General features: G+C 39.4%; 3 protein-coding genes across 5 annotated transcripts in view; 2 read left to right on the top strand and 1 right to left on the bottom strand.

The window, feature by feature from the left end:
• Positions 1-5,779: 5,779 nt before the first annotated feature.
• Positions 5,780-6,508, bottom strand: LOC142165152 (uncharacterized). Its single transcript, XM_075223770.1, has one exon. It carries the CDS (start codon positions 6,506-6,508, stop codon positions 5,780-5,782), a length of 729 nt encoding a protein of 242 aa, XP_075079871.1.
• A 36,443-nt stretch (positions 6,509-42,951) lies between these two features.
• LOC107781999 (sister chromatid cohesion protein SCC4-like) lies at positions 42,952-115,500 on the top strand. Of its 3 annotated transcripts, none has more exons than XM_075222949.1 (13): positions 42,952-43,409; positions 43,509-43,660; positions 44,928-45,069; positions 57,225-57,341; positions 57,581-58,073; positions 59,010-59,048; positions 61,085-61,206; positions 74,054-74,200; positions 75,325-75,414; positions 75,490-75,614; positions 94,791-94,996; positions 114,879-115,003; positions 115,110-115,500. In XM_075222949.1, exons 1-13 carry the CDS (start codon positions 43,197-43,199, stop codon positions 115,296-115,298), a joined length of 2,160 nt encoding a protein of 719 aa, XP_075079050.1. In that variant the 5' UTR covers positions 42,952-43,196; the 3' UTR covers positions 115,299-115,500. The 3 variants fall into 3 exon arrangements, 2 of the variants coding, with proteins under 2 accessions (XP_075079050.1, XP_075079051.1); XR_012695538.1 differs by lacking the exon at positions 115,110-115,500 and adding an exon at positions 114,466-114,800 and having other exon boundaries at positions 42,955-43,409; XM_075222950.1 differs by having other exon boundaries at positions 42,955-43,409; positions 57,587-58,073.
• Positions 115,501-143,397: 27,897 nt separating this feature from the next.
• Positions 143,398-144,179, top strand: part of LOC107824827 (ABC transporter B family member 25, mitochondrial) — a 19,659-nt gene continuing 18,877 nt past the window's right edge. The window contains exons 1-2 of the mRNA XM_016651634.2: positions 143,398-143,921; positions 144,004-144,179. The exon at positions 144,004-144,179 is cut by the window's right edge and continues 40 nt beyond it. Of these exons, the coding sequence (XP_016507120.1) occupies positions 143,646-143,921; positions 144,004-144,179 (452 nt within the window). The 5' untranslated portion in view covers positions 143,398-143,645. The remainder of the gene's footprint in view (positions 143,922-144,003) is intronic.

The following is a 144,179-nucleotide window of genomic DNA, read 5'->3' as shown; positions in this document are numbered from 1 at the left end:
AGTTTTAGTTTTACCTTATCGGGTAAACCGATAACCGAACCGATAATGATCAATAACCGATTAACCGATAACCGATAACCAATATCTTATCGGTTTGGTTATCGGGTTATGATATTTGTAAACCGATAACCGATAGGCAAAACCGATAATATTCAAAACCGAACCGAACCGACCGATGCCCACCCCTACCAGACAGGGCACTGATAATTGGTGCTATCATGGATGGACTACCTGTGAACGTGGGGGAGCACATTGTCCGAGAAATTGAGGAAGCCACTCATGGGAGGTCCAAGAGCCTTTTCTTCCCATCCTTGATCACTAGACTTTGCTATGATGCTGGGGTGACAAAACGCCCAAAGAATATTGAGAAAGGTCCAAGAAAGCAAATGATACATCCTTTGCTGAAAAGGGGACCCAGTGACAAGCGGAAAAAGAGAAGAATTGATGTTACTTCCTCTTCATTTGGGCAGTTCTCTAAGGCCACTACTGTTCCCGCCGGATCCTTTGCACCTGCATCATGGTCCTTTGACCCCATGGGACTACTCCAGTCCGGTCCTCACGCTATGCGCCACTTATCCAATCAGATACATGGAGTAGATGCGTATATTAGGCAGTTTATAGCTGACCTTCCTACTGGCCCACCTGGGGATAGCACATCTACTAGGGCTGCTGCCCCACTATCCATGGAGGATGTTGTCAAAGGGCAAAAAGCAATCACGGGAAAGATGGAGGCCATTAACACCAGGTTGGAGAACATGAGTCGCCGGTAAGGAAAGATTGAGAAGAGGTAGAGAAAGTTCAAGGAGCATGAGAAGAAGAAAAGCAAACTTCTGTCCAAGATGATACACAAGCTGAGTACATTTTGTGGTTCACATAAATTGGAGGATGATGATGATACGGACTTAGAGCTCAAATTTCCCACCACCTCCAGCTCCGACTGATGCGGTTTCAGGGAGCACCTCCTTTATTTTATCTTGTTTTCATTAGTTGCATTGAGGACAATGCAACACTTTAGGTTGGGGGTGACTCATTTAGATATGATGGATGTATGCGGAGCATGAACAATCTTTTTTCTTCTTTTTGTGCGATAACTTGCGTAGATTGGTCAATGTTTTAGTTTATTAATTGTTATGGTACTTTCATGTGATGTTCTATATTAGTATGTTTACTAACTTCTTGAGTTTTTATTTTATATATATTATATTTTAGTTACTTGATGTTTATTAGCTTTTTTTTTTGGCAATCCGCTAGGCAAGCGCCTAGGGCTAATTTTATTAATAAAATAAAATGATAAACAAATTACATTGTCAGGTGTATATTAAACCTATTACCAAGATTAAGCAAACAAACTCAACCTTGGTATCACAAAATGCATGCTATAATTAAAAAAGATGATGCCAAAAAGCCTTGTACTTGTAAAGTAGCTCCATTTTGATATCACGTTAAAGTTATTAAACTTTGTAGAAAACCACTCTAGCCCACTTAAGTCGTTCCATGCCACTGAAGCCCAATGATGAACCAGTAATTGTCCAGTTAAGTGCATGTCAAATTTATGTCTCTTTAACCCAATTCCAATGCATCATATGTTTACGTACATAGCCTATTCCCAGCTTTGCATTTGTAGCCCCTTCTCTTGCGATCCATGCATATGAAGTTCAAAATCTGTGTAGAAGATCTCCACTTTGACCAAGAGAGCATGCTTCAATTAAACAAATGGGATGTTGTGAATGCTTCCAAATTGTGCAGTCGAAGACTCACGGTTACAATTTCAAATTGCCATGGAAGCATTCGTGCACCATTTCCCAATGATCCAGCGTATTTAAAATAGTAGAATTCCTCCAAAGCGTGGTTGAGCATCTGGTCTTTTCTTTTTTCCGAAAAGTTGGAGAGGACCAAAAAAACATGTGATCTCCACTTTGTCCAAGCGAGCACGCTTCAATTAAACAAATGGGATGTTGTGAAAGCTTCCAATTTGAGCAGTCCAAAACGCACGGTTTTCTTTTCATAGTTTGTACCCATGCTGCTCCTCGTGAGCTGCAAACCAGCGTGCTCCAGCTTAGCGTTCCAATACACAAAACAGAAACTGTAACAAGCAGCAGGCGTGCAAGATGTCCCCATCCTGCTCCTCGTGGGCTGCAAACCAGCGTGCTCCAGCTTAGCTTTCCAATACGGAAAACAGAACCTGTAACAAGCAGCAGGCGTGCAAGATGTCTCAAAGAGCAAATGTGCTTTAAAATAATATAAAGTTGTGTGTGGATGCTTGAACATTTCAATGTGGAATCCCATGCACATGGCCTGTTGTCGATCTCTATCCTTTGTTCATTTAAAAAATAAACTGTCACAACATTATATCTTTGTCTTTTGTATTTGTATTCTTCCAAAGCTATCTTTTTCAAATGCTTAGACGGACAAGCAGCATGTGCACCAAAGAATAATATTTCAGCAAGCTTTTCCTTTTATTTATGAGTAATTCCCCATCTTGCTTTTGAAAGAGACATGCGTGAATAAAAAATAAGAGCATGTCGATTTCCCATGCTCAACTTGTCATTCCTTTCACATGCCCTCCACCACGTTGTAAGTACTCTAGTTATGCGATATTTTAGGCTCAGATACCGTTGGTCCCAGTTGAGATTTTTCACAATCTTTCTTCTGTTGTTCTTCATGGGCGCGATTGTGATTGATCCCTTATTTCTCCACGTCCTGACTTCTTCTTTTTTCACTTCCTGTTGCTTTGGTTGAAATGCCTCATGAACTGGTTGTCCAAATTCATCCAAAATTTCCGCAAATCCCTTTGATTTAAATGCCTGCCTTGAAATGAACTTAGTGAAAATGCCAATGTCTACCCTTAGTGTCGTCCCAGTGGATTGAATGCAAGGCATTAATACCACCACTAGAGATTCTACTATAAGATAGGTGATAAGCATCAATGAAATACCTGCAAAAAAGCAAACCTTGTTAGCTGAAAATTTGCTTACCAAACTCTCCTTAAAACTGAATCGAGTCTGATAGAGAAATGGATCCTCTTTTCCTCCTAATTCCTTGCAACCTTCACTCTTATGTAGGGACATTGCATCTTATCTTCATTAATAATCCTCCTTCCTTTTGAGTCCATATCCCAGAAACCATGACATTCAATTTTTCCTTCATCTAGAGCATAATTAGCAAGGTGGTCTGCTAGTGTATTCCCTTCTCTGAATATGTGTGTGACCTTGAAGATACTTTTTTCCTTCAATCTTAAAATCTCCTCTACATGTTCCGTAATACACCAAGGAGGCTTCCATGATTCCTCTATAATGTTCTTTAATAGCAAGGAATCTGTCTGCAACCATATCTGGAAATAATTAAGATTTTTGCACATCTTCAATGCCTCCACAATAGCTACTGCTTCTGATTCATTGTTGGTTCCTTTAGAAATCTCCCTTCCTTCTGCGTATATCAAATCTCCTACCTCATCCCTTATGCAAAAACCAATTGCACTCTTTCCCGGATTCCCTCTACATGCTCCATCAATATTCACTTTGATCCACCCTCTTGAAGGAAATTCCCATACCACTTTATCAAATTTCAATCGAGGTGTGTATTGCTCCATCATTGTCAGTAAGTCCAGCCACTTGTGAGGCACATGTAGTCTAGGCTTTTTTAGTTGGACTAGAGCTTGCAGAGTAGATGACACCTGGTAAATAACTCTGCTCACTGACACTGCTTCTCCATATTTCAAACTATTTCTTCTCTTCCAAAGTTCCCATACAATGCATGCAGGTAAAGCTTGTAAGACTGGCTTCAATCTGGGAACAATTGGTGCTGTCCAACACTTTGTAATTGCTTATTGTAATGATAACCCTTCTAATGCAATTCCTGCTCTCCTCAGGAAGTAATTCCAAACACTCCTAGCTGCATTGGAAGTGAAGAACACATGTACTAATGATTCCTCCTTAGGATCAGCACAACACCAATATTTAGATGGCATGGAGTATCCTATTTTACTCAAGAAATCATCAAGTGGCAGCTTGGCTTTCCACACTTTCCACAGAAAGAAAGATATCTTGAAAGGTAAACCTTTGATCCATATCATCCTGTAAGCTAATCTTGGGTTGTCTCTTCTCCTCAGGTAGTCCCAAGCAGACTTCACTGAAAAATGACCTCTTGTTTCAAGCATCCAGAATGGTGTATCTAACTTTGCACATTCGTTTGGTGGTCTAATATTCTGCACAATGTGGTTTGCCAAATCTTCAGGTAGAGTCTGAAATATTTTTTCCAAGTTTCACATACCATTTTCAACCAGATCATTGACATTGTGAATATCATCATCGATACCAAACTCTGCAGGCACTTGGAAATATAAGGCTCCCAGCTCAGTCCAATTACCGAATTAGAATTGAGCAGATCCCATTCGCGGTTTCCAGTAGATTTGATGCTCAATCAAGTCCCTACATTCTAGCATTTTTCTCCACACGTGGGATCCACGCTTCCAAGGTACAATTACTGGATTTAGTTTCTTGCAGTACTTTTGACTAATAAATGCACTCCATAAACTGGGCTTTGTCCTGAAATTCCACCACAATTTACAGAATAGTGCCTTAGATACATCATGTAGGGACCTGAAGCCTATGCCTCCCTCCTCATAAGGCATACAAAGGTTAGTCCACGATGACCAATGTCTAGAGTTGCTCCCACATTGCTGCTCCTGAAGAATTTTGCAAAAATGCTATGTAATTTATTGATCACATAAATTGGTGGATTAACTGCTGACAACCTATGAATTGGGATACTCTGCAGGACATTTGTGATCAATACAGCTCTACCTCCTACAGATAGGAGTTTGCCTTTCCATGACTGCAGTTTGTCCATAACCTTAGTGATTAATCCCTGGTAATAGTCTCCCCTTCTTCTTGCATAAAAAATAGGACAGCCAAGATAGGTCATCGGGAAACATTGTCTTCCTATACCTGTAATCCTTTCAACCTTGTTAATCACCTCATTATCCGTTAAATGATGCAGGTATATGGCTGATTTTGCTTTGTTCACCAGTTGACCAGACGATGATTCATAAGCTTGTAGAACCTCCATCACAAGTCTCAGTGAAGTTTTATCAGATGAGCAAAAAATGATTGTATCATCAGTGTATGATAGATGATTTATTTTTGGGCTCCATTTTGGCATTCCGAATCCGTAGAAATACAGGTTAGTGTGTAGTGAATTTAAACCTCGTGACAGTGCTTCTGCTGCTAGGATGAATAGGGTTGGTGACAAAGGGTCACCCTGCTTAACTTCCCTCGATGATTTGAAGAAACCATTTGGCTGTCCATTTATAAGAATTGATTACCAATTATTCCCAATCAAATCAAATATCAAGCCAATAAAATCTTCAAGAAATCCCATCTTCCTTAGCATTTTGGTTATGAATAGCCATGATAACCTATCGTAAGCTTTTGTCATGTCAAGTTTAATCACAACATTTGGACCTACTTTTGTTCTCAACCTGATATCCGTAATGATTTCTTGAGTTAACAGCACATTCTCAACTATGCTTCTGCCCTTCACAAAACCTGCCTGTTCCTCCGAGATTATGCTCGGTAAAAATTCAACCAACCTTTCATGAATAACCCTCGAGAAAATCTTATTAACAAAGTTGCTAAGACTGATTGGTCTCATGTCTGCAAAGGTAATCACTTTTTTTTTTCTTTGGTAATAAAACCAGGTTTGTGTGTGTCACACTCTTTGGCAGCTGCTGACCGCAAAAGAAAGCCCTGACCATACCGACTATATCTTCTTCAATGATTTACCAGCATGTTTGGTAAAAGGCTCCAGTGAAACCATCTGGTCCGCCTGCTGAGTCCCCATTCAACCCCATAACTGCTCTCTTCACTTCTTCATTGGAAGGCAAAGCCATCAATCTCTCATGTTGATCGCTATCTACCATTGAAGGTACATGATTTAGAATATCAAAAGCATTAGGCACTGTACTCTCAGTAAATTGATCCTTGTAGAACTTTACTGCTTCTTCTGCTATTAAGTGATCTTCTTCAATCCAGTTACCAAGGTTATTCTGGATCCTTGATAATTTTAGTCTCTTCTTTCTCCCATTAAACTGAGCATGGAAGAATTTAGTGTTTCTATCGCCATCTTTGAACCATAACATGCCAGCTTTTTGCCTCCAGAATTCTTCTTCTAATGCAAGATATTTAATCATTTCAGCTTGGACCTGTCGTAATCTTTGTCTGTTCATCTGTGTAGGATTGACTTCAAATTGTCTTTCATGAACCAAGACCACCTCCTCAAGGCTTGCAATCTTTTGGAATATATCCCCATATGTAGCTCTGCTCCAGGTAGATAGTTCTTGCTTAAGCTTCTTTAACTTGTAGTTAAAAATGCAGAAAGGGTTAGCACTAAAATCAGTATTCCAATTCTCCTTCACTACCTCTTTGAAGGTTTCATTCTTTGTCCAGAAGTTTAGAAATCTGAATGACTTCTTAATTGGAGGAGTTTCTATATCACATTTCAGCAGCATCGGGCAATGATCAAACCTAATTTTGGACAGGTGAGTTACCTCCAATCCAGGAAAGGTCTGTTGCAATTCATTATTACCAAAACATCTGTCCAATCTTTAAAAATACAGTCCTCCTCTGATCTTCCATTCCACCATGTAAATATGCTTCCTTTAAATCCCAAATCTGTCAAGTTGTAGGTATTGATGCAGTGTCTAAAGTCATCTACTTCAAGGAGAGAAACTGGCAAACCTCCATACTTCTCTTCCTCGTCCCATATCACATTAAAGTCGCCTCCAACTAGCCATGGTACTGTCATATCTGATGCCATTGCATACAAAGTATCCCATAGTTCAATTCTTTCAATGCGATCACATTTGGCATAAACTAGTGTAAGGATGAGCTCAACATGTATTTCAGTGTGCATCAATCTCAAAGTCAGCTGTTGAGTCATGTTATATAGAATAGTAACCTCAAAAATTTCATCAATAAAAGCCCAAATCTTGTTTGACACATTCACCACAGCCTGTGCCAAACCAATTCTTGCTCTATACCTCTCCATTTTGTGAGACTGTTGCATAGGCTCAAGGATTCCTATGAACTCAAAGTGATGTTTTCTGTGCATTGTAATCAGCCTTTCAAAATGCTTGCATTGTATTTACTGACCTCACATTCCATATAATGGCATCCATTAAAGGTTTTTGGGTTTGGACAGTGTTTTCCTTGTTTGTACCCCTCCTGTTGGGATAGATGGTTCTTTAACTTGTTTGTTTTTTCTCTTTGTTGCAGATTTAACCTGCTCAATGTGCCTAGGTGATAAATCTCCTTGCTTGGCAACATTGAGAAAGTTTTGGGTTGTTGACTCCTCATCCAGGTCCCTGTTTGCCTTATTACTTTGGCCTTCAATTTCCTTAGTGTTAGCTGTAACCATTAGACCAGATTTTTCCTGTAGGATATTTATCTGTTTGTTACCAGAACTGCTGACATTCTATTGATGTGCAAATTTTAATGTAACAGTACCCTGCTCTGCAGCTTGTGGATCTGGTTTTTGGTTTATAGCATTTGCACTAACAATTGGCATTGCATTACTACAGCTTGGACCTTCTTGTCCTGCTTTGTTCTGCTCAATATCACCAAGTGTTCCTCCTGGATCATCTAAATTGCACAACTCTGCATTTTTTAGGTTTAGGTCTTCAGCAGCTGCATTCTGTTTTTTAGAAGTTTGCTCTCCTTTGCTTTTCTCATTTACACTTGGATCATCTTCATTATTTGCATCCCCTCCTGTCTCATCATCACTTGCCATTCCATCTAGAATTTGAACCTCTCTTGGATCTTCTTCAGTCTGATTTAACCACAACTTGCTTCCTTTCCAATTAATTGTTTTACTGCTTTTAAACATTTCAAAATCTGTGTCTTCCACCTGCTCATTGTCATTGCTTGTCTGCTCTTCTTGCTTGTCACTGCATGCACAGTATTTACCTTGACTGAATTTTTGGCCATTGTCTCATTTATCCTAGTGTCTTGAGATGGTATGTCTTTACATGAGGTGTTGGTACCTACAACATTGTTAGCAAAAGTTGTTTGCACCTAAGCTGCTGTTGATTTCTCATTGTCCGCATTGATATTTATTGTTGGATTCCCATTTGCAATAGGAATAAATGCTAGAGCTTTGTGGTTCAGTTTATTAGCTTCAGTATTTGATGATTGTCTCCTAGCTGAAATAGGAGAAGTTATCTTTTGTACTAGCTGCTTGGTCGATACATGAACTTCCTGCTCCTCTGAATCAATCGCCACAATTATTGTGGAATTATTGTGATATATATCACTGTGGCCTGTTGTTTTTTGAACTTCCTCCACAACTGCCAGTTGGTTATCTTCATTTAACTCATCATTTTCAATTTCTAACACTGCAAATTTGTTGGTTGATTGTATTTGTTTTTCTACAGCAGCATTGTTAACACGAACCATTTATTTCCCTTGTGCAGTATTACCTTCAATTTGTTTGCCTTTGTTTAGTCCCATATTGTCGCGGACTTCCTTCCATTGAGGGCCTATATTACCAACTACCTTGCCACTAGTAAGGACTATCAAAGGAGCATCATGTTTTGCATGTTTTTTGTTTTCTTGTTGCACATTTTCAACATTTTCTTGCTGCTGGGAAGTTTTGGTTTCCCTTAGCTCAAGATTAATTCTCCAACATTCCATCCTATCATGTCCTTGTAATTTGCATTCTTTGCAATACTTAGGTAGGTAGTCATAGTTAATGGTTACCCATTCAGTTCCTACCTCTCCATTTGTCTCATTGAGAATGTCCATTCGAACTTTCTTTGGGAGATCAGCTAGCAGGTCCACTAGCACTTTTACACGAGCACAACTAGGTCTTGTTTTCTTTACAGTGGCCAAATCCAATTGAAGGGGTTTACCTACAGCTGAAGCTAAAGAGAATAGGCATTCCCTGACAAAGTATGTTGGCAACAGATTAGGGAATGATATCCAGGCCACAACCTTAGGTGTCTCTTCTCCAACTTTGAATTTTGCATCATAAATCAGTGTTCTCAATTGATATTCATCCCCATGCTTATACTTAACATAGTACACACCTTTTGACGAGAAATCTACATAATCTTGCCATAGTGTAAATCGTATCAAAATGTGTCTATCACGTAGATATCCTATGTTGCATTCAGCTTTGATACCACATTGTAATGGGACGATTCGACGTATTTCATTGATATCTGGCCATCCGTATGAAAATTTGCACACCACTGCCTGTTGCAATCCCTCAATATAGTTCATACGTTCTACTTCTGATTCCGTAAAACAGACTATTGGTTGTCCTTAAAAGTATTGAGCTTGTCTAGGAGCTATTGGATCCACCTGTACTCTTTCTTGCATAGTTGAAGTACTGGTCATGGGTTTGACTGCCTTTGCGTAGTCCATTGGTTTTGGAACATTAGCAGACATCGTACATGGCTGTGTGATGTTGGGGGCTGGTTGGGGCTGTGGCCCATCGATTAAAGGTAGCTGGCCACTGGCCATTGTGGCCATGGCAGCACTACGTCAAATAGCAGTGGGCTTCCCAGGAAAATCGTGTTTCTTCAAAGATCTTGAAGTAGCATTGATCCACCAGTTTAGTACAAAGTATTTCTCTTGCACCAGTTACAATGTATAACTGTCTTTGACGATAAAAGCTGCAGATTATACTAATTCGATGCTACAGTAGCTCCAAAAAATTTTGTAATACCTGTTGTTGATTTTGAGAAGTGATTTAAAAACTGTTAATGATTTTAACCTCAAACCTAATAATTCCAGTTAAAAACAAAGCTTCCAAGTTGATCTTCAAAACTTCAACTTCACGTCAAAAGCAGAAACATGAAGGCTTGCAATCGCGATGCTACAGTAACTCGCAAGATAAAATTAAAGATCTTATGTGATTGGTTAAAGTGTTTAGGAATAAATCAAATGGGGATTAATCTCAACGAGAAAGGTGTTCTTTTGGTACTAAGATTGTGATCTTAACTTGCCGGAATCCGAAATTATGACCGATGAATAGTGACGGAATCACTATTCATGGTCTTCTTCCTGGGGTTTAGTTTTTTTTTATTAATTAGTTTAACTAAAGGGTTTAACACTTTTTTGGTCTCTTAATTTTAGTTATTAGCTTCTTAATTTTATTTTTATTTTATATAGTATGTTTTACGTTAGTGGCGATATCCTTGAGTTTTTTTTATACCACGGTTCTTTTTCCAAGGATGCCAATTTTTTTCTTGAACCGGGTAATTGTTAGTAAATTTTTGTTGACTTTTTCCGATGATGGATAGCTAGGCAACTTTCTTTAGGGAATTAGTCTTGTAGTTTAGATATAGCTTATGTTAATTTAGGAAGAATAAATAGTTTGAGTTGGGGTTTGTGCCTATTGACCAAGTGTGGCTTGCTTGGTACCAACATTATTTAAACCTCGGCATATGAATTTTTTGGTTGTTGAAAAAGAAAAAATAATTGAAGTAAAGATTTCATGACTTTTAGGCTCAAATTTTGGCTCTTTGATTCACTAAATAGCTTCTTATGCTATAGGTAACCTCTTTGCGTCATTGGTTTCAATTGGATTTTGGATTTGTATTTCACTTAAGTGTTCATGTGCCATGTGTGGTGAGATTTATTGTGAGTTCTTTTGTATTACTTGTAGTCTAGAACTTGCCCGGAATGTGCTTCAAGGCGAAATCATAGACTAACTTGGTTTGAAAAATGATATTAGGCCTTCCTTGGACCGCCATTGTGCCTTAAATTTTCTACCCTTGAAAATTTTACCTAGTCAACCCATTTTGAGCCTTTAACCTTGTTCTTTGGCAACCCTGTTACAAGCTTTATTCCTTTGTTCTTTATTGATCTAGCTTTTGGCACCCTACCTCCCTAAGTATTTTGAAAGTGTAAACATAGGCTAAAAGCCTAAGTTTGGGGGTGAAGGTTGGAAAAGTTGTGATATGGAAGTTGTTTAAAAGGTGGAAGGTAGAAAAAAATGATAAAAAGTGAAATCTTCCTTGATTTTGAAAAGGAAGGAATAAAAAATACCCAAATCACCCTCAAACATCTCGAATCTTGAATCTAAACTCAGAATCTCCAAAAACCTAACTCGCCCAAACAACCCCAAACTCACACCATGCAATCCCTCACCCTTCCTCTCCCCAAATATGCCTTTGTTTCCTCTCAAATCAGCCCCAAGTCCGTCAATTTTGAGTCAGGGGTTCCGGAAAAGCCCTAGGTTTCCCCCCTTTTTCTTTCTTGGTCAGTACGTGGTCGAGTGAACCCCAAACCATCACTAATCGATTGTTCCTTGTTAAGGACAGTCGATTAATGATAGTTAAAGGTTCACTTCTTTCTTTAGAGAGGTTGTTCAAGTTCATGAAAGGTTCTGTTTGAAGCAAGAAAGGGTAATTCTCTTCTGCCTTGTTTTATTTGTTTCCCTCTGATCTTTTCCTCTTCTTTCTCTGGTTTCGTTCTTCATGGGTTTTGTTTTTGTTTAGTTTCATGACTTAGTTTCTTATTTTAAGTTTGTTAATTAGCTTCTGTGCTTAATCATTAATGATAGGGAATTAGTTTAGGATTAATTCTTGAGTTTGCTATTAGGTCATTAGGTTTTCAGTTTTTCAATTAGGGTTTATTTTGTGTTTAATAATCAGCATGTTAGTATCTTGGGTTAATTTGATTCCATGTTAAATGGTTGATTTAATTGCTTCAAAGGTTGAAATAGGTCATTCATGGGTTGTTTTTTGCTAATGACAGTCTCAACGGTTCAAGTATTGGTTTATTTCTGATTTCATTTCATGATAAACCTATTTAGGTTTTAGAAATTGACACCATTTGATTCTGTTTGCCTATGAATTCTGTTAGAAGATTGTTTGCCTTGGCTTGTAAATGCCTAGGACTTTCAGGGGGTTAATTGAATAACTAGGAACTTAAGGGGGTAATTTGGGGATTTTTAACTTGAGAGAATCTTTAGTAACTGATTGGAAACTTCCTAAAATGGACAGCTGCCAAAAATTGCTAAGATAAGAGGCTGAAAATTGAAAATATCTGGAAAAAAAAGGTACACCTGTACAGAAATCAGTTTTGAAAGGTGTTTTTCTCCTGAAATTTAGGGTGAGCTGCACAGATTTGATGAAAAATTTCTTAGCAGCACATGGAGAGTGAGCACCTATATATAGAACCCTTTCCCTCACTCTAAAAGATCAGTTCTCAAGTACTATTCTCTGCACCTAAAACACTGGAAAAATACACCATACTGATAGAATTTCAGAATTAGAAAAACACAAAAAAAGGGAATTTCAAGTACCGTTCTATTGGTTAGCTGGTTTTAACTTTTTTGGTTTTAAAGCTTGAACATCTTGTTGAATTTTTAGGGATTGAGTATGGACTGAAGGAGCTGTATTTTGCTGATTGGTTTTGTTGTCTTGCCACACAATTGCATTGTTGAAATCTTCACTCTTTTTGCTTTGTTTGACCTCCAGGTCCTTCCTGCACCTTGAATGACATGTGAAGTGCAAATATATAGTCCAACATGGAAATCTAATAACAAATGTTGCTTTGTTGAATTTTTAGTCTTCTGTTCTTTAAGATCATTCAGTTTGCTGTAATAATTTAGTTTCCTTTATGTGTTTTATTTGCTCATTTATATTACTGATTTGAATCTCGTTTGTAAGTTGGATCAGTATCATAGTTTAGCATGTTGGTGTGTTAATTAGCTAAAGCTTTATTTGTTAGATATGTAGAATGTTTGACTTCCTGTAGCATGGGTCTAAGTTAGATTGAACACTTTTCGTTTGGTTTAGTCTAAGTTTGTTCAGAGTCAGGGTTGATTTTCAGATTCAGGTTTGGTCACATTACAATTTCGTTGGCTCATTTCCTTCTAGAGTCTGGTGTGAGCATTTGTATTCTTGAAGAACTATAATTTGAGTAATGAGTTGTTGGTTTGACAAGTGCCAGATATTCTAAATTGTGTAGGAGTTCCACCACTGTCTGTATTAGCAAGGTCAAAATTGAGGCTTTGAATTTCATATAAATTGCTTACAATTCAGCTTGGGTTAAATTGAGATTTGAACGTTGCTATGCCTTTTGATTCACTTGGAAGTTTCCTTCTTTTATTGTGTGTGTGCTTTAAAGCAGGACGACTAGCTTTCTCCTTATGCTACTGATTCAATTAAATTCAAAACATGTTTTCTTTTGAATGTGTGATATGATAATGTAGGTGTTGTAGCATTTAGAGCTTGTGTATCATATTATTGCATATTGATCATAGTCAAATGGGCTCAACCAGTTTTTTTTAGGCGTCAAATCTTTCAACCCCGTTTGGACTCGATCATGAGTCCCACACCCCTTAGTTTTTACTTCTCATCAGAATTATCTCATTCAGAACAATGCCAATTCGGGCCTAGGTTATAGGGCCACTTGGAGATGGGGGAACATTTGCATTATCATTTCTTGGACTCGCTTTCGAGCCCAGATCCCCATTTAAACAGCTTCTGTTGGTGAAGGTCTACAAAAGGCTTGGCCCAAATGCCTGAAAGCCCAACGCGAACCCTTTTTTTCCTTTTAATTAATAGTTGTGCAAAATGGCCTTAGATTATGTTGGTTAGAGTAACTCTTGTAATTAGATTGAGGTGTGCCATTTAATTAAAATGCATATGGCCCTCACAAACAATATTACTAGATATTAATAATGAATATTCGTAGAAAAATCCTTTAGACTCGTTTAAAATACTATTGTGATTGTGTACACGTTCGCGTGACATAATTACAATTCTAAAAATCAATTCGGAGTATGTGTTCGCGCAACTTCGGTCAAATTTTGCTTAATAACTAAATTGGTTTTAATAGGCCGCTAGATTAAAATTAGGTTCATATAGTCCGAGGTACGCTATCCACAATTTAACCACACATGGCCCTCGTATTAATTCCATAACACTAGATATAAAAATGACAAATGCTCGTAGGTGCTTTAGGCCCATTTAATATATCATTGTGATCGTGGACACGTTCGCATGACATGATTACGATTTCTAAAAAACCAAACCGGAGTATGCGTTCGTGCAACTTCGGCCTAACTTTTTTAATAATAATAAAGCGTTATTAATTGTGGACACGTTCACGTGACAAGATTTTTAACGCGCCAAATAAATTGGTACAGGTACACGTGACCTGTTTTCAAGATAATTGCTTAATTAAAAGAGGTGAAAGCACATAGGTTCTAAAATGAGTAGTTAAACAATTTAATTAAGCCAAGTATAATCAAAGCGACCGTGCTAAAACCACGGAACTCGGAAATGCCTAACACCTTCTCCCGGGTTAACAGAATTCCTTACCCAGATTTCTGTGTTCGCAGACCATAAATAAGAGTCAACTTCCTCGATTCGGGATTTTAAACTGGTGACTTGGGACACCATAAATTATCTCAAGTGGCGACTCTGATTTTTAAATAAATAATCTTGTTTCGATTGTCACTTAAATTGGAAAAAACTCCCTTATACCCCTCTTGGGGGTAGTAAAAAAGGAGGTGTGACAGCTCTGGCAGCTCTACGGGGGATAAGAACCCAGAATCTCCAGTTTAGAGTTCAAGAATTCGAGCTTATTAAAATGATTTTTATTTGGCTTCATTTATTGTTAATATTACTGTATTCTGTGAACCTTTTGTGCTAAATGCTATCTGTTTACCGCGTTATTATTATTTGAATTGTATATATCTATCTTCTTACACCACCTCTCTGAGTCTTCTGAAAATGGCGCACACATTCGCGTAGCCCGCTTTTTCTGTAGAAATTATACCAAATAGAATGAGGTTGAGCCAGCAACAAGGTTGGGTAGACTTCAATGCTCCCGGTATGTTGCCCCCTCTTCGGCCTCAGTTGTCCGCTCGGGTAACCCAAGTCTAGAACACAACCCCAGGATTTAAACCTAGAAAAATACAGTCTCATGCCGGATACCTAGTAGGAACGTTTGTTTGCATCATGTGCATTTGACTTAGGGGACTCAACACAGGGGTTGGGTCCGTCTAGGACAGGTGTACCAAAAATAACAGCCCATCCTGATGCATCCTATGTGCTATGTGAATATTTATTTGCTTCGCCTTGCATGCTAACCGACTAGGAAAAATAAAGCCAAAGAAAAACCAAGAGTGATGTAGGAAAGGAAATAAAACCCGATTCTGGAAAAAATCCCTAGTACTTGGAAATGTCCCGAAACTCTGCCAAAATTTTTTCAAAAAAAAAAGAGGAAAGGAAAGAGAGACATTTCAAAAGAGTCAATACTCTGTCCCTTTCAAATGTGTCAAAACTGATCGAACTACGCAGGTCTGATTCTCATCGGATGTGGGATACGTAGGCAACCTACATAAGGTTCGGCCTTATTTTTTCAAAAAAAAGGGAAAAAAGTAAGTGGTCAAATAAATGTAGTTTGGGGTTTTGGTCAAAATAAGCCGATCCAGCTTCGGTAATGTCTTAAACCGTTCTTGCTGAGATAGCCTTAGAGTATCTTCAGTTGTCGAAGGGCTATTTGCGTAAAAAACGGACAAGTCTAGTTGTGAAGTGTCATTTTTTCCATAAAGTAGTCCTCCCCGGCCTCAAAATTCATTTGGAATTGGGAAAGGGCCATGTTTGCAAAACGATTATTTTTGCTAAAATTAGCATATAGGGGAAGGATTCATGGTCCATTGATTTTTCTTGTAGAAATTGAAAAACCTGTTTTGCAAAAAGGGTCCATCAGAGTCAAACCTAACCTTAACCCTCCACAGGTACAAATGAATACTGTCCAGGACCCGTCACAAATGAACACTTCCCAGAACCTGTCAAAAGTGGTCAGAAAACAAGCTCAGTTGCAGTTGCATATGTGGTGGAATGATCTAGATGAAGATGGTGAGAAGTGGGTGAAAAAATAGTTGGGTGCCCTTATAAACATTTTGGAAATCAAACCACGGGAAGATTTAATCAAGGCTTTGGTAACTTTTTGGGACCTTGTCCACAATGTTTTTCATTTCTTGGACTTTGAGATCACCCCTACTTTGGAGGAAATTGCCGGGTATATTGAGTTTGGCTGGGATTTGAGGAAGCAGCAACTTATATTTCCAAGGGCTCCTTCGGTGCACAAGTTATTTGACCTCCTGAATATCAGTAAACAGATGAAGAAGGCCCATGTAAGCAAAGGGTGTTGTTCTTTCCACTTCTTGTACTTCAGGTTCAGGCACTCAGCTGGGTTCGAGACGCATGAAAAGGGTTTGAGCAACAAGATAAGGGCCTTTAGCAAATTCATCGTCGGTTCACTTTTATTGTGGAGTTTTTTGGGATCATGGTCTTTCCAATGCGGAGGGGACAGTGGATACTCGCATGGTTAGAATTGCACAAATCCTCACTACCAAGGAAGATCATATACTTGTCTCATTAGTGCTGGCAGATATTTATTGAGCGTTGACATTATGCAAAGTTGTGGCTCAATCTTTGAAGGTTGCAATATTCTTCTACAAATGTGGTTGATCGAGCATCTCCGCCATCACCCCAAATTCATGAGTTATTCTTCAAGCCCGGATAACTTCATTATGAGTTATGAGGAAAGGGTGAAAGACTACAACGTGCCAAAAGGGTTCGAAGCCTGGCTCTCAAAGAAAGTCAGGTCGAGTGGACTATAGGGTGGCTCCCGATGACAGAAACCATATACATGACGACTACCGAGGGTTACCTGAGGTTGATGGGTGTGACGAGTGTCCAGCTATATGCACTGCAGAGGGTCTTAAGGCAATTAGGAAGATATCAGATTGTGCCCGAAGACGAAGACCTAACCACCCTGGTCATTGAGCTGCATCCAGAAGCTGCATTGCCCGAGGCTTTAGTTCAGCAAGATTGGAATGGCTGCCGATATCTAAAAAATGGCACCCAGGTACCAGTTGTTGCAACGGGGGAGGTGGATCCAATTTATGTCGTATGATTTGAGAAAAGGTCTTCTGTAAATAATGAACCCTAGCATGAGCCCGAGCCCGAGCCCGAGAGGCCTGCCAAGAGACCTCATGTTCAAGCCTTTGATGATAAAATCTAAGAAAGGTTGGCCTGGGAGAAAAGTAGAAAAAATATAAGGTCGTGATTCATACTTTGAAAGAGAAGCTGAGAAACATGGAATTTATTAATGATCTCTAGGCACAAGAAGCTGAAGGTGAAAGAAGAATGTTGGCCCAAGAGAATGAAGCTCTCCGGGCCTAAGTTCAAAAAATGAGAATAGCAGCTGAGAACCCGGGTAAAAGCAGAAAAGATGAAAAGCTCATCTACAACCTCACACAAAAATTACGTGATTATGAGGATGATTTGCAAAAGACTGAAGCGGAGTTAGCAAATGCCCGAGCTAATTTAGCTAAGAATGCGGAGGGATGGGCCAGTTTCGTTCGGCAACTAAAAGAGAAGTACGACAAAGGAATGACGCGTATAAAGAGAAAGGTCAATGGCTTTGAGAATGAAATGGCCAAGCAGGCGAGAGACTTTAAGGCAGAAAGGGAACACTGTTATGCCCTGATGGCACATCTAGAGAAAGATCTGCAGCAGCTTCAAGAGCAAAATCATACAGCTGACAAGTTTTGGATGTCAGATCTTAGCAGATCAGACGGTTGCTACAGGAGAAGGGTGTTATCAAGGAAAGGGTTAGAAGAGTTGTGGACTATATTGTGATGAAATGCAATGAGTGTGAAGATATGACCAGGTCCATGTTCTTCGCTTCAGTTATGATTTTTGTCCGACAGATCATGGATGACTTGTTTCTCCTCCAATAAGACATGGCGCAAAGGCCCGCAGCAGGGCCAACTGGAGCAGCAGTTGAAGCACTCATGTATTCTTGACTTTGTTTGTTCAAGTCTGAATTTTGTTTATTTTCGAGTCTGTATTGTCAATTCATTTTCGAGTCTGTATTTTCATTTTTCTTTTGAAGTTGTGGGTCCACTCATCGAGTCTGTTAGTCTTTATGTTTAACTTTGTAGGGGAAGTGTCGTAATCAAGATATTTTGTTTTATTTTATTTTATGAAAATTTGAAAACCCCAAACAATATTTTATTGTATTTCGCACATGTTCCCAGAACTACGCTTGGTCTGATTTATACGGCGTCATGATACGTAGGCAATCCCCATAGGATTCGATCATAACCATGAAATGAAAAGAGAAAAGATGAGAGAAAACAAGAAAGACTGTGGGAAGGAAACAATGGCAAAACAAGAGAGGGGGAAAATGACTAAAAGAAAGTAAAAAATAAGAATCAAGCAAGGAAAAGCAGGAATGAAAAAGAGAGAGAAAGAAATTGCAAAATGAAAATTAGTGAAAGTCGGGATGATGCAAGCAGTCGTTCAAATGCATAATAGAAATGGTTAACTGCTTAGGTGCATTGCGTCCCCAACGTGCGGTTGCCTATCTGCTAAGCTCTTAATCGCTAACAAGTTTGCTTATTGTCATCAAGTCCAGGCAGGTGGTTAGTTTGTTTGGCATTCTGGCAACTCACCCGTACAATACCAGGTCCAAAGACAAGTTGATCATGGCTGGTCAAGAACTAGATGCAAGTGTTATTATCCATCAAGGGAAGGGGAAGAGTCTGATGTTAATCTGAAAGAGGCGATACATAAGTTGAAACACCAGATGGCAGAGATGTATCAGGCATGGTTGAAAGGGCATCCACTACCATCAAACCCCGTCAACCTTTCTTTCGTCCCTCCGCTGGCTCAATCCCAAGAACCTCCCACTATTGATTTATCTCCAAGCTTCCCCATTTACCACCACTACCAAGGCACCACTTCCCAAACCCCACAAGCACCACCACCCAAACCAATCTCATACCCCCTTCTACCAGCCACCCCTGTTTTCGTGGCACCCCCACCCGCTACACTCCATCGATCCTCCAGTGAGCCCTTATTCCAGACCCAAGATAACCAATACTATCCCCTGGAGCCTACTTTCAAGGCCCCAGGGCATTACTCTCACACTCCTCATTTTGACCTCCCTGTTGAGACTGAGAAACCACCTAAAAACCCAGAGCAGGAGGCGATGTTCAGGAAAGTAAAAAGCTTGGAACAGTCACTAAGAAACATGCAGGGATTGAGAGGCCAGGTGAGCGTAGCCTACAAAGATTTGTGTCTATTTCCTGATGTTCAGTTGCCTGTGGGGTTTAAGATGCCGAAGTTTGATCTATATGACTGGCACAAAGACCCGGTGGCCCACTTGAGGGGATTCTGTAGTAAAATGAGAAGAACTGGTGGGAAAGATGAGTTGTTGATGGCGTATTTTAGCCAGAGTCTGAGTGGCGCGGCATTGGAGTGGTACACTCGTCAGGATCATAGTAGATGGTATACATAGGATGATTTGGCCCAAGCATTCGCTCGTCATTTCCAATACAACATTGAGATTGTTCCAAATCGTTTGTCTTTGACTAAGATTGAGAAGAAGCCTAGTGAAAGTTTAAGAGAATATGGATTTTGCTGGAGAGAACAAGCGGCAAGAGTTAACCCACCGATGGAGGAGAGTGAAATGGTGGAGTACCTTCAGCAGGCTCTGGAGCCTACTTACTTTGGCCATCTGATATCGGCCATACGCAAGTCTTTCAATAAGGTAGTGAAGATGGGTGGCATGGTGGAAGAAGGGATTAAATCAAGCAAAATCATGAGCTACTCGGCCATCAAGGCAACTACCCAAGCCATTCAGAATGGTACTGGAGGAGTGATCGGAAAGAAGAAGAAAGAAGATGTGGCAACAGTTGATTCAGGATCATGGTTCGGACCTAGGGGCCCGTCACACCATTATACTCTGCCTCGACCCCATCACCGAACCTACACCCAAACCCCATATAATCCACCCCAACATTACTTCCCATCACCAGACCCTCAGATTTCTGGCCACCACACCCAGACCTATACTCAACCTCCTGCCTATACACAATGGCATGCCCCAACCCCGCAAAATACCTACCCAGCTCCACAAAATGCTTACCCGCCCCCACGAGCCTACAGAAACCCTACCGGCCCAGGTTTCCAACCTAATTCAGCATTCAAAAACGAGATGTTGCAGCGAAAGAAAACTTTCACCCCACTGGGGGAGTCTTATACTAGTTTATTCCATAGATTGAGGCAGTTGGATATGCTGAGGCCAATTGAATTGAAATTGCCATACCCTCTTCCAAAGAATCTTGATTACTCTGTGAGCTGTGAATATTGTTCTGGTACTCTAGGCATGATACGGAGAAATGCTGGCACTTGAAAAATGTCATCTAAGAGTTTATAGACACAAACCGGATTGAAGTCCAAACCCTAGAGGCACCCAACATCAACCAGAACCCATTGCCAACCCATGAGGAAACGAACATGATCGAGATAGTACACAAGGGGGGAAGCCCAAGAAGCTTTCACAGTCCATCATGATAATTCGGTCCAGTGAGGTCAAGCCAGTCAAAAAAACAACGGTTGAAGAATCAGTGAACAAGTTGAGCACGACAAACGGTGAACCATCTGTGGTAGTTAAGAAAAGATCCCCAAGTGATGTTATAGCAAAGCAAGAAAAGTCAAAAGTGATTGTGCCTGGGTTGGCAAACAAGCCTATAATAGTTGTAGAGGTGCCCGTACCGATCCAGTCATCATCAAGCCTGTAACCCAGTTGCTGATAATCAACACCAAGGCTATCCCATGGAACTATAAACGGGTGATAGTGACCTACAAAGGAAAGGAAGTGAAAGAAGAAGTCAATGAGGCCTAGGGGTTAACTCGTTCAGGGAGATGCTTTGCCCCGGAAGAGTTAAGGAAAGCTAAGACATCCAGAGATAATCCATTTCTAGTAAAGAAAGTAGCTATTGAGGAAGAGGCAGCAGAGTTCTTTAGAAAAATGAAGGTACAAGATTATTCCATCATGGAGCAGTTGAGAAAGACGCTTGCTCAGATTTCCTTGCTATCATTGTTGATCCATTCAGACGAGCATCGTCGGGCCTTGATGAAAATTTTGAACGAATCTCATGTCCCTGACAAAATTTCAGTAAACTTTCTGGAAAAGATTGCCAACAAAATATTTGAGGTGAACAGGGTCACCTTCTCTGATGACGAGTTGCCTATGGAAGGTACTGAACACAGCAAAGCTCTCTATCTTACGGTAAAATGTGAAGATTTTGCAGGGTGTTAGTTGACAATGGTTCCAGTGCAAACATCTTCCCTCTCTCTACTCTGAACAAGTTGAAAGTTGATGATGAAAGGATTCACAAAAACAACATATGCGTCCGAGGATTCGACGATGGAGGAAAAGACTCGGTTGGTGATATAGTGCTTGAATTGACAATAAGACCGGTGGAATTGACCATGGAGTTCCAGGTGTTGGACGTAGCCGTCTCTTACAATTTGTTGTTGGGTTGACCTTGGATTTATGCCGCCAAAGCAGTACCGTCCACTTTGCATCAAATGGTCAATTTTGAGTGTGACAGGTAGAAGATCGTCATGCATGGTGAGGAGAATTTGTGTACTCACAGTGATGCCTCCATCCCGTTCATTGAGGCTAAAGATGACAAAGGGCCTTAGGTCTATCAAGTTTTTGAAACAGTGCCGGTCGAGAAGGTTCCAGAAGGGAAATGTATTCCAACTCCAAAGATAACCTCTGCATTCGTCATGGTGGCCTATGAAATGCTGAAAAATAGTTTTGTGCCAGGTAAAGGTCTGGGTGCATCCCTGTAGGGTATCATACAGCTAGTGTCCCTCCCTGAAAATTTGATTATGTTCGTTCTTGGATTCAAACCTACAATGGCAAATGTGAAAAGGGCTAAAAGGTGGAAATAGAAGGCGTGGGCACTTCCGAAACCTATCCCGTGTCTCTCCAGGTCTTTTGTCAAGCCCAGTGTCAGGAAACGCCCAGTGACGACAGTTCCAAGTTATGTGGCTGGCATTGATGAAGAGTTAATTGAAAAGTTCTAGAGGTTGTTTGATAATGTGAACATGGTAGAAGTTGGAGAAGGCTCTAGCAAAGCGGACGTGCAGTTCGTCAGGCCGAATTTAAAGCTTAACAATTGGAAGGCTACTCCTCTTCCTACTCGGAAGGAGTTTTGGTAGTTTTTTTTTCCTTTCTATCTGGGTCATTCCAGGGTTGTGACCCAGATTTTTATTTTTCGCTTGTTGATTTACAAACCCTGTTATCCTTTATTTTCAATGAAATGCAATTTCCCTTTTCCATCATTCCTGATAGCTCTTATTTTTGTTTTCTTTTCTTATTTGTACAGTTCTTTTTATGCTGGTTTCAATAACATGACATGCATGAAGAATCTTTGGCTAGGTATTAAAAGTCAATCTAATTCTGAAATAATAATCCAAGAAATAGAGTGTGATGATGAATCAGAATATGATGAGGATGAGGCCTTTGAAGAGATTAGTAAGGAATTAAATCATTTTGAAGAAAAACCCAAGCCTAATCTGAATGAAACAGAAGCAATCAATCTAGGGGATCCAGATAATGTCAAAGAAACTAAGATAAGTGTCCATCTTGAACCACAAATCAGGAAAGAAATAATTAAAGCATTGTTGGAATATAAGGATATTTTTGCAGGGTCGTATGATGATATGCCAGGCTTGAGTACCGATTTGGTGGTCCATAAATTGCCAATCGATCCAACATTCCCTCTCGTTAAGCAGAAGTTGAGAAAGTTCAAAACTGACATGAGTGTGAAGATTAAAGAAGAAGTCACAAAGCAGCTTGATGCAAAGGTCATTCGAGTCACGCGGTATCCCACGTGGTTAGCCAATGTTGTGCATGTGCCAAAGAAAGATGGTAAGACCAAAGTGTGTGTTAATTACTGTGACCTCAACAAGGCAAGTCCAAAGGACAACTTCCCACTGCCAAATATCCACATTTTGATTGATAATTGTGCCAAGCATGAGATTGGGTCTTTTGTGGATTGCTATGCGGGGTATCATCAGATTTAATGGATAAGGAAGATGCAGAAAAGACGGCATTCTTCACGTCGTGGGGAACATATTGCTACCGGGTCACGCCATTCGGTTTGAAAAACACTGGGGCAACTTACATGAGGGCAATAACTACCATATTCCATGACATGATACATAAGGAGATTGAAGTCAACGTGGATGATGTGATCATAAAATCCAGGAAGCAGTCTGACCACGTCAGAGATTTGAGAAAGTTTTTTCAGAGGCTCCGCAGGTACAATCTCAAGCTCAACCTTGCAAAATGTGCATTTAGTGTTCCATCTAGGCAGTTGTTGGGGTTCATAGTTAGCCGAAGGGGCATTTAGTTGGATCCGTCAAAAGTCAAAGCTATTCAAGAGTTACCACCGCCAAAGAACAAGACTGATGTGATGAGTCTGCTAGGGAGGCTAAACTACATCAGCAGGTTTATTGCTCAGCTCACGACAACTCGTGAGCCCATTTTTAAGCTGCTAAAGAAGTATGCTGACTTCAAATGGACTGATGAGTGCCAGAAAGCATTCAATAAGATCAAAGAGTATTTGTCGAACCCCCTTGTGTTGGTCCCCTCGAAACCCGGGAGACCTTTGATTCTTTATTTGACAGTCTTGGATAACTCATTTGGTTGTGTGTTGGGTCAGCATGACATCACTGGCAGGAAAGAGCAAGCCATCTATTATCTCGACAAGAAGTTCACATCTTATGAGGTTAAGTATACTCCCCTTGAGAGGACATGTTGTGCCCTGACTTGGGTAGCACAAAAGTTGAAGCATTATTTGTTATCCTACACTACTTACCTCATTTCTCACCTGGATACTTTAAAGTATATCTTTCAGAAGCTCATGCCCACATAAAGGCTCGCAAAATGGAAGATCTTGCTCATAGAGTTTGACATCGTATATGTGACTCAGACGGCGATGAAAGCCCAAGCTTTGGCCGAGAACTTGGCCGAGAACCCGATGGATGAAGAATATGAACCTTTGCAGACTTACTTTCCTGATGAGTAGGTAATGCATATTGACAAGGTCGAGAAGGATAAAAAGCCTAGTTGGAAACTCTTCTTTGACGGGGCTGCTAATATGAAAGGTGTTGGAATAGGAGCTGTACTCATTTCTGAAACAGGACACCACTACCCTGTCACAGCTCAACTTTGTTTCTATTGTACCAACAACATGGCCGAGTACGAAGTGTGCATTTTGGGTTTAAGGTTGGTTGTGGACAAATGGGAAAGTGATGGTTTTGGGGGATTTAGATCTGTTGGCGCACCAGATCCAGGGAGAATGGGAAACCCGAGATTTGAAACTCATACCGTACCGACAATGTCTGCGGGATCTTTGTCAGCAGTTTAGATCAGTGGAGTTCAGGCATATCCCTAGGATCCACAATGAGGTTGCTGAAGCATTGGTTACTCTGGTATCGATGTTACATCATCCAGATAAGGCTTATATTGACCTTTTGCATATTCAAGTCCGCGATTAGTATGCTTACGGTAACATAGTGGAGGAAGAACTTGATAGTGAACCTTGGTTCCACAATATCAAGGAGTACATCAGGTCGGGGTATATCCGGTACAAGCCATAGGGGATCAAAAGAGAACAATTCGACGTTTGACAAGTGGATTTTTCTTCAGTGGAGGAGTTTTGAACAAAAGAACTCCAGATCTTGGATTGCTGAGATGTGTAGATGCTAGACAAGCCATGACTATCATGACCAAAGTGCATTCCGAAGTCTGTGGGCCGCATATGAGTGGGTATGTTCTGGCAAGGAAAATTCTTCGAGCGGGTTATTGTTGGCTCACCATGGAGCGAGATTGCATCAGTTTTGTGTGCAAGTGTCATCAATGCCAAGTACACGGAGATTTGATTCATTCCCAACCATCTGAATTACACACAATGTCCGTACTATGGCCTTTTGTTGCTTGGGGCATGGATGTCATCAGACCAATTGAGCCAGTAGCATCCAAAGGCTACAGGTTCATTCCGGTAGCCATTGATTACTTCACTAAGTGGGTTGAAGCTAAAACTTTCAAATTTGTGACCAAGAAAGCAGTGGTCGATTTTGTTCATTCAAATATCAGTTGTCAGCTTGGAATCCCAAAGGTGATCATCACAGATAATGGTGCTAATCTTAATAGTCATCTGATGAAAGAAGTGTGTCAACAGTTTAAGATTACAGATCGAAATTCCACCATGTACCGCCCCAAGGCGAATGGAGCAGTTGAGGCAGCCAACAAGAACATAAAGAAGATACTTTGAAAAATGGTCCAAGGTTCCAAGCAATGGCATGAAAAGTTGCCCTTTGCTTTGTTGGGTTATCGCACTATTGTTTGCACTTCAGTAGGTGCCACTCCTTATTTTTTGGTATATGGCACTGAAGCAGTGATACTCGCAGAAGTTGAAATCCCATCCCTTCGGATTGTTGTTGAAGCCGAAATTGATGATGATGAGTGGGTCAAAACCGTCCGGAGCAATTGAGTTTGATTGATGAGAAAAGATTGGCAACAGTATGTCATGGCCAATTTTATCAAAAGAGAATGGCGAGAGCATACAACAAGAAGGTGCGTCCGCGGAAATTTGAAGTGGATCAGCAGGTATTGAAACGCATCCTTCCACATCAGGCTGAAGCGAAAGGCAAGTTCGCCCAAAATTGGCAGGGGTAGTTCATTGTAACAAGAGTGTTGTCCCATGATGCTTTATATTTAACAGATATAGAAGACAAATGGATAGATATGGCTATCAATTTTGATGCAGTCAAAAGATACTATGTGTGATTTCTTTAATTTATCTAATTGTTGTTTGTACTCGGCATATTAAGAAGATTGGAATGACGAAGTCATTTTATTCTGCTATCTAAAAACTTTATCCTTTGTCACCCCTTTGAGCCTTATTTATTTCCTTTCATACTCATCTTTTGGAATTAGTAGCAAAATTCAGAAACACGAACGCAAAAGGTAAGTAAAGAAGAAAAAGAGAAAAAGAGAAGAGAAAAGCGAAAGAAAAGAATGGAAAGAAAAAAAGAGAGAAAAGGAAAAGGAAAAAAAAGGAAAAAAGAAGAGAAAAAGAGAGCAAAAATGGAAAAGAGTAAAGAAAAGAAAAGAAAAGAAAAAGAGAAAAAAAAAAGAAAGAGAGAAAAATACAAAAACAAAGCAATTCCTATGTCATGAACTACGTTCGACCTGATTCTTTTTAAGGATACATAGGCAGCCTCACGGTTCGGTCCCATCAAAATAAAAATTCAAAAGTCTCCAAGCAAAGAAACTGGGGCAGAAAGTTGTGGTTGTTGTAAGAAATCTAATTCCAAAAGTTGTAATTTTGAACCCATACAAGTTATTTTGAGCCTTTGTGATAACCTTTCTTTCTAACCCTATCCAAAAGTCCATATCACAGTCCAAATAAAGACCTTCCGATTAGTCTTCGAGAGATGCTAAGTCGCGCAAGCAGATGTGTGATTCACATCAGGGGCAACACTCTATTCTGAGCAGGAAGAATGAAAAAATGAGAGAGTCTTATTGGTGAAAACCCTCACAGGCACCGTAAGGCGATGACAAGCTGAGAGAATTTAAAAATGAGAGAGTCTTATTGGTAAAAACCCTCACGTGCACCGTAAGGCGATGGTGAGTTGAGAGATAAATAAAAGAGAGAGGTTTGCTGGTGAAAACCCCTTCAGGGCACCGTAAGCCGAACAAGGTTATTGACTTGGCAAAGGAGTCAGATTATGGGAACCCTAGGCACAAAGTGTAAAGATTGAAAGAGGATTGACCGAATAGACTAGGCTGATTAATCCAAAGTGCATGTCATGATCATTGATGCCAGCAGCCTCACTCAGATAAGTCCCCTTTTCTTTACCTCCTTAAACTGTTTTCTGTTTTGATTTTCTTCTCTATTCGTAACTCTCGAAGTCATTGCATTTCATTTCCTTTTGGGTGTATTCCTCTAAAAGCTCTTTCAATGTTAGACTTTCTAAACAAAAGAAAGGATTGCAAAGCTTACTACCAACTTTCAAATTGCACAAAGCAAAGTGTGGCCACAGCATGCCAAGAAATAACATGATGGAAAGTAAGGTGTTAGCCGAAGTTCAAGTAATCAAGTGGTTTCGTGAATTGTGGGGAGAAACACAGAGGTTTAGATGGGAAAGACAGATATGTTAAAACAGCAATTTAACTACAGAGCACTCGGGCCATTCAGGGTTTCATGGTTAAGGTTCAATCAGAAAGTGAAATAACTCTTTGCCAGTCAGATGCAGCTGAGCAGAACAAAGCATGGCAATAGAAAGGTCACCTTCATCAAGAATGCCGCAAACTAACTACCACATTTTCAAACTGACAAGATTTTTCTTTAATTGAAACAAGGGCAGGAAATTTCGTTTGTTTCGGAGAAACCCTCGTAAATGACAAAGGTCTGACGAGAGATCCTCGTAAATTTTTGAAGCTCGACAGTAAGCTCCAGTATCCTCCTGGATAAGAGAATTTAGTAAGTTTTGAGACCCTCGTAAATGACAAAGGTCTGACGAGAGATCTACTTTTGGGAAGTAAAATTTGGCATTTGAGTTTTTCACTTTTGAGATAAAGGAATCTCAAGAGAAAGCAGTTTAGGTTCAGCAATCAGGCGCCCACCTGGAGAACAAGGGAAGACGGCACAAGTTCAAAGGAAAGCGGGTCAAGCTCAGCAATTAGGCACCCACCTGGAGAAAAAGGGGAAATGGTTCAAGCTTCAAGGGAAAACAATTTCAAGTAACAAGAGGAGATGGGTCAAGTCCAGCAGTCAGGCGCCCACCTAGAAAACAAGAGAAAATGATTCGAGTTTCAAGGAAAAACAGGTCAAGTTCAGCAATCAGGCACCCACCTGGAGAGCAAGGGAATACAGTTAAAGTTTTGGTAATCAGGCGCCCAACTGGAGAACAAGAGAGAACAACTCAAGTTCAAGTTCAGCAATCAGGCGCCCACCTGGAGAGCAAGGGAAAATGGTGCAAGTTTCGAGGGAAAACAGTTCCACGTAGCAAGAGAAGATGGTTTGAGTGTCTGCAATCAGGCATCCACCTGGCAAACAAGGGAAAACAATTCAAGTTTTAGAGAAAAAGAATACAATTCAAATGTTGGTAATCAGGCACCCACTTGGAGAACAAAGGGAAAGCTGCAATGTTCAAAGGAAGACGATTCAAGTTCAGCAATCAGGAGCCCGCCTGGAGAACAAGGGAGAGCTAGTCAAGTTTCAAAGAAGAGCAGTACAGGTGTTGGAAATCAGGAGACCACCTGGAGAACAAGGGAAACAAGTCAAGTTTCAAGGGAATACAGCTGAAGTTTTGGCAATAAAGCGCCCACTTGGAGAGCAAGGGAATACAATTAAAGTTTTGGCAATCAGGCGCCCACCTGGAGAACAAGGGAATACAGTTGAAGTTTTGGCAATTAGGCGCCCATTTGGAGAGCAAGGGAATACAGTTAAAGTTTTGGCAATCAGGCACCCACCTGGAGAGCAAAGGAATACAGTTAAAGTTTTAAAGTTTTGGCAATCAGACGCCCACCTGGAGAGCAAAGGAATACAAATGAAGTTTTGGCAATTAGGCGCCCACATGGAGAGCAAGGAATGCAGTTCAAGTTTCAAAGAAAAGCAGTCCAAGTTTTGAAGGAAGAGAGTTCGAATATTGGCAATCAGGAGCCTACCTAGAGAATAAGGGAATTCACTTCGGAATGCAATTCAAGTTAGCAACAAAGGAAGCTCATCTAGAGAGTACAGGTCAACAGAGTGGCAGAGACTGCAAGATCAAGTTTGAAGATGTGTAGATAGGACTCTTGTAATTCATAGATCATAGTTTATTCTAGCTTCTTTTATTTTGTCTTGGTGTAATAAGGAGTTCAACAAGCAGTAGCAGCGGCAGCAACAGTGAAATCACAGCTTCCTGGTAGTCCCAGCTACCGAAACTTCCCGAACTACACTGACCTGATTCTTTTATAGCCAAGGATATGTAGGCAACCTCAGAAGCAGGGTACGGTCAAATTTTTCAAAAATGCTTCCCACAGAGTATTCAAACGGGCAAAAATCGCTCATATCCGCTCACTTTATCTTTGCACAGAAACTCTTCGTGTTTCCGAGTAAAGAGGGGTAGTTGTGATCACGTGATTTTTGCCCTATAGGAATTACTCTCATAAAATACAAGAAAAATAATTTTTTCCATTTTGATAATTTTATAGGATTTTGTGGGAATTTGTGCTAATTGTTTGCATTTCTGTGCATGTTTATTTTTTATAAAATCATGAAAATGTAAAAAATATCATACATTGCATTTAAGTTTTATTTTCACATTTTTTAAATTTAATAGTAAATTAGTTGCTTTATTAAAAATGAAAATAAAAAATAGCTCATTTTTACATTTTTTAGCCTTTAGTTTTAGATTAGTAGTTTTTCCCTTTTAATTTAGGGTCAATTAGTTGTTATAAATTTTAGTTGGATAATTAGCTGAATTTTTACAATTTAGAATAATTTAGGAGCTTAATTTAGAATTTTTATTAAAAAAGAGAAAAGAGAATACAAAAGAAAAAGAATTTGGAAAAGGGGGATTATTTCAAAAGTTGGGTGAATGCTTAATATATAAATCTAGCCCAATTCATTATTAAGACCCAGCTCTGCCAAGCCCAATTATTAACCCGGTCCAGACCCTCCCTATTAAACAAAACGACCCCGTTTTGCCCCCCTCCCCCATCTTAATCGTTGGATCAATGAGATCCAATGGACTGAAACTCGGATTTCTTCATGTATTTAACTGTCCGAACCAACCCCTACCCCCTCATATCCCTCCCCCCAACTTCACTCTCGTCTCTCTCAATTCCAAACCCTAGAGAACGCCGCCCTAAGAACCCCCACTGTCTCCGCCGGCGGCGGCACCCCAGACCACTCCAATCCCCTCCAAATTAACACCATAGGATCTACTCATCCTACTTTTTCCGAATCTCCTAATATTTTTCCCCAAATCACCCTCAAACCTCTCGAATCTCGGATCTAAACTCAGAATCTCCAAAAACCTAACTCGCACAATTAACCCCAACTCACACCATGTAATCCCTCACCCTTCCTCTCCCCAAATATGCCTTTGTTTCCTCTCAAATCAGCCCCAAGTCCGTCAATTTTGAATTAGGGGTTCCGGAAAAGCCCTAGGTTTCCATCTTTTCCTTTCTTGGTCAGTACGTGGTCGAGTGAACCCCAAACCGTCATTAATCGATTGTTCCTTGTTAAGGACAGTCGATTAATGATAGTTAAAGGTTCACTTCTTTCTTTAGAGAGGTTGTTCAAGTTCATGAAAGGTTCCGTTTGAAGCAAGCAAAGGTAATTCTCTTCTGCCTTGTTTTATTTGTTTCCCTCTGATCTTTTCCTCTTCTTTCTCTAGTTTCGTTCTTCATGGGTTTTGTTTTCGTTTAATTGCATGACTTAGGTTTCTTATTTTAAGTTTGTTAATTATCTTCTGTGCTTATTAATTGATGATAGGCAGTTAGTTTAGGATTAATTCTTGAGTTTGCTATTAGGTCATTAGGTTTCCAGTTTTTCAATTATGGTTTAGTGTTTAATAATCAGCATGTTAGTATTTTGGGTTAATTTGATTCCCTGTTAAATGGTTGATTTAATTGCTTCAAAGGTTGAAATAGGTCATTCATGGGTTGTTTTTTGCTTATGACAGTCTTAACGGTTCAAGTGTTGGTTTATTTCTGATTTCATTTCATGTTAAACCTATTTAGGTTTTAGAAATTGACACCATTTGATTCCGTTTGCCTATGGTTTCTGTTAAAAGATTGTTTGCATTAGCTTGTAAATGCCTAGGACTTTCAGGGGTTAATTGAATAACTAGGAACTTAAAGGGGTAATTTGGGGATTTTTAACTTGAGAGAATCTTTAGTAACTGATTGGAAACTTCCTAAAATGGACAGCTGCCCAAAATTGCTAGGATAAGAGGCTGAAATTTGAAAATATCTGAAAAAAGGGACAGTTGTACAAAAATCAGTTTTGAAAGATGTTTTTCTCCTGAAATTTAGGGTGGGCTACAGAGATTTGATGAAAAATTCCTTAGTAGCACATAGAGAGTGAGCACCTATATATAGAACTCTTTCCCTCACTCTATAAGATCAGTTCTCAAGTACTATTCTCTGCACCTAAAACACTGAAAAAATACACCATACTGATAGAATTTCAGAATTAGAAAAACACAAAAAAAAGGAGAATTTCAAGTATTGTTCCATTGGTTAGTTGGTTTCCACTTTTCTGGTTTTAAAGCTTGAACATCATGTTGAATTTCTGGGGATTGAGTATGGACTGAAGGAGCTTTATTTTGCTGTCTTGCCACACCATTGCTTTGTTGAAATCCTCACTCTTTTTGCTTTGTTTGACCTCCAGGTACTTCCTGCACCTTGAATGACATGTGAAGTGCAAATATGTAGTCTAACATGGAAATCTAATAACAAATGTTGATTTGTTGAATTTTTAGTCTTCTGTTCTTTAAGATCATTCAGTTTGCTGTAATAATTTAGTTTCCTTCATATGTTTTATTTGCTCATTTATATTACTGATTTGAATCTCGTTTGTAAGTTGGATCAGTATCATAGTTTAGCATGTTGGTGTGTGAAATAGCTAAAGCTTTATTTGTTGGACACGTAGAATGTTTGACTTCCTATAGCATGGGTCTAAGTTAGATTGAACACTTTTCTTTTGGTTTAGTCTAAGTCTGTTAAGAGTCAGGGTTGATTTTCAGATTCAGGTTTGGTCACATTACAATTTCATTGGCTCATTTCCTTCTAGAGTCTGGTGTGAGCATTTGTATTCTTGAAGAGCTATAATTTGAGTAATGAGTTGTTGGTTTGACAAGTGCCAAATATTCTAAATTGTGTAGGAGTTCCACCACTGTCTGTATTAGAAAGGTCAAAATTGAGGCTTTGAATTTCATATAAATTGCTTACAATTCAGCTTGGCTTAAATAGAGATTTGAACGTTGTTATGCCTTTTGATTCACTTGGAAGTTTCCTTCTTTTATTGTGTGTGTGCTTTAAAGCAGGACGACTAGCTTTCTCCTTATGCTACTGATTTAATTAAATTCAAAACAGGTTTTCTTTTGAATGTGTGATATGGTAATTTAGGAATTGTAGCGTTTAGAGCTTGTGTATCATATTATTGCATATTGATCATAGTCAAACGGGCTCAACCAGTTTTTTTAGGCATCAAATCTTTCCACCCCGTTTGGACTCGATCATGAGTCCCACACCCCTTAGTTTTTACTTCTCATCAGAATTATCTCATTCAGAACAATGCCAATTTGGGCATGGGTTATAGGGCCACTTGGAGATGGGGGAACGTTTGCATTATCATTTCTTGGGCTCGCTTTCGAGGCCAGATCCCCATTTAAACAGCTTCTGTGGGTGAAGGTCTCCAACAAGCTTGGCCCAAATGCCTAAAAGCCCAACGCGAACCCTTTTTTCCTTTCAATTAATAGTTGTGAGAAAATGGCCTTAGATTACGTTGCTTAGAGTAACTCTTATAATTAGATTGAGGTGTGTCATTTAATTAAAACGCCTATGGCCCTCACAAACAATATTACTCGATATTAATAATGAATATTCGTAGAAAAAACCTTTAGGCAGGTTTAAAATACTATTGTGATTGTGTAAGCATTCGCTTGACATAATTACAATTCTAAAAACCAATTCGGAGTATGCGTTCGCGCAACTTCGGTCAAATTTTGCTTAATAATAAAATTGGTTTTATTAGGCCGCTAAATTAAAATTAGGTTCATATAGTCCGAGGTGCACCATCCATAATTTAACCACACATGGCCCTCGTATTAATTCTATAACACTAGATATAAAAATGACAAATGCTTGTAGGTGCTTTAGGCCGGTTTAATAAATCATTGTGATCGTGGACACGTTCGCGTGACATGATTACGATTTCTAAAAAACCAAACTGGAGTATGCGTTCGCGCAACTTCGACCGAACTTTCTTAATAATAATAAAGCGTTATTAATTGTGGATACATTCGCGTGACATGATTTTTAACGCGCTAAATAAATGGGTACATGTATGCATGACCTTTTTTCAAGATAATTGCTTAATTAAAAGAGGTGAAAGCACATAGGTTCTAAAATGAGTAGTTAAACAATTTAATTAAGCCAAGTATAATCAAAGAGACCGTGCTAAAACCACAGAACTAGGGAATGCCTAACACCTTCTCCCAGGTTAACAAAATTTCTTACCCGGATTTCTATGTTCGCAGACCATAAATAAGAGTCAACTTCCTCGATTCAGGATTTTAAACCGGTGACTTGGGACACCATAAATTATCCCAAGTGGCGACTCTGATTTTTAAATAAATAATCTCATTTTGATTGTCACTTAAATTGGAAAAAAACTCCCTTATACCCCTCTCGGGGGTAGTAAAAAAGGAGGTGTGACACTGACCTCAAGTCGATCTTAGAGAACACTTAGAGAACACCCTAGCACCCTGCAACTGGTCAAACAAATCATCGATACGAGGCAATGGATACTTGTTCTTGATGGTGACTTTGTTCAACTTGCGGTAATCAATGCACATCCGCATAGTCCCATCCTTCTTCTTCACAAATAGCACTGGTGCACCCCAAGGTGATACACTGGGTCTAACAAAGCCCTTTGCTAGCAACTCCTCCAGCTGCTCCTTCAACTCTTTCAGCGCCATACGGTATGGTGGGATAGATATAGGCTGGGTGCCTGGAGCCAAATCAATGCAAATATCAATATCACAATCTGGTGGCATGCCAGGAAGATCTGAAGGAAACACATCGGCGAACTCCGGGACTACTGGAACTGAATCAATCGTCGAAGACTCTGCGGTGGTGTCCCGAACATAACCTAGATAAGCCACATCCCTTCTAGACCATATGTCGAGCCTTCAGGAAAGAGATAGCCCGACTAGATGTGTCAATTATGGAATCCTTCCACTCCAACCTTGGCAACCCTGGCATCGCTAATGTAATAGTCTTGGCATGGCAATCTAGGACGACGTGATATGGAGATAACCAATCCATGCCCAGGATGATCTCAAAGTCAATCATATCAAGCAACAGGAGATTTGCTTTAGTCTCGAAACCACAGAATGTGACCACGTAGGACTGGTAGATCCAATCCACAACCATAGAATTGCCCACAAGAGTGGACACATGAACCGGAGTGCCCAAAGGCTTAGGAGAAATAACCAGTAAACGAGCAAACAAAGATGATACATATGAATAGGCAAACCCTGGATCAAATAATACCGAAGCATCTCTACTGTAGAAGGAAATAATACATGTGATGACGACATCTGAGGCCAATGTATTTTAGCCGAAAGGGCATAAAATCTGGCTGGAGCGCCGACTGGCTGGCCTCCACCTAACTGAACAGTAGTTGGCTGACCTCTCCCTATCTGGCCTCCACCTCTAGGGCGGCCTTACCAGTCTGCCCCCACCTCTAGACGGCTGGGCAACCGGTGCTGAAATCATAGGCTGCTGACCCTACTGTACTACCTTGCCCCAAAGCCTAGGGCAGTATCTCTTCATATGACCAAGGTCTCCGCACTCAAAACAACCCCGCGGTGTGGCGACCTGCTGCCCTGATGGCCTATAGACCCACTGGAAGAAGCCTGGATAGCCGGTGGACGGTATGAACTCTCCGGCATAGCACTGAAATAGGAACCAAAAGAGCCCTAGGGACCTGAATACCCACTGGAGGAACCCTGAATAGCTAGCGGGCGATAAGAACTCTTTGGCATGATGCTGAAATAGGGGCGCGCTGGAGCACCCCGAGTATGTGGTGGTGCCGAATATGGGGGTCTGCTGGGCTGACCCTACCCAAGCTGACCTCTACCCCTAATCGGAGCACCTCTGAACTCTCCGGAGAATCTAGCCCTCTTATCCTGCTGCATCTGCTCTCTACCCCTCAGACGGTAGCCCTCAATGCTTTGAGTAATCCCACTACTAGCTAGTAAATAGTCCCCATCTCCACCTTTCGGGCCATGTTGGCCCTAATGCCAGAATGCAACCCTGCAACGAACCTCCGCACCCTCTCTGCGTCAGTAGGAAGTATCATCAATGCATGGCGGGATAACTCAGAAAACCTCACCTCATAGTCGGTCACGGACATCTGACCCTGCTCTAGCTGCTCAAACTGATACCGCAGCTCTTCCCTCTTAGAGGGTGGAATATACCTGTCCAAGAATAACTGTGTGAACTGACCCCAAGTGATGGGAGGAGAACCTGCTGGCCTGCCAAGAACATAGGACTGCCACCAACTACGGGCCCTACCCTCTAGCTGAAAAGTAGTTAAGTCAACCCCATGCGACTCCAATATCCTCATGTTGTGCAGTCTGTCCCTGCACCTATTAATGAAATCCTGAGCATCCTCATGACGCTCACCCCCAAGGATAGGAGGGTGAAGTCTAGTCCATCTTTCCAACAACTTCTGCGGGTCACCATCTGCAGCTGGTCTGGGCTCGGGCGCCACTGCAGCAACTGGCTTAGTCCCATTTGCGAGTAGTGCACCTGGAGTCTGGTACACTGCAGATGCATGACCAGGAGCCTGAGTAGTAGGGGTTTGTGCTCCCCTTTCTGCCTGCGATGTAGCTGGATCTGCTGGAAATAAACCAGCCTGAGTCATTGTATCCATGAACCGCAGCATACGACCCATGACCTCCTGAAAACCCGGTGTTGTCATAAAGTTTGCCAGGGTAGGCTCAGTTATGAGTACCTCGCCCTGCTCTTCAATGATAGGATCTCCCAAAAGATCTGCTGGTGGTGCTACTGGGACAGCTCTAGGACTCCATCGTCCCCTACCTCGGGTCGGTGCCCTCCCCTGCCTCTACCTCGACCTCTAGCAACGGGTGGAGCAGCTTCTCCCGGGTCTAGAACATCAGCCGTGCATGTCCTCGCCATTAGTGAGAGAATAGAAGAGGGAAATTTAGTATACCAACCACTACACGATAGGAAATGAATAAAGAGTAGTTTTCCTAACACCCTATAGCCTCTCGAAGATAAATATAGGCGTCTCCGTACCGATCTACAAGACTCTATTAGGTTTGCCCATGACTTGTGAAACCTACGTGAACCTAGTGCTCTGATACCATGTTGTCACGACCCATTTCCATTATAGGTCATGATGGCGCCCAACACCATTGTCAGGCAAGCCAACGTGGAAATATAAATAAGTGTTCACTTTACTTCACCAAAACAAGTACTACAATTTCTAAACTTAAAGTTAAAACAAGTGATAATCAGTAATGTACCCAAAATAATTATACAGTTCCCAAAAGAATAGTCTACTAATGTGTGTGCCAAGACCTGGTGTCACAAGTTGTGGGCAACTAGTAGAATATACAAAAGAATAAATCTATCCTACTATACGAAATAGAATAGACAGCCAAAAATAAAGAGAGACTCCATCAAGCTACAGAATGGCACGGGAAGGGAGCAGCTCACAGTGGAATTCTCGGACTATGATCAGGGATGCGCACCAGACTGATAGCCAGATGTACCTGCCTCAGATCCTGTACAATTAAGTACAGAAGCGTAGTATGAGTACACAAACAATATGTACACAGTAAGTATCCCGTCTAATCTCGAAGAAGTAGAGACGAGAGGTCGACTTGATACTTACTAGGGTCAAATAATATAATAAAGTGTTACGCTAAGTATGGAAGTCACAAGTAAATAACAGTTTGTAGCAAGAAGTAATAAGTCATGTCCTTAATGATATCACAGTTAGACATTTACATTTCAACACATTTTTAACCAAGCAAGTCATGAATAAGATTTCACATAGATATCATGCACACATTTGCCGAGGTCGACGACCCGATCCAACAGAAAAGAAACTGTGCACTGCCAGAGGGTCAAATGGCGCAAACCATAGATGCATCTATTTCTACCGAGGAGATCGACCCGATCCACAAATATCAATTTTCATCAGGAAAATACATAAAGGCACATTTATGTTCAAATAAATTCATACAAGTGTTCAACAAGTACATACGTTCACTTATGTTCATTTCTAATTTTCTAGCATATCCTAAGTGATCACATTAGCAAGAAAATATATAGACATTCGCAAATATGGCATGATACGGGTCCTAAACTACCCGACAATTAACATAATAGTAGCTATGCACGGACTCTCGTCACCTAGTGCGTACGTAGCCCCCACATTTAGTGACAAATGATTCAATTATTACACCTATGGGGACAATTCCCTCTTACAAGGTTAGAAAGGAGACTTACCTCACTCCAAAGTGTACTTCTAACACCAAGAACGTGCTCAAGCTCTCAATTTGGAGCCGAACAATCCAAAACTAATTAAGCGAGGTAGGATCTAGTCAATACAAGCTTATAAGATTGCATTCTAACTATTAAAGCAATTTCCCAGTCTTAAATAGAAATTTCCTAAAATCCGACCCCGGGCCCACGTGCCCGGATTCCGAAATTTTTTGAAGAAAGTTGTTCTTTATAACCTAAAGATAAATAATATATGATTTCTAATTCATTTCATAACCAATCTTATGGTTAAATCTAACTTTTATCAAAACCCTAGGTTTTGCTCTAACCCCATGATTTTACCTTAATCTTTATGTGCTAATCTATCCAAGACTCAAGTATTAAACCTGAAATAGGTAGGATAAACGTACCTCAAGATGCTAGATGAAAATCCTCTCTCAAGAGCTCCAAAATTACCCAATGGGTAAGTGAAAAATAGCCAAAATGGCTTAGAGCCCATATTAAATGAAGCTCACTGCTTCAGTGATTTCCGCATCTGCGAGAGGAAGGCCGCATCTGCGGAATTGGCCAAGCGAGTTGGGATCTCTTCTGCGGTCTTGAAGCCGCTTCTGCGCACCCGCTTCTGTGGCTTTGGCTTGGCCTGCCTTGGCCGCATCTGTGAGAGGATCACCATTTCTGCGGTCTCACACCTGCGGCTGACCAACCGCAGGTGCGGTTATGACAACAACCTGAAGCTTCAGCTCTTCCCAAATTTTCCAACTTCAGTCGAGCCTCGTCCGATTGACGCTCGGGGTTCCCAGGCCCCGCACGAACATACCGAAAAGTCTAAAATTATGAAATGGACTCGCTCGAACCTTTGGAATGCCCGAAACAATGCTATATCTAAGAATCACCCCTAAAACCAATTGAATCAAACTTATGAACTTCAAGTTCTTCAATTCACTTCTAACGTGCCGAAACGTACTTATACTACTCGGATTGACACCATATTTTGTGGGCAAGTCTTAAATGTTATATTGGACCTGTACCGGGCTCCAGAACCAACATACGGCCCCGATACCAACATGATCAATCATTAGTTAATTTCTTTAAATCCTTAGAATTTCAGTTTAATTATTTCTAACAAAAATTCACTACTCAGGCTAGGGACCTCGGAATTCGATTCCGGGCATACGCCCAGGTCCCATATTTTCCTACGGACCCTCCAGGACAATTAAAACACAAATCCGGATCCGTTTGCTAAAAAAATTGACCAAAGTCAAACTTAACATTTTCGAAAATCTTAAGGAATCAAATGAGCCTATTTCAACCCAAACTCTTCCAAATCCCGAACCAACCATCCCCGCATATCGTAAATTAGTTAAAGCAAACGTGAAAAGTTTTATTTAGGGGGACGGGGTTCTAAGAAGCAAAACGACCAGTCGGGTCATTACATCTATGGTACTACTTTTATGCATTTGAACATCTCTGAGAGAGTGAGAGTTAATTCTTTCCATTTGATATCCCATGTGTGTTTAAATTGCAATTTATAAGTTGGGATTCTCTCTTAAATGTGAGGGCGCATGAGATTTGAGTTGTGAATTTAATCTCATTTTCAATTAGAAGGAATGACCAAAGAAAGTTAATTGTGGTAAAGAGGCAAATTGTAAAGCTTTAGTGTCATGACTTGATTGCTACTTTGATTTGCATATTGCTTGAGCACTTGAAATGTGATGAAGTTCATGAGAAGTGTTTGGTAATTCATATGCTTTGGAGTAATTGTTGGTACCAATCGAAGTCATGTATTTGTGCTTATAGTAGACCTTTTTGGCTTGACATGATATGAATGCACTATTAAGTCAAATACTTGGGAGGAGATTTTGTCGTTTTCATTGCTCGAGGACAAGCAATAGTTTAAGTTAAGGTTGTCTAACGGGTGGGCCGGGACGGGCTGGGTAGGTAAAAGTTGAAACCATCCGGGTTTCGAACCGGGCCGATTATGGGTTAGGGGTTATCGGGCTTAACGGGTTCGGGCTTAACGGGTTCGGGTTCATCCGGGTAAAAAATGAACCGTAAGGGTTACAGGTACAAGGGGCCGGGTTAGTATTTTTTTATTTATTTATTCTTTTTTGTATTTTGTATAACTATTGTAATTTATATTAATATAAGGTAAAAATATAAAGAATACAATGAAGATGGAAAAAGAATTGCACTTATAAATTGCAAGTGCTACATTTATTTCAAAATTCAAACTTACAAATTAAAAAGTTTATATTTAACAATAAGTAAATTAACAAAAAAAGAGTAATTCAAAGGTTTTGCATTGCCTTAGACTCTAAACCCTTTTAAAAAAAATTTGAAATCTAGCCTTTAAACCGGTCAGTGCCGGGCCGGTTAACCGGTTCTACGGGGATTTTGGTTGACCGTGTTTGACCAGTCTGGTTAACCGGATGAATTAAAGTGAACGGACCAACCCCCTAACCCCAGTAACCCAGCCCACCCGGCCCCCTAAGTACTGGGCCAGACCGGGCCGGTCCCGGGTCAAGCTGCCCCATTTGACACCTCTAGTTTAAGTTTGGGGTTTGATAAGTTGGTATTTTACCAACTTATCTTGTATTTAAACCTATACTTTTGCTATGTTTGAGTGATAAAATCGTGTGTTTAATGTCATTTACTTCTATTTTACAGGTTGTATGTGATTTAGAAGTAATAGCGAAGAAACCAAGTGAAAACAAGTCAAAAAGGAGCTAAAATGGACAATGAGAACTTGCTCAGTGATTTACTCTTCGCGAACGCGAAGAAGCAGGAAGCCAGACTTTCGCGAACGTGAAGTACCTACCGCGAACGCGAAGCATCAGGACTCAAACCTTCGCGAACGCGAAGATCAAGGGAAGCAAACCCTCGCGAACGCGAAGGTATATTCGCGAATGCGAAGAAGAAAATGGACGAGAAAACTGGGCAGTTTTGGAAATTCATATTTTTGGCCCCAAACCCTTTAATACCCAAACGAGCTCATTTGTAAAGTATCTCTTGGCTTATTTTCAGCTCCAAACATTAGAGAGAACAAGGTGGGAAGCTAGGGTTTGCACACACACTTTAGTCCTGAAGATTTGAAGCTTGTGGTTGAGAATTTCTTACCCATTTATGTTTATTTCTTCATTTCCTTGCTTTGTATTGTATATCTAAGTGTGTAATATTTTATCCAACACTTGAATCTTATTTATGGGAATATTCATATTTAAAGTGTGGATTAAATACCTTGTTGTACTTATGTATTGAATGATTTTTATTCCTTTATGAAGTGAGTTATTGTTACTTAATTATTCTTGTTCTTTAATGTTTCCAAAGGGATTAGCTAACCCTAGAACTTTCCCATTAACTCCGAATTAATTTTGGGAAAGATTATTTGGGGTTGGAAAAGATTAAGTAACAAAAACTTGAGGCTTTAACCCTCATTTTATAGATTCTACCTAGGGATAGGATTGAACTACTTATAGCCATATCCGGGTGTGCTTAATCTCTTAATTGTTTTAGGGACAATTCAATTAGAATGTTTTGTTAGTCTTTGGAAGAAGCTAATATAGAATTATTATCCGTGGCTAATTAACATAAACTCGCTCATATTTGTAAAATCGTGAAATACATTGGATCGTTACTTGAGTGTAATTCCCGATGCATCCATCCTTGTAGCCATTGATCATTTTACTTGCTTTCTAGGTTAGTTTACATTTCCGCATTTAGGTATAAATATTTTCTCAAATCTATTCTTAGTGTTTGGCACTGCATAACAAGTGATAATTCTCTTACATTCATAATCGCCTACATATTGTTCTCTGTGGGATTCGACCCCTACTCATAGTTGGGTATATTATATTGCATGAGATTGTGTCCATTTACTTTTTAGTAGTGGATTTGGACGACATCAGTTTGGCGACTATTTATGCCCCAACTTGACTATGCTTCACTGTCTAGGATGGTTAAATGACGATAAATTGGCTCTAATTGTGAATTTCATGTTTTGCAGGAGCAAGTTGTGCTTATGGAGACTTAGGATAGTGTTTGGAGCTAAATTGAAGCAAAGGAAGCCTCTTGGAGCTGAGGACGTGTGAAAGAAGAAAGAAAAGAAGAGATAAAATGATGAACCCTCTTAGCGCGGCCTTAGCGCGACCGCGCTAGTCTGGTCCGGAGCATAAGTTTTGGGGTAAACTTGGAAGTCCGGGGGTAATTTCACTTAACCTATATGAGGTCAAGCTCGCCCAAAAAGACATTATCAAGGTTTTTACAGTTGAGTTGAAGGCAAGAAAAGGCAAGAGGCAAGGAGGATAATTCGACATCGAGTTCTACCTTTCTTCCTTTTGTATTTATCATTCATGATGAATTTTGTTGTTATTATCAACACGATTATGAGTAGCTAAATATTTAGTCTAGGGTTTTGATGGAACCTGTTAAAGGATGAACTTTGTGTTATGTTAATATAGTTTGCCCAATTTAATCTCTATTTGTTTAACTACGTTCTTGTTGTAGTTAATTGATAGGATCCTCAATTAGATATGCCTATTTAGTATGTATTACTCGAGAGAGAGTGCATATTTAGGTAATTGTTGAACAACACCACTCCAAAGTATATGATGAATCAATAATCGAGGGTTTAAAGGTGGGATTAGGGATAACGAAACCTTGGGGGCGATCTAAAGTGAGCTGTAATAAAAGCCAGCTAGTGTAACTTCGGAGAGTGCGTCTAGTAAATTGTCATAATTACTCGGGGAGAGATTTACGGTAGTAAGAGTGCTCATGATCGATAGAGACGATTAGGCAAATCTATGCGAAATATAACAGGAAGAGATTCCATCAATAGGGAAAATCACAATCTTAGATCCTTCTCTTATTTGTTTACAACTCAGTCATAGTTAGATTTTAGTTTACTCAACTTAATTCAGTTATAGTTCGTAAAAACATCATCAATTGTTATTCAAAATATCTGGGAAGTTGATTACGAAGAATTCAGCGAGTCTGACGAAAGTAATTAGTAGGTTAATTCCCTGTGGGATTCAACTCTGAGCTAAATACTCGGATTATATCTGCAACGACAGCTTGTTCTTTTTATAAGGTATAGTTGGGCGTGATCACATTACAGTTACTCAGGTGAGACGGCAACATACATGTCCTTAGGGTGACGATACGGGTTCTAGGATTCGTGATTTCCTCATATTAGACCCTCCAATTTTCACGGGATTTAGTACATCAGAGGATTCCCAAGATTTTCGAGACAGAGTAGCCAAAGCCTTCAAAGTTATGCATGCCAGAGATAGAGAGTCATATGAATTGGCATCATATAGATTACATGATCTAGCCGCCGATTGGTATATCACTTGGGAGATATCTAAGGGAGGCCTGTTGGTATATCTATATCACTTATAGAGCCCTGTAGATATGCACCTGTGCAGATAATATAATTTTATATTTCAGCTTGTGTTAGCCATGTCAGCTTTCCAAATTGTACTGTGCTTATCAGCTATGTTTATGATTGTTTAGTTTATCCGTTTATATTCATGATTAGTAGATTATGAGCAAGTTTAGTGATGATCGACACTTAGTATTCGTTATTTGTCGCGGCCGTAGGTTGGGCCGTGACAAGAAAAATATTATCTATTGTGCAACGCACAATTTTGTCAAGTGAATTTCAACAAATTCACATCTATATTTTTGATTTCTAAATATGAAAAACATAGTCCGATTTACGCAGAGAAAATCAATTTGTTTATTAAAATAAAAAACATATGAAAAAGAAGAATAATCGCGCGTGTCGAAATCCAAAAGAAGTCCAAAATAGTCCGATTTACAAGGGTCACTGTCCCAGTCATTTCACTGCGCGAGTCAAACGGGTTGACCCAGATAGACAAATCCCCAATTTGAAATGCCCCCAAAAATCGTAAAATTTCCCCGCTAATTAAGCCTCCGGTGATATATAGCGGTTGACGGCGGCGAAGGGGAAGCGAACGGTGGCGTAAGGAGACAGGTAACTCTAGGAACTTTGAAAAAATGGAAGCAGTGGCGGAGGGACTTTGGGGACTCGCAGATTATCAGGAGAAGGGGGGAGAAATTGGAAAAGCCGTGAAATGCTTGGAAGCTATATGTCAAAGTCACGTTTCGTTCCTTCCTATTATCGAAATTAAAACTCGGCTTCGGATCGCCACTCTCCTTCTTAAACACTCCAATAATGTCAACCATGCCAAAGCCCACCTTGAACGCTCTGTAAGTCATGTGCTTAACAGCAACAATTATGCTGTAATTTGGAATTTAATAACTTTTTTAGTGCTGGATACTGAATAACTATGCTGTAATTGGGTTCAGCAATTGCTGTTAAAGTCCATTCCGTCATGCTTTGAGCTCAAGTGCAGAGCATATAGCTTGTTGAGCCAGTGTTACCAGCTAGTGGGGGCTATTCCTTCGCAAAAGCAGATACTGAACAAGGGTTTAGAGCTTATTTCAACTTCTGAAGATGGGTATGCCTTCTCTTACTCCTTGTATTACTATTGATGATGGCTGTTACAGCACATATAGGCAAAAGCTAGTAGAATTATGGTGTGTTTGGTAGGAAGGAAAATATTTTCCAATTTTCCCATTGTTGGTTGGCTTAAATGTTTTGGAAAACATTTTCCTTCAATTGGGGGAAAATGTTTTCCCTATCAAAGAGAGGGAAAATATTTTCCCAAATTTTTTTCCAACCTTCCCAATTCGTCATCTCCACCAACCCCTACCAACCCACCCCCACACCCTCCACCACACCCCAGCCCCAACCCACCCTTGCCCCACCCCACCCTCACCCTAAATAAAAATATTACTAATAGTACTTTCTTTTCATGTTATAGATAGAGTATTTTTTTTCATTTCAACAAATAAGTATTTTTTTTTCACGATAAAAAAGTATTTTATTTTCATTTTAACAAAAAAATATTTTTGAAAAAGATTTCCTTTCATTTCAACAAAATAATGTAGTAAAAGGTATTTTCTTTCGTTTCAACAAAATGATCTAGTAAAAAGTACTTTCTTTAAGAGTATTTTTATGTTGTAGAAATAGTACTTTCTTTTTCAACCAAAAAAAGGGTATTTTTTTAGTTATGGAGCACAAATTCTAACATTGTTTTTGCGTAAAAAGTAAAGCAACTCATCAGTTCCTTTGGGTTTATGTGAATTTTTAGAAGAATAATTAAATTCTTTAAAGAAAATAGAGTCATGAAAATGTTGGGTATTTGGGGGGGAGGGGGGAGGGGGAGGGCAGGAAATATAGGGACTTTGGGGTGAGGAGAGTAGCATAAAAAATTATTTTCTACTCTCTAACCAAACACTAAAAAATATTTTCCGAAAAAAAGTTCTCACTCACCAACCAAACAAGGGAAAATAAGTGATAAAACCACTCATTTTCCATGAAAATATTTTCTAGGAAAACATTTTCCATGGAAAATATTTTCCGTCATACCGAACACACCCTTAGTGTTTACGACGAGAGAGCTAGTTGTATGAGTCCTCCACTCCTAAGCAAGAAGTTAAGAGTCGAGTCACAAAGGGGGAGTGGAAAAGCCACTATTGGGTGGGGTTTACCAAATAGAAGAAAACAGGGGCACAGTTACCAACTGTGATATTCTATGGTTTAGTAAGTGTAGTCAACTCTAAAAAAGTTCACAATTGAGTTTTAAGTCTATATTGAACTATTGATTTTGACTTTGCATGTGCTGGATTTATTGTGATTGTAACCACACAACTTGCTTGAAGATTTTCTGGGAGGTTATGGTACTGCAACTTCAATTCTCAGCTAGCAAATGCTCTTACAATTGAGGGAGATCATCATGCTTCAATCTCCGCGCTGGAAAACGGCCTAATCTGTGCAACTCAAATGTGCTATCCTGAGTTACAGGTTAGATACAGCCTGCACAATATCTTAGATAAAATCAGTTTGATGTTGCCTAGTGGCAAAGTTTTGAAGCTGCAAATTCAGTATTTTTACTGTACTCTTATTCTTGATCTGATATCTTTTTTTTTTTTTTGTTTTTTTTTTGTTTTTGCTTTTAATGTTTCTTAATTGCTATCTTAGGCATTGGATTATTGTATTTGCATCAATACTTATTGTGTTCCTGTATATGCATCAGCAATGCAAAACATGAAGCCTTTAATCCCCATGTCTACTGAGTATTTACCTGTACAACAGTCGCAAGACATATTTGACGTGAAACTTGGGTTTTGACAAAAGTATAGATAAGAATGTACCGAGTTCAATGATTACATCTGAGAAATTATGAACATTGTCCCTTTATCTGTAAGATGAGGTTATGTGTGCAAATTACTGGAGTTGTATGTTGATAAAGCTTCAAAGTAATCAGAAATCAAAGTAATGCAGTAACGATCAAGAGAGTTTGAGGAAGCAGTGTTTTGAAAAGCAAATAGTGCAAAAGGCGGCAAGACACCTGGGGCTTTAAGCGAGAAACAAAGCACTCGCTTCTTCGAAATAAGACACACAATTTAAAAAATTACATAACATATATGATTTACTACTTTCTTCTAATAAAGGGTGGTGTCTTGGTTGGCTTGCGTGAACCTAGGCTGTTCCGTTGGGTACTTTCTGCCTCCCACCATTATAGGTATTGGTGATTGTTCACCAATACCTAGCTGATGTGCACCCTGGTCTCCTATGTTTTCATCTCACTTCGCTTACCCATCGAGCAGGAAAGAAAGTCGGCTAGGCCACACCCTTCAATGCCATATAAGAATTTACTACTTATAGCATCAAAATTGCTGTCACCGTTACTAATTCTAGTATCCAACATACAATTATCTAGTTTTATATTTGCAATCACCATCATATTGTATACATAAGAATCTTACAAGTTGGAAACAATGAATGATTTATTTGGAATTAGAACAAGAAGAAGAAAGATGGTAGAGAAAGAGTAAGACAGAGCTTCCTGGATGTAGGTAGCATAAAGAAGCAATGAGAATGCAACATGTCCTGTGACTCCCTCCTGTCTATTCTCCTAATAATAAATGCTTCATTCCCTTTTTTCTTCGTAAAATATATACTTATGGTTTTTGTATGTGTAAAGATTAAAAGGAAAGAGAAGAATATTCTAGAGTAGATGATTACTATTATCTTTAGAGAATATAAAAAGAAAAGAAAGTAAAAGAATTGAAATGGATATAGATTTATGACGTGTGGATTTTGTTGAAAGTTTTATAAATTAATGCATTGCCATGTATTTTTCTATATTTTAAAGAAATAAATAGTAAATCAAATGCCCCTTCTAAAAAATAATGAAACAAATGTTTACTAAGAAACGTTTTAAAATATGAATAATACATGTTGATTTTTATTTTGATTGAAAATGTTTTAAAAATGTTGAAAATCAATTGTGGAACCCAATTTCTAGAATATGTTTGTGTTGCTATGATGTTGTTATTGCTTTGTATATAATTAATTTTTACACTTTTGCATTACATTTATATTAGTTTAGATCTTTGAATTAATAGTCCATATATTCTTCAACTTTTTTGAATTTTCTATTATTTTGTCCTTGTTTTATGCAACTTTTATAATTTATCTTTTTTTTTTGCTTACTTATAATTGGTAAATTAAAATTCATGAGGCTTACGCCTTGTCCTGTCCCTAACTTTCGTCCATGCCTTTAAAAGCTAATTTGGAACATTAATTTCATATTAACTGATTAGTAGTAATTTGCGAAGATCCATTTAATTATTTTCCTCACATTCAACTTATAAATCACGAACCAAGAATGAAAATTAAGTAGAGAACCAAAAAAATTATTGGAGAAAAGAATCATTGCCTGCAAGAGAGACTGTAAGTGAGGAGTAGAAAGAAGTCCAACAGCAGAAGTAAAAAACTTGCACACAAAAGATGAAAAGAAAATAGTCATATTGAAGAACAAAAAACAACAATAAAAAAGCAAATGAAGAAAGGAAAAGAATAGTGGAAGAGTCGTTGCAGACCAAAGAACAAGAAGAAAAGAAAAGGAAAATATAGAAAATGCTGAAGCATATCTAGAGAGATATCCTAGTAATCAAATAACAAGTCGTATTTCTCTTTTTTATCACATCTTTTAATGTCACGTTCAAAGAAACGATGGCTTCTCGTTCAGATTGCAATAGTCACTTTATGCTTCAATGGTTGAAGCACACGCTTCTTTAAAGTTGTTTCGCTTCACCCTTGATTTCGTGTTGGTATCACTTCTAGTGACAATAATTTTTCTTAATAACACTAGAGGAATTGACAAGCATTTTATGGTTTAATGAGAGATTGGAGGGAAGCGAGAGAAAGAGAGATAGATGGATCCGAAGTCCGTTTAGGTAACTTAGCTTAGCATTTATGTCGTCATTTGGCATAGTGAGAAGATTTCTGTTCTATATACTTCACAAGCGTCTGCATTATTGAAACAATTTGAGTCTCACAATCAACATGAGGTGCCATAACTACATTTAAGACATTGCCTTTTATTTTCATAACTTTTAAGTAGCTTGTTTTTTATGAGATGGATATGAGAAAGCTCGGGAAAAATATTATTGCTGAATTAAAGTGTTGTACAACCCTATTTATATACAGTGATTACATAATAATAGGTATTTACTTCCCGATGTGGGACACTATACATGACTAACTACTTAACACTCCCCCTCAAGCCGGTGCATATAAATCATATGTACCGAGCTTGTTACAGATGTAACTAATACGAGAACCAGTAAGAGACTTAGTGAAAATATCTGCTAGCTGATCATTCGACTTTACAAACTTTGTAACAATATCTCCTGAGAGTATCTTTTCTCTGACAAAGTGACAGTTGATCTCAATGTGTTTAGTCCTCTCATGGAACACCAGATTTGACGCAATATGAAGAGCAGCTTGATTATCACACACCGGTTCCATCTTGCTGATTTCTCCCAACTTCAATTCCTTGAGCAACTGCTTGACCCAAACTAGCTCACACGTTGCCATAGCCATGGCCCGATATTCAACTTCGGCGCTAGATCGAGCAACTACATTCTGTTTCTTGCTCTTCCAAGAGACCAAATTACCTCCTACTAGAACACAATATCCAGACGTAGAACGTTTATCAGAAGGTGATCCTGCCTAATCAACATCTGTGTACCCAACAATCTGCTCGTGGTCTCGATCCTCGAATAGTAACCCTTTGCCTGGAGCTGACTTTATATATCGAAGAATGCGAACAACTGCATCCTAGTGACTATTACCGGGAGAATCCATAAACTGACTTACAACACTCGCCGGAAAAGCAATGTCTGGTCTGGTCAATGTGAGATAATTCAATTTGCCAACTAACCTCCTATATCTCGTAGGATCTATAAAAGGCTCCCCCTGTCCAGACAGAAGCTTAACATTCGGATCCATAGGAGTGTCAACAGGTCTGCAGCCCATCATTCCAGTCTCCCAAGAATGTCTAAGGCATACTTCCGCTGTGAAATAACAATACCTGAGCTAGACTGAGCGACCTCAATACCTAGAAAATACTTCAATCTGCCCATATCCTTAGTCTGGAAGTGCTGAAAGAGATGCTGCTTCAGATTAGTAATACCATCCTGATCATTGCCAATAATAACAATATCATCGACATAAACCACCAGATAAATACACAGATTAGGAGCATAATGCCGATAAAACACAGAGTGATCAGCTTCACTACGAGTCATGCCGAACTCCTGAATAACTGTGCTGAACTTACCAAGCTAAGCTCGATGGGACTGTTTCAAACCATATAGTGACCTGCGCAGCAATCGGCATACAAGACCACTAGACTCCCCCTGAGCAACGTAACCAGGTGGTTGCTCCATATAAACTTCTTCCTCAAGATCACCGTGGAGAAAAGCATTCTTAATGTCTAACTGATAAAGAGGCCAATGACGTATAACAGCCATGGACAAAAAGAGACGAATAGATGCTACTTTAGTCATGGGAGAGAAAGTGTCACTATAATCAAGCCCAAAAATCTGAGTGTATCCTTTTGCAACAAGACGAGCCTTAAGACGATCAGCCTGGCCATTCAGGCCAACTTTGACCGCATAAACCCAACGACAACTAACAGTAGACTTACTTGAAGGAAGAGGAACAAGCTCCCAAGTGCCACTCACATGTAAATCAAACATCTCCTCAATCATAGCCAGTCACTATCCTGGATGAGATAGTGTCTTACCTGTAGACTTAGGGATAGAAACAATGGACAAAGATGATATGAACCCTATTTCCTTTGTTTTAGTTTTTTGACCCTATTTCCTTTTAATCTTAATAACCCTTTTCTAGCTTTGAAACAATTTGACTTAAATTTTTCATTTTACCTTTAATGACAAACTTTTTTAACCACACAAATGTTATAGCTTGTTTAAGACCACAAGTTTCAAAAGTTTTATAGCTACATAAATCTTTGACATGTTTAAGATCACAAGCTCCAAAAGTCTTTATTTTTTCTTCAACTCCGTGTGAAGTCACACAGGGTTATATGAACTGAAACGGTAGGAGTATCACATATGATACTAGAAACTAAATTTAGATTGGATACGGGATTTAGTTTTATAGGTCAAGGTATTATTGAAAACAAAACTTTATCTAATTTAAAGCAAACACATTTTAAATGGATATATCCATACTTAAGTATGAAAAACCAAATATGTGATGGCAACTACAATAATCCAATAATATGATTCACTAGATTACAATCCTTGCATTATAATGCATGCATAACTTGTGCATGAAACAAAAGATCTTTTATTGTATAACCTAATCCCGTCGCAAGTTACAAATAGAATCCGTTAAGAACACATTCTCTATGTTACTTGGCTGCGGGTTCAAGCGTCCGATACTTATAGAGATCTAGAAGTCAGATTTGTCATTTCCTAAATTTTATGACTCAATGATGCAGTTAAGAGTACGGATATGGGTGTTGAGATACGACTAGTATTTATAGAGTATGCGATGCTGGTGTGTGTATATACTTGATTGAGAAGTCACTGAACGAAAAGAAATATGAATACTTTGTGTAAATACCTATCTTATTGCACAAATATATCACGATAAATAGCAAACATTCCTATTACTTTACTTAAATAGGTGCATATCTATATGCAGCCATGCACATACATGCATATATATGTAACCCAAAAATTGTGACTAAAAGCCCTGACCAACCTATGCTTCTTTGTGTAGTTGTGGTCAATGCACTTTAAGTGAATTGATCAAATGCGGTGCGTATACCACACCTTAAAGGGTTTTTTGAGGAATTGTGTAATATAGCAAATTCTATAAATTCCATTAGTCATAACATATATGATCATGGAAGAACTGGTTCAGATATTTAGAAGTATTTACATTACATGAGTTGCAACGCAATTATCATTACATTGTACAGAATGTCTCAATAACATGTTTCTCTCTCATTCTTTTTTTGTCCTCCAATTTACATACTGACCCCATACTGCTTCTTGGAGATGGTCGAACGTTTTGTTTTTCTTAATTCTTGTAGCTTTTGGGGTTTCAACATTTCCTGCTATAACATAGAGTAATTCATCTTTTTTTTGATAAGGTAAATTATATTAATCAAAAGGGAGAGAACTCCCGTATACAAGAAGTATATCAAAAAGTAGAGAATTTACATCAGAACAGGATTCTCTACAAAAGACCTCCAATCTTCTATGCAGATGGATGCTATATGAGTGCACCAAAAAGCGATCAAAGATAAAAGACGATTCTTAAGATGTGAAAAAGGAGACTCAATCCCCTCAAAAGCTCTCCTATTTCTCTCCCCCCAAACTATCCACATGAGAGCTAACAGGGCGAATTTCCACGCCTTTTGCTTTTTTCTTCTACGGAAACCGGCCCAGCTATGTAGCATTTCCTTTACAGTGCTTGGCATCACCCATTGAACACCAAAAAGGTTCAGGATCGCCCTCCACAAAGCCGAGGACACAGGGCAATGCAACAAAAGATGATGAACTTCTTCCCCGGAGCTTTTACACATATAGCACCAACTAACAAGTGTAATTCCCCTCATTCGCAGATTCTCAGCAGTCAAAATCACTCCCCTCGCCGCTAGCCATGCAAAAAAGCACACCTTCGTGGGCGCCTTAGGAATCCAGATCGAGGAGTATGGAAAAGAGGCCTCCTCTCTCACCAACATACTCTGGTAAAAGGACTTTACGGTGAACAGACCATCGCCACGCAAACCCCATCTCCAAGAATCACAAGATGGCTAAGGCCTGTCTTGCCCATATAGCAGTGTCAATAAATCTTAGAGCTCCGCAATCTCCCAATCTTGCATGTTCCTTCTAGATGAGAGGTCCCATACTACCCCCTGCATGTTCCTTACGAATTTGTTGGACCATCAATTCCTTTTGGTTTGAAACTCTGAAGACGTGGGGGAAGGAGACCCTCAGAGTATCCTCTCCACACCACCTATAATTCCAAAAGCTGATTCTCCTTCCATCTCCCACCTTATAAGAGATGTTGCCACTGAAGGATTCCCAATTCTTCATGATGCTCCTCCACATGCCACACCCGAAAGGTGTTGTGCTTGCCTTGGTCCTCCAACCCCCTCCCGTGGAATCGTACATTTCTACTATGACCTCCCTTCATAGAGCATGCTCTTCTACCCCGAATCTCCATAGCCATTTCCCCAACAAAGCTCTGTTGAATACCCTAAGATCTTTTACTCCAAGTCCACCCCATTTCTTTGAGGAAGTGACTGTCTGCCAATTCACTAGATGATACTTTCTAGTTCCATCCGCTGCATCCCATAGAAAGTTCCTTTGAAGCCGCTCTAGTTTTTCTGTGATGCTCACAGGAGCTTGCAACAGGGACAAGTAATAGGTGAGCATACTCGATAAAGTGCTTTTAATGAGCACTTCTTTTCCGCCTTTTGACAAGTACTGTTTCTGCCAGCCTGCTAATCTTTTTTCAACCCTTTCAATCACTGGATTCCAAACTGTAGTATCCTTATGCGAAGCGCCCAATGGGAGACCCAGGTAAGTAGTGGGAAGGGAGCCCACCTTACATCTGCGAAGATAAGACAAAGCATCAATGTTAGCAACCTCACCCACGGGAAAATCTCACACTTGCCGAGGTTGATTTTGAGACCTGATACTATCTGAAACCACTGCAGGACCTGCTTCAGGTAGGTCAACTGATCCATATCGGCATCACAGAAAACCAGGGTATCATCCGCAAAAAGCAAATGAGAGACTCTTCGGGCACTGGGCACCCGATCGAAGCTGAGAATCCTCTCAAGAAGCCTCCTCCCGCTGCTCGATCCATCATTTTACTCAAAGCATCCATCACTAGAATGAATAGCATGGGGGATAGGGGGTTTCCTTGCCTGAGACCCCTGGAGCTGCCAAAGAAACCACACGGGCTACCATTAACCAGGACAAAGAATCTGACTGAGGAAATGTAGAACTTGATCCATCCCCTCCATCTTGCCCCAAACCCATCCACATCATAATGAAATCCAGGAACTCCCAGTTGACATGGTCGAAAGACTTCTCAAGCTCCATCTTGCATAGTAAGCCGGGATCTCTATTTTTCCTGCTGGAGTCTACAAGTTCATTTGCCACCAAAGCAGCATCCAGAATCTGCCTACCTTCCACAAACGCATTTTGGGAGGACGAAACAGACACGTCAAGAACCTTCTTGAGTCTATTGGAAAGCACTTTAGAAATGATCTTGTAAATGCTCCCCACGAGACTAATAGGCCTGTAGTCACTGATATAAGATGCACCTTCTTTCTTAGGCACAATAGTAATAAAAGAAGCATTGATACTTCTCTCGAAAACACCATTCACATGGAAGTATTCAATGGCTTCCATCAACTCCCCTTTGATGGTGTCCCAAAAGAGCTGAAAGAAGGCCAAGGAGAAACCATTAGGGCCGGGGGCCTTATCACCAACACAACTCGACACAGCCTCGTGCACCTCCTCCTCCTCGAAAGCCCTTTTTAGCCATTCACTGTCTCCCTCCCCTATGTGGTTGAACTGTATTCCCCCCAAAGTTGGTCTTTAACTAACTTCCTCTTTGTATAAGTTCTCATAAAACCCCACTATCGCCCCTTTTACCTCCTCCTCTCCCTCAATCCTCACCCCATCCACGACTAAGGACTCTATGAAGCTTCTCCTTCGATTTGCAACCCCACCCTGTGGAAAAATTTGGTATTCGAATCCCCTTCCTTTAACCATAACGCCCTCGATATTTTTCCGCCAACTAGTCTCCTGAGCTATTGCTAACTCGACTATTTCCCTCTTAACCTCCCCCAATCTCTCTTTCTCAGATTCATCTAACTCCCTCGCCCCTTCCCCTCTCTCTAGATTCCCCAATTCATGCATAAGCTCCCTCATTTTAACCTCTACCCTCGCAAAAACCTCCTTATTCCACCTAATAATATCTCCCTTGAGCAATTTAAGTTTCTTCGAAAGACGGAATAAAGGTGTCCCTGATACCCCGTAGCTTGTCCACCGTTCTTTCACCTTGTCACCAAATCCTGGCACCTTCAACCACATGTTCTCGAATCGGAAGGGAGCACACCCCCTACCTCTACATCCATCTAGCAAGATAGGCAAATGATCCGAAGTCAGCCTAGGTAAAGGAATCTGCAACACATTCGGCACCAGCTCATCCCAGGAGGGCGATATCAGAAATCTATCAAGTCTAGACCTTGAGTTGGAATCCTTCGCTCTGGCCCAAGTAAATCTTTCCCCTGACAGAGGAAGATCAATGAGAAAGTGATCATTGATGAAGTCAGAAAACTCCTCCATGGCCCTCGAAATCATACTACACCCTAATCTCTCCTCCGGGAATCTAATAGTGTTAAAGTCTCCCCCCAGAACCCATGGAATGTCCCATTCCCCCATCATATTAGCCAGTTCCTCCAAGAAAAACACATTTGACCCTTCTCCTACCGGTCCGTACACTCCCCCAAATCCCACTCCATCCCACTCACTCTATCTTTGACAAGAGCTGCTAAAGAAAAAACTCCCTTCTTAATCTCCTTTACCTCCAAGCTTCTATCATCCCACATTAGAAGAATGCCCCGGCACTTCCCACTGCTGGAACCCAGTCATATTTTACCCAACTACCTCCCCAGACACTCCTCACAATCACATCCGACAAAACTTCCATTTTTGTCTCCTGAAAGCAAACTAGGTTAGCATCCACTTTCTAACTCCCACTTTGATGATGACCCTTTTGTTTGGGTCATTCATCCCCCTCACATTCCATGAAAGAATTTTAACTTCCATAAAAAACAATATCCCCCTTCTCCCCACCCCCTCTAACCGAGCTCCCTTCCTCCCTGTCACACACCCGGCCCCTTCTTCGGTACACCACTACACCCCCTAAATTATTTTGCTTTGCACCTTGACCCAACTCCCTCCCTGCACCATTATAACAAGATTGTTGCTTAATCTCCCTCAACAGTTCTAACATTCTATCTTCCTTCCCTTCAAAAGAAACACCTAGAAACTTCCCAAAGTTTAATAGTTTATCCTCCATCCAAAAAGACATATCCCCTCCTCCAATCCGTGACGAGATTGGACAGACGTCTTCTATATGTACCCTTTCCTTGCCCCTACCGGAGGAATACAAGACCATAGCATTGTTAGCAATAGGAACTTTAGGTGCCGAAAGAATCTCGCCATTTCCTTGAGGGGTACCAATCTCTGAAATTAGGACCCCGCTGCTACAGGAATGACCAGGAATACCAGTAGGGTAGCAGGAAAGAGGAGAGCATGGAGCCCTTAGCGGCATCTTAACTGGAAATTCAGGTCCGGCACTAACATCAGATGGGGCATGCTCAACGATCTTCCCAGAAGAAGAAGAAGCTTGAAGTGTTGCCTCAACACAACTAAGCCCAGGAGCAGATGGGGGGCGATGGGACTGGGTCCATCAGAGGCTGGAGGCCGTGGAATAACAGCACCATCTATAGCCGGTGCCGCCCCTGGAGCAGCGACCATCGTAGAAGGGCGAAGGTCACTAGAGCTCGGTGCAGAAATGCCACTGTGTGTAGCACCATTGACAGAAGAAGTAAGAACGACTGTTCCCATATGCTTAGGAGCCTTAATAGACGCAACTTGAAATAATTTGGGCCCCTTAGGATCAATTCTAATAGAATTGGGAAAAGTTGCTGGGCCCATGTAAGGAGGCCTAGGCCTATACTTGCTGAAAACTTGCTTGGCCCTAGGATAATTAGAAGATGACCGACCCATTCTACCTTTCCAGCCCGCATCACTAATCCATTCACGTCTTTCCCTCCTGTTGAAATTTTGCCTTCTCCCAAATTCAAACCTCCCGTCTCTTCTCGATCTAACATCTTATTCCGGCTTAGACCACTGATCCGGTGAGCCCTCCCATCCCCTCAAAGACTGTTTTCTCCTCCCTTCCCTTCTATTTGACCTTCCCTTTTCTTCCGCCACTATCACAGACATAAAGATAGGGCGAAATTCAGGGTTCAACCACACTCTATAACTCAAGTAGCCATCTTCCACCACAGTGGAGACAGGGATTCTGCCCCCTTTCCTCACCACAATCTTCACTCGCGATAGATCATGTAGGCTGCAAGTGACATCAATAAAGCCCCCACAGATTTTCCCAATCTTCTTGAAAAGGTCAAGACACCAAAGATGCACCGGGAGACCCACCATGTTGGCCACCAATGTTTCGCCGGTGAAATGATGGTCGAGACACCCATCGTGCTCCACCCATCTGTCTAGGTGTAAAAAGTTCCCATCAAACCATCTGTTTCCTCTAACAAGAATTTCTGAAGCTCGAGACTCGTCGAGAAATCGAAAGAGATATTGCGTATCCCCCAGTTGCGTTATTTTCAACCCGTCATTGACGTTCCATGCATCTGCTGACCAATCCCTGACAGCCTCTGGAGAACCAACCCATTTGGAGAAAGATCCAATCAGACAAGATTTCAAGAAACCCTTGCGCCTGAGAGTGTGCTCCTGCCCTACGCCGAGCTTTCAATGACATCTTCCCTCAAGATCTAGGGTTGGCCAAGAGGCAGCTTTGATAAAAGACATTTTTTCCAGTTTTCTAGATTCTAGGAAGAAGTAGGAGCTTCTCTTTGTAGAATCCATCATATTCTAAAAGCGGCTGTCCCAAAACCCTGGCCTAGAGGCTGCTTGAAGAAGAAGAAAGAGGTTTGGCTAGAAAAACCTGAAAAGAAAGTATATCAGTAATCACAGTGGGTGAAAACAGCATATAGGAAGGGAAGAAATATTTCCGATGCTGAGCAAAGGAAAACAGTCGTCGGAATCTGGGGTATAATCGCCGGAAAATAGAAAAAGTCGTCGGAATTTGGTGAAACTAAGATGGGTAGGCTCGGAAAAACATGTCGAGAAGGCTGTGTGAAGAAAAGATTTTGAAAAGATGCCGGAGTGAGCCACACGCGCCGGCGCGTGGCTGAATCTCGCCGGAAAAAGCAGGCCTTTTGGCCGCGCTTGAGGGCGCGTGGGGGCTTGGCTGCCGGAGAAACTACTGGGGTTTGGTTGCGGGAAACTTGACTCTCAATGGGGGTGATGGAGTCCAAGCAAGAAGAAGAGAGAGAAGAGCCTCGGGGAAAGTGCCTGGGAGCATTCTCAACAGATTACTGTTTTTCTATTGAAACTTAGATAACTCAAGTTTGTAACATTTCACCTGAGTAATTCATCTTAAATTTATTATTATAATTATATATTTGTTGCCTTTTCTGGTTCCAATGAGGTGCTCTAGTGTCCAAACATGGGTTGTGAAATTAAAAAAGAACAAAAAGTGTTGGTTGGGAGACAAACTGATGGTAGCAAGCATGTATCCACTTGGAGTCCTTCCGGTGTAATTATGAACCTAGTGCCAGGTGTGTCTGTTTGTAATTGTTCCATGACTCGTGTTCTAAATCACAAGGACAGACACCTATATTTCTGATACAAATGATTTCTAGCTTTTGTTTGGTCATCAATATGAGTCATTAACTATATCCTTATGATCTGGTTATTTGTAGTGTTCACTATTTCGCTTCTTGGTGGTACTAGATGTTTTTTGCAACTTCAATCTTGCATGTGCACCTCATGCAATGGGAGAATGAAAGTTCCGTTCAAGATGCTGTCAACAGATGCAATGCAATATGGAAATCTATTGAATCAGAAAAAGTGAGTCCAGTGCCTTTACTTCTTTCTCTGTGTATGTACTGTGGAGTCCTTTTGCAGAGAATAGGAACATTTGTTCCTTTCTTTACTACAATAGCTTCGCTTGTGAACATTTTTGAATCTACATATTGAATGGATTCAATGCTGAGACAATTTCATACAATTCTTTTTATGAATGCTGATTTTGAAAATGGGGCTTTTGAAGTCAACTGATGTTCTATTTCTTCTTTCGAATTTAAAAGAGACAGCAATGCCTTGGTTTGCTATTTTACAACGAGCTGTTGCATGTATTTTATCTACTCCGGATATGCGACTACAAGAATGCTGCTCAACATGTTGACAAATTGGATGCTGCTATGAAGTGTGATCTACAGAAGACACAACAGATCAAGGAACTGACTAAGGAGCTTGATGCAGTCAATGAAAGTCTTTCTCGTTCTGATTTGAATTACAGAGACAGATCTGCTCTCTCTGGAAGACAAGCTCACCTTGAGGAGCAACTTAATAACTTAACAGGAAATGGCAAAGAATTTTCTGAACCGATATACTTTGGAAGTGTGAGACGGACGTGGGAAGACAAGCTTGAATTGGCGCCACCTCCTATTGATGGAGAATGGCTACCTAAAGGTGCTATTTATGCGCTGGTAGACCTTACGGTAGTTGTTTTTAACCGTCCAAAAGGACTTTTTAAGGAGTGCGTAAAGAGGATTCAGTCTGGCCTGCAAACTATTCAAGGTTGGTTCTGTGAAGCTGGGTGCATTAGGCTCTATATCTTTCACACTGTTTTACATTTGTCAGCCTTCTGATAGTTAGTACTTGGTTTTCTAATTTGGTACATGGGTTTCATCACACTTGGCAGCTTTGGGTAGCAACCTTAACTTTCAGGGTAATGGATCTGTCATGCATGTTTCCATATTTGGAGGATTAACTGATTTTTTTTTTCAACCTTTATTCTTTACCATGTAACCAAACTTCGACGACGGAATGCTTTTGGTCTAGCAAATCACGGGTTTGGTACAATATGTCACAACTTGCCGTACTACTAAATTATACTGTCAACTTAGTGCTCCAAACTCTCAATTTATGGCCAATTTTCTTTTTCTCTAAATCTTCCTTAAATCTTGAAATTGTTTGTACTTCCCATGATTCTAATTGACCATCTTAATTTGTTAAACATTGGAACTAAGTTATTTGAGGATCTTCTATAATTTAAGATAGAAACCTATCCTAGAGAAGGTATCAATAATGTTGAATCAACTGATCTAAATGAGCAATCCTCCAGCAATTACATTTTTGGTTAAGACTGCGTGAAGTGAACTCATTATTGTCCATGAACGGAAACAACTATTGTTTTAAGTTTGTTCTATAGGTTCTCTAGTCTTAGCAGTTTGTTCATGGGGTTTACTGTAAATTTTTTGTCCTTGCCCTGGGCCTAGCTAGATGTCGTATTTAGATAGGAACTGGAAATTACTATTAACCTTTCTGTTAAATTCCAATATCGTAAGCTTCTTGTTGGTAGAGCCTGTAAGTTTTCGTATTTGTCTTGAAAATTTTGCAAAAACACACAAATCAGCCCCTTAGCTAGAGAATGCGTTCTAGCAATTTATTTTTATTCCATCTGGTTTAGATTCTATTCTCATGTCTGAATTCTGAATTGTTATATTCATGCAGAGGAGCTAGAAAAGCTTGGGATTAGTGATGGAGTGAGAGGTAAGTGCGCTTGTTTCTATCTTAGATGGATTGATTTTTATCTTCCTTAAGCGATGTAGATCATTTAGATATCATCATCACTATTTTCTATCTTTGGTTTTGTTTCTCTTTTAGTAAGAAATAAAATCCTGTCTATCAATTAAGGATAATCATTCTATCTTCTAGCTAGAATGATAGTTAAAAATAAGGTCTTATTGAGCCCTATCTTTTTGGATAGAGATAGATTTTAGTATTTTCAAGAGTTTTAATATTCTAAAATCCATATCCTATAAATAGGAATTTCATGTACTTTATTTTGATGGGACTTGATTAATATTTGCTCATTTGGTATTACAACTTCTCTTTTTATCTCATTTTTCTTCCTCCCTTCTTCCTTCTTTCCCTCTCTTTATCTCTCTCTCCTTCTCTCGTTCTCTTCTCTCTCTTCTCTTCTTTCTCTCATTCCTCTCTCATTCTCCTGCCTTTTCTCCCTTCTTCTCTTAATAGTGCTACAACCTACAATTTGATATCAGTACGGGTAGGCGTCGATCGGTTCAATTCAGTTCTCAAAAAGATCAATTTGGTTTGTTCAGTTTTCGGTTTTTGATTAGGTGAACTGAAAACCAAACCGAAATTAATTTGGTTTTTTCGTTTTTTAAAAGTTCGGATTGGTCAGTTTTGGGCTTGGTTCCTCGGTTTGGACAAAATAGGCTTCAGGTGTAATTCTTTTCAAAAGTTACCCTTTTCTCAAAAAAGGTGTTATATTGAACTCAAATATCCAGCAATGACACAAGTAAATGAATAATGTGGACTAGCCCTTTATATTTCTATGTAATCAAATACTGTAAAAATAAGTTGTACACTGAAAAAAGAAAACAAGAATCTCAAATGTTATTGAACATGAAATTAATTAATTGTGTTTTATAAAACAATAATATAAAAAAAGAAGATTCTTTTAAGTTGAGACATACTATATTACTAATGCATAACATTTCTTCACCTTCAGTCATGGAGAACTCTTCCTGCGAGTCAGAGTATTTGAGAGTATAACTTGATACATTCTTCTTGCATTAATCCAATCTCTGTAATAGATGAGATGAAAGTTCTTCGTCATAGTTGCACATCCATGGAATCTGACAATTTTGAAGGTTTATTTTTTGTGTTCTGGGCCGCTCCGAGCTCTCTAACCTGGGGGTTTGGCACTAGTTTTATGCGGATTCTTGGAGAGGGGAGGTCATGGAACCCTATAGAACACTAACCAACCGAGGCCCCTTAAGAAGGGGGCTGAACAGGCTTCGGGTTGTCCCTTTGCAGGTTGGGCCATGCCAATTCCTCCCATTTGACATGTATACTAGACTAGTCGCTGCTAAGTTGCAAGAGTTCTAAATTGTTTAAAATCTCTAACTTATAAATAAAACCCTCCTGTACTTTGTTGAGGTGACTTATACTCCCTCCGTTCCAATTTATGTGAACCTGTTTGACTGGACACGGAGTTTAAGAAAAAAATGAAGACTTTTGGAATTTGTGGTCCTAAACAAGCCAAAAAAGGCCCAAAGTATTTGTGTGGTTATAAAAGCTTCTCATTAAGGGTAGAATTGTAAGTTTAAGCTAAATTATTTCTAAATTTAGAAAGAGGTCATTCTTTTTAGAACGGACCAAAAAGGAAATAGGTTCACATAAACTGGAACGGAGGGAGTATAATATTATATAAATTGATTTTATGATTATGATTTCTTGCTCTATCTCTTTGTCCTCCCTCTTCATTCTTTTCCCTCTTTTTCTCTCTCTTCTTTCTCTCATTTTTCTCAATCTTCCTCTCGTACTTCTCTATTCTTCCCCGTTCTGCCATTTCTCATTCCTTCTTAGTGTATCAATACGCATCTAACAAATAGTCCACTTCACTATGCAAAATTTCAATTTTGTGGAGAAGAAAGGGATTTCATAATATGGTCAGTGATTATTTAAATTGTTGGTACATGTGATTTCTGCAGTGTGTCATGCTATAGGTATTTTCTTACATTGCTTTACAACTTTTTTCTGCAATTTTCTTGAGCCAGAAGTAGATTTGCAACACTCTGCCATTTGGATTTCTAGTGTCTATTTGATGCTCCGAATGCACTTCCTTGAAAACAAAGTAGCAGTTGATCTTACACGTTCTGAATTTATTGAAGCGCAAGAGGTTTGCTTTCTATCTCTGTCTATTTTGCTCATTGACATACAATATCTTAAAGCTCTCTGGAGTATTTATTAAAAAATGAAATGTAATCAGCTTACTAATTTTAATGAGGTTAATAATGTAGTAGCTTACTAAAACGTTGTACCAGTGAAAATCATGGGTTTCCACGAGTGGAGAAGAGTGGCTTTGTCAAGAATGTTGAGGGTTTAAAATGCTGGAATTAGATTAGAGTATTAGAATTGTTAAGTTCGTATTTATTAGATGTTCTACACAATGGACAATATCATGTGTTTTGTGTCTTAACACCTATGTAGCTGTTTTGTATTCATTAAATAATCAAATAAAAAATATATCTTCTCTTTTATTTTCTCACATATCATCTGCGATCTTGTTAGAGACTTAAGTAGTTTTCATTTGCTGGCTACAGCCTTATACAGTATGCTCGCTTAAAGCTTTTTTGTCTTTTTTCCTCTTTCTTGTAACTCTTCTAGTGACACCACTGTCTTTTTCGTTCCAATGGCACCACACTTCCTCGCAGTGATAATTCTGGTAGCACCACATCAAACTACCATGTCGGCTAATTTAAGTAACTTCTGGTTGAAATTCTTTTGATCAAAGCTTTTTAATGTGATTCTCGCTGCTAAGACATTCCCAGTAAGATTCAGGTGACTTAAGCTTTTCCAACAAGGTTTCAATGATACTATCCAACAGGTTCTTCGGCATCTGTCATGGTTAGCATTTACTTTCAATCTTTCATAAGAAACAAACTGAAGTTGGTTTTCCCATTTTATGTTTTAGTGGGCATGTAAGAATATTGGAAATATTAAGTTCTGTTAGATGTTATCCCACATTGGGCTAATATCATATCTGTCTTGTGGTTAACACTCATAAATAGGTGTACTTTGTAGTCATCGAATCATCAAGTTCTCAACATATCTTCTTCTTTTCTCTTATTTTCGGGGCTTAATTGACTGTTCTTTGCGTTTCGTCTTTTAACACTATTTGTTAGCCTGCTTATAAGAAACTGATGCATTTTTCTTCTTGTATTCTAACAAGCGACTGGTAACATGTAGAGGAACAGATTTACTATAGAAGCCATTTTTCCCCTTCTCCCCTCCTTTGTGTTTTTATGTTTCTTGCTCTTCATTTTTTTTTCTTTGAATAGGTAACTTGAAAGTACAATTGATAGCCAGCAAAGCTGAAGAATTACACCAAAAAAAGTGGGAACTATAAGAGAATGTTGAGAACAGAGAAAATCTACCATGGCTTCTGTCTCTAAAATGTATGCCAAGCTCATTTTACACCAAATTATGCAAAAATATACATTTATGTTTGAGCCTAACCACATTCTCCATCTTATCTTCAAAAACTCTAGCATTACATTCCCTCCAGATAACCCACCAGATGACATAAGGGAATGGTGTTCCAGATTTTATAGGATGATTTAGACATACCTCTTTTCCACCAAACAAAAAGGAAATCCACTGTAGATCTTGGAGAACATTTCATGCCCAAAGTAGTAAAGAAGAAATACCATATCTGACTAGTTAATTTGCAGTGAATAAAGAGGTGATTGACTTCCTCGTCCTCTACTTTACGCAGTGAACATCTTTTGCATAGAGAGATGCCTCGCTTTTGTAGATTGTTAAGAGTGAGGCATTTTCTCACCGCTACATGCCAAGAATATGATCGCCCTTTGTAGGGGGCCTTGTTCTTCCCTATAGTTTCCCATGACCAAGGTTTAAAGAGGGAGAAGTGGATAATAAAGCTGGAATAGTAGCTCCTTACAGAAAAAATACCTCTGTGGTGAGATTTTGGGAACAGGAATCTGGTTTAGAAATCAGAGGAACACCGTTAAGGAGAAGTGACAATTGTGTGTAGTCCTCTAGTTCTCAATCGTTGAAATCTCTTCTGAAAATAACGCACCAAGCCTGAGTTTTGCCAGATGTGCGCAGTGGTAGAGTTAGGACATAAAGAGCATCTGTAGAGTCCAGGGTAAGTGTCCATCAGAGGCGAAGGGCCAAACCAAGTATCTTGCCAGAATCTAATTTTTCTACCATCCCCAACTCTTAAAGAAGATAGACCCGGAAAATATCCAATGTTTCTGTTTGATAATTAGTAGGTGTGTAAATAAGTATAGTTCCACATGGAATAAGATTAATGTATTTGTTATAAATAGGGGTCCTTGTATTATAGTTAAACATATCAATAATATATTTTTTCCCGGTGTATTATTTCTCACATGGTATCAAAGCTATAGTGCTAAATACTCGCTGTGCAATCTACCACTGATTCCGGGAAGAAACATTCACCGTGCAACTTTTCCGTTGACTGTTTGCGTCAAAGTCACTATTTATCAGTATTGTGCACAAGCCAACATCACCACAAGGTCCGCTGTAGTCTTGCGACTAATCCCCATCAAACCCACCGGAAATCTCCTCCCCGTGCGCCCTCACGCGCCGGACAAACAAGGAATTTTCCGGCGATATATGCTACATGTGCCGGGCGCATGAGCCACCTTCCGGCCAGTTTCCGACAAAACTTCTTTAGGAAAGCTTACTTGGACAGTGATTCCGAGTCCACTAGTACTATTTCTTATAGATTCCAACAACTTTGGATTTTTTCGTGAGCTGCAACAAATTTTCCGGTGTGAACAGTATTTTGTCTCGTTTGAGCAGTGCTTTTTGGAATTTCCTAGTTTTGTTAGGTTCTTCTGAAGCTATTCTCATGACTTCTTGAAGTTGATCACGGATTTGGTCAATTAGAACTCACTTCAATCCAATAATGTCTTTCAATTTGGACACTTTTGGTTCCAAAAATAGTGGAGTTGTAAATTCAGCCTTTATGATTACTTCTGAACCCCTACTTGGGTGTTCAAATTATTTAGTAAGCCTTCATCTGTCGAGTTGTGATGTAAAGGTCAAGGTGTTCAAGATCACTTAACCAAAAAGGCTAGTGAGGGAGATGAAAAGGCCAAAGCACTTTGTGAAAAGATTGATGCTTAATTATGTAGTATCCTGTGGTAATCCATTGATTTCAAGTTGATGCCTTTGTTTCGTTCATTCCAGACATGTCATTTAGTTTGGGAAAAGGCTCGTACTTCATACACTAGTGACATATCTCATTTCTATGATGTGATATCACATATGTCAACTTTGAAGAAACAAGAATTGGATATGTCTACTTACTTGGGACAAGTACACGCAGTCATAGAGGAATTTGAGAAGTTGATGCAAGTTTCTGCTGGTGTTGAAAAACAACAAGAACAACGATAGAAGATGTTTCTAGTTCTTACACTTGTTGGACTTCCTAATAACTTTGATTCAGTATGCGACCAGATTTTTGCTGCAACGCCAAGTCCCACCATGATCTCATCACAGACAGCTGACTCCTCTATTCTCGCATTCCAACCAGTGGAAAATCGGGCATCTCAGACTGTGGAGAATAGACGAGGAGGAGGCCGTTTTGGAAAGTCTCGACCTAAGTGTTTTTATTGTAATAAACTCGACCTTAATTTACCTCTTCCGACCACATTGATATATTTGAGGTCTTACCTATACCAACTCTTGAGGAGTTTACTATAGCCCATTCTACATCCTCAGCCATAAAAGTCTTACCCATACTAACCATTAAGGAATCTAGTGTTGCTCCTCCTACATCCCCAGCCGCAGGAAAACCACTCTTGATTTATTATCATCACTTGCGTCCAGCATCAGGCCTAGTTGATTTACGCTCTGCACCTGACCTTGCTCCTACTACAGACTTGTCTCTTCCTAGTCCATGGATTGTACTTCAGGAAGGTATACGGTGCACACTTAATCCTAATTGACAATATGTCGGTTTAAGTTATCATCGTCTGTCATCACCCTATTATGCTTTTATATCTTCTTTGTCCCCTGTTTCCATTCCTAAGCTACAGGTGAAGTATTGTCTCATTCGGAATGATGACACGATATGATTAATGAGATATGTGCTTTACATACGAGTGGTATGTGGGAACTTGTTCCTCTTCCTTCAGGTAAATCTACTATTGGTTATCGTTTATTTTATGCAGTCAACGTTGGTTCGGTTGGCTAGGTTGATCAACTTAACGCCGATCTTGTTGCCAAAGGGTATACTCAGACATTTGGGCTCGATTATAGTGATACTTTCTCTCCTATGGCTAAAATAGCATCAGTTTGCCTTTTTCTATCCATGGCTGATGTTCGCCATTTGCCTCTCTATTAGTTGGATATTAAGAATGCTTTTCTTCATAGTGACCTTGAGGATGAAGATTATATGGAGCAACCACCTGGTTTTGTTTCTCAGGGGGAGTCTAGTGGCCGTGTATGTCGCTTGCGCTGGTCACTTTATGGTCTAAAGCAGTCTCCTCGAGCCTGATTTGGTAAGTTCAACACATTTATTTAGGAGTTTGGCATGACTCGTAGTAAAGCTGATCACTTTGTGTTTTATTGGTATTCTGCTTCAAATCTCTGTATTTATCTGGTGGTTTATGTTGATATTGTTATTACTAGCAATGGTCAGGATTGTACTAAATTGAAGCAACATCTCTTTCAACACTTTTAGACTAGGGATCTGGGTAGACTAAAGTATTTTCTAGGTATTAATGTCGCTCAGTCTAGATCAGGTATTGTGATCTCACAATGGAAGTATGCCTTAGACATTCTTGAGGAGACATGAATGACAAGATGTAGACATGTTGACACTTCTATGGATCCGAATTCTACATTTCCGCCAGCTAAGGACAGGGGAGGCCGTTTAGCGATCATGCAAGATATATGCGGCCGGTTGGTAAATTAATTTACCTCACAATAATTGGACCTGACTTATTTTTCCATGAGTGTTATGAGTGAGTTTATGGATTCTCATGTGATATTCATTGGGATGCAGTTGTCTGCATTCTTCGGTATATAAAATTAGCTTCAGGCAAAGGGTTATTGTTTGAGGATCGAGGCCATGAGCAGATCGTTGGATACTTAGATGCTGATTGGGCAGGATTATCTTCTGATAGACGTTCTACGTCTAGATATTATGTTTTAGTTGAAGGTAGTTTGGTATTTTGGAAGAGCAAGAAACAGAGTGTAGTTGCTCGGTCTAGTGCAGAAGTAGAATATCGAGCAATGGTTATGGCAACATGTGAGCTAGTTTAGATCAAATAGTTGCTCAAAGAGTTGAAATTTAGTGAAATTAGCCGGATGGAATTTGTGTGTGATAATCAAGCTGCCCTTCATATTGCATCAAATTCGGTATTCCATGGGAGAACTGAACACATTGAGACTAACTGTCACTTTGTCAGAGAAAAGATACTCTCATGAGATATTGCTACAAAGTTTGTGATGTCGAATGATCAGCTTGCAAATGTTTTCACCAAGTCCCTCACTGGTTCTCGTACTAGTTACATATGTAACAAACTCGGTACATATGATCTGTATACACCGACTTGAGGGGGAATGTTAGATAGTTAGTAGTTGTGTAAATAAGTATAGTCCCACGTAAAATAGTAGTGTATGTATTGTGTATTATTATAAATAAGAGTCCTTGTATTCTAGTGAAACAAATCAATAATATAATTTTTTTTCCTGTGTATTGTTTCACACCCTAATAATTTTCCAAATAGCATGGCCAAGAGGAGAGGGGGGAGGTGTAGAAATCCACCGGCTAAGCAAGCTATATATGGAGTTGATAATTTTTCTTGAGTGAGTGTTTTCCTCCGAGTTAAAATACCTTTGACCATTTTGTACAAGAAGCTTTTCTTATGGGGTTTGAATCCCTTGCACCCAAAGCACCAATTTCTTATCAAGGATGATATTTTTGCAACTCACAGGTTGAATGCTTCTTGTCTTTGTTGCCATGCCATTAAACAAGAAGATTTTCTTATAAGTTTTCAATCCCTTATGCCGAATCCACCAATTTCTTATCATGGATGACATTTTTCCAACTCATAGATTGAAGGCTTCTTATCTTTGTTGCCGTGCCATAAAATGTCCCTCATGACTGGCCAAGCTTCTTTGATATAAAAGAGGGAAGGGGAAAGAAAACCATAGTGTAAGTAGGCAAAACATCTTTACAAGAGAGAAATTGTCTTTTCCAGCCGGATGATTTCTTCTTGCATTTTCCCAGATTCTTTCGCAAATGGAGATGGAAGTAGATTTGGCTCCCAAAGGAAGCCCAATATATGTAGGACGAACCACAACCCAAAAGTTGAGCAAAAGGTTGGATGTTTGAGACATTGTTAACCGAGAAAAGTTGACTTAAAAAAGTTGACATGAATATCGGAGGTGCTTCGCTGGTTAATAGAATAACCTCCAAAAAGAGAACATGCAATATATCGACATCACGTAGAATTGTGAGAAATAGCATGGGAAATACTATTGATAATGCGTCTCAACTATATTCATCTAACACTACCCCTCAAGCCGGTGCACACAAATCATATATACCGAGCTTGTTACAAATATAACTAATACGCGAGGACCAATGGGGACCAGTGAAAATATCTGCAAGCTGATTATTTAACTTCACAAATTTTGTACATCTCATGAGAGTATTTGTTCTCTGACAAAGTGATAGTCAATCTCAATGTGTTAAGTCCTCTCATGCAGCACCATATTTGACGTACCAGATCTCAATGTGTTAAGTCCTCTCATGGAGCACCCAATAGTTATGTTCGAGATTTTCAACCATTTATTTCCAAGTTGCACTCCAAGGCGTTGAAGTGTGTTTTTCTTGGGCTATTCTCGCTTTTAGAAGTCTATCGGAAATAACATCTCTGCCAGTCTATGGTAGGGCTTACTGCTCCCAAACCCCACTTGTGGGATTACACTGGGTTTGTTTTCGTTGTTGTTGTTGTTGTTGTTGTTGTTGTTGTATTCTCGCATTCAGAAGGGATATAGATGTTATTCTACTGAACTTGGCAAATATCTAGTGTCAATCGATGTGGTATATTTAGAGACTACTATTCTTCTAGGCATCGCCCATTTCTATAAGTTAGGGTGAGAAAGATGAGTGGTTCGTCCATGTTACCCGTGCTTTGACAGAACAATCATATGATGTTCCTCTTTGTCCTAGTTCTTTTATTGAGCACCAATTGGCTATTGTGTCTTCAACACCTGCACCATCTACGCTAGAAAGACCACGAATTGTTCAAGGCTACTCGAGTAGGCGAGAGATGGATGGTGCATATCCGACATAATTCCTTCATCATCAGATCCTCCTCCGCTTGATCCTCCACAAAATTTTGACCTTCCTATTGCTCTTAGGAGTGGTACACATTGCAAATTCTCATATTCCATTGCTAACTTTGTTTCTTATGATCATTTATCTCATGCATCTAGTTGTTTGATTGCCTTTCTAGAGACTCTCTATCCCGAATACAATGAAGGAGGTCTTGAATCATCTTGGATGGCATGTCGTAATGCTTGAGGAGATATATGCATATAATGAAAATTACATTTTGGATTTGGTGAATTTACCCAAAGGAAAGAAAGTAGTAGGATGCAAGTGCACTCAAAGTTAATCTTGATGGCTCAATCGCTAGACTTAAGGCCAGACTTCTGGCTAAAGCCTATGCTAAAACTTATAGGATGGATTATTCCGACACCTTCTCCCTTGTAGCCAAGCTTACCTCTGTCCACTTGTATATTTCCTTAGGTTGCTTCTCAATATTGGTCTTTATATCAGTAGGATATTAAGAATGCATTCCTTTATTGGTGATCTCCATGAAGAGGTATATATGGACACTTGGGTTTGTTGCTCATGGCAAGTATGCGGAAGTTTGTCATTTCAGAAAATCTCTATATGGTCTAAAGCAAAGTCCTTGTGCCTAGTTTGGAAAATTTAGCGATGTAGTTTTGGAATTTAGATTGAATAGCAAGTGTGATCATTCAGTCTTTTACATACAGTCGGCGGTTGGATGATTGTGCAAGGATTTCTTCTCTCAAGAAGTTTTTAAATGCCAAGTTTCATACCGGATACAGACTTGGGGCAGTTGAAATACTTCTTCAGTGTAGACGTAGCAAGAAGCAAGAAAGGGTTTTTTTTGTCCCAAAGAAAGTATGTACTTGACCTACTTGTAGAAATTGAAAAGTTGGGAGCCAAGACGTGTGGCACACTAATGGTTCCTAATGTATATCTTACTAAGGATTATGGTGACCCCTTTGATGATCTGAAAAGATACAAAAGATTAGTTGGGACCTTAAAGAACCTTATGGTGACCTGTCTAGATATTGCCTATGCAGTCAGTATTGTCAGAATCAATAGTCAAGCATTAGGCAGTCTTGATCTTGTGCTATTTTAAAGGAGCTCCTGGTCTTGGCATATTGCATATCGATCGGGACATACTCGTATTGAGTATTTTGCATATGTTGATTGGGCTGGATCGAGAATTGATGGAAGATTTACTACTGGCTACTGCGTCTTTGTTGGTGGATACCTGAGACCTTGGAGGAGTAAGAAATAAAATGTTGTACTCCCTCTGATTCAATTTAAATGATGTAATTTGACTTGGCACAAAGTTTAAGGAAAAAAAAAAGAATGAAACCTGTGGTCCTAAAAGCTTAAGTGGCAAATATAGGGCCATGACATTTGTGTGGCTGTAAAAACTTTTTATTAAGGGTAAAGTGGGTAAAATGAAAAGTTCAAAGAATTGTTTCCGAATATAAATATGTGTCATCCTTTTTGGAACGGACTAATAAGGAAAATGTGTCTTTTAAATTGAAATAGAGGGAGTATCTCGATTTAGTGCAAAATCCGAGTATATAGCTATGCCTCAATCTAACATGTGACATACTATGAATATATCACCTTTTAGCCGAGGTTGATTTGAAGCTTTTGTTTCCCACAAAACTTTAGTGTGTAATCAGGCTGCTTTACACATTGCCGCAATTCCAGTTTACGTGAATGGACAAAACACATTGAAGCCGACTGTCACTTTTTCCTTGAGGAGATTCAAGAGAACATGATTTCTACACGCGATGTGAAGACAAGAGAGCAATTGAGTGATATATTCTTGAAGGTTTTAAATGGAACTAGGGTGGAATATCTTCGTAATAAGTTGGGCATGATTAATATCTATGTTCCAACTTGAGGGGAAGTGCTACAGAATGTACAGTGACACATCTTCATATTGTACACATAATACAATCATAGGATTTAGGGATTTTCTGATTTTGTTTTCTTAGATAGATTTACTTGTACACCTACAAATAACTCTCATTCTTGGAGTGATACTACAAGGAAATTGCTCCATTGTCTCTGTATTTTCAAGTTTTAATTTGTGTTTGTTCCTTTGGGAAATAAAAGAAGGGAAGGAAGAAAAACTTTTGAAAGGCCTATTCTTCTCAACTTTCCACAGGGTTTAAATTAAAAACTTCATGAGCCAAAGATGATTTAATACTCGGTATTTTCCTAATTTTGGGAGCATATCTTTTGACCCATTTAGAGACATCATCTATAGTCGAGGGAAGATTCTATATGTCGAAATCGGCGGAGTCTCCATGTCAGGGAAGAGAGGTAGAAAATCAGAAGAAACCAGAGGAGAGATTTCCTGCACTTTCAATAGTTGGAGATTTTTGCAGTTTTGCCCATTCTCGAATTGGAAGGAGCATTATAATGTGGGCTAACCGGAAATACTTTTGTAGATGAGTCTAAGTTGCTGATGGCTTGTCAGGCGGATTAGATAGAAAAGCTAAACTGGTTTTTGTTTGGGAGAAGTCATTGAGTGAGACCTAATCAAAAGCATAAGGCGCAATCAGGGTTTGAGATAAGATGAAGTGGGCTTCACCGACAGGTAGATCCATGTAGTAAATCATGGCGCACATGAACCCATGCTACTTGCTAGAATCCTGAAAAAGTATGTACATATTGTGTTTAAAATGGATATATATCATATTGTGAACCCATGTTCATGGCGAATTAAACAGTGCACTGATTTAGCTTAGGTCATTAAAGACTCGCTCATATAATTAATCACTATTAAAGATCTCTTTGTGAAAATAACCCTCATTTTACATTTGCGACCCTAGTTTTTATCTCCTTTGCTTTTGTTTCTTCCTGAAAAAGCTAAACTCAATTGGCACCTTTTTTTAGAGAAGTTTAATTTTCATCAGATAATATATTTTGTCTGTCCCAATTTATTTGACATTTTTTTCGCTTTTAGCTAGTCCCCAAAAGAATAGACAATTTATTTAGTTACAATTTAACTTTAAACTTCTTATTTTACTCTTAATGAAATGATTAAAAGCCACACAAATTTTTATAATTTGTTTTAGGCTATATTTCAAAAAAATTCATTTCTTTCTTAAACTCCGTGTATAGTTAAACACACTCACATAAATTGGGACAACTGGAATAATTAATATATGCGCCTATGTGACTTGTTAAGATTTTATTTCCTAATGTTGCTTCTAATTTTACTTGATCGATTGAATTGAAAGAAAAATCAAACTATCTTGGGTCAATGATTAGTTTGTTTTATATGGATCAACAACTTAGTAACTTGAGCGAGCTCAAAATCAACCGAACTGACCGGATGTACGTTCATATATTTGTGGCTTGTGACATGTCTATTTTAAAAAAGAGATAATGGTGCACCCATGGTTTTTAAATCCTGAATTCGTCTCTATACGCAGATGGTTGAGTTAGGCTAGGGATCAAGCTCGCCTTTTTGATGCGAAGCGACAATTTATACAAAAATATAAAATATTATATACATTTAACTAAAAACTCAATAACTATAATACACTAAAAACTCAATAACAATAATATATTAATAAATATATCAATTCAAAAAAAAACAGAGCCTAAAAAGACACTCTTCTGCCTCTGCTGCTTGCTCCAAACAGAGCCAAAAAAAATAAGAGAAGAAGAAAGAGGAAGGGAAGAAAGAAAGAGCCTCTGCTCTGCTGGTCGAAAAACAGAGCACAAAAAATAAAAGACAAGAAGAAGAAGAAAGAAGAAAGAAGAAAACAAGAAGAAGACAACAATGGTTGAAGTCGAACTGTCGAAGAAAAAAGAAGAAGAGACAACAATGGTTACTGTCGCTGAAATAGAAGAAGAAGAAGAAAGGAGAAGAAAAAGAAAAGAAAAGAAAGAAACATACCTGGGTTACTGTCGCTGATGGCTGAAAATGAATCCCAAGCCCTAATTTTTCTGTTGCTAAGAAAAGGTCACTGAAGGACAAGAAGTGAAAAACCCAAGCCCTAATGTTTTAAAGTGTTTGCGCCTTTTTCTTTCTTTTTTTCAAATAGCGACGCCACAGCTCGCCTCTCGCTACACATGCAGAGGCGCTCGCCTTTTACAATCGCAACGCAGCAGAGCCAAAATAGCGCAGGCTACTCGCCTCGCCTCGCCTCACGCTATTAGCGCTGAGGCGAGCGCTATTTATAACACTGGGTGGAGGGTCTAGCACTGGTGAGTGGTAGGAAACAAGAAAGAAAATGAAAAAAGAAAAAAAATAAAGAAAATGAAAAAAGAAAATAAGAATTGGATCAATTTTATCAAATTTGGAGCGTTGAAATAAAACATTAGTTATGCATTTTTTAGTCTTCACATGCCTCATTTTGTTGGTAATACATGTGCGGACCACGTGGGCAAAGTAGTGTGTGTTAGATACACATGGGAAATATTTGGTGTGTAAGAGGTTTCTTGTGTTTGTGAGATATGTCAAAGGGATTTGGCCTCAAGCTCAGAGGGCAAACTATATATTCTGCCTTACTTTTAATATACACTTCACGACATGCATAAACACCCCATAAATATCAATGCACGGTCCTTACAAAAAAACATCAAGGATGTACATGAGGTGAATCAATGCATATGTTGGTGTATACAATATACCATAATGATTTCAGGTCCAAGGATCACATATACAACTTCCACATTAATAATTATTGACAAGCTAGTCAGTATCAATTAAGATTCTCTCATGCGAATCAAACAACTCAATGAACTCATTTTCCTTTGAGCCCCCAATTTTTTATTTTCTTAGTCTTTTCTATATTTGGTACGTGATGGAAAAGGTGTTGATGATTCCATTCTTATAGCATTTTCTTATATACTTATTTCGTGATTCTATTGAACTTTTTAAATACTTTCTTCATCCTTTTTGCAACCTAGATTTTTAGTAATTATGCAGTAGATTTTATACCCTTTGTCTTCCCTAGTTCGATAGTATTAGTGTTAGTACGATACCCTTTTATCCTTAGTTTGCTATTATCGTATTTCTTGTTTTGTTATTACTTGCCATCGGTACTTCCTTAGTTTGCTAGCAGTACTTCGTTCATATTCTCGTTTGCTACCTTGGATTTAGTTTTCTAAATATATTGTTTTGCTATTACTTGTGATCGATACCTCTTTCATATTTTCTGTTGATATCTTCGATTTAGTTTTCTAATTATATTGTCTTGCTATTACTTGCTATCAGGGCTTCTTTCACCTTTTTTAGCCGATGGTCTATCGGAAACAGTCTCTCTGCCCTTCCAGGGTAGGGGTAAGGTTGCGTACATCCTACCCTCCCCATACCCCACTTGTGGGATTACACTAGGTTGTTGTTGTTGTTATGCAGTAGATTTTATAATTTCATATAAGTGTGTAATTTTCATCATATGAACCTCTAGGATCAGATATGTAATTTACTATAAAAGCAAGGGGTTTTGCGAGTGATCTGTACCTTACTTTTGCCGATTTCAGTTTGGTATTTTTGGCCTTTGTCAATTTGGCAAACCATGATTCTATTTGTACATTGTACAGGAACTCGTGATTAATTGTGTTCTCACCCTTTCTTTATATAATGTGATACCATGCGTTAATTATATGATGGAAAGGCTAATAGAATCTTTTTGTTTTAATTTAGGCATTGATGCAGATGAGAAATTGGTATATTCGCTTTCCAACAATTTTACAAGTTTGTGAGTGTGTTATTGAAATGCTTAGAGGACAGTATGCACATTGTGTCGGCTGCTATGATGAAGCAATTTGTCATTTCCTTGAAGCTTCAAGGGTATGTATAAATTTGAATCCATATCAAAAGTATCTTCCCGTAATTTTTGGTAAGAGTATAAATCAGCTGTGTGCTTATTGTTTTTTGGGATAGAGATAAGATAGTTACACTATTCTTATATTCCTTTTCCCTCGCGTGGAGTAAACTTAACCAACAACTGATTTATGGAAGACAGATTATCTTGAGTTATGCATCTGGATTTATGCTTCTTGATGCATATGGACTTCTTTGCATCCTACTGCTGTAGGACAGAAGTGTAATATCACAAAGTCTGACTGTTCAAAAACTCCAATGTAAAAGGGAAGTACGGATATTATAAAGAATTTAACTGTTGCGTCTTGCTTGTGTCATATAAAAGATGATAACAAATTGCATTTTGATCATAAGAGGTAACTTATAATTTAATTTGAGCTCAAAAAAGTATCCTGATGAAAAAAGACTGAGCTACTGATAAAAAAAGTATTTAATTTGAGCTCAATTGTGAAAAATTGCTTGTACAGTGAATGTTTAGAAAAGAAGTTTGAGAAACTGCTTGGAAGTTCTCTCACTTTTAAAAGGTATATCTAAGGATGAATTAGATTGAACTCCTATTAACACATTGGTGTCCGCACTAATTGGAGAGATGAGGAGAAGTTGAAAGTTAATGCTCTTATTTGTGCAAGGGTTTGAGGTACAAATCCTGGGAGGAGGTTTCTATAGGGCGTTGTCTTGTTCGTCGGTCTCAACAAGTTCTCTCATCCTTCAGTCTTGAATAGATACTAACCAGTGTTTGTGGAAGTTCTTGGAGAATACCACATGTAAATGCATCAACACCGTTAAAATAAAGTTGCCTTCTTCACTTCAGCCGGTTTATTTTCTCCTTTTTTCACTTCTACCGGCTTGGTCAAAGATTCCATTTTTAGTACTTCTATTTCTGTGGATAGTTCTGCATCTGCTTGATGCTTCTTTAAGAAAAAGAGATATGAGCATATTTCTCTCACCTTTTCCTCTGTAGGTTGGCTGCTAACTCCCATTCCTGCCCCATTTATGCTACTAAATCCATTTGGTCAACCGTGAAGTTTGAGAAAGAGGTTTTCTTTTTCCTTATGTCTTTCCTTTTTATGAGTATATTCTTTTCCGTGCAGCTAAGTGAGAACAAATCAATGCAAGCCATGTGTTGTGTTTATGCAGCAATCTCTTACATCTGCATGGGAGATGCTGAATCCTCAGCAAAGGTTCGCACAGTTCCTGCTATTATGGAGATACATTTTTTTAAACTCTGTTTGCTGAGAACTTTTGTTCTGCAATAGGCCCTTGATATGATTGGACCAGTTTTAGGAGTGATGGATTCTTTCACGGGAGTGCGAGAGAAAACGAGTGTCCTTCTTGCTCATGGGTTTCTGCTGATGAGGCAGCAAAATCTACAAGAAGCAAGGTAGACCTCTTAACCAAAAATGTTCATTTTGGTGATTCTTGTGTTTTGATTTGGATTTTTGAGTTTAGGCTATTTCATGGAAACCAAGCCATGTTCTATTTCTCTGCAATGGTATGCTTAAGTACCGTCAAAAGCTCAGTAGCCTTTTTTTGGTAAGATAACATAATTTTATTAATAATGTCTCCCATCTACAAGTGGTATGCCAAAAAGTAGAGAATACACAACATAATATGATTCTCTATGAACGAAAGCCGATCTTCTTTTTTCTTTTTTGTCGAAAAAGAAAAACAAATTATTCAACCAAGTATAACTATGTACAACTTCTAGCTCTTTTGGACTATCGAGCTAGTTCCTCATATCTATGAGAATTAATAAATCGAAAAATTATATTGTTGATGTACATTAACTATGATACAAGTACCCCTATTTATAACAATACACAATACTTACACTACTCATATTCCATGTAGGAAGGACTATGCTTATTTACATAACAACTAACTAACACTCCTCCTCAAGCCAGTGCATACAAATCATATGTATCGAGCTTGTTACATATATAACTAATACGAGGACTAGTGAAAGACTTGGTAAAAATATCTGGAAGCTGATCATTCGACTTCACAAACTTTGTAGCAATATCTCCTAAGAGTATCTTTTCTCTGACGAAGTGACAGTCAATCTCAATATGTTTAGTTCTCTCATGGAACACCGGATTTGATACAATATGAATGACAACTTGATTATCGCACACAGGTTCCATCTGGCTGATTTCACCAAATTTCAACTCCTTGAGCAGTTGTTTGATCCAAACTAGCTCACATGTTGCCATAGACATTGCTCGATATTCTGCTTCTGCACTAGACCGAGCAACTACATTCTGTTTCTTGCTCTTCTAAGATACTAAATTGCCTCCTACTAAAACACAATATCCAGACGTAGAACGTCTATCAGAAGGTAATCCTGCCTAATCAGCATTTGAATATCCAACAATCTGCTCATGGCCTCAATTCTCAAATAATAACCCTTTGTCTGGAGCCGATTTTATATACCGAAAAATGCGAACAACTGCATCTCAATGACCATCACAAGGTGAATCCATAAACTAACCTACAACACTTGCAGGAAAGGAAATGTTAGGTGTAGTCACTGTGAGATAATTTAATTTACCAACCAGCTGCATATTTCGTGCAGGAGCGCTAAGCGGCCCCCATTCTTGGCAGAACTTTAGAATTCGGATCCATCGGAGTGTCAACAGGTCTACAGCCTACCATTCTTTTCTCCTCAAGAATGTCTAAGATATATTTCCGTTGTGAGATCACAATACCTGAGCTAGACTAAGCGACCTCAATACCTAGTGTTAGAAACCAAAGAAGTTCTATATTTCATATCTAGAAGAGAAGATTACAAGGCCTATTTATAATACTAATTCACCTAATCTATTAGTTGTCATACACCTAATTACACCTACTATACAACTCATATACATGTGCTAGCTATGATGTAGTACATGTGTATACATGTGCTACACAACTTGTATTACACCTACTATACAACTCATATACATGTGCTAGCTATGATGTAGTACATGTGTATACATGTGCTAGATAACTTGTATGTCAACACTCCCCCTCAAGTTGGAGCATATATATTGATCATGCCCAACTTGTTACAGATATATTCAACTCAAGCTCCATTCAAAGCTTTTGTGAAAATGTCTCCCAATTGATCTCCAGTTCTAACATGACCTGTAGAGATGAGCTTTTGTTGAATCTTTTCACGAACAAAGTGACAATCTATTTCAATGTGCTTAGTCCTTTCGTGAAATACAGGATTAGAGGAGATATGAAGAGCAGCTTGATTATCACACCACAACTTTGCTGGCAATGTAGTTTGGAAGCCAACTTCACTTAATAGTTGATGTACCCATACAACCTCACACACAGATTGTGCCATAGCTCTGTATTCTGCTTCCGCACTAGATCGAGATACGACATTTTGTTTCTTACTCTTCCACGAAATCAAGTTTCCACCAACAAAAACGCAATATCCTGTCGTGGATCTCCTATCGGCTTTTGACCCTGCCCAATCTGCATCTGTGAAACACTCAATGTTAGTGTGTTCATTATTCTTATATACTAGACCCCGTCCTGGAGATCCCTTTAGATAACAAAGAATCTGCTCCAGAGCCGCCCAATGCCTGACTGTTGGGGAAGACATAAACTGACTCACAATGCTGACAGAGTATGCGATATCGGGACGAGTTACTGTAAGATAGTTCAGTTTCCCAACCAATCTCCTATATTTCTCTGGATTTTCGAATAACTCACCGTCTTCTTTCACGAGTTGTGTGTTAGGAACCATTGGCATGCTGCATGGTTTAGATCCCAACTTTCCAGTTTCAGCTAACAAGTCAAGAGTATATTTCCTTTGGGACAAGAAGATGCCTTTCTTGCTCCGTGTAACTTCAACTCCCAAAAAATACTTTAGTTGCCCTAAATCTTTCGTCTGAAATTGAGTGTGAAGGAAAGACTTTAGAGTTGAAATTCCTGTAATATCACTTCCAATAATAACGATGTCATCAACATATACTACCAATAAAAAAATACCATCATCAGACTTTTTATAAAACACCGTATGATCGCAATTGCTTTTCTTCATCCCATATTTTAGAACAGCCTCACTAAATCTGCCAAACCAAGCACGGGGACTCTGTTTCAGCCCATAAAGAGATTTTCGAAGACGACATACCTTTCCACACTCCCCCTGAGCAACAAACCCAGGTGGTTGCTCCATATATACTTCTTCCTGAAGATCTCCATGTAGAAAAGCATTCTTTATATCAAGTTGATGCAGAGGCCAATCATAAGTAGCTGCCATGGAAATGAATAATCGAACAGAAGCTAACTTGGCGACCGGGGAAAAAGTATCCAAATAGTCGACTCCATAGGTCTGTGCATACCCTTTTGCAACAAGGCGTGCCTTAAGGCGAGCTACTGTCCCATCGGAGTTAAACTTAACAGCAAATACCCACTTGCACCCAATAGCCTTTTTGTTAGTGGGCAGATCGGCCAACTCCCAAGTACCATTCTCATCTAAAGCCATCATCTCTTCTATCATTGCATCATGCCAACCTGGGCGGGACAATGCTTCACGAATAGTTTTAGGTATCCTAGCAGAATCTAATGATGCAATAAACGAGCTAGAAGAAGTAGACAAATGGTCATAAGACACAAAAGAAGAAATAGGATAAGTACATTGTCGTGTACCTTTGCGAATGGCAATAGGAAGATCCAAACTAGGATCTGAAACACAGGAGGTTGGATCTACCGACGAAGCAGAAGTAGGTAAAGGATCGGGTTCTGAGGTTTGTTGTCGCCTGGTATACACACGAAGAACAGGTGGCTGCTCGGATGGTCGATCGAGGGAAACGGGTGACTGAGGAAGAGGTGTTGGAGAACTAACTGGATGTGTGACAGTGTAGACCAAAGTATCATCTTCTTCCTTAGGACTGTTATAAACATATGAAGAAAAGAACGGATAATTTTCATGGAATGTGACATCGGCAGACACTAAGTACCTTTTGAGATCTGGAGAATAACACCGATAATCTTTCTGAAGACGTGAGTACCCTAAGAACACACACTTAAGGGCCTTTGGATCTAATTTAGTTACCTGTGGACGAACATCACGAACAAAACAAGTACAACCAAATATTTTGGGTTCAATAGGAAATAATGGCTTAGAGGAAAAAGGAATGTTGTAAGGAATATTACCATGAAGTACAGAAGACGGCATACGATTTATTAAAAAACAAGCTGTAGAGACGGCATCAGCCCAAAAATATTTTGGCACTTTCATTTGAAAGAGGAGTGCTCGGCCTACTTCAAGAAGATGTCTATTTTTTCGTTCCGCAACCCCATTTTGAGAAGGGGTGTCAACACAAGAAGATTGATGTAGAATACCATTTGTAGCCATATAATCTTTAAACAAATCCGAAAAATATTCTTTTGCATTGTCACTCCTTAAATTACGAACAGAAACATTAAAATGAGTTTTTATTTCAGCACAAAAAGCACAAAAAATTGAAAACAACTCCGAACGATTTTTCATTAAATATAACCAAGTAACACGAGAATGATCATCCACAAAGGTAACAAAATATCTAAAACCAGTTTTAGAGATAATAGGACATGGACCCCAAACATCGGTGTGAACTAACTCAAAAGGTAAGTCGACCCGTTTATTGACTCTAGAAACTTTAGGAAGGCGATGGTGTTTAGCAAACTGACATGACTCACAATCTAAAGAGGAAATACTCTGAAACTGAGGATATAACTTCTTCAAACTAGACAAGGATGGATGACCTAATCGACAGTGTACATCAAAGGGAGACAACACAGTTGAACAAGAAATAGATTTCGGCACCTGTGATTCAAGAACATAGAGACCCCAGACTCAGAACCTTTACCAATAATCTGCTTCGTCGTAAGATCCTGAAAAAGACAATAATTGGGAAAAAATGAGACACAACAATTTAGAGTACGAGTAAGTTTACTGACAGATATTAGATTGAAAGAAAAATCAGGCAAATTTAAGACGGAACTAAGGGAAAGAGAAGATGTTGGGTTAACAGTGCCAGACCCTAAAACATATGAGGTAGACCCATCGGCTAAAGTAACTGTGGAACATTGGGTATGTGACTGAAAAGTGGAAAAAAGTTTAGAGTTACTTGTCATATGATCTGTGGCACCAGAATCAATGACCCATTTGGATGACGAAGAGAGGAGACACTTAGTGGTTTTACCTGACTCGGGGATAGTATTGATAGGAGGAGATGATGACTGAGATGGTGAAATAGTCTCGGAAGTGGCGATGTTAGCATACTGAGATCTTTTGTTCTTATTCTGAAGCTTCACACAATAACGTATGGTATGACCGAGCTCATGACAATAAAAACATTCAACTTCCCCTTGCTTTAGGTCTCGACTATCGCTACTCCGATTGCGATTACTATGACTCCTATTCTTTTGGACGCGGCTAAGCAGAGCACCACTATCGATCGTGGCTGTCGGACCTGGATGAGACTTTTCAGTACGCAACACTCTTGTAAAGGCCTCTTTCAAGGAAGAGATAGCAGTCCCAGATAAAATCTGCGATTTGGCCCCTTCAAATTCGGGAGAAAGACCAGAAAGGAAACTCATGACCGCTAGTTGTTCACGCTGAGCCTGTTGTACCTTCACATCTGGACTAAACGGCAATATAACATTAAGCTCATCATACACCTTCTTAAACTCTGAGAAGTAAGTGGTGAGAGAGCGATCTTGCATGGATGGATGGTAAAATGCCTGGCACACATCATACATGCGAGACAAGTTTCCTTTGCCAGAGTACAAAAAATCTAAATAATCCATTAGATCCTTCACATAATCACAATGAGAAACTAGATCATTTACCTTACTGTGCATCGAATTCTTGATTTGAAGAAACAATTTTGCATCCTCCTTTAACCAGACTGATTTAGTCTCATCCTTGGGTGGATCATCAACCAAGTGGTTCTTTTTGTCGATGCTCCGCAAATAGAGACGGATCGTCTTACTCCAATCCATGTAATTGGAACCTATGAACTTATTCTCCGTAATTTTGGACATAACCGGAATGACATCAATGGTAGGTTTCGTTTCAGTCATCTTGCACCCGAATAATAGCAGACTCAAATAGTCAAGAACAGTGCAGTGAAATTTGAACAGTGCAGTGAACAGTGATATTTGAACAGTGCAGTGAACAGTGAACAGTGATATTTGAACAGTACAGTGAACAGTGCCGGAACAGTGATCTTGGAAAATGAAAGTTGTCAGGGAAAAAAAATTCTGACAGTACCACTTTGGTCGGAATAGTGAGTAGAAAAATCTGTAAAGAAGCGGCCGGGGCAAAAAATGGCCGGAAATAGTGAAATAGAATCAAAGCAGCGAAAGACTGTTCTGAACAAAAATAATTCGAACGGGGAAAAAAAATTCCCAACAACAAACTGATGAAAAAACTTCAATGCTCTGATACCATGTTAGAAACCAAAGAAGTTCTATATTTCATATCTAGAAGAGAAGATTACAAGGCCTATTTATAATACTAATTCACCTAATCTATTAGTTGCCATACACCTAATTACACCTACTATACAACTCATATACATGTGCTAGCTATGATGTAGTACATGTGTATACATGTGCTACACAACTTGTATTACACCTACTATACAACTCATATACATGTGCTAGCTATGATGTAGTACATGTGTATACATGTGCTAGACAACTTGTATGTCAACACCTAGAAAATACTTTAATCTGCCTAGATCCTTAGTCTGAAAGTGTTGAAAGAGATGTTGCTTAGTCTGAAAGTGTTGAAAGAGATGTTGCTTCAATTTAGTAATGTCATCCTGATCATTACCGGTAATAACAATATCGTCAACATAGACCACCAGATAAATACAGAGACTTGAAGGAGAATGCTCATAAAACATAGAGCGATAAGCTTCACTACGAGTCATGCCAAACTCCTGGATAACTGTGCTGAACTTACCAAACCAGGCTCGAGAAGACTGCTTTAAATCATAAAGTGACCGGCACAAGTGACATACAAGGCCACGAGACTTCCCCTGAGCAACAAAATCAGGTGGTTGCTCCATATAATGAAGAAAAGCATTTTTGATGTTCAACTGATAGAGAGGTCAATTGCGAACAACAACCATGGATAGAAAAAGGCGGACTGATGCTATTTTAGCCACGGGAGAGAAAGTATATCACTATAATCGAGCCTAAATATCTGAATATATCCTTTGGCATCAAGACGGGCCTTAAGTCAATCAATTTGGCCATCCGTGCATAAACTCAGCGACAACCAACAGTAGATTTACCTGACAGAAGAGGAACAAGCTCCCAAGTATCACTCGTATGTAAAGCAGACATCTCGTCAATCATTGCCTGTCGCCATCCAGGATGAGACAATGCTTCACCTCTAGACTTAGGGATGGAAACAAAGGCATCAACTTGGAATAAATAGATCGCCACAAGATACTACATAACTGAGCATCGATTTTTTCCCACTGTGCTTTGGCCTTCTCATCTCCCTCACTAGCCTTTTTGGTTAAGTGGTCTTGAACACTTGACCCTTGCACCACAACTCAACAGAAGAAGCCCAAGCTAAATAGTTTGAACTTTCCATTAAGGGCTCCCAAAGACATCGTTCTGTTGGAGAGCGGTCTAGAAACAAATAATAAAAATAATCAACTATATCTTGCTGAAACAGGGAAGAAAACATTGTTTTTGCTGGAAAAATCACTATAGCTACCGGAAAAAATAGGAAGTGATCGGAATAAGAAGATAATACGATGGGTGGGCTCGGAATTGATGGGCGAACACACTGTCCAAAAGGACTTTTGTCAAAAAGTGGCCAGAATAGTGTCAATGCGCCGGTGCGTGTGACTGACGCGTCGCCGACGTCAGAGCTTTAAACCGCGTATGGCGGCGCGTGGTAGGGTTTCTGCTGGAGTAGTTTCGTGGGGTTTGGTCGCCGAAGCTTTCCGAGTATGTTGGTGGTGTTGATTTTAGCACAACACTCACCAATAGAGAGGTGACGCAAGCTGATTTGGAAAAAATCGCCGAAAATTGATGCACAACGACTGTCCGACCTTTTCGGAGTTTCTCACCAATGCTCTGATACCATGTGAGAATTAATAATATAAGTACCCCTATTTATAACAATACACAATACTTACACTACTCCTATTCCATGTAAGACTGCTTATTTACATAACAACTAACTAACAATATCTTTTCGCTCCCTATCCAGTTAACAAGACAACAACAACAATAACAAACCTAGTGAATTAGTGGGGTCTGGGGAGGGTAAGATGCACGCATCCTTACCCCTACCCTGGAATGGCAGAGAGGTTGTTTCTGATAGACCTTCGGCTAAAGAAAGGATGAAAGGAAGTGAAGGTTGTTAGTAGTAACAACAATAAGATAAAAGGAGAAGACCGAAGCCAAGATAACAATTATACACTAGGTAGTAATAACAATCAAAGAATAAAAGATAACATACTAATACTAATGCTATCAAACTGAGAATACAAGGGAAAACATTCGACTACCTACTAGCCTACTACATCAATCCTCAACCTCCACACCTTCCTTTCAAAGGTCATGTCCTCAGTCAGCTCCAACTGCGCCATGTCCCGCCTAATCACCTCTCCCTAAGACTTCTTTGGCCTACCTCTACCTCACCTCACACCCCTCAAGGCTAACCTCTCACACCTCCTAACATGGGCTTCTGTGCTGCTGCTCTTAACATGCCCGAACCATCTCAGCCTCGCCTCCCGCATCTTATCATCTACGGGGGCCACACCACCTTATCTCGAATGACTTCATTCCTAATCTTATCTAACCTAGTATACTTAAACATCCATCTCAACATTTTCATCTCAACTACTTTCATCTTCTGCACATGAGAGTTCTTTACCGGCCAACACTCTGTCCCATACAACATAGTCGATCTTGGCACTACTTTGTAGAACTTACCTTTAAGTTTCAGTGGTACATTCTTATCACACAACATACCGGAAGTGAGCCTTCACTTCATCCACTTTCCTCAGCTATCGATGCGTAACATCCTCATCAATCTCTCCATCACCTTGTATTATTGACCCAAGGTACTTGAAACTCTCTCTCTTGGGGATGACTTGTGTATCAAGCCTCACATCCATGTCTGCTTCCCGGGTAACCGGTAACGTCGCTGAATTTGCACTCCTAGTACTCCGTCTTAGTGCTGCTCAACTTGAAACCTTTAGACAAGAGTCTGTCTCCAAACCTCCAGTTTCTCGTTAACACCACCTCGCGTCTCGTCAATCAGAACTACATCGTCTATAAATAACATACACAATGTCACCTCCCCTTAAATGTGCCGCGTCAGTGCGTCAAGCGCCAAGGAAAATTAAAACAGGCTAAGGGCTGATCCCTAATGCAACCCCATCTCAACCGGAAAATGTCTTAGTCTCCTCAAGCTTTCCTCACCCGTGTCTTAGCTCCATCATACATGTCCTTAATCACCCTAATGTACGCTACAAGCACACCTTTAGCTTCCAAACACCTCCATAGTACCTCTCTCGGGAATTTGTTATATGCTTTCTCTAGGTCAATGAGCAACATATGAAAGTCCTCCTTCATTGTCCTATACTGCTCTACCAAGAATATAGAATAATTGCAATCAAAAACAGAACTGCTATAACTAGCTAGGGGAAGCTATTCAAACTATTCAACAAGTTTCTCCATTTGTGACTCTTCTGTCCTCTCGTGTGCTGAATGATAATTTCTCTGACTCTTTAGTCTGCTTTCTCTCTGTTGATTCTGAGTATTTCTTTCGCTCCATATATGGTAAATAGAAGCAGCAAATAAAAATCTCAAAACTCTTGTTCTTGCCCTGCTACTGTTTGATCTCCTGGATAGCCAATTGATCTCTTTTGTTCAGCTACCCGATCTTTTATACAAACTGAATTTCAGTGCTGCACTATAAAGAAACCAGGAATGAGAGTTTATTCTTCAAAAGTCGAATAGCCTAGTAGAGCCCTGTACTTGTCACTTGTCGATAAAGTGCGTGGTTACACGCTTTTAAAAGCAAGTGAATGCACTAATTTGATTAAAAAAATATAAAATCAAAAGAAAAAATAACAAATAAAAGATCAGAGCGTTCCACCTTCTGGTCGTGACCCCCCCCCCCTTCTTTAACCTAGCTTCTTCTTATGTCCAACACGGCACTGATCCGAACATTCATCTCCTGTCCCTTGAGCATCGTTTGGAGGAAGGGTTTGATAATGGAGGAAAACATATGGTTTTTGAGGTTTGATGAGATTGAGGTGCACACGGCGACACAGGTAGAGTGGACGGCGGAGTCAGTGTCACGGAGGCGGCAGACGGTAACGGAGAGGAGCTTGCTGCTTTCGAACTCTGCTCAACTGGAGTTGTGGTCTCAGTTTCACCCATGTTAACACCACATCTCATCCCAACCATCATCAATCAAACCCCCACCAAATAACTTCAATTGCAGAAACTTAGTTTGAAATCTTTTTTTCCTCCCTTGTTCGAAAATTCCAAAACCCAGTAATAATATTTATGATTGATTCACAAAGCTATTGAAGTAGCAAAATAATATTTTATCAAGAAACAGAGATGGATGACATGAAGCAAGATATACGAGAAATCAGAAGAGAACCCATAAAATTGAAGCTTTTTGTATAGATGGGGGAGATCACTCAATTTTCTTTGTTTTTTAAGGAAAAAGAATATAATAAGTGTTTTTAGTAGATACAATATAAAATTGACATGGAAAATGATGTGTCATCCACATCAAGCAAATGAGATACATACATGGTCAATGGGTTTAAAATATAGGTTTTGATCAAGTAGAAGTGTCTGAATAAAAATAAGTGAAGTAGGGGGCCAGGATATCAAACTGGAACAAGTATAGGGGTCAATTAGGCTAGTCGGCCTTCTTCAAATATATATTGTCCTTCTCTATCCCTTCAACAGCTTCCACATGGTAATAATGGCACAACAGCCAACATCCCACGCTCTTCAACTCTTTCTTCTTCTAAATGTCGAACTGGAGAGTGTCTCCTTTACTATGCACGCCAACCCGTTGCAGCCTGAACCATCTTAAAATCTCACATGCATGTTACTACCTGAAAATGTAGGAAGAAGTGGTTCACATCTTCACCTGAACATTTGCTCATAAAACACTAATTGATATATATATAAATCCTTATTTTTCTCAAATTCTCAGTTGTTAGGCTTGCTTCTCTTGCTTCCGGTCAAGTAAAAAGGCAGATCTTTTTTTGGTGCTTGGGAATTCCAAATCGGTAAGTGTGGAGAATTCGATTCCTCCCTTACCAAAAGCTTATAATATGACTGTACTTAAGATGATCCATCTTTTCTGCCCCCAACTCCATGAGTCTTGACTAGTCTTCTCTAACCACTGGTCTCACCTTTTTTTTTTGAGTAAGGTAACATTAGTCACTGGTCTCACCTCTCCTGGTGATTGTTCAGATAGGTGCAAGTGTCACGATCCAAATTCTCAAGCTGCAGTTGGCACCTAAAGAGTTTTACCCATTAGGCATCCTGCTTTCAATTAACACCTTAGCACCGTCTCATTATGCAAATCATAGATAATCACCAAAGTTCTCAAAAATATAGCAAAAGTCAAAGTAAGATAGACCCAACATAAACCAACAACTCCGTCAAGGTGCATTTAAAGTTAACTCTGAATACGCCGCATTAACGTATGCTGCCCGAAAACAAGACATAAAAAGAAAGGACAGAAACCGCCACACGATTAAACTGTGGTTGGCTCACCTCAACAGAAATTGGAACACCTAAACAAAAATTTTAACACCGCCTCGAACTAAGATCAAAGCTTTCCCGCATCAGCAGTAGTGGTAGGATTTGCATTGTGCAGTAAATGATGAGCCACAAGGACCTAGTAAGATCATCGATCTGCTCCTCCCTCGTACCCTGTGAAGCAAGTCTTCAAAAGCGTGCATGAAGGTAAACAATGTATAGCACATTCTATAACAAACCATAGCAAGTATAACTATTCAATAGCCATCAAGCGCATCGCAATCCACACATGTGGCCTGGGCCCTCATGACTAAGATCACTAGACCATATAATGGGGCCTATGCAGATAGGACTGTTAGACCAACAAATCAGCCTCACAATCCTCGGTTGCTAGACTGAGCAATGGGCCTTACACAGATGACACTGCTAGAACCAATCAACAACATGATATCAATATCCATACAACTCAAGATACACATAAATGACGGTGCAAATAAATAACATCATGTGATCCAAGTAATCATGACATAATCAAATACGTATGACAACGTTAAATATCCTATCATGCGTTATGTTACGCAACGCCTTCCTGATGATCTTTGGAAGGGCAACGTAAGGCTAAGCAACCGATGTCAGTGCGGTTGCTATCCGCCAATGAGGTCCTCGCCGCACGCTAGACTAGATTGTCAGTGCCGTGCGGGAAAACCAATGTCGTGAGCAATTTCGGAAGCTGAGAGAGAATTGGGTTTTGAATGCTGATGATGATTTTATTGATGACTGAAAATGATGATTACAATGATGTGGTGTCGAGGGGGAGAGACACCAGAAAATGCTGATTGAAATGTTTGATTGTTTGGTCCCCCTTAATAATGCTTAAAAAAATAAACCAACATTACAAGACTAGTCCTAATAAAGCTGTAGAAGCACACTGAAATGAAAATGATGAAAACTAGTCTATGATTACAATGAAAAGGACTTAGATTATTACAAGGAAAAACTAAGTCCGATGGCAGCATCTTTGTCTTGCGGGTCTGCGCACGCGTTGCTGTGGGCGCGCGCGACACTTGATGTGCTGGCCTGAGGCTGGGCGCTGGTGCTAGGCATCAGGGTCTGTGCGCGAGGCGCTGTTGGAATGGGCCTGCAGCTGGGCGCTGGCGAGGCGTCAGGATCTGCGCGCGCGGCATTGTCAGGGCGCGCGGCGCTGTTGTCATTGGTCAGCCCTTGGGCGCTGGCGAGAGGCATCGGTGGGGCGACAGAGGCACATGCGCGCTTGTCACTTGGCGCAGCCAAGACCACGGGGCCGACCATGGCGCTAGGCATTGTGAGGCTTGCTAGGCCGCCATGGGGCGCGGCCAAGGGGTCATGGGGCATGTCTGGAAAGCAGCCCATGACATTCTCCCCCACCTGAGTTGGCGCCGTCCTCGGAGCCTTATGATGATGATGATGATGATGATGTTTCTGATGGTTGTTGGATGGGAGGTCTGCGCCCCTCTGTTCTTTGCGCTTGCTGTTGTAGCGAAGCAATGATTTCATGCGGCTGACATGGAAGACTGGATGGATCTTCCACCAGGATGGAGTTTTGACCTGGTATGTGGACTTCCCAATGCGTTTTTCAATGGGCAGGGGCCCGATGTATTTTTGTTGCAGGCGAGGGTCATGGGTCCTTTCTGCAAACAAGTACCGCTTTGGGATGCATAGCATTACTTTGTCCCCTGGTTGATGTTGGGCAAAGCAAAGCTTTTGTTCGGTGAACCTTTTTGCCCGCTCTTGGGCCCTGATGAGATAGCTCCGCACTATCTCCATGTTGCGCTCTCATTCGCTCGAGAAGTTGGCAGCTCGAGGAGATTTCGGCATGGTTGATGCATTCACCGTTTGCGGGAGAAGCGGTTGCTGTCCGGTAACAATTTCAATAGGGCTTTTGTTTGTATGATGGCTCTTTTGAGAATTGAAACACAGTTGAGCAACATCCAGGAGCTTCACCCAATGCTTCTGTGATCCGGTTGCGAAGTTGCGGAGATATTCCTCCAGCATGTCATCGAACCGGTCTGTCTGGCCATCCGATGGTGGATGGATGTCTGTGTTGTGACTCAATGTTGACCCAAAGCACCTGAAGAGATGGGTCCAAAAGTTGCTAGTGAAGCGTGAGTCGCGCCTACTAACAATGTTTTTGGGCAGGCCCCAATGTTTGACAATGTGCGAGAAGAAGAGTCGAGCTGTATCTTCTGCTGAGATGTTTTGCGGGGCTGCTATGAAAGTTGCATAGTCTGAGAACTGATCTATGACAACCATGATGGATGCAAGATTGCCGACTTGGGGCAATCCCGTGATGAATCTGAGGGAAACACTTTCCCATGGTCTCTGAGGGACATGTAATGGCTGCGAGGGTCCCGGCTGTGATGAGTGATCCGACTTGTCCTTGTGGCATGGCTGACAAGTCTTCACACGATGATGAGCGTCACCAGTATTTTGAGGCCGATGACATGATGGCTGATTGTTGCTGCGAAGGGTAGTCGGAACCAGGGGTTCATGTCTGTCGACTACCTTCTCCAACTGCATGGCCGAGATGTTTTCAGCGGCCATTTTTATGGGGAAGCATGGTATGGTGCATGGCTTGGCCCCTTTTTCTCCCATCATCAGGAGCATGTTGGCATATGGTACTGGTATGGTGTTGGTTTGCCTCATGAAATCCAAACCCACTATGATGTCGAAGTCATCTATGATTGCGATGCGCAGGTCGATGCTTCCTTTGTATGGGCCAAGTTTCACTGGGACATTTGTAGCTGTTCCACCCAATGTCTGAGGTGGTGAGTTGATAGCCTTGACGCGGCCTTTGCTCTTTTGTACAACAAGACCTAGGCGCTCTACTTGCGTTGATGACAAGTAGTTGTGGGTGGCACCCGTGTCTATCAAGGCGTGAAGGGGCTTGCCGTTCACTTTCAATTCGACGAACATTAGGGTCCTCGCTTGTTTAGGAGGTCTTTCGTCCATCTTTTCTTTCCCTTTCTTGGTGGTCGGGACTGATGTTTTCTTAGGAGGACATGCACTGGTCCCCGCCAAGGCATGTGGGATAGAGCCAACAATTGCATTGAAGGCGCCTACCTGGTCGTCTTCGGATGTGTCTGATGCATCTGTCTCATCCTCGACAGTCTGATGAGCATTGACCTTGATGTTTGGGCATTCATTGTTCCAATGTGCCCCGCCGCAATGACGGCATTCTGAGGGAGGCTTTCTCCCCTGATTGTTGTTGATGGATGCAGCACTGTTGCTGTTGGAGGGAGGAGTCTTAGTTTTGGATGCACTCCGATCTCCCCCACTTTTGCTTGGGCCACCATTGCTGGGATGGTGCCCGTTGAATCCCCCTCGGACAGACGGCTGGGGCCTGTCGTTTTGAGTTCCCAAATGATAGTCGCCAAGGCATTCTGCAGCTTGAATGGCCTTGGGCAGGGTGTCTACCCGTTGTCGCTGTAGTTCCATACGGGCATGAGGTTTCAAACCTTCTATGAATGTGAAGAGTTTGTCTTTGTCCCCCATGTCGCGTATGTTTAGCATGAGTGCGGAGAATTCGCGCACGTACTCGCGCACTGATCTGGTGTGGCGGAGTTCCCGTAGCTTTCTCCTTGCATTGTATTCCACATTTTCGGGAAAGAATTGCAGGCTTATGGCTACTTCAATTCATCCCATGTCTGGAGAGTATCTTCATCGGCCTTGATGGCTTCGTATTTGACCCGCCACCAAAGTTTGGCATCGCCCTGAAGATACATGGCAGCAGTCGCTACCTTTTTGGATTCCTCCAAATGGCCCACGACATCGAAGTATTGTTCGATGTCGAAGATGAAGTTTTCCACTTCTTTAGCATCCCGGGATCCGTCGTATAGCTTTGGCTCCGGTATCTTAAGCTTTTGTGGAATGGGGGTGAGGTCTGCTGCACCCCTGATGTGATGGTCGCCTTCTCGAAGTAGGCTCTGTAAGGCAGCATTGACAACATTGAGCTTGTCTGTCAAGTCGTTTATGGTTTGCTGCATGGCAGTTAGTCTGTCTGCCTCCTGTTGCTGATGGGCTAAATCGTCGGCACGCTCCTGTTGGAGGTCCTCAAATTTGCCATGAATATTGGCAGTTTCGATGGCTGCCGTTTGTCGGTCGTCGTTAGAGTCACGACTGATGTTTGCAATGTCATTTTCCGCCTGCCGCATTCGGCGGTCCAGGTCGTCCAACCTTTGCACTAGGTTGTTGTTTTGATCAGGCACCGTATCCACGATGGGTCGTAATCGGTCAACCGTCTCTTCTAGGGATGCTAGACGCTCCCCATGATTCACCATGGTCAGAAATGGTGATGATGACAAATGTTCCCTCGTCCGATGTCGAGCCTGGCTCTGATACCAACTGTTACGCAATGCTTCCTGATGATCTTTGGAAGGGCAACGTAAGGCTAAGCAACCGATGTCAGTGCGGTTGCTATCCGCCAATGAGGTCCTCGCCGCACGCTAGACTAGATTGTCAGTGCCGTGCGAGAAAACCAATGTCGTGAGCAATTTCGGAAGCTGAGAGAGAATTGGGTTTTGAATGCTGATGATGATTTTATTGATGACTGAAAATGATGATTACAATGATGTGGTGTCGAGGGGGAGAGACACCAGAAAATGCTGATTGAAATGTTTGATTGTTTGGTCCCCCTTAATAATGCTTAAAAAAATAAACCAACATTACAAGACTAGTCCTAATAAAGCTGTAGAAGCACACTGAAATGAAAATGATGAAAACTAGTCTATGATTACAATGAAAAGGACTTAGATTATTACAAGAAAAACTAAGTCCGATGGCAGCATCTTTGTCTTGCGGGTCTGCGCACGCGTTGCTGTGGGCGCGCGCGACACTTGATGTGCTGGCCTGAGGCTGGGCGCTGGTGCTAGGCATCAGGGTCTGTGCGCGAGGCGCTGTTGGAATGGGCCTGCAGTTGGGCGCTGGCGAGGCGTCAGGATCTGCGCGCGCGGCATTGTCAGGGCGCGCGGCGCTGTTGTCATTGGCCAGCCCTTGGGCGCTGGCGAGAGGCATTGGTGGGGCGACAGAGGCACATGCGCGCTTGTCACTTGGCTCAGCCAAGACCACGGGGCCGACCATGGCGCTAGGCATTGTGAGGCTTGCTAGGCCGCCATGGGGCGCGACCAAGGGGTCATGGGGCATGTCTGGAAAGCAGCCCATGACAGTTATCATGTCAGTCATAAGAGAGTATAACACAATTCCAAAGAGTAAAAGTGTGTCATACGTGGTGTTTTGGCTCAAAATAGCATACAGTACACGCTCGCCGCACAACATATTAGCTAGTTTGAAAGCATTTATGCAAGTTCTAAAATATATTTTTAGAAAAGCCAATAATCTAGAGGTTAAGGTATCAGTTAGATCGAAATCGGCAAGTCCCCCCAAGCACTCAAATCCCAAATCACCTCCCAAATAGCTCCCAATGAAGTCAATGGTCAAAGTCAACTCCGATCAAACCTCGAAACCATATATAGAATCAGATTATCTATTGGCTCACGATTTCATAAATGTTATTAGATTCTTTTTTTATTTTTGAAACGGTAAATGTTATTAGATTCTTAATCAGAGTCCAATCACCCACTCAAATCCTCAATTTACTAATTTAGGAAGCTAAGTTTCAAATCCCCAATTTCTCCTCTTAAATCACATGTTTTTATGGTTAAAATTCAACCAAATTCAAAACGATGTTTTAAAGGTATTTTTGGGGTGAGCCTCAAGGTCGGGCGTAGTAAAAACGCATTGGGGCGATCCAAGGGGAGAGGGGGCAAAAGTATCCGAGACGTAAGCCCCCATTATTCTGGGTGTATGCTTAGGCGTTGGCCGAGTTTTTCATTTAGGGCGTAAGACCCGAATTAAGATTAAAATTGCTAAAATAGTCTTTATTTTAATACCAAAAAACACAAAATTCAACTTGTTATTACATGCTAAAAAGTTGAAAACTTACAGGTCAAAAGATACTTTATTCTTGGCCTTAATTTTTATTCCTTCTCTTTGTCTTCTATCGGTTGATAAAAAAAATTTCAATTTGCAAACTATAAAACAAAAACGCATCATCCTTCATGATTTGCTCTGGTTCAGCGCTTCTTATTGTAGGTTCCTTCTTTGCTTTTGTTTCTTTTCAAGTTATTTTGCTCTTCTAAGTTAGTTTATGAATTTCTATTCAATTTTTTTCTCGGTCTGATATTTTTTTATGAAGCAGTTTTGGATTAGTTTTTTTATCAATTGCTGATTCGAAATATCATTTTTAGATGCAGTAGTTCTATCACTTATTTTTATAGTTTCTTGAAATTTCTAAAATTCCTTTGTAACTTGACCTTATTTTAATATTAATTTTTATTATATTAATTTATAAAATATTAATAATTAAAGACTCATGGTGCTTACACCCAACGCTTAGAGGCTTACACCTCGCACCATATCACGTAAAATGCCTCGCCTCCCAGCGACGTCTTTTAAAACACTGATTCAAATACAATCATCAATGGATGTTACAGAATCATTACCTTAGATTAGGGTTGAAATCACTCCAAGAAAAATCACTCACAAGCTCTCCTTTTCTGAAAATGGCATAAAATTGGGATTTGAAATTTCCACTATTCAATTTATACTGTTCTGATCTTGTCTTCTCCCTGATCGTGGAATACCTCGTGCGATCACAAGGGTCAAACTCCTCGTCAACCCAGGTTTTTGTTTTTTTGGATCACAGACCACAACTTGCATTTACGAATGTCAAAATCATTGACCCTCGGGGTTCGCGGCAGATCTCATGCGACTGAGAAGGCTTCTCAGCTGGCCAGCAACTCCTAATTTGCTCTTTGCGTTGTTCCCGAAAATGACATAAAATTGAGATTTGAAACTTCCACTGTTCAATTTATATTGTTTTAGTCTTCTCCTTGATCGCAGAATACCTCAAGCGATCATGACGGTCAAACTCTTGGTTAACCTAGGTTTTTCTTTTTCGCACGGGCCACAGCTCATGTTCGCGAAGGTCAAGATCATTGACCCTCTGCATTCGCGGCAGGTCTCGCATGACTGTGAAGGCTTCTCAGCCTGGCCAACCACCCCCAATTTGCTTTTTGTGATCGCGATCACTTGGTCCACGATCGCATGCACCAGAAATTTCAGCTGCTGTTTTCGATTCCCAAATTTTCCGAAACAACCCCGAGCCCAGTCTCAACCAGAACCCTTCCAACAAGTCAAAAACAGTTATATCAACTTGTAGACATGCTCAAAACACAAATTAGAATGCTAATACTAAAAAAGAGGGGTCGGATTGTACTATCTATGTAATTGCACCACATACCGTCCTTTAATATTTCTATATTTCTTACAGTATTCTCTTGTAACTCATTTGTATCAAGTTTCATACCAAGTTGATATGGATCTATAGATCAATCTACAATATTATCTTGATATATGTGAATATCAATTCCATATATAAGTATTTAAGTTAGTGAGAAGACATTTAGCTCTCTAAAACTCTCTTCCCCTCAAGATTTTGCACTCTCCTATAGGAGTACCTAGTGCTTATAGGAGCCATTTTAACCTATCCAGAATTTTGTATGTTAGTAGAAAATTTAGAGAACCCTTAGTGTTAGAAAATTCAAAATTATTCAATATTAGAGTACAATGTGTCTGAATAGAGCGAAAAGGTATTGTGGATTCGTATGATGACCCCAACTAGCTTTGTATTGAAGCGCAATAGTCGTAGTAGTTGCTGTTGTTCTATTCTTATTGTTTTGCTTCCTTACTGCAGAAATCGACTTGCGTTTGGCTTGCAGACAACACATAATACTTTGGGAAATTTGCAACTAGTTTCACAATATTTGACTGTTTTGGGGAATTTAGCACTTGCCCTCACTGACACTGTACAAGCTAGGGAGATTTTGAGGTCCTCTCTAACATTAGCGAAGAAGCTTAATGATATTCCAACTCAGATCTGGGTACTATCGAATTTGACAGGTTTCACACTCTTGATTATTTATTTCATGCGACCTACTTTTTCTGTTGGATAAGTGTAGTCACCTGTGTATATCTAGTGCTTTGTTCTGGTTAAATGATTCTTTTGAATGGCCAAAACAACAGAGTTCATGGTATCCTTAATATGCTACAAAATATGTTGTGTGTGTGTGTGTGTGCCTATTTATGTGTGTAGTTCAGTGAACGTAGTTCTATATTTCTAAGAGTAAAGTTTTCCTCTTGATGCAACTTTTTGTTTTCACCCTGTTTATTGAGCTTTCTTTTTCCTCCTAGCTAAAAGAGATATGCAGCCCGACTTTTTTTTTTTTGAGTTTCCTTTCTTACTACGTGTCACGTCCCAAACTACCTCCTAGACGTGACTGGCACCCAGCTAACACCACCTGCCAGGAGAACCTCTTTTCTCTAACGTTTAACCATTTACACACAAACACTGAGAGAAAAAGTACATGCCTAAAGTATTATTAATAATTAAAGAGGTAATGATTATCGCCCAATACCTTAGTCAATTGATAGAAAAACCCACAATCACTCAAATAATCAAACTCTAGCCCAAATCCCACACTAAGACCATTGAGCATCTAACAGAGTAATATGAGTTTTATTGACGGGTATGCAAACCTCAAAAAAAGAAATAACTAACACGAACTAAGCAAGTCCGAAACGAAGCCTCCACGAACAATGCGGTGGCTCACCTCAGCAATAGGATCCACTCGAACAAACTCGTCAGCCACTAACTCTATCTCCCGTAACGGTATCTGCATAGAGATGCAGGTAAGGAGTGGGTTATACGTAAATATAACCCGGTAAGATCCTCGACCCGCCACTTTAAATACCTCTGGAACAAGTGTTAGAAAATACAAACACACTGCAACATGAATGATATAGTAAATATGATAATTATACAATAACTCAATATATGTGTATCAACAAAGTTATTAAAAATTAACCAACAAGGATACCTACTAAGGACTTATCATAATTGCAGTGAAAGAAATTTACCAACACACCTACGAGTCCACCACGGCACCACAATGCCTCAAATATGTAACAGAGCATACACAATGCTCGGGTGATGTACAAAGGCATACACAATGCCCCGACATCATGGCGCACATCCGTATCAAACTCAACATCATGGCGCATAGTCGTATCAAACTCAATATCATGGCGCACAGCCGTATCAAACTCAATATCATGGCTCACAGCCGAATCAAACTATAAGACTCAACCTCATGGCGCACAACCGTATCACACTATCAAACTTATAAAATAATATTTTTTTTCTTCATAAAATAATATATTTGCGGCTAGTCTAAGACCACCGACTCTGCCAAGCGCACACTTGTCCCAACACATGGACCAGGCAGAGAAAACACACTTTCAAAACGGGTTTTAGCAAAGCAAGTATCAAAGCTTAAAGTCTCACTTACCTCGCTAACGAGAAGTTCCCCAACCTTGCAACAACTAGAATATCAACCAAATGGCCTCCAATGGCCTCAATCTATCCAAAATATTGAATAACACGTCCTAATTAGTCTAGGTGAATAATTTGCATAATTTAAGGACAAGTAATAATCAAAGTCGACCTCCAGTCCAATTAATAAAACTCCGTATACAATTCGTTAAACACAGAATGTGAAAGAAAATACCAAAACCGTGTTAGGCTACATAATACATGACAGTGGTAATCTACCCAACCTCCTTATTACAATTCTTAATCATTTCCAATCATTGAATCTAATTATGAAATCATGATTAAACTTTCACATTCCTTACACTTAATCTTTAAAAGCTCAGTCACTGTAAAATCATGGTCCGAATTTAAAATTGGAAGAGAACGAACTGAAGAGTAATTAATTGTTCTCTATATCAGTTTTAAAATCCCATGTATATTATGTCTAATTCACTACTATTTAATCATTACACAATTATTAGGATCCAATCACTAGATAATTATTATTCCCAAAATATAACGAACAAACTCCATAACATAACATCAATTTTCTTCCCCCCATGGCAATATAGCTTTCTGTACCAAGTTTCAAGCAATCACTGTTATATAATTTCCTTTGTCTTCCAACGATTGATATACTTATTACCGAATAAACTATGTGCAAATAAATAAATAAATAAATATCATATACTACTATGAGAATTAAAAAAACCTGTTTGTCAGCTTTGCTCTCCTCCACCGAAAATTTCAGTCTTCCGCCGTCCAAGGTCCACTAAAATTCTTTATTTCTCTTGTACTCTTTTCTTTTCCTTGTTTGTATTTAACTAAGACCACTCCATATTAGGTGTTTTTATGTGGGCCACCAGAATATATATATATATATATATATATATATATATATATATATATATATGGGCCTAGCTCTAACTTTTTACTATATATATTTTATCCCAACTACTTTATTATCCATCAAATAGATGTAATAATACATTAGACCCACTTACTAATTAATTAAATTTTAAAACTCTTGAGTTAATTTATTTATATAAAATTTTCGGTTATTACATTCTCCCCCACTTAAACAAGCGTTCGTCCTCGAACGAGTTAGAAAGTGTACCTGACATCTCAAACAACTGGGGGTACTTGCTTCGAATGTCTGCTTCGGACTCCCATGTAGCTTCCTTTGTTGGATGGTTACGCGATAATACTTTCACTGACGCAACCTTTTTCGACCTCAGTTGCCTCACTTGCCTATCAAGAATAGCTATCGGACCTTCTTCATAAGTTAAGTTCTCATCAAGCTCCACATCCTCTGGCTGAATCTTATGACTATCATCACGAACATATCGTCTAAGCATAGATACATGAAATACGGGATGAACCGCAGACAACCTCGGAGGCAAGGCAAGTTTATACGCCACCGATCCGATTCGATCTAAAATCTCATACGGACCAATATACCTCGGACTTAGCTTACCTTTGCGCCCAAATCTCATGACTCCTTTCATAGGGGACACCTTCAAAAAGACTTTTTCTCCTTTCATGAACTCCTAATCACGAACTCTCTTATCTGCGTAGGATTTTTGTCTACTTTGAGCTGTCCGAAGTCGTTCTCGTATCAATGCAACTTTCTCCAAAGCTTGTTGAACCAAATCCGGGCCCAATAGTTGTGTTTCACCGGGTTCAAACCATCCAACTGGTGAACGACACCTACGACCATATAGAGCTTCAAACGGAGCCATCTATATACTCGACTGATCACTGTTATTATAAGCAAACTCTGCTAACGGCAACTGATCGTCCCAATGACCACCAAAATCAATTACACAAGCTCTAAGCATGTCCTCCAAGATCTGAATAACCCGTTCGGACTGTCCGTCCGTCTGTGGATGGAAAGCTGTGCTCAACTCAACCTGAGAACCCAAAGACTTTTGAAATGACTTCCAAAATTCAGCAGTAAATTGTGCACCATGAAGCCGAACTATCTCACGGAGGTATATATCTGCTAGTTGTTCTGCAGTATGAGTAACTCGAATTGGTATGAAATGTGCGGACTTTGTGAGTCTGTCCACGATCACCCATACTGAATCATGTCTCTTAAAAGTACGTGGCAACCCAACTACAAAATCCATAGTAATCCTTTCCCACTTCCACTCAGGGATAATCAAACTCTGTATCACACCACATAGTTTTTTATGCTCATATTTTACATGCTGACAATTTAAGCAACTAGTTACATGTTTCAGAATATCATACTTCATACCTTTCCACCAGTACAATTCACGCAAGTCTTGATACATTTTAGTAGGACCTGGATGGATAGAGTAACGGGAGCTATGAGCCTCTTCAAGAATCAACTGCTTTACATCACCCACCATGGGGATACACAATCTACCATGCCGCCGTAACACACCTTCATTATCAATAGCAAATGACTTAACACCACCATTCTGCACTCGATCTCGAAGTCTAACTAGACGGGGATCTTCAAATTGACGAGCCTTGACCTGTCCAACCAAGGATGATTGTGCTACCAAACCCGCAAGTAATCTGCTCGGCAATGTATGATCAATACGCACTCCTCGATTGGCCAATGCCTGAATATCCATAACCATATGTCGTTCTTGAGCAGTAAATCGGGCCAAGCTACCCATAGACTTTCTACTCAAGGCGTCTGCCACCACATTCGCCTTCCCGGGATGATATAAAATAGTAAGATCATAATCTTTAAGTAATTCTAACCACCGTCTCTGCCTCAGATTCAGATCTCTTTGCTTGAATATGTATTGCAGACTCTTGTGATCAGTATAGATTTCACACGGCTCACCATAAAGATAGTGACGCCAAATCTTAAGTGCAAACACGATTGCAGCTAATTCCAAGTCATGAGATGGATAATTCTTTTCATGGTTCTTCAGCTGTCGAGAAGCATAAGCTACTACCTTGCCATTTTGCATCAGCACACAACCCAAACCGACTCGAGACGCATCACAATAAATGGTAAAACCCCCTGCACCTGTAGGTAGTGTCAAAATCGGAGCTGTAGTCAATGCGGTCTTCAATTTTTGAAAACTTTCTTCACACTCATTTGACCACTGAAATGCAACACCCTTCTGAGTCAATCGAGTCAATGGAGTGGCTATCTTTGAGAAACCCTCTACAAACCTTCTATAATATTCGGCTAGGCCTAAGAAGCTACGTATCTCTGTAGGAGTAGTGGGTCGAGGCCAATCTCGAACTGCCTCTATCTTCTTTGGATCAACTTGAATCCCATCTCGTGACACCACATGTCCCAAAAAGGAAACTGTATCCAACCAAAATTCACACTTTGAGAACTTGGCATAAAGCTTTCGCTCTCTAAGTGTCTGTAGCACAACTCTCAAGTGTTGTTCATGTTCTGCCTTACTTCGAGAGTAGACCAAAATGTCGTCAATAAATACAATCACAAAATGATCTAAGAATGGCTTGAATACCGTATTCATGAGGTCCATAAAAGCTGCGGGGGCATTAGTAAGCCCGAAGGACATCACCAAAAATTCAAAATGCCCGTACCTGGTCCGAAACGCTGTCTTGGATATATCCTCGGTCTTAATTCTCAGTTGATGGTAACCCGATCTCGGGTCAATCTTTGAAAAGTGAGTTGCACCCTGTAGCTAGTCGAATAGATCATCAATACGTGGCAACGGATATTTATTCTTGATTGTTACCTTATTCAGCTGCCTGTAATCAATACACATTCTCATTGTGCCATCTTTCTTTTTAACAAATAACATAGGTGCACCCCAAGGTGACACGCTAGGCCTGATTAATCCCTTATCAAGTAGCTCTTGAAGTTGAACCTTTAATTCTCTCAATTCCGCTGGAGCCATACGGTATGGAGGAATAGAGATAGGTTGAGTTCCTGGCACCAAATCAATATTGAACTCAATTTCTCTTGTCGGAGGCAGCCCGGGTAAATCTTCTGGAAACACATCAACAAATTCTCGGACCACTGGAACACTATCAATAGTAACATCCTCCAAGTGCGTATCATGAACGGTAGCAATAAAACCCAAACACCCATTATTAATCATTCGACGTGCTTTTACATAGGATATTATCTTTCCCTGAGTCAGAGGAGTTGTGCCTTTCCACACTAAACATGGTTCTTCAGGAAAATCAAAACGTATAAGCTTGGAATGACAATCAACTTAAGCATAACATGATGCCAATCCATACCCATAACTACATCAAAGTCGGACATAGGCAATACTAGTAGATCAACTACGGTGTCCCTGCCCTGAATAAATATTACACAGTCTCTATAGACTCTATCCACAGATATAGTCTCCCCCACTGGGGTCACCACAATATAAGGCACATTAAGAGACTCAACTCCTCGTTCTAAGTATATGGAAAAAGATGGAGATACATATGAATACGTAGAACCAGGATCAATAAGAGCGTAAGCCCCATAAGAACCGATAGTGATAATACCTGTGACTACTGCATTAGATGCCTCGGTATCCTGTCTGGCCATAGCAAAGAATCTCGGAGGTCCACCTGCTCCCTCAGCAGTTTGTGCACCCTGTCGACCCTGCGCACGAGCAACCTATGGAGCGGCTCTAGCTGGCTGAGTCTGAGTCTGTGTACCTGTAAACGTTCTCTGCGGCTGTGGAGTAGCATGGCTAGTAGCAGAATATCCTCTAGGACAATACTTAGCAATATGTCCTTTTTTACCACAAGTAAAACAAGCCCCATCTGTTCCAAAACAACGACCATTGTGATTTCTACCACAATTCGAACACCTTGGATGTTGACCTGACTGATATGAGTCATTATCTTTCCTCTGTATCTGCTGCTGCCCCTGTTTAGCTGGATAAGCACTCCTAGAAGACTACACCACTGACTCTGACTGAGTAGGTCTGGACTGCCCACGATTAAAACCACTCTTGCCCCCAGATGGAGCTCCACTGAACCCGCCTGCGCTACGAGCCCTTTTGCTCTCTCGCTCGGTCTTGTCCCTTTCTTGATAAGACTCATAACGGAGAGCAGTATCCACTACCTCTTCGTACGAACCACCTCGAACATCCCTAACCACAGGACCTCGATAACGATGCTCAAGCCCATCTACGAATCTCCTCACCTTCTCATGCTCATCTGCAACTAGAAATGATGCATAACTAGCTAAGTCAGTGAACTTAGCCTCATACTCCATAACTGTCATACTGCCCTGGCGCAGTTGCTCGAATTGACGTCTCATGTCGTCTCACTTGCTCAGTGGGACAAACCTATCCATAAACATAGCTGAAAACTCTGACCAAGTAATAGGTGGCAAACCTGCTCGTCTACCTCTCTGAACTGCATTCCACCATGACTCTGCAGATCCTGAAAATAGAAAAGTAGCAAATTCTACCCCTCGAGTCTCCTTCAGCCCCAAAGTAGATAATATCTTCTCACAATGCTGAATGAACTTCTGGGGCTCAATAGAAGCCTGTGTAGCATCGAACTCTGGTGGCTTAAGATCTATGAAATTCTTATGATTCTTAGACTGCCCTGTATTTGCAACTGGCTGGACGACCTGTTGAGGGGCTATCTGAGGAGCTGCAACATTCAACTGAACTTGTGCTTGCGCCTGCGAAGTAGTCTGGGGAGCTGGAAGTCCACCCTGAGTAGGCACTAACGCCTTTAACGCCTCTAACACATTCAACAACCTCATCACTGCATCTGCAGGTAAGGTAACAGTAGGCACATCAACTGGGACTGATGGTGGAGCATCATGAACCATTTGTTCTTGCACTCGATTTGGCATGGTAGCTTGGGATTGACCCGTGTTCACAACTTCAGGCTGAGGAGCGGCCTGTCTACTAGTCTGAGCTCTAGTTTGATGAGCCCCAACTTGACCACCACCTCGGGTAGTAACCCGTCCAGCACAACGTCTAGCAGATGAAGGTGTGCGTGTCCTAGCCATCTGCGAAATAAACAATCCAAAGTCAAACTCAAGTAATCTTAACGCACGATCAAGGAATGAAAGAAGGGAAAACATCCTAAATGCTTAGTAGCCTCAAGATCATAAGTATGGGCGCCTACATACCCATGAACAAGTATCTACCAAACACTGCTCTGAAACGAAGCCTCCACGAGCAATGCGGTGGCTCACCTCAGCAATAGGATCCACTCGAACAAACTCGTCAGCCACTAACTCTATCTCCCGCAACGGTATCTGCATAGAGATGCAGGTAAGGAGTGAGTTATACGTAAATATAACCCAGTAAGATCCTCGACCCGCCACAATAAATACCTCTGGAACAAGTGTTAGAAAATACAAACACACTGCAACATGAATGATATAGTAAATATGATAATTATACAATAACTCAATATATATGTATCAACAAAGTTATTAAGAATTAACCAACAAGGATACCTACTAAGGACTTATCATAATTGCAGTGAAAGAAATTTACCAACACACCTACGAGTCCACCACGGCACCACAATGCCTCAAATATGTAACAGAGCATACACAATGCTCGGGTGATGTACAAAGGCATACACAATGCCCCAACATCATGGCGCACAGCCGTATAAAACTCAACATTATAGTGCACAGCCGTATCAAACTCAACATCATGGCGCACAGCCGTATCAAACTCAACATCTTGGCGCCAGCCGTATCAAACTCAATATCATGGCGCACAGCCGTATCAAACTCAATATCATGGCTCACAGCCGAATCAAAACTATAAGACTCAACCTCATGGCGCACAGTCGTATCACACTATCAAACTTATAAAATAATATTTTTTTTCTTCATAAAATAATATATTTGCGGCTAGTCTAAGACCACCGACTCTGCCAAGTGCACGCTTGTCCCAACATATGGACCAGGCAGAGAAAACACACTTTCAAAACGGGTTTTAGAAAAGCAAGTATCAAAGCTTAAAGTCTCACTTACCTCGCTAACGAGAAGTTCCCCAACCTTGCAACGACTAGAATATCAACCAAATGGCCTCCAATGGCCTCAATCTATCCAAAATATTGAATAACACGTCCTAATTAGTCTAGGTGAATAATTTGCATAATTTAAGGACAAGTAATAATCAAAGTCGACCTCCAGTCCAATTAATAAAACTCCGTATACAATTCGTTAAACACAGAATGTGAAAGAAAATACCAAAACCGTGTTAGGCTACATAATACATGACAGTGGTAATCTACCCAACCTCCTTATTACAATTCTTAATCATTTCCAATCATTGAATCTAATTATGAAATCATGATTAAACTTTCACATTCCTTACACTTAATCTTTAAAAGCTCAGTCACTGTAAAATCATGGTCCGAATTTAAAATTGGAAGAGAACGAACTGAAGAGTAATTAATTGTTCTCTATATCAGTTTTAAAATCCCATGTATATTATGTCTAATTCACTACTATTTAATCATTACACAATTATTAGGATCCAATCACTAGATAATTATTATTCCCAAAATATAACGAACAAACTCCATAACATAACATCAATTTTCTTCCCCCCATGGCAATATAGCTTTCTGTACCAAGTTTCAAGCAATCACTGTTATATAATTTCCTTTGTCTTCCAACGATTGATATACTTATTACCGAATAAACTATGTGCAAAAAAATAAATAAATAAATAAATATCATATACTACTATGAGAATTAAAAAAACCTGTTTGTCAGCTTTGCTCTCCTCCACCGAAAATTTCAGTCTTCCGCCGTCCAAGGTCCACTAAAATTCTTTATTTCTCTTGTACTCTTTTCTCTTCCTTGTTTGTATTTAACTAAGACCACTCCATATTAGGTGTTTTTATGTGGGCCACCAGAAAATATATATATATATATAGCTCTAACTTTTTACTATATATATTTTATCCCAACTACTTTATTATCCATCAAATAGATGTAATAATACATTAGACCCACTTACTAATTAATTAAATTTTAAAACTCTTGAGTTCATTTATTTATATAAAATTTTCGGTTATTACACTACGTTTTCCTTTTCAGATGTACACAACCTCCTTTTCCTCTTCATATAGTCAAGGGTAGGAAGTAAATGAGCACGGGACAGAGCCACCCGGGGTAGGGCAAGCCTTAACCCCCTAAAGTTTTAACCGCCTTTCCTTGCCTCGTTTAGCATTTTTAGATGATTTTCCCGGACCCGATTTGCCCCGTTTGTGTTTCTTTCATTTTTAATTTAATTTTTCACTTTGCAGTATTCTATTAAGTTTTTTTTTTTTTGGAATTTTTATTTGAACTTTGAGTGGACAAAGTCTTGCTAATATGTTCCCGTTTTCATTTTTGATTCATGCTTGTTGATACTTATGTTCATTTTGGACCCTTCAACTCAACCAGTGAAAGGAAAGATCCAGTAGAAATTGTATGCTGATTGTTTTGAAGTTAAATTTTCGGTATTTAAGTGAAATAATTCAATATCATTTAAAAGTTCTCAATCATTTCATGTAATCAACCATGATTTGCTTTTTCTATGAGTAATTTTTTGTTGTTTCTAACTTCTAAGATACACACCCGCTTCTCCTTACTGGTCACGCACGATTTTTGTACTTTGTTTTATGAAGTTGTTCAATCCCCAATATTAGGTTCAATTGCACCATTTTATTAAATGTTTTTTTTTGTGGGTAAAACGGAGAATTTTATTTATTACTAGATAGCAACTTTTCACAAAATAGGTGTCGCATTGGCTCATCATTCCTGGTATAGACAGTACCAACAAGATTCGATGTAGTAGTCCTATTTTGAGCACACAGGTTATCAATGCTAGCTAAATTATTACAAACGTTGGATAGCTAAATTATAACCACAAGTAGCTTGCTTTTCACACTGGATTGTTGCCTTCGTGAAGTAAGGAGGGGTTGCAAAATGGTGTTTGATGTTCCCCGTATCCAAGATTGATCCTTCCTTAGCCAAGAGATGTGCAACTTTATTTTTGTTGAAGTGTGTGACCATCTCATCTAAAAGCTTAAGCTGTTAGAGAGAACACACTTTTATTTACTTACTTATGTCTTCAGCACCCCCTTCACGTGCGGGCTTGATTCTTTTTGATGAGACAAACACGCGGAAATTCTTTTTGATATTGGGAGGCGGTGAGGCTCGAACCTAGAACCTCTGCCTGCTATGATACCATATTGAAGTGTGTGACCATCTCATCTAAAAGTTTAAACTGTTAGATAGAACACACTTTTATTTACTTAATTATGTCTTCAACATCTTTTCGAAATTTGTGTCAAATCACTGGACTCTATGTTAGTTGCATTAATGGCCTGCAGTCATATAAAATAGAGTTATAAATGGGGATTATTTTGTCAAGGAGCTGAAGTACCTCCATCGATTCAGTTGCAATCTCCACGGGTAACAGGTTTTGATCCAGTGCCATTTATAGGCCAAACTTGAGAGCAAGAAGTTCCGCATGGATGTGATTCAGAGCTCGCATATTATAAGAGAATTCCAAGATCCAGTCTCCATTATGATTCCGGCAGACTCCCCTTGGTCCGCCATACTAGTAATACTGGACAAAGTTCCATCAATGTTTAACTTAAAATAGTTAAGCTGGGGAAAAACCACTTAACTAGCAGTGTTTTGAGAATCTTCGGATTAGTAGGCCTATTTGGGAGTAATTTAAACTTGTTAATGCACATGCAAATCTTGTTCTTAGAGAGATCATTAGAAAGGTTATTTATATTATTGTTGTTTCTATTGATCCAAAGGTTCCCAAAACAGAAGCGATGGAATTAGTTATAATATGCTTACTAGTTCTAACCATATCTAGCCAATGACTTCCATTAGGGAGAGGACTACTAAAATAAACACCAAACTGACTCCAGTATCTAGAGGCAATCCATGAAGATGTGTTTGATACAGTGTTGTGAAGAGCGTGAAGCGAGGAAAAGCGACAACCCCAATTTCACGAAAAGCGAGAAGCGAAGTGCTCGCTTTTTTTAAGTGAAGCGGAATTTTAAAAAAAAAATTAAAATAAATACTGCATAGACAACACATGTAATTGTAAGCAAATGTTCAATACGTCAATTTCAAAAACTAAAGAGTAGCATCAATTAAAGCACAAAACGAGCATCCTATTCTTTTACAAGATTGTCAAATTCTTGTATTCCACTATTATTATTATATTGCTCGTCATCTTCTTCTTCTTCATCAACTAGGGACAAAGTAGCTGCCTCTTTTCCCTTCCTCTGAATAAAGGATATAAAAATTGGGCAATAAGAACTAAGAATTGGGGCAGAAATTGGGGGCAGAAACTGGAAAAATTGGGCAGAAATTTTCTGAGAAAGAACCGAAGGTAAAAAAAATATTTGCCAGCATTTCGCCGCTTTTTGTACGTTTAGAAAGAAAAAGAACAACAAGAAGAAGAAGACTGAAAATCAAAAGTAGTAGAAGAAGAAGAAGACAGAACATACCTGTACTGTTGAAGTCTTGAATAAGAAGAAGAACAGCCCTTGATGCTTTGAGATAATTTCAGAAATCCGAAGTTGATAAAGAAGAGAAGAAGAAATCGCTGCTCTTGTTGAAGAAAAGCCCTAGTCTCGTTGTTGTTGAAGACTCCAGATAGCGTTTATATTTTACAAACTCGTTTTTAAAAAAAATAGGGCTTGGGTTAATTTTAAACACGGAAGTGTACGCTTCTCTCACTTCACCGCTTCTCGCTTTTTTACAGAGAAGCGGTCGCTTTTTCGTACCAGAGTCGCTTCAAAGAGCAGAAGCGCTGCCATTCCTGCCTTGCTTCGCTTCTCGCTTAAAGCGATGAAGCGAATGCTTTTTTAATCACTGGTTTGACAGTTTCAGGATTACTTCTACAGGCCATGCAAGTAGGTTCAATATGTATGCCTATATGATTGAGATAGGATCTGGTGGGTACTCTCTTATGGTAGCATTGCCAAAGAAATTTTTTTTTATTTTATCTGGCAGCGAGAGTTTCCAGATCCATTGAAAATCAATATTAAAAGTTGTTCCTGCATTAATGATGCTATAGACAGACTTGGTACTAAACATGCCATTACTATAAAGTGACCAGTGAGGGGTATCCTTGGCATGGGGTACAATCAGTGGCGGATCCAGAATTTTTATTAAGGGGTATTAAAATATATAAAAGTAAATACACCAAAAAATTAAGGGGAGTCAACATATAGTATATAACTATATATACATATAAATATTTTTTTTTACCTACCTATATAGTGTATTTTTCCAGTGAAGGGATGTCATTTGACACCCCTTCCTATAAGGTGGCTCCGCCACTGGGTACAATAGGAAAGTGAGCTTTTTGATGTTATTAGCTATGTGATCTGGGATGTCAAAAGACAATGTTGAAAGATTCTGTTTTCCATCACTCCTTAGATATTTAATTTTTAAAAGACTGTCAGTGGCAAACAGATGACTAATAAGGCTGCTTCTTAAAGATTGAAAATTGGGCATCCAGCTTGAGGTTCAGAGGTTTATGTTATTTTCATCGCCAATAGACCAGTTGATGCCTTTATTATAGTAAGTCCAACGTCCCAACCTGTACAGATTGGCCAATAATCCAAAAATCCTCTTAGCTGATATATTTACTGATACTGGTCGGGACTTCCAATTCAGAAGGAATCTCTTCGACAGAGAAATGCATGAGATTGATATATTTATTCAGAAGATGCAATCAGTGGTGTTATCGCCAGAAAAAAAGGACAACCTACTCTGGAAAGCTAGTAAAAAAGGTTCTTTTACTGTTAGTTCACTCTAGAAAATACTAAATGCTACCTAGTTGGTGCAAGCACAAAAGTGGCCTTGGAAGATGATCTGAAAGACTACAGTCCCAACAAAGTGGCCTTTTTGGCTGGCTAGTAGCATATGAAGCATGCCTGACTCAAGAAAATTTGATGAGAAGGGGTTGGATAATGTAAAGCAGATGTTACTTGTGTGAGAAAGCTTGTGAATCGGTGGACCATCTCTTTTTGCATTGTGAATTTACTTGGCAGTTGTGGTCCATGTTCACAGCTAACTTTGGCATCCTTTGGGCAAGCCCTAAGAAATTCAGGAATCTATTAGAGTGTTGGGAACCTGGATGTCCAGAAGCATCTTAAAGAAGATTCGGAGAGATATTCCACTTAGCATAGCTTGGACGATATGGAAAGAAAGAAATAATAGGTGTTTTGAAGGCAAGAAGGAGCAACTGCAATATGTGAAATATAGTTGTTTACATTATTTGTACTACTGGAAAGATGAAAATGTTATAAATTTTCATGATATGCTGAACATGCTAGACCACTTAGGATTTTGATGTTTTTATGCCAGCAGTATCTCTGTATTTTTACAGTATCAGCTTGATACTATTTTTAATAAAATCTTCATCTTACCAAAAAAAACCTAACAAGTCTTTTCCTCATATTATCAATGATGAACCGATAATCTTTAGCCTTAGGCTTTTGGCCCAGGATAGGAAAGCCAAGACATTTTTCAAAGGAATTACTCTCCTTAACTGTTAAGACAGTCTAATTCCTTAAATCATTAGGACAATTATGGGAGAAAATAATGGATGCACTAACAAAACACATTCAAGGGGAGGTGTCATGGTGTATGTTATTTGCAGATGACATAGTTCTGATTAACGAGAGGCGATGTGGTACTAACGAGAGACTGGGGGTTTGGAGACAGATCCTTGAGTCTAACGGTTTCAAGTTGAGCAGCACCAAGACATGATATTTGGAGTGTAAGTTTAGCAGTGTGACCCAGGTAGCGGACATGGATGTGAGGCTAGGTACACAAGTCATCCCAAGAGAGAGTTTCAAGTACCTTGGCTTAGCAATACAAGAAAATGAGAGACTGATGAGGATGTCACACATCGTATCGGAGCAAGTTGGATGAAATGGAGGTTTGCATCTGGTATCCCGTGTGATAAGAATGTGCCACTAAAAGTTAAACGGTAAGTTCTACAAAGGGGTGGTCAGACCGACTATGTTGTATGGAGCGGAGTGTTGTCTAGATAAGAACTTTTATGTCTAGAAGATGAAAGTAGCTGAAACGAGAATTTAAGATGAATGTGCGTGTATACCGGGTTAGATAAGATTAGGAAAGAAGATATTCGGTAAAAGGTGGGAGTGACCCCCGTGGAGGCTAAGATGCAGGAGGCAAGGCTGAGATGGTTCGGGCATGTGAAGAGGAGAAGCACAAATACTCCATTTAGATGGTGTGAGAGGTTGGCCTTGGTGGGTATGAGGAGAGATAGAGGTAGGTCAAAGAAGCATTGGGGAGAGGTAATTAGGCAAGACATGACACAATTTAAGCTTACCGAGGAAATGACCCTTGATAGGATGGTGTGGAGGTTGAGGATCAGAGTACAAGGTTAGTAGGTTTTACTTTTTCTTTCCCATACCGGTGGTTTTAGTATTAGTATGGTACCTTTTTATTCCTAGATCGCTATCACTACCTATTATTTGATTGTTATATTTCACTTCGATCTTCTTAATATCTTCTTGTTGTTATTATTCGTTGTCACTGCTTCTTTTCATCTTTTCTTTAGCCGAGGGTCTAACGGAAATAACTTCTCTGCCCTTCCAGGGTAGGGGTAAAGTCTACGTAAACCCTACCGTCCCCACACCTTACTTGTGAGAATCCACTGGGTTTGTTGTTAATTATTGGAGAAAATGATTTTGGATTTGGTAACATTGATTTTTTGCCCCGAAAAATTGCAGAAAAGGTCTAGCAAATGCTGAATAATTTTGACAGTCTTTTTGTTAGTCCTAGCTACCAGAGTAAGATCATCGGGAAAGAATAAATGAGATATCTCTGGACCAGTAGTATTAATCTTTACAGGATCCCTTTTGGCAATATCGACTTAGTGGCAAATGTTATGTGAAAGCATCTCCATGCACAAAATAAAAATATATGGTGACATGGGATCCCCTTGCCGGATTCCTCTTGTAGGATTAAAGCAAGTAGTATGACCTCCATTAATAAGAATGGAGATAGAGCTAGTTGTAACACAAGAGATAATAAGTCTAGACATTTTTTCAAGAAAATTAAATAAGTGAAGCATTCGGTAGATGAAAGATCATTCTAGTCTATCAAATGCTTTTTCAAGGTCTTTCTTTAGGATCAAATAGAATTTCTACCTGTCTTCTTTTTTAAATGAGTAATAAGCTGATAATTATTGAAGTGTTTGACCATCTCATAGAACACCTTTTATTTACTTAATTATATTTTCAACACGCCCCTTCACATATGGGCTTGATTCTTTTTGATGAGCCAAGCACGTGGAAATTCTTCTTGATATTGGATAGCGGTGAGACTCGAACCCAGGAAATCTTGTACCATATTGAAGTGTGTGACCATCTCATCTAAACGCTTAAGCTGTTAGAGAGAGCACACTTTTATTTACTTACTTATGTCATCAACAATAATAATGGCATTGTCTGATGCCCTTCTATTTTTTAGAAAACTAGATTGGTAAGGACTAATAATATTATCAAGGAAGGGTTTAATCCTATTGGCTATGATCTTGGTAATGATTTTATAGATTGTGTTACACAAACCAATAGGCTTAAAGTTCTTAATGTCAATGTGCATCCAAAAGAAATATGATAGGCAATCCTTTAGTTCATGCTTTTCCTCTTCTTTTTGCTAATTTTAAAAAAATATACCAAGAAAAATTAAATGAACCAAGCATTTTCAGTTCTGATCTTCTTGGAGGAGAAAAAGAAAAAAAGAAATACCCCCTGATAATAATAAAAATAACTTTTTCAAATGATTTGAAGGATTCAAAGGGACGAAGGATAGCATGATCAGAAATATTAGAGGGGAAAGAATAGAGAAGAAAGAGATACAACTTCTAACTTCAATATCCGTCCCACCACTTTTTCTTGTCTAACACGCTGATTAAAATGTATTTATCTGAAGCTTATGTAATTTTAATATATACTCGAATCTGCACGCGTCCTACCATGTTCCATTTAAAATTTTGGTTGTGGTTCACTAGCCCCGCGCTAGTAATCTCTTGTCCTACCCCATTGTCATTCTTTTGATGGTGGAGGAATTGTGCATGCTTCATGAATTTCCCCTTTAATTGATACCTCAAGGTGATAGAAAAATATTCTTTTTTGTTTTGATAATTGAAATAAATATTTAATCAAAGGGTATCTTGATTGTCACCTGATAAAATTTGAGAGTGGGGGTAATAATAATCAAATAGATTTTATCCTACTAGAAGACATGATAGAACATGTATGGATTAGAAGGCTATATCAGGAGAAGTGATGACCACCCAACATAAGTTGGTGGTTTTGTATGTAAAGCATATGAGTAGAGTGAGAAAGGAGACGGCCTGCAAACAACTGAGAATTTGATGGTGCGCATTCAAGCGTGCTAACTAGTTAGTTTTTCAAGAAAACCACGGGAGGATGGAGCATGAAACTTTGAGGGGGGAGGCGGACATCCTGTGAAGTGTTTGGTGCGGCTAATGATTAGGAACCTTGACCACGAGAATCCTAGCGCTGGAATTAGGATGTGCAAAGAGTTATTAGAGGTCAAGGAGAGTGCTATAAGAACTTACCAGAAACAGAAGATGGGTAAGTTTTTGAAGAGTATAAGAGAGCTAAGAAGGCTACTAAAATAGCTCAAGAGGAAGCCCTAGATAGCATGTATCAAAATCATGGACACGATAAAGGGGAAAGAAATGTTTAAACCAGCACGACTGAGAGAGAAGCGAAGTAAGAACTTAAATTAAGATAGTTACTAAAGAAAGATTCTCAACAAGTGTTGACAGGAGATAATGAGGCCACAGAGAGATGGAGAGGCTATTTTGATCAACTATTCGACTTGAACCACAAGGATAAACTTTTGGATCTCTATGTGCATGGTAGACACTGTAGCTACACTAGTAGAATAAGGTTGATAGAAGTATAAGATGGCATGAAAATATGAGTACCAAAGCCTGTGCTCCAGATGGTAACTCCATAGAGGTTTGGAAGTGCCTAGGAGTAGGATGGCTTACCCCAAGCTCTTTAATGCTATACTAAGAAATGGTAGGATGCCCAATAAGTGGAGAAAGGTAACCCCTATTCCAATTATTAAAAACAAAGGAGATGTTCTAAGTTGTGCGAACTATCGTAGTATTAATTTGAGTCACACCACGAAACTTTGGGAAAGAGTGATAGAGCATAGACTTGGGAACACAACAAGAGTGATAAAAAACTGGTTTGGATTTATGCCGGGTAGATTTACAATGGTGGCTAAAACTGGTTTGGATTTATGCCCGGTAGATTTATAATGGTGGGTATATTCTTGATAAGAATATTGATGGAGGATTATCATGAGAGCAAGAAGATTTACATATGGTATTGATCGACCTAGTAGAGGATACAATAGAGTACTAAAAAAGGTCGTTTGGTGGATGTTGGGAAGAAAGCAATTCATATTAAATATATAAATGTCATAAACGACATTGTATGAAAGAGTAGTCATTAGCATGAGAATGTAGTAGGAGATTTGAAGTTCTCCATAACCATGGGTTTACATTTGGCATCCGCATCGAGCCCGTACTTTTTCTCTCAAATTATGAATGAGCTAACCAACAGTATACGGGATGGGTTCCAATAGTGTATGCCATTTACAAATGATATTGTGCTATTGACGAAACCAGTGAAGGTGTCAACCAAAAGGTTGAACTATGGAGAAGCACTATACAGAGTAAGTATGGTTCTTAGGATAAGCAGAAATAAGACTGAATATATGCACTGCTAGTTTAGAGGTGAGATTAGACTGGATTGAGATGCCTAACGGTAAACAATTCAAATATATAGGCTCGTTCCAAGAGATCACAACGATAGAGGACAATGTTACACATAGAATCAAAGTCGAATGGTTAAAGTGGAGAAGTGCTATTGGAGTGTTATGTGATAAAAGGATGCATATTAAAGATAAGTTCTATAAAATAGTTATAAGGCCAGAAATTTTGTGTGGAAGTGAATGTTATCCGCTAAAGTCCAACACATTCTCTAAATGAGTATTGTGGAGATGCGGATGTTAGGATGGATGTATTGTCATACATGATTAGACAAGGTTAAAAAATGGCCACATTTTTCAGAAGGTGCAAGAAGTACACATTTAAGATGGTTTAGTCATGCACTGGTTCGTAAGTATGAGATCATGGTAAATGAAGGAATTAAAAGGGACGAGGTAGACCTAAAATTTCATGGAAGGAAGTTATCTCAAAGCTGTCTCGAAAGACCTACAATCTCTTAGAATCCAAGCAAACTTAGTGATAGATGACATAATAGAAGAAAAATATATATATAGGCGTTACCAATTAGTTAGGAATATGCTTTAGTCGTGTTAATACATTTACTTTACGTCCTATGCTTGATAGGGGTTTTCAGTCTTGTTATATATTTGTATGCCAGTAGAAAATATAGAGAATTTCTAGTACTTTTTATTTTTATTTATGTTTTGTGTATTATTGGCCTGAGATAAATTTAAATAAAGAAACCTGATCAACAAGGATTCATATAGCTGGTTCCAACTTGTTTGGAACTGAGGCATACTGGTGGTGGTGTTATTGAAGAGTATTGATACAACAAAAAATTGAAGAAACATGAGGCACTTCACATATTAGTACTTATATACTGAATGAATTTAGGTATGCCCTGTTTGCAATTCCATCCCCTCCCATTCTATTTCAAGATTGCATACTCAGTGGACTTGGGCATATGTTAGTTACCCAACTCGGCCTCCAGTCTGATAATGAATAAATGATCATGTTATGTCATAGACGTTATATAATATGAAGTATCGAGTATTTCTTTCAGTCTAACTTTGTAAAGCTATCAAACACAATGGCACATTTCTGGAGCATCTTCTTCTTACCGCAACTATACTACACTAATTTACATCAATAGTAAATTGTCCTTTGACTTGGTACAGTTTTCAACATTGATTAAAATTTTTTTTTATTATCAGATGAGAGAAACATATTTTTCTTCATCTTTGTAGGAGTAGAAAAGGAAAAGTTGTACTGCGAAAAGCGAAAGTAAACCCATATAGTTTTCTTGTATTATGGTAAGTGTCCTCAATGAATTGGATATTATTCTGGATGCCAATAAAGGATGGAGTACTCCAGAAGTCATTCAAAGTCAAAGAAATCGTGCAAGTCCTGCTGTTTTCTGCAAAAATATATTGCAGGAATAATTTGGCCTGAGATTCACTAATATAATTGCACTGTGGTACATCACTCATCTTTTCGAGGGTAGGTTGATGTTGTTAGATGTGGCTACAGAGAGTGCAGTTTGCCAGTACAAGTTTCTTGCCGGACATTATTTTGATTTAAGGCAAAAATTTCTTAAATCCCTTCTCTTGGTGCCTTTATGTAATTTTAGTTGGTTGATTTTTAATTTTTTCTTGTGCAGCTCTATACCAGCAACTGGGTGAGAAAGGGAATGAAGTGGAGAATCTTGATTACCAAACAAAGAAAGTAGAAGATCTACAAAAAAGAATTGCTGATGCTTGTTCGTCCTGTCACCACATTGAACTGGTAAAAGCTTCTACACTTTTTATTCTGAAACTTATCTTATCTGATAAATGGGTTGTGAATGTGACAGCTTAAGGTATTACCTATTTACTTATCTGACATGACTCAGATTGCCAAAGTAAAAACTGAAGCCCATCAGCTGAGCGAGATTGATATTAAACGAGCAATAACAGGCCCTTCTATGAGAGTTGATCTGGATATTCCTGAATCCATTGGTCTGTCAGCAACTTCTCCTATGTCGTCATCAACAAGGCTTATGGATTTTGATATGGGAAGACTGAGAAAGAGAAAATCATAGCTTTTTCTACCTGTAAATTTGTAGGTCTTACTTCAAGTGTTAACTAAAGGAAGAGACGAGAGTGTGCTTCGTTTCTTTCCTTCTCTTTTCCTCCTTCGGGGATGTGTGCAGTGATACACTAAAACGTCCGGCCTTTGGGGATGTCCAATTGTGATAGTTTACCTTTCTTTATTATATACAGTTCATAGTTTCTCAAGCTCAATCTTTTGTCTGGTTTCTTCTCATCTTCTTTCATCTTGATTGCGCACGGACTCTTCATCTTTCACTCAATCTGTCAAGCCATTAGATGAATCTTGGCTTATGAATTGATGGTCTATATTTTAAACAAATTTGGATGTAAGAAGGATCCCATGTTTGAATGTCACGATATAATGTTATGTCGCTGGATACTTTGATAAACGGAGGAAAGCATTAAGCTGACGTTTGTTTTTAAAAAAATGAAAACACGGAGGGATTGTTTATGCAGGGATTAGTTATGCGGTTATTATGCAAGGATTATTCTTTTTGAATGCTTGAATTGTTGTATGACATATTAGTTCCACATATCATATTCATTTATATTATATTTTATATTATAAGTGGGAAGCCTTTTAGGGTGAAATTAATTTACAAATTTACCCAACAATAGCTGAGTGACATTTTATCCTTACAATCAAATTAACTATTCCACATTTATATACAAAAAAAAAAATATGTAATTTCATATGTTATCCTACATGCTTTGAACGAGCATGATAAAGGGTGTTAGATTTAATAAATAGTTGAATTGAAACGTCAAGTTCAAGAACTTGAACGACGTCGGGTTTGCTTCATGTTATCTTTCAATTCCAAAGGGTCTGGTATCATAATTTGTCACTCTACCTCTTCTTTCAGATCAAGTTGATTGGCTTTTCATCATAAATTTGTAAACTAAAAATTGTTGTTAACTAATTAAGCTTTTCAGTCAATTGATAATTTGCCAAGGAGGAGATGCATATTCTAATGGTAGGTCACCGGTAAGAGTGTAAGACTATCATACAGCACAAAATCAAGCTAGACAGTGGAATACAAAACCATACGATTCACTATATGTATGATCAGGTGATGTTACTGGTCAGAACAAAATTTAATTTTTTAGAGACATTCTTCCAAAACACGGAAGAGATTATGAGAAGTTGACTAACTAAGCAACATCTTCACAGGTGAGGTTTAGAAGGCATAACCAAAAAATTTCTTAAATATAATTTGTTTGATGTGGACATGAACAATGTTTTGATCTTTTTTTTTGCCTTACTTACCACATGTTTTTCAATTTACTAAAGTCCATTGTTCATTCTCTGTTTAGAACTTTAATTTGTTATTTCTTTCGACTCTTAATTTTAGATATATTTTGCAGATTAAGTAGAATGTATAATCTTTTGTTCATTCTCTGATGTTGAGTACAGATTTTGGATTGCTTAGACTTTGTTGTGTAGCATCAAGTAGTAGCAGTTGTCGGTCAAAGCTTGCAATGGAGAAACCCACTCAGGTGATTCGTCCTTTTTTGGCACAAATGTATATAAGAATGATACATATCATTCTTCATTTGGTAATTGACTCTATATAATGCTTTTGTTTGTTCTATATATTGGTTAGGACAATTCCTAACCACCACCATCATTGTGCATCTTTAATTTGATTAATAGAAATATGTCATCACTCTTATTTTCGAGGACTTTAAATTTTTTTTTAATTTTTTTTTATAAGTCACATACATTGTCAGTGATATTTACTTTGTTTTACAAAATAGTTTATATTAATCGCTAATTGGGCACACGCGCAACAAACGTGCACAGAAACTAGTATATATATATACACATAAATGAAAGGTAGAAAGCTATTCTAAATTGTCAATGTCATAAACCATTGAAGTATATGTTCAAATAAATAATAATTGAATTCTATCAATATAAAACTCACTATGCAATATAATCGAACTCTCAAATCTTAATACATGTATTAAATGCACATAAAAAAATAAAAAAGGAATTAAAATCTAAAGTGAAAGGGTAATTTTTGTCATTTATTAATTTAATTCGTGTATTATTTAATACACATATTCTTATTTCGCATTCTATCTCACATAAAATCATAAATGAAGTTTCTCATCAGCCTATAATACAAAAACTATTTTATATAGTACAAAAAACTTAACTCAAACATTGTATAAGTTGTGCAAGAGTTTATACGGAAATCAAAACACCCACCAATCAATGTATAAGTTGTCCAAGATTTTATACGGAGACCAAAACACCAACTAAATATTGTAATAAGTTGTGCTGGATTTTATACGTAGTTATACGCATCTATATATAAATATAAAGCTGGAAATTAGTTAGGTGATGTGGCACCTCTGTCTGCCCAGCAATTATAATTATCTTTTTTCTTCTTCTTTTTTGCATTTTACTTCCTTTTTCATTCAATTATCAATACTATTAAAAAGTCTAAAATTCTGTATTAAATAATAAACAACCGTTACGTCTTTTACTGGGGAGTCCAAGACGTTACCTCAAAGCCTGATAAAAGAACCGTCCCTTGGATATATGTTTTCTACAACACACTACTCTCCCCCAAATAGAAGACGTCAAACTCAACAAGGCAAATTGGAGCAAATGGTAGCAACCTTTCGATTCGGATTCGGAGTCCCAAAAAATCAGAGGAGAGTTCATGATTTTGCAAGTATTTTTTTGGCTTTATGAATTGTTCTGTCTGTTTTTACTCATTTTTTTGTTATTTATTTTCGGAACAGTTTAAGAGGGTTCCACAACTACTCTAAATATTGAAACTGAATTGTGAAATGTACCAAATAGAGCATAGTTCGTTGAAGTGATTGTCAATCTTATATTATTCCAAAAGAAAGGTCTTTTGTGCTTAGAACGATTTGTTGTTGTTATTGGACTTTTCATAGTTTTTACCTACGTTATTGTTTCGTTTGAAATGTTGGTTTGATTTGTTTAATTTTGGGTCTATCTGTTGTGATTTGGTGCTATTGCGGGTTCTACATTGTTCTGTCCGATCGTTGGTGTCTCTACATTGTACGTTGGTCTTTATGGTTTCTTTTTTCTTTTCTTAATCCGACAAACATGGAGGATCTGAAAATTTTTGGTGGCTTAACATGATAAATCTGTAAGTAAAGTTGGTATTACATTATGTAACTGATGCTTTTGCAAACCGATGCCCATAATGCAGGTAGGGGTTTAACTAATATATATTGGAAAAGCTCAAATGGAACAGTTATAAAGGTTCAAAATGGTGATTTTAAAGTATTTGCTTTATTTTTCCTGGCTGATGGCATCTCTAAACTAAGACTTACCTGAAAATAGTATGTGAAAACTATGGCACTATGATCTTTCGACAAACACTTCTCTGGCCAAACATACATCTACATGTCCCAGGTATTGTTGATTCTTATACTTGTTGTTGTCATCCCTTATTTAGTTCATTTGGACATAAGAAATGATAAGTTGTATAATTATTTTTTCCATCTTTTCTACCAGATTAGTCTGAACAATATGTATATATAGACATATTTATGGAGATCGATATCAGCAATTAAAACAGTTATTCAAGGAGTTGAAAGACTCAGAATTTGTTTTGACAAAGTTATTCCTTTAATTGTTTTGTACCTATTTAATTGTAATGCTACATGTGTATTTATCCTCTACTCTGAATTTGTTATGATTAGGAATATTGTCCTAATCCATTTAGAAAATGTTTTTTTCCTTCACTGTAAACCTTTCTGCAACTCCGGTGGAATAGCTCTATCCATGTATAACAGAGATGAGGATTTCTTTACATGATATTTATTCAAATTTAACTAGCGAAATTTCTCAGTCTACACTCTACACACTGTGTTTTGGTATCACTTTGTTGATTAGTGTTAAAATAGCGGGTTTCCCATTTTATTTGATGTAAAACATTTGAATCATACTACCAAAAGCTATAAAAAAGAAAAAAATATTTTATCTTTTGTTCTCATTTTTTCCTTTACGCTTTAACAATCATTTTTCCACTAATGTGCTACATGGCATGCATTCAAGATGGAATCTGAAAAAATACAAATGATATACTTAATAGATTTGTAATTTCGTATCGTTTTTTATTTATTCTTGACTGTTTCTTTTATCTTATTTATTTGAATAATATGTATTATTTTCTACAAGTTTTTTATATATATTGTTTACTCAGTACAGTTTTATGTGTTATACATAGAGTTTGTTTCTAACATAATTTGGATTGGCCGACCAAGTAATTACCTGCACTACAATCATTTTTATAATGTTGACAAGAACTATAAAAAGACAAGTATGTGTTTCTTCGTATTGTTTGTTTTCCTATTTTGTGCGTCTTTCTCTTTTATATAAAAGATAAGTATGTGTTTCTCTTACTGTTTTATATATAGCCTTATATATCTGCTTTTTAATAATTTTAGCATTTCAAAGAATTTTTAGACTACAAAGGATACTTATAACATAGATGTTTGAACTAATTATATATATTTCTTATCTCACATCGCGCGAAGACCTTACCCCTACCCTGAGGTAGAGAGGCTGTTTCCAAATAGACCTCCGATATCCTTCCCTTCAAGAACTTCCCACCTTGCTCTTGGGGAGACTCGAACTCACAACCTCTTGATTGGAAGTGGAGGTTGCTCACCATTAGAGCAACCCCTCTTGTCCATATAATGGGTTCTATTTCTTCTTTCCTTAAGAAGAAATGATAGTTATAGTCTTACAGACAAAAAGAAAAGGTTAAAAAACATAAATGCGAGGAAGGTAAAAGATTATGCTTTTGTTCTCATTGTTTGGTTTGCATAAAAGAAGAGGGAAAAGGGAAAATTAAATAAAACGGGTAATTATTTGATTTGACTACAACCAAAATAATAGTTAAAACCTCAATACTAACTAGTGAATATAAAAAAAGTAAATGAATAATAAAACAAGTTAGTGCCAATAAGGTTGAACGAATTCTCGACAGCTTTGCTTCATTTGGAACATTTTATTTAAATAATTGACAAAAAATTTAACACAAAAGATTCTTTATGTTTTTTTCACCGGTATACAAATCTTTAATATAATGAAAATAGTCTAAATTGTCCTTCAACTATTAGAATTGGTATGAAGTACCATCCGTCTACCTATTGAGCGAACGCGAAGCACAAAAATCTCACCTGTCACAAAGTCCTCTTCGCGAACACTAGTCTCCTCTCGCGAACGCGATGAAGGAATGGTCTGCAACAAAAACACCAGAAAATCTGCCAACTCCCAAAGTTCAAATATGATTCGTTAAGCACCCGAAACTCACCCGAGGCCCCCGTGACCTCAACCAAACACACCAACCAATCCTAAAATACCATACGAACTTAGTCGAGCCCTCAAATCACATCAAACAATGTTGAATTCACGGATCACCATCCAATTCAAATTTAAAGAACTTGAAACTTCAAATTTCCACAACCGATGCCGAAACCTATCAAACCACGTCTGAATGACTTCAAATTTTGCACTCAAGTCATAATCAACATTACGGACATACTCCAACTTTCGAAATCGGAATCCGACCCCGATATCAAAAATTCCACTACCGATCCAAAACTCCAAAAAATCAATTTTTGCCATTTCAAGCCTAAATAAGCTACGGACCTCCAAAACGCAATCCGAACACGCTCCTAAGCCCAGAATCACCAACGGAGCTAACGGAATCGACAGTCTAAATCCTAAGTCTTAAGCCTACGTTTAGGGACTAAGTGTCCCAAAACACTCCAAAAAGCAAAACGAAACCCCCGCGGCAAGTCATAATAATAACAGAAATAGATACGGGGGAAGCAGTTAATAGGGGATCGGGCCTATAACTCTCAAAACGATTAGCTGGTTCGTTACATCCTTCCCCTCTTAAAATAATCATTCATCCTCGAATGAGCATAGAGACATACCTGAAGTGGTGAAAAGATGAGGATAACGACTGCACATATCCTGCTCGGTCTCCCAAGTCGCCTCCTCGATCGGCTGACCCTGCCACTGAACCTTTACTAATGCAATGTTCTTTGACCTCAGCTTTCGAACATGCCTGTCCAAAATAGCCACTAGCTCCTTAACATTGGATAGATCCTTGTCCAACTGGACGGAGCTGAAATCCAACACATGAGATGGATTGCCGTGATACCTCTAGAGCATCGAAACATGAAATACCGGATGGACTCCTGCTAAGCCAGGAGGTAATGCAGGCTCATAAGCAACCTCCCCAACTCACTGCAATACCTCAAAGGGACCGATAAATCTTAGGCTCAGCTTTCCCCTCTTTCCGAACCTCACAACATCTTTCATAGGCAAAACTCCGAGCAAGACCCGCTCTCCAACCATGAATGCAACATCGCGAACCTTCTGGTCCGCATAACTCTTCTGCCTGGACTGGGTTGTGCGAAGTCTATCCTGAATCACCTTAACCTTCTCCAAGGCATCCTGAACCAAGTCCGTACCCAATAATCTAGCCTCGCCCGACACTTTCTGCCATACGGTGCCATCTGAATGCTCGACTGATAACAGTTGTTGTAGGCAAACTCCGCAAGTGGCAAGAACTGATCCCAAGAACCTCCAAACTCCATCACACATGCACGGAGCATATCCTCAAGTATCTGAATAATGCGCTCGGACTGTCCCTCCGTCTGAGGGTGAAATGTTGTGCTCAACTCCACCCGAGTACCCAACTCATGTTGTACGACTCTTCAAAATCGTGATGTAAGCTATGTACCTCAGTCAGAGATGATAGATACCGACACACCATGAAGTCTGACAATCTCATGGATATAAACTCGAGCCAGCTGCTCAGAAGAATATGTAGTCATCACAGGAAGGAAATGAGCTGACTTGGTCAGCCTATCCACAATCACCCAAACTGCATCAAACTTCCACTGAGTCCGTAGGAGTCCAACAACGAAATCCAAAGTAATTCGCTCCCATTTCCACTCTGGAATCTCTAACTTCTGAAGCAATCCACCCGGTCGTTGATATTCATACTTCACTTGCTGCCAATTTAGGCACCGAGCAACATATTCCACTATGTCTTTCTTCATCCTCCTCCACCAGTAATGTTGCCTCAAGTCCTGATACATCTTCGCGACACCCGAATGAATAGAGTACTGCGAGCTATGAGCCTCCTAAAGAATCAACTCACGTAAACCATCAACATTAGGGACACATAGTCTGCACTGCATCCTCAATGTACCATCATCCAGCATCACCGTGCAGGACCGTGTCCTTTAGGACAAGCAGATGGGGGTATCATACTGACGCTCCTTGATACGATCATAAAGAGAAGACCGAGAGACCACACAAGCCAACACTTGACGCGACTCAGAAATATCCAATCTCACAAACTGACTAGCTAAGGCTTGAACATCCAACGCCATGGGCCTCTCTGCTGCTGGTAGATATGCTAAACTCCCCAAACTCTCTGCCTGGCGACTCAAAGTATCGGCCACCACATTGGCCTTTCTAGGGTGGTACAAAATGGTGATATCATAATCCTTAAGCAGCTCTAACCACCTCCTCTGACGCAAATTAAGATCCTTCTGCTTGAACTGATGCTGCAAACTCCGGTAATCAGTGTAGATCTCACAGGGGACACCGTACAAATAGTGCCTCCAAATATTCAAGGCATGAAAAATAGCTGCTAACTCAAGGTCGTGGACAGGATAGTTTTTTTCATGCACCTTCAACTGTCTGGATGCGTAGGCAATCAACCTACGGTCTTGTATCAACACCGCCTCGAGGCCAACTCATGATGCATCACAGCAAACTGTATAAGACCTCGAACCTGAACGTAATACCAATACCGGAGATGCAGTCAAAGTTGTCTTGAGCTTTTGGAAGCTCTCCTCACACTCCTCCGTCCACCTGAACGGAGCTCTTTTATGGGTCAGCCTGGTCATGGATGCTACAATAGATGAGAATCACTCAACAAACCGGCGGTAATATCCAGCCAAACCAAGGGAACTCCGGATCTCTGTAGCTGAGGATGGTCTGGGCCAACTCTGTACTGTCTCCACCTTCTTCGGATCCACCTTAATCCCTTCACGCGATACTACGTGACCCAAAAATGCTAGTGAATCCAAACAGAACTCACATTTTGAGAACTTTGCATATACCTTCTTCTCTCTCAAGGTCTGAAGCTTAGTCCTTAGGTTCTACTCATGATCTTCCCAACTTCGGGAGTATACCACAATGTCATCAATAAACATAATGACAAAAGTATCAAGATAAGGCCGAAATGCATTGTGCATCAAATGCATAAATGTTGTTGGGATGTTGGTCAGCCCAAATGATATCACAAGGAACTCATAATGACCATACCGAGTCCTAAAAGTAGTCTTTTGGATATCTGGCTCCTGAATCTTCAACTGATAATAACTTGAACGCAAATCAATCTTGGAAAACACTCGAGCACCCTGTAACTGATCAAATAGGTCATCAATACGAGGCAAAGGATACCGATTTTTATTAATCAATGCACATACGCATTGAACCATCATTTTTCTTCACAAACAAGACAAGAGCACTCCAAGGTGACGCACTAGGCCGAATAAAGCTCTTATCAAGCAATTCTTGTAACTATTCCTTCAACTCAGGAGGGGCCATACGATAAGGAGGAAGAGATATAGGCTGAGTGCCCGGCAATAAATAAATGCCAAAATTAATATATTTGTCGGGCGGCATGCCCGAAACACATCAGGGAAATCCCTCACTATTGGGACTGAATCAATTATAGGGGTATCAATACTAACATCTCTCACATAAGCTAGATACGCGTCACACCCCTTCTCAACCATTCGTTGAGCTTTAAGAAAAGAAATAACTCTGCTGGGAGTATACTCTAAGGTACCTCTCCACTCTAATCGCGGTAAACCTGGCATAGCCAGTGTCATAGTTTTAGCGTGACAATCAAGAATAGCATAATGGGGCGATAACTAGTCTATACACAAGATAACATCATAATCTACCATGCTGAGTAATAATAAATAAGCTCGGGTCTCAAAACCACTAAGAGTAATTAAGTACGACCGATACACGCTGTCCACAATAAGAGAATCTCCCATAGGAGTAGACATATAAACATGAAAACTCAAAGAATATCGAGATACGCCCAAATGTGGGGCAAAATAAGAGGACACATAGGAATAAGTGGAGCCTGGATCGAATAGAACTGATACATCTCTATGACAAACCGGAACAATACCTGTAATGACAGAATTGGAAGCAACAGCCTCTGTACTAGCAAGAAGGGCATAGTATCTGGCCTGGCCTCCCCCTATAGGGCGAACTCTACCTCCCCGACCTCCACCTTGAGCTGGCTAAGCAGGTGGAGTAGCAGCTGGTGCCGTAATCATAGCCTAGGAACCCTTTGGGTTACGCTATGGCTGAGAAGTTTGTGGAGGTGTACCCCTCCTAAGTCTGGGTCAATCCTGCACCATATGGAGAGTGTCGCCACACTCAAAACAAGCTCTAAGAGGGCATGGCAGCTATGGCTGGCTCGGTCCATGTCTGTTGGACTGATCGCTAAAAGAACCCCGTGCAGGAGGCACGTTAGATATTGGAGGTGCATAATAAGGATCCTGAGGTCTAGGAGGAGCTGGAATACCACTGGCAACTGGAAGAGCTGAATGAACGAGGCAACTCATATAACTCGTACCATGACGAACTACAGCTGGGGTACGGGCACTAGAATAATGGCTAGACTCTCGAGACCTCTTGGTCTCTCTCTCCTTCCTATCCCAAGCAAGCATGCCTCCACACTCCTGGCAATACTCACAACCTGCTGATACGAGATATCCATCTCTAACTCCCGGGCCATGCTAGTCTTGATGCTGAGAATGAGTCCCTCAATAAACCGACGGACCCTCTCTCGAACTGTAGAAACCAAGGCCAGTGCATGTCTAGCCAAGTCACTGAAATGGACTGCATACTCTAAAACAGTCATAGCACCCTGGCGCAATTGCTCAAACTCCGACCGCCATGCATCCCTGAGGCTTTGAGGGACATACTCTCTTAAAAACATGTCTGAGAACTGATTCCATGTAATGTAAGCTGCCTCAGCCAGACTGTCCAACTCATAAGTGCGCCACCACTAATAGGCTGCTCCTCAAAACTGAAAGGCAGTGAAAGAAACCCCACTCGACTCTACTATGCCCATAGTGTGGAGGATACGGTGGCACTCCTCCAGAAATCCCTAGGCATCCTATGACGCTAGACCATTAAATGTTGGAGGGTCATACTTTTTGTACCTCTCGAGTCTACATTGCTCATCCTCTGAAACTGCTGCCCTACCCTAAGGCTGTGGGCTAGATGTGGTATCGGTATAATCTCTAGAATCTGATCAACCTGAACCCGCTGCTTTGGGGTGCGGGCGGCGGGAGTCTGTGCTCCTCCCCTGGCCTGAGATGTGGCTGGAGCAAGAGGAATCAACCCTGCCTGAGCTAGAGTGCTGAACTTGCTCATAAACTGTGCAAGGGTCTCCTAAAGGGCTAGTGCAATAGTAGTAGGCACCTCAAGTGTCTGCGCTCCGACTGGAGGTACTGGTAGCTCCTATTTAGCAGCTCGCTCGAGTGCTCTAACTGCACCACATGGGCGTCCTCGGCCTCCACCTCGGCCTCGGGTGACTCTAGCAGGGGGCGCGAGTGCCTGGTCATCTCTGGCTGCACGTGTCCTTACCATCTGTGAGAGAATAGAAGACAGAAGTTTAGAATTTTGAAGTCAAATCTCGCACGACAAGGAATCAAATGAAGCAGAATTTTTCCTAACAGTTCCATAGCCTCCCGAAGATAAGTACATACGTCTTTGTATCGATCTGTGAGACTTTAATAAACCGTCTTTTCACTCACCACTCCTATGAGCTCAGAGCTCTGATACCAACTTGTCACGATCCAAGTTCTCCCTCCGTGAACCGTCGTGACGGCACCTAGTTTCTACGACTAAGTAAGCCTAATATTTGCAAAAAAATAAAATGAAAACATAAAGCTAACAACTAATAGGTAAATTTTTTAACAAGAAATTAAGATGTCTCTCGGCATATACAATAACCACTCTCGAAGTGCACATAAGCTCTCCCAAAACCTGGAATGTCGCAAGTCACAAGCTACAAAAGAAAACAGTATTTCTACACTTCAAATCTATCCAAAAGAAACACAAGAACTGCTTGATATGGGGAAGAGTAGATAGGGACTCTAAGATCTGCGGACGCGACAGATATACCTTGAAGTCTCTATAGCTGCCTCGCCTCACTGATAACATGGCTGGAAAGCGGTACCTGGATCTGCACACAAAATATATGTGGAGGAAATGACATGAGTACACCACAATAGTATCTAATTATGAATAGCGGCTAAAGTAACAAGAGTTCTAATAGTCGATATCTTAGACACGGGAGAATAAGTGTCAAATTAATCAATGTCTTTCTTTTGGTTAAAACCCCTAATAACAAGTCTAGACTTATATTTCTCAATTGTACCATCAGGTCTTAATTTCTTCTTAAATATCCACTTGCTACTTATGGGTTTACAACCTTTAGCCAAATCAGACAAAGAAAAAGAAATGGCAAAATGGTGAAAGTCGATTTTTTGGAGTTTTGGACCGGTAGTGGAATTTTTAATATCGAGATTAGATTCTGATTTCAGAAGTTGGAGTACGTCTGTAATGTTGATTATGACTCGTGTGCAAAATTTGAGGTTATTCAGAAGTGGTTTGATAGGTTTTGGCATCGATTGTGGAAATTTAAAATTTCAAGTTCTTTAAGTTTGAATTGGAAGAGATCCGTGAATTTAGTGTTGTTTGATGCGATTTAAGGGCTTGAATAAGTTCGTATGGTGTTTTAGGATTGGTTAGTGTGTTTGATTGAGGTTCCGGGAGCCTCGTGTGAGTTTTAGGTGCTTAACAGATCATTTTTGGACTTTGGGAGTTGGCAGATTTTCTGGTGTATTGTTGCAGACCATTCCTTCATCGCGTCTGTGAGAGGAGACTCACGTTCGTGAAGAGAAGATTGTGACAGGTGAGGTTTTTGTGATTCACGTTCGCGAAGGAGGTCTCGCGTTCGTGAAGCACTGGAAGGTTAGCCTACGCGTTCGTGATGTTGGTCCCGCATTCGCGTAGGGTTGATCTGAGTAGTCTTCACATTCGCGATGAAGAAATTCTGGGCCAAGGCAAGTTGTGCTTCACGAACACGAGGGGCTTTCTCGCGAAGAAGGAATCACTGGGCAGTACTTAAACATTTCAAAAATGAGGATTTGACAATTTTTATCAAAACTTGAGTTTGGGAACTCGGATTTGGACGAGATTTTGAGGGATTTTTAGAGATATCAATTGAGTAATGGTTCTTAACTTGATTTTGGTTATATCCTACTAATATATCATTAATTTTATTATTTAATTGTGAATTTGGGATGAAAAATTGGGGAAAATGGAAAGAAGTTCTTCAACTAAGATTTCGAGTTTTGATTGGGATTTTGACATCAGATTTGGATAATTTTGGTAACGAGTGAACTCGTGAGTGAATGAATGTTCATATTTTATGACTTTTACCCAATTCCGAGACGTTGTCCCATGGAGGCTTTTTGGGCGATTTTCCAATTCCTTGCCTTAGCTTTGATTTCATTAGCTAGATTTAGTTTCTTGTAGTTATATTTATGTTATGTAATTGGTTTTGCCTAGATTTGGGCAGGAGTTAGATACTCATGGAAAGAGCATTATTACGGATTGATTGAGTTTGGTTCGAGGTAAGTGGCTTGCTTAACCTTTTGTGGGGGAACTCCCCTTAGGATTTGGTATTATTTTTAATATGTGAGCGCCGTGTATATGAGGTGATGAGTGTGTAAACGGGCTATTTGTTGTAAAACTCCATTTTTCACTAAGTCATAACCTGTTTCTCCTTATTTGAACTATACTAGCATATGTAACTATCCTGTTTAGTTTAGCTTAGCATGCCTACGTGTTTTAACTACCTCTCTGAACTCTATGCAACATGTTTAGTGAAATTACCTGCTCTCCTTGACTTGAACTTAGTCTAAACTGTAGGTTTTCTTGTTGTATTTGTTATTTCTGTTGGTTGAGCTGCATATTTACTTTGGGACCACGGAACGGTATTCTAGGAGATCTCCTTGTACTGCATATTTACTTGGGACTACGAAACGGTATTCCGGGAGATCCCCCTATACTGCATATTTACTTTGGGACTACGAAATGGTATTCCGGGAGATCTCCTTGTTCTGCATATTTACTTTGGACTACGGAATGGTATTCCAGGAGATCTCCCTACACATTTACGTTTGGGACTACGAGACGATATCTCGGAAGATCCCCTGTTGTTATCTCTGTATTCTGAGTTGTTGTCATTCTATGATTCTATTTCTGTTAGATTTTTGTATTTATTTTGACTGTGATATTTCATTATTGATACATTAAATGGATGTTAAAATAGCTTTCCTAAATGGTGATTTAGATAAAAAGATCCATATATCTCAACCAGAGGGATTTGGGATTCAAGGACAGGAGAATAAAGTATGCAAATTGAGAAAGTCTCTGTATGGTCTAAAGCAGGCACCTAAGCAATGGTATGAAAAGTTTAATAGCACATTAGTGGGTAATGATTTTGTTATTAATGCATCTGGTACTTGTGTTTATTCCAAGATGATAGGATCATATTGTGTTATTATATGTATGTATGTAGATAAGATATTAATCTTTGACCGTAATGTTAATGTTGTTAATGAGGCTAAGAATTTTTTGTCTTCTAAATTTGAAATAAAAGATCTTGGAGAAGAAGATTTGATTTTAGGGATTAAAATTAAAAGAACTTCTAATGGTTTTTCGTTATCTCAGTCTCATTATACTGAGAAAATATTGAAAAGGTTTAATTATTTTGATGTAGAACCTGTGAGAATTCCTTATGATCCTAGCATACACTTGAGAAAAAAAATAATGAATCCAGTATTTCTCAAACTGAATATGCTAAGATAATTGCTAGTGTAATGTTTCTTATGAATTATACATGATCTGATATTGCTTATGCTGTTAGTAGATTAAGTAGATATACTCATTAACCCCGTTAGTAAACACTGAATGCTCTTCATCATTTGTTAATGTATTTGAGAGGTACTATGGTTGATGTTTGCATTTTAATAAATTTCCTGCTATTTTAGAAGGATTTTGTGATTCAAATTGGGTTACTGACAATGATGAAGTTAGCTCCACTAGTGGTTATGTGTTTACTTTGGGTGCATGTGCTATTTAATGAAAGTCTTCAAAACAGACTTGTGTAACACGATCTACTATGGAGTCTAAATTCATTGCTCTTGAGTTGGCAGGGCAAGAAGCCGAGTGGTTGAGAAACTTATTGGCAGACGTGCCTTTGTGGGGAAGACAAGCTTCACCAGTTTCTCTACACTGTGACTCACAGGCGACAATTGGAATTGTCAAAAATAGCGTGCATAATGGAAAAAGAAGACATATCCGCATTGTGCATGGTGCGGTAAAATAGTTGTTGAAATATGGTGTTATTTCCTTGGAATATATAAGATCCGAAAGAAATTTGGTAGATCCTTTAACCAAGGGTTTGGCAAGGAGAGTTATCCTTGGAACGTCGAGGGGGATGAGGTTAAAGCTCATGGATTGAGAAAGTGTGATGGATGCCCATTGTGGTCAAATGAATCCATATGAGACCTCAATATGCATTATATTTCCTATCCATATGGCGTGTGGTAGTGCTTTATAAGGTTGAGCTTATTTTGCTCTTAATGATTCCATAGCCTTAAGGTGGTCTATGTGTAGATAGACTTGATGGAATCACCTACGTGAGTGTAAATGTGCAGTTGCCTTTTATGAAAGACTTGGGATGTCTTTCTAGAGCATTCATGAGACCCAAGGTATGTGCATGACCATAAAAGAACTTTGTTAGTATCGTGAAGTTTGCATAAAATAAGGATATAGTATGTGTTGTGGGGGTCTCAATTAATGTTCATTCAGTTCAAGAGTACTTCACATTGTGGATGCTAGTTGTTCTCATTTCACTACGTGTCAATTCAAATCGAAAGATATTGACACTTAAGTACATGTTCCTTCTTATGCCCAGAATTGTCCTTATTCTATTTTTGTCTTTGCATTAGTGAGGGATTGTTGGTATTATTAATCTTGATAATACAAATCCAAAGATTTCATTGTGGTCCCTTTGCCTTCTTTACTTCTTTGTCTTTTGTGAAAGACAAAGTGTCCCTTATTGGTTGTGGAAAGTTATTTCCTTCTCTTTATATTGAATTGTTCTTTGTTGGGCTTGTAAAGAGCTAATAAAAGGGAGTGGTCTTACGCACATGATAAATTGGTCCTGAAAGCAAAACGGGTAGATTTAAACTCCCCCTGCACGCGAGATATATATGAGGCCTAATCTAAATCTGGTTTTGCTAAAATTTATTTCTTTTGAATTGAATTTTGTAATGTTTGTAACAACTAAAATTTAATTTATTGCAACTGCTACTTGAATTCTTGCAACTCCTACTTGAATTCTATAACAACTTTTTTATTTCATAAGCCCCAAATTAAATTCTCCTTCTTGTAACAACTCTAGCATCTTATCTATATTAGGAGCTGTTTTGTGAAGTTTTCAAACACAGAAAAAACACCTTCATCTCTCTTCTTCTTCAATCGAATTCTGGATAATTATTTTGTGCAAATTCTAAACTTCCATTCACGAGTGCATGCGTTTGGAGGTGTTTTAGAACCTTGGGGAGCACCCGATCTTAACAATTTGCACCCAATCGGGCCGAAATCACTTTCAAGGAAGTAGCTTGCCACGCCAGAGTATTTTTTGATAAGTCGTTCTTGTTTCCGTTTTTTCCTTGTCAATATTATCTACTCATTTTTCTTAAGCCAATTGCGTTGGATAAAACAACGCAAGTGAGGTCAAGACCTAGTACGGCTAGGGTTAAGGTGATTGTGGACTTGTTGGACAAGCTCCAAACCAAATTAAACTCCAAAGTGTTGACAAGAAATAGAAGAATTCCAAGAGGTGGTGTATGATAATTTGCCGTTGTATTGCACTCACTATAAGCACTATGGGCACAATGAGAATACATGTTGATTGCTTTTAAAAAATACACATGATGATGATCGGTTGGAAGAAGCTTCTGGACATAAATTTAATGGGGATTTAAGACAACTGTTGAACGAAACGAGAGACCTGAATGAGCGAGATAAAATAGCAGGAGATCAAAATAAAACGACTGGCAACAAAGATGATATATTAGTGGTGATGGAGAACCCTACTGCCACAAATATTAATACGCAGACAGTGGCGGAGCCAAAATTTTCGTTAAGGGGTGTTAAAATATATAAAAGTAAACATACCATGAAATTAAGGGGAGTCAATACATAATACATATAATATAATTTATTTATTTTACCTACCTACACAATATATTTTTCTCGCGAAGGGGTGTCAAATGAAACCTTTCCTATAAGGTGGCTCCGCTGTTGTACGCATGTTTTAAAAATGCCACATGCTACTGTTGAGCATGATGGGAAGTTGGTGCAACGCAATGAAGCTGTAGATGTTGTTTGTACAGGAGCAGATGTTAGTAGGACAATACTCATAGCAAATATAACTGGGATTAATGCAACAGTTCCAATGGAAAAAGCCTTGGTCAGCGTTTCACAATTGATCAAGAATCAATTAGTGCTAACTCTATGGCTGCTGCAAAATACTAATGATCAAGGGTAGGCTAAAATTGCAGTAGCGACAATGTCTCCAACTCCTACTGGGAATGGTGTTCCCTCAACTACATGTGTTATTCTTTCTATTGTAGCAAGGTTTCACAGGCTATGGAGTCGACTTTACGCTATAACTACTGTGGATGCAAATGGACTCAACAAAACAAATGTGGTGCAACAACAAGTTGGGATAGCTGGCTGATATATTGGATCAACAAGACAAAGAAAAATAACCTGGAGCTGAGATCATCGTGCAGACTAATCCTAGGGCTACTGGGATTTCGACTAGGCAAGATAGGCAATTTAAGAATGTATCTCCTAATTCTTTGACTAAGGCAGATGGAGTAACTAAGAACACAACTAGAGATACACAATGTAATGAACTTAATGGAAGTAAGGAAATAAACAGCAATAGCAGAAATCGAATGATTTTTTGGGGCAATTTTCTATTTATATTAATAAGAGAAAAACTATTACAATTTTGGATGAAAATTGACTACTCTCTAATTAGACTCCATGGCTGGAGATTCCCGAAGAAAAGAAGAGAAGAAGAAGGAAACTGTTAGGAAGAAGAAAGAGAGAGAGAGAAGAGAGAATGAGAAAGAAATCGAAGAGAGAGAGAAGGGAAATACCCTGATGAACGATGCCTTCCCCATTCTGTTGAAGTTGGTTATAACAACCCTTCAGCCGATGTAGCCAAATCGTAGCCCTTGGAGTTCATTAATGCCTAATCTAATCCTAGCCGTTCATTCAAATTTCTGTTACTCCCTTTCCCATTTTCTGTTATTGCCTACTCCCATTTGCCATTTCGAATCCCAATTGTTGCATCTTCTTAATAGGTCATGACATACTCCCCCCCCCCCCTTCGAACAATCCTTGTCCTCAAGGATTGGAATCAAATTCTAGAAACCTTGCCTTGAAGTAGTGATAATTTTCCCAAATGGCATTTTCTGGAGGGAGATTTGACCACTGCATCAATACCCTTACCACGGCAGAGTTGTTCCTCTTAATAAGCTGCCTCTGCAGAATTGCCACTGGTTTCACTAGGAACTTACCATCCTCGCCAGTAATTGGTAGTGTGGCCTGCACTACTACTCTATCTCCTACCTTCTTCTTGAGCAAAGATACATGAAACACAAGATTCAGGAGGAAGATCCAGTTTGTAAGCCACTTTGCCAATTCTTGCCAGGACCTTGTAGGGTCCATAGTGTAAGCACGTGATTTTTGACCCTCCCCGAGAATTTTCACATTTTTAGCGTGAATATGTGAAATTGGGTCCAACACGGTCATTTTAACTATTTTTACTTTATTTCGGCGCAAAAAGAAAATTTCAAAAAATATATATAAATTTTAGTTTATGTATCTCTCATAAACTTGAAAAATACAAAAAATGTACTTTATTTTGGTACTTTATATAAATTCGAAAATTACAAAAATATAGTTCTATTAATGTTTGCAGTCATTATAACTTTGAAAAAATACAAAAAATATTACGTCTTTATTAAAGAACGAAAATTACAAAAAATAATTTTATTAATATTCTATAGTCATTTTTAACTTTGAAAAATACAAAAAATATTACTTCATATTTTATCTTAATATTTAAGAAAAACGAAAATTACAAAAAAATATAGTTTCATTAATATTTTGTAGCTATTTTAAATCTTTAAAAAAAATATATTTAAAAAGAGATAGTTTTGTTTAAATACTAGTCTTATTTTTGGTAGTTATTTTGCTTACATAGGACTAGTTAAGCAACGTGTTCCTATTTCTCGGGTCCTGGCAAAAGAATAATATTCGGGTTTAAAATACCCGGGTTTAGGCCTAATTTTCGGACCTAGCCCACAATAAACCGTGTCCAGGACACGTGGGGAACCCCACCACGCGTGGGGGACATATGCCTTGAACCCCACCACGCGTGGGGCTCATTTTTTGAGGGCAAAACATTACAAATACACGGACAAAACATGAAAGGGGGGAGGATTTTTTTGAATTGAAAAAAAACGGACTTTTTTTGAAAATTTTTGGAAAAAGATCACTGTGGATCTATCTTCTTCCTCAGAAGAAGAAAACCAAAACCCTACCGGACCCCCCCCCCCCCTTTCACCTTCCCCACGTCCAAACGCTCCAAACACCACCACCACACGGACCCTCCTCCTCCCAGCTCCACCATCGTCACTACCCAGTCCGACGAGTAGCAGCAGCGTCGTCACCTCCACTGTCCGAACACCACCCCGTCACCTTCCCCCAGCCCGCGAGCTCCAGCTCCATCTCCGCCTCGCCTGCGTCGACCAAACGACACCACCAAACGACCACAAACCCAAACCAGTCCAACCCCGTCTCCTCCCAAACTCCTCCGAACGACCACCATCGTCGTTACCATCTCCGCCATCGTCGACCACCACCAACACTCCATTAACGAACCAGTCCAGCATCGTCAGTCCGGCACCCCCACGCACCATCCCCATCGACCTACTGTCACAAACGCCCGCCTCCATTAACGCCGGCACCCCTACTATCGAAAACCACCAACTTCACGTCCAAAACCACCAACATCACCAAACGTCCGACTCCCTCACGTCAGCTTCCCGTCATTGCAGCCTCATCGCCTTGCCCAAGCGATCCCTTCTGCTTTAACTTCTCGTATCGATCTGCGGCGTCGAAAAGAATAGAACCAGCAGTCAGCCAACGCCTCGGGTCGTCGACAGTCTTGGTCCGAGTCTTCTGTTTCAATCCGTTGAGGTCGTCTCTTGTTCGTCGAGGTCCGGTACGTCGAGGTTGTTCGTCGAGGTCGATGTAGAGGGTTGGCCCGTGGCTCTATCCATTTTCTGTTTTTTTTTTTCAGGTTAGTAAACCTCAAAGGGAAACGTTACGTTGAATGTTTGAGATGCAATATAAAATTGGTATGGAAATTTTCTGCCTATGTTTCACCGTATGCATTTTAGTTCATTTTGTGTTATGTTATTATTGTTTAATTGATGTCATTTGATTTAGTTGTATTAGTAGTCCCAAGATTAGTATTGTTATTATTTACGTTCAATGTGTTATGTTATTATTGTCTTAGTTTATTTGGACAAAATTAGTATTAGTGCATGTTGTTGCTACGCCCGAAACACTCATTCGCTTAACTTCTTTTATCAAATCTTGACAAGTTATAAGATTGTAGTTGGGAAGAAGCCGTAAGGTTTATCATTGTTAAAGGCGTAAAAATGGCATCCCTTTTGAAAAATATAAAAAAGAAAAAAAGAAAAAAATAATAATAAAAAATAATAATAAAAAAATAAGAATGAGATGAGCCTCGCCAAATAAAAGGGACAAATTACGGGGCCCTCACAAAAATATATGTATTAAATACTTAGATTCCGGGACGGGCCGTTAGCAAATTTCACGGTCCTACCCAAAAATAATAATGCGCTAGTTGCTTTAGGCGCGCCTTTAATAATGTTATCTCCCTAAACCCGGGTGCACATTTATGTGACCCAAATCCAAATCTCAACGGAGTCGACATATGTCTCTAGTCACGGGCGCATTGATTGTGGCGTGGCCCGAGATGCGTTTCCATGACGTTACAAATTTTTTTAAAAAATAAGAATGAGATGAGCCTCGCCGAATAAAAATACAAATTGCGGGGCCCTCAGTAAATACTTGTTTAAAATTACTTAGAATTCAGGAGGGCCGTTTAGCGAATTTCGCGGCCTCCGCAGAAAATAATAACGCGATAGTCTCTTTAGGCGCGTGTTTAATAATTTACTTTCTTAAGCTCGGGTGTGCATTTCATGCGACCCAAATCCAAATCCTAAAACATCAAATAAAATATATTTCGGATTGTGGGTGCATTTCATGTGACACAGTCCAAGGATATATTTTAAGCGATGTTCACATTCTTATAAAAACAATAATAATAAAGCGGTTAAAAGATAAATTTGCACATAAGTTCATATTATGTTAAAAATCAGATAAATAAGCCAAATATAACAGTTGAGCGACCGTGCTAGAACCACGGAACTCGGGAATGCCTAACACCTTCTCCCGGGTTAACAGAATTCCTTATCTAGATTTCTGGTACGCAGACTGTAATATAGAGTCATTCTTTCCTCGATTCGGGATTAAAATTGGTGACTTGGGACACCCTAAATCTCCCAAGTGGCGACTCTGAAATAAATAAATAAATCCCGTTTCGATTGTCCTTTAATTGGAAAAAACTCCCTTGCGCCCCCTCGGGCGCGGAAAAAGGAGGTGTGACAGCTCTGGCGACTCTGCTGCTCAATGCTAGAGATGATTGTCTATAGGGTTGCAATTTCAAATAGACCAAATTCCCAACTTGAAACTCCCTCTCTGTTCTCCTTTTGTCAGCATAGTATTTCATCCTCTCTTGTGCTTTAGTGAGGTTTTCCTTTAATAGCTATTGCATCTGTTGTCTATGCATCATTGTATCGTCATCAGCTGGTACCACAATCTCCAATAAGGAGCCCAATGACAACTGTGGGGGTGAGTATCCATAATGTCGTAAAACCCGATTTCACCTTAGAAAAAGGGGGCGTCGACATATACCACCATTCTGCAGCAGTCAGTCATTGTTTCCACTGAGTTGGCCTATTAGCAGTCATACACCTGAGATAGTTCTCCAGACACCTATTGACCCTTTCAGTTTGGCCATCACTCTAAGGGTGATAGGTAGTGCTGTAAGTAAGCTGGGTCCCTAGGAGTTTAAATAAGGCTTGCCAAAAGTGGCTTAGGAATACCTTATCTCTGCCTGTCACTATAGACTCTGGAATACCATGTAAGCAATGTATTTTCTTCCAAAACACCTCAGCTAGCTACAAATACTGCTGTGTAAGGGTGAGTAAGTGCTATAAAGTGTGCATACTTTGTCAATTTATCAACCACTACAAAGATCACTTCTTTGTTCTTGGATTTGGGCAACCTTCTATGAAGTACATACTGATGTGGCTCCAAGCCCGGTTAGGGATGGGTAGGGGCTGCAACAACCCAGGGTTGGCCATGTGATCATCTTTATTTTTGAGGCAAATATCACAACTAGCTACATGATCAATAACCATCTGTTTCATCCCAGGCCAATAAAATATTTGTGATAGTCTTTTGAGAGTTCCAAGCTGCCCTGAGTATCCATCTATAGGAGATCATGAAATATGGATGTCAACTGAGTTCTGAGCCCACCACTGGTATCAATATAAATTTTCCCTTTCTTTCTGAGTATGATGGCAGTGTAGTGCCATATGTTGGGTCCTTGTTAAGTCACAACCATTTGGCTAATGATTTCTGTAGCTTTATGGCCCCCTTCTAGGAGGTATTTCAAGCTGTGATGGTCAGTTCTCACCACAAAATATTTGTACTGTAAATAATGTCTCCACTTTTCCACTGCATTCAGCAGAGCCAGATACTCCTTTTCATAGATGGATTTACCTCTGTGTCTTGGAGCCAAGACCTTGCTAAAGTAAGCTATTGGTCTACCTTCCTACATCAGTACAGCCCCAATGCCCATTTGGCTAGCATTAGTCTCTACTATGAACTATTTGTTGTAGTCAGGTAATGCCAGCACAGGTGTAGAAATCATAGCCTTCTTCAATTATTCAAAGGCTAAGTCTGCTTCCTCATTCCACTTAAAGGCTTCCTTTTTAATAAGTCAGTCAAGGGTCTACAAATGATGCCATAGTTGGCAACATACTTCCTATAATACCCAGTCAATCCCAAGAATCCCCTCAAAGCTCTTATGGAGTTGGGCTTAGGCCACTCAACCATGGCCTTTATTTTAGAGGGATCAATTGAGACTCCTTCTACAGTTATAATATGCCCCAAATATTCAACTTTGGACTGACCAAAAGAACACTTAGACCTTTTAGCAAATAAGGAGTGTTTCCTTAGAGTATCAAAAATTGCACGTAAATGAGTTACATGCTCCCTCTCTGATAAGCTGTATATAAGTATGTCATCAAATAAAACTAACACAAATTTTCGAAGGAAAGGTTGAAAAACCTAGTTCATCAAGGCTTGGAAGGTGGCTGGGGCATTTGTTAGCCCAAATGGCATCACCTTGAACTCATAGTGGCCCATGTGAGTTTTGAATGTTGTCTTGTACACATCCTCCACCTTCATTCTAATATGATGGTAACCAGCCCTCAAATCTACTTTGGAAAACATCACAGACCCACTCAACTCATCTAATAGATCATCCACAATGGGTATTGGGTATTTATCCTTTATTGTAATGTCATTCAGTCCCCTATAGTCCACACAGAACCTCCAAGTCCCATCTTTCTTCTTGACAAGTAAGGCTGGAGAAGAGAAGGGTGATTGGCTATGTTGTATGATGCCATTAGTGAGAATCTCTTTGACATGTCTTTCTAATTCCTCCTTCTCGTAATAGTTGTATCTATAGGGCCTCAAACTAACTGACATAGCCCCAGGTTTCAAGGGTATGGTATGGTCTAAGGTCCTGACAGGAGGCAAGGCCTTAGGCTCAGAAAATACATCTGAGTATTGTTACAGTACCTCCTCAATAGCCTCTCCAATTGGGTCTTGCTCTTCTACCTTTACATCACTCATCATGAACATGTGAGCTATTAGAGCCTGACCTTTCCTTAGAATTTTACCCATTGTTCCACTGGTGATCATATTCAACTTCCCTTCCTCAGTAATGCCCTGCAATACTAGCTTGTTTCCCTTATTACCAATGGTAACACACATCTTCTCATGGTCGAATTTGGTTGGATTATGCTTCTTCATCCAATCATTTCCCATCACCATGTCACAACCCCCAAGTGGAATAATCAGTAAGTTCTCTTGGAAGGGTCTACCTTCCATTTTCCATTGATAGCTCGTGCAAATCGAAGTGCACATAACATAGTTTTCATCAGCTACTGTCACTCTCATTAGTGGGCAGGGTTGGGCTTGGTACCCCGACTCCTTAACTGTGGTGGCATCAATGAAACTATGAGTACTCCCAGAGTCAATTAACACTGGTAGTTTCCTGTTACCTATAGTACCACGCACCAGTATGGTATTAACCCCTTTGTTATCACCTGATAGGGCATTCAAACATACTGCCTCTATGATCTCTTGTTCCACTTCTCCTTCAATGATCAACCCTGCACAGCTTTGTTCTTCCTCTATCTCACCAGTTTCAGTAGGAACCTCTGTTGTCCTTATCATGCTATTCAGTTGCTTCTTCTTGTATTGATGGCCTTGATTATACTTCTCACCACATTTGTAACACAAATGGTTACTCTTCCTATACTCATATACCTCAGGATTAAGCCTGAATGAATTTGGCTTAACTGCAGTTGCAGTAGGTGCTTTGGTACTACTAGGATTGCCAGTTATTAGAGAGGTTTTGGTTACTACTTTAGTACGTTTGAGAGCAGCTTCTATGGCCTTCTCCTGCAACCTAGTTTGTTCCATAGCAAATCGTAGAGTTGTAGGTTTGAATAGCTTCACCCCAAACCTAATCTCTTTCTTCAGAGCCCCAATGAAACTGGATATGAAGTGTGACTCATCCAAGTTAAGATTCCTTATCAGCATTTGAGCCTTCAACTCCTCAAACTTACCTAGAAATTCATCCACTGTCCTAGTTTGGCTTAACTTGTTGAATTCCTCTACTATGTCTCCCATTAATTCCTCCCCAAATCGAATCAGCAATTCTTCTTTGAATTCAGTCCAGCTTACTTCACCTTTACTTAGTACTAAGGAGTCGTACCAAATATCTGCCAATCCATTCAAATAGAGAGCAGTTACTTCCACCTTCAAGTTATCTGGAGTTCTATACAAATTGAAGTACCTCTCACACTTCCTAATCCACCCTTTAGGCTCATGACCTTCAAAGTAAGGTAGCTCCCACTTAGGCGCAGGAGCTTGTACTGTTGGAGGTCGATGCTGCCTTATTTCCTGACCTAGTATAGGCAGTAGACCATCACCTTGAGTTCTCTCCCCATGTGCTCTTTGTGGAACCCTTTCCAGATTAGTCAGTCGCTCTAGGATCAGTTCCAGTGTGCCCTGTATTCCATTTTGAGTACTGCAAAGTTCCTCTTGAGTGGTCATAACTTCATTCAAAACCTCCTCGTGTCTAACTAGTTTATCATCCATAACATTCAACCTAGTTCCTTCAACTATCACCTCCTTCACAGTCACAGAATCGAGGCTCTGATACCAATTGTAATGAACTCAATGGAAGTAAGAAAATAAACAACAATAGTAGAAATCGAATGATCTTTTGGGGCAATTTTCTGTTTATATTAATAAGAGAAAAATGATTACAATTCTGGATGAAAATTAACTACTCTCTAACTAGACTCCGTGGCTGTAGATTCCTGAAGAAGAGAAGAGAAGAAGTAGGAAACTGTTAGGAAGAAGAAAGGGAGAGAGAAGATAGAAGGAGAAAGAAATCGAAAAGAGAGAGAGAAGAGAAATACCCTGATGAACGATGCCTTCTATATTCTGTTGAAGTTGGTTATAACAACCCTTCAGTTGACGTGGCCAAATTGTAGCCCTTGGAGTTCATTAATGCCTAATCTAATCCTAGTCGTTCATTTAAATTTCTATTGCTCCCTTTCCTATTTTCTGTTATTGCCTACTCCCATTTGCCATTTCGAATCCCAGTTGCTTCTTCTTCTTAATAAGTCATGACACACAAGCAGCTGTTGAACCTAAATGTGTTAAACTTGTTTTGTAACTGAAAATTCCAGCAGTAATGGGGAAACTACTGGGTATGTTGATGGATCAAGGGATTTTACGTCTAAGCTCGATGGAACAACAAGGAAATCAACTGGGCAAGATTGGACAGTGGTGGTTCAATCTCCTGCCAGGCAAAATACATCTCCAAGGCTGAAAAAACAGCAGCAAACAGTAAGTTTTCCAGGTGGTCGAATTAATGTCTCAAAAGAATTTTGCTCAAATTCATTTGATGCGCTATTGAAATCTGCTGCAAATCAACATGTGACTGCTCCAATAATACATATATCCAATCTAAAGTTGACTATAATAATAAAAGAATCTCAGGCTGCTATGATGATGAATGTCAACCCCATGATCAAACAACCTTTGGTCACTTTGAATACCTCTGTACAAGAAGTTCCCTCCCAAAATTTAGAATCGTTTGGTGATCATAGTAGTGGTTCTGGGTGGCCTCTATTATCAACAGGGAATGAGAATGATGTTGTCAAGGAGAGAAATCAATTTTTGATGGAGGTGAGCAATGGAAAAGCTGATCAACATGAGGGTTATGTAGGTGATCGAATTTTGACCAAGCTCAAAACTTGGGCTGACCAAGTCTAGGATGATGATCTCAGTACCTTTATGATCATGAAGAATGTGAAGATGAGTCCTTACGCTCAGTTGGATCACCATCAATTCCAAGTAACAGAAGTTCTCTGTTCCATGCACATAAGAGCAAGCTCAACTCAAAAACTCCAATATTTGTTCCAAGAAATTCTCCAGATGTTGCTGCAAGTTTGAGTGATCGACCTACTCATTCTTCATCAAGTAAGTTTGTGCACATTTCAGTCCAAGAAAGGGTACTATTGGATGCTTTGGAGTACCACATACACTTGCACATTCGGCTGGTCCAAAAGTGAGTGCACAAGAGCTGCAAATTTCAGGTAAGTCTCTCAATAAAAATGCTCAATTCCAAGCCACAATAATTAAAACTATTGGCATAGTTGCAAAGAGGCATGAACCTGGTGGATTGGTTGAACAAGAACTTGCGAACAAGAACAAGAAAGAGGGGCAAGACTCTAATTTTTACCATATTTTATTCTCATTTTTTTGAGCATTATCATATATAATATCATCATAGAGTGTATTATAAACTCTGTGATGATCATAAAATACTTAGTTCTTTCTAGTTCCTATTTCTTACATGCTTGTTAGTAGATGAGGTTATTTATGCCTCCATAGAAATTGTAAGATAAGGTCTAGCTCAGTAGGTGTGGTTACCTTCCCCATTTGCCTTTGGGATATAACCCAAGAGGCTATGAGATCTTTTCCCTCGTGAGACATTGCCATCACGAGGCACCAGAGGTACTAGGTTTGGTCACCTTGCCAAGGCAAAGGATACCACACTACTATTTGCTTACTTGTACTTTTTCTTATTATGATTTTCTTTTATTCTTAATAAAACTAGCCCTAGACACCTTGCCTACTGGATTTGCTAAAAAAAAGTGATTTTAAAGTAGGTTTGAGTTAAATTTTAGATGTTGATTTTTCGAGTTTTGTTAGTTTTTTGAATTGGGTGTTGTTCCGTTAAATTGAAAACATCAAGATGAGTTCAAAACTTAAATCGGAAGTGATTTGGAGTAGATTTGAACTAAGTTTGAGTTAAATTTCAGAAGAGAATCAAGGAAGAAGACGAAGTCAGTTTTTGTATAATAATATATAATACTGTAGAACGATGTATATAGGTGTATAAATACCTCCTATACACTATTATACCCTTTTATAACTCTTATACAAGCGTCTGTAGACAATTATTTTTCACGATTTTCAGTTATAATTTTTGTTCAAAACCAGTCCAAATCTCTATTAAATGACTTCAAATTTTGTATACAACCTTCTTATACCATTTCAAATTTCTCACAACATCAGATTCGAATTTTTAAACCCACTTATTTAAACTTATTCAACAATATCACCTTACAAATCTGATTTTCACCACCCAAATGGATTTAGTCTGTTAAACTAAGTTGAGTCACAATTACTGATTCAAATATTGGATTAGAAGAATGAGCATTTTTTTAAAGTTGAATAGCGATTTCGAGAAACATTTGGAGTTGTATGTTAAATTTTAGCTTATTATTTGTGGTCTACAACTTTGTAAAGTTAAATATAGACCACCTAATTGCAATGTATGTGTGTGGGTTATATTTATGTGTAATTCTCTTGTTTAAATTCGTCCTATAAGAATGAGAAACTTAAGGTGCTTTTTAATTAATTTTGGATTATTAGTTTTAAGGGTAGATTTGAACCAAAAATTAATCGTAGGGGCAAATCGAATGGTTCAAGGGTAGTTTTGGCCCTTCCGTTAAAATAAAGAAGATTCAAACAAACATCATACCTAATATAGGTGTATTTATATGATTAGGCCTTAATTGTAACTAGGATCTTTTACTTTCATGTTAGCTAGATCGATATGGGATTTCAAAATTATACGTATTTTAAGAAAACTTTCTAAATTTGTTATATTTTTAATAAATAAATTAAAGTTGATATGATCAATTTTAATATTAATTAATATTAAAAGATGAAATCCTTGTAGCGTAAAAATAACTAAACAATCAATTAAAGCAAAAATAAAAATAAACTGACGTTAAAAAAAGAAAAGAACAGCTAGCTATATTTGGAGAGAACATAAAAATTTTCCAAAAATGGCTAATCGACACACGTAGTCTAGAATCTAATCAACTGGAGTAAAAAATAAAAAGGCCACCGTAACTAACGCTTGCCACCCTCACCTCAGCCGTGTCGTGACGGCGGCGACTTTTCATCTTAGCAATAATCGGAGAGTCACATACTTCTTATCTTCTTCAACTCCTGAGCTAGGCTCTCATCTTATAATAAGATAGTTAGTAATACAAAAATGCAGGGGAGTATTTGTTCGAGGTGTTTTAGTAGGGCTGGGGAATTCTTGCTCCAGAAAGCAGAAACCATGATTTTGAATTACATCCCTTCTCGCCTTTCTTTACATTCACAAGCCCTAAAACCCAGAAATTATCTCCATCATCAGTATCGCATCAGTACAAGACATCTTTCAACTAATAGAAACCTGTGGGATTCTTCTAGAACATCTTCTACTGGCTTCAGACAAATCAAGGCTTTCGTTTCTGATTTCCCTGCCAAAAACCCTAATGGCCCTGTAAGCTTTACTTTTAGTTTTAACTGTGGTGTCTTTTTTCGTTGTTTGTGTTGATCGTTGACTATTTTTTGGGGGTTAAAAGGATGGGATGCCAAATGGGCATGCTATGTTTTCAACATCTTCAAGTGATGGCAAAAAGCCTGTAGTGAAGAAAGATGAAACTGGGATTGCGGCAAAAAGTGATCAAATATCTGATGCGAAAATTATTAGCACTCTGGCGAAATATTTGTGGATGAAGGATAATTATGAGTTCCGCTT

Source organism: Nicotiana tabacum, chromosome 10 (genome assembly GCF_000715075.1).
Source record: "Nicotiana tabacum cultivar K326 chromosome 10, ASM71507v2, whole genome shotgun sequence".
Classification (NCBI taxonomy): domain Eukaryota; kingdom Viridiplantae; phylum Streptophyta; class Magnoliopsida; order Solanales; family Solanaceae; genus Nicotiana; species Nicotiana tabacum.
Note: the sequence above shows the minus strand (reverse complement) of the source record. Positions and strands in the feature narration are given on the sequence as shown.

Bases quoted from the DNA above. Each gene is read 5' to 3' on its own strand.
- LOC142165152 (XM_075223770.1), bottom strand. From the start codon at position 6,508: ATGCTGCTGAAATGTGATATAGAAACTCCTCCAATTAAGAAGTCATTC.
- LOC107781999 (XM_075222949.1), top strand. From the start codon at position 43,197: ATGGAAGCAGTGGCGGAGGGACTTTGGGGACTCGCAGATTATCAGGAG. The intron at 45,070-57,224 runs GTTAGATACAGC...TGGTGGTACTAG, and splicing joins TGTGCTATCCTGAGTTACAG to ATGTTTTTTGCAACTTCAAT. The intron at 94,997-114,878 runs GTTTCACACTCT...TTTCTTGTGCAG, and splicing joins GGTACTATCGAATTTGACAG to CTCTATACCAGCAACTGGGT.